General features: G+C 35.2%; 7 protein-coding genes across 10 annotated transcripts; 4 read left to right on the top strand and 3 right to left on the bottom strand.

Moving 5' to 3' along the window:
- Nucleotides 1-17,096: 17,096 nt before the first annotated feature.
- On the bottom strand, nt 17,097-19,601 carry LOC130591356 (uncharacterized). Its single transcript, XM_057394642.1, has 2 exons — nt 19,284-19,601; nt 17,097-18,260 (listed from the first exon to the last, which is right to left on the bottom strand). The coding sequence occupies exons 1-2, from the start codon at nt 19,599-19,601 to the stop codon at nt 17,097-17,099; spliced, it is 1,482 nt and encodes a 493-aa protein (XP_057250625.1).
- A 7,228-nt stretch (nt 19,602-26,829) lies between these two features.
- LOC104908171 (cinnamoyl-CoA reductase-like SNL6) lies at nt 26,830-33,370 on the top strand. The gene is made up of 5 exons (XM_010697254.4): nt 26,830-27,246; nt 27,377-27,540; nt 31,302-31,493; nt 31,672-32,006; nt 32,876-33,370. Exons 1-5 carry the CDS (start codon nt 27,114-27,116, stop codon nt 32,991-32,993), a joined length of 942 nt encoding a protein of 313 aa, XP_010695556.2. The 5' UTR covers nt 26,830-27,113; the 3' UTR covers nt 32,994-33,370.
- A 2,551-nt stretch (nt 33,371-35,921) lies between these two features.
- LOC104908172 (RING-H2 finger protein ATL29) lies at nt 35,922-36,951 on the top strand. Its single transcript, XM_019252767.3, is given in 2 exon segments — nt 35,922-35,975; nt 35,978-36,951. Coding segments are annotated over 2 exon segments (996 nt in total). The 3' UTR covers nt 36,920-36,951.
- Nucleotides 36,952-56,115: 19,164 nt separating this feature from the next.
- On the top strand, nt 56,116-77,350 carry LOC104908173 (uncharacterized protein At4g17910). Of its 4 annotated transcripts, none has more exons than XM_010697257.3 (17): nt 56,116-56,234; nt 56,458-56,582; nt 56,689-56,752; nt 56,861-56,906; nt 58,593-58,726; nt 60,985-61,058; nt 61,156-61,237; nt 61,346-61,435; nt 62,451-62,524; nt 63,296-63,383; nt 63,693-63,819; nt 70,003-70,107; nt 73,343-73,472; nt 73,547-73,598; nt 73,692-73,736; nt 76,789-76,887; nt 76,999-77,350. In XM_010697257.3, exons 2-17 carry the CDS (start codon nt 56,527-56,529, stop codon nt 77,149-77,151), a joined length of 1,419 nt encoding a protein of 472 aa, XP_010695559.2. In that variant the 5' UTR covers nt 56,116-56,234; nt 56,458-56,526; the 3' UTR covers nt 77,152-77,350. The 4 variants fall into 4 exon arrangements, with proteins under 4 accessions (XP_010695559.2, XP_048500760.1, XP_010695558.2 ...); XM_010697256.4 differs by having other exon boundaries at nt 56,127-56,234; nt 56,504-56,582; XM_010697258.3 differs by having other exon boundaries at nt 56,128-56,234; nt 56,421-56,582.
- Nucleotides 77,351-77,504: 154 nt separating this feature from the next.
- LOC104908174 (transcription factor bHLH71) lies at nt 77,505-82,914 on the top strand. Its single transcript, XM_010697260.3, has 3 exons — nt 77,505-79,932; nt 81,165-81,590; nt 82,336-82,914. Exons 1-3 carry the CDS (start codon nt 79,555-79,557, stop codon nt 82,444-82,446), a joined length of 915 nt encoding a protein of 304 aa, XP_010695562.2. The 5' UTR covers nt 77,505-79,554; the 3' UTR covers nt 82,447-82,914.
- A 121-nt stretch (nt 82,915-83,035) lies between these two features.
- On the bottom strand, nt 83,036-85,246 carry LOC104908176 (putative RING-H2 finger protein ATL53). Its single transcript, XM_010697261.4, has one exon. It carries the CDS (start codon nt 84,473-84,475, stop codon nt 83,360-83,362), a length of 1,116 nt encoding a protein of 371 aa, XP_010695563.2. The 5' UTR covers nt 84,476-85,246; the 3' UTR covers nt 83,036-83,359.
- A 23,434-nt stretch (nt 85,247-108,680) lies between these two features.
- On the bottom strand, nt 108,681-114,388 carry LOC104908177 (31 kDa ribonucleoprotein, chloroplastic). The gene is made up of 4 exons (XM_010697262.4): nt 113,922-114,388; nt 113,692-113,790; nt 110,666-110,959; nt 108,681-109,316 (listed from the first exon to the last, which is right to left on the bottom strand). The coding sequence occupies exons 1-4, from the start codon at nt 114,291-114,293 to the stop codon at nt 109,125-109,127; spliced, it is 957 nt and encodes a 318-aa protein (XP_010695564.2). The 5' UTR covers nt 114,294-114,388; the 3' UTR covers nt 108,681-109,124.
- Nucleotides 114,389-127,233: the final 12,845 nt, after the last annotated feature.

Here is a 127,233-nt window from a genome sequence, read left to right as displayed (position 1 = left end):
CTTTAACCCTTATACTAAGTAATACCATTTGTTTATGCGGATCACATTAAAATTGTTATTTTTATTGCCCAATTCATTGAAGTTTTTTTGAACAACTTATCATACTATAACATCCATTTTCAATTTCATACGAGATAGAATATTACGAAAAGTTGATAGAATCAATATGAAATTTTTGTAATATATTTAATAATTATAACTGATCCGGGATATCGTCCGGGATAAAATACTAGTTAAATAATAAATATCACACGCCAAGTCGCCAAAAAAGACAAGTGTCATGTTATTTAATCAAAAGTTAAATTTGGACCAATACTTGTTCAAACATCTCTAAATTTCCACCTTCTTAAGTAATCCAGTACACATCAAAGGCATTTGGTTCAAAATAAAACAGCTACTTTGTAGACTGGTGTTCAAGTTCATAATTAAGTAAAACTAAACCCACAAATTGAAACACGTATTAACTGTAAAGTTCAAAACGGTCATACAATAGTGTCACTGTGTTTTAGTTGTGTAAGATATATATTACTCATTACGTCTAAAAAAAAAATGTTTACATTTCTTTTTTTTTTTCAGTTTGCTCATGTTTGTTTTGTATTATCAATATCATTACTTACACATTAATAAAAAATTATAAAAGTTTAACTTTTTTTATGTACTCATTTGATCTCATTGAGATGAATCAAATAATATCCCTATAACTATATTTATTCTGATATATTGGAAAAACATCGATAGACTATGTGGACGTTTGGTTTACATGGAGAGCCAAAATTCCCATAAAATTGCCATTTTTATTCTTATACCTTTATTTTGCTATTTTATTGTCAATCAAACAACTCATTAAAATTTCAATTTATAAAAATTGTTATTTTCCATGTTATCATATATCAACCAAACCACTCTCTTTTATTTATGAATAGCAAAAGAGAACATTTTTTCGAAATAGAGGGAAAAGGAGAAAATGTGATATACAACAGAAAATCGATATGACAAGATAATCAATAGAACCAACTAACCAAGTCAAGCAACAAGGCAACAATTATAATTTATAAGATTCTATGGTCCATAAGTTGGAGATCTGATATTTAAGTTCGACGCCAGCCAGCTATTCTTCTGTTGTCTATAGCGTTGCAGTAGTATCTTTTAATCTCATAAATTGGCCAGCTCAATAAACGAGTCCGCAATTAATATTAATACCATTTTGTGTTGCAAAATTTTAGAAACCCTTCCTTCCACGGAATAAACCAACCCCTTAGGCCCTTACCAACACAATTCCTTTTACCCAAATTCTTATATGTAGCCGGCCACACTTATAATATAAGTGCGATCGGTCCATATATAAGATTCAGGCCTGTTTTCTTCGGCATAAAACAGTTGAACTGAATTGAATTGAACTGAACTGAATTAAATTGAAATGAATAGTGATATGTGAGAGTAATGGCATGTTCTCTCCAACTTATTTTCAGTTCAGCTCAGTTCAATTCAGTTCAGTTCAATTCAGTTCAGTTCAGTTCAGTTCAGTTCAGCTCTTGACAATACTCTTACTCTCATATATCACTATTCATTTCAGTTCAATTCAGATTAGATCAGTTCAGATCAGATCAGTTCAGTTCAGCTATTTTATGCCGAAGAGAACAGGCCCTAAAAGTACTGTCCAGAGCTGAACTGAACTGAATTGAACTGAATTAAATTGAATTGAATTGAACTGAATTGAATTGAACTGAACTGAACTGAAAATAAGCTGGAGAGAACAGGCCCTCAAAGGGGTTTTATAGAGAAACAGAGCCCACATGACTCAGATTTTCTCTCTCCTCTTCTCCTCTTTATTCATCCTTCCTCTTTTCCTCTTTGAATTTCTAAGTTTGAGGATGACGAATTTCTTTACCCAATTATCTATCTCCTCTTCTCCTCTCTCTTCCTCCTTTCTAAATTTTCCATTCCAAAACAATAATCCCTAGGAAAAAGAAAAATCACTTAATAACAACCACCACAAAACTAACCCGAACAAAAACAACAACAAATCGCAACAAAAGTCACAACAATCATGCTCAAAGCGACGAAATTCAGCACGAAAATGCATTCACGAAGTAGTATTACCATAATATGTAATCTGAAACAAAAACTCATCCATTCATGGAACTCTCACGGCGAAAATGGCGAGAAAGTCTTGAAATTCGTGCTCCTGACCTACTGGAATTGATGTTTTCTCATCCGATTTCGTGGTTTTGAAGTGCTTTTCGGTCTTTGAATTGGTTTCAGAGTTACAACTTTAATTTTGTGCTCATGAATTGTTTGTGAATGAAGATGTATCCTTGGTTCATGGTGTACTGGTCTTGATTTGGAGTACATTGATGACCGTAGCATGTGTTGTAGAATTCTGTTGCATACTCTTTTGAGCATCAATGGACCTCTGTTGCAGTAAATTGATAAAGTAAACTTGTCAGTATGATGATTTGATAATATAATGGAACTTCCTGTATGAGATTTCGTTTCAGCAATAATATGGTCCCAAGTTCCTATCGTTGAGTAATGTTGATTGATAATTAATGGAGAAGAATTGAGAATGCAAAAAGTAACCTTTTTGTTTACATAGTAACCCATTTTGTTTATAAGAGTAACCCCTTATATTATAATGCGTAACCCTAAATATTATATGAGTATTACCATTTATTTTTTTACAGCAACCTCGTTTAGTTTTTGAAGTAACATTGTTTAATCATATAAGTAACCTATTTAAATCATATGAGTAACCTATTTTATCTTATCAATAACTTTATTTATTCATATCAGTAACCTTATTTATTCATACCAGTAACCTCATTTATTCTTGTTCACACAAATAACCCCCATTTATTAATACGAGTAACTCTAATTGATTTTAAATGTAACCTCATTTATTCATATGAGTAACCTCACTCGTTCATAAGAGTAATCTCAATTAATCATACGACTACCCTATATAATCATACGAGTAACCCAATTATTGACAAAAGTAACTCGATTACGTCATACTAGGAACATCATTCTTTAATAAGAGACCTCATTTAATAATATGATGACTCTAATTGATCATATAATTAACCACAATTTTTTACAAAAGTAATTAACCCATATTTTTTTAATACGAGTAACCTCATTTGTTCATAAGAGTAATATCCTTTATTCATATTAGTAACTCCAATTGTTCACACAAGTAACTCATATATATTAATACGAGTAACTTCATTCGTTCATAAGGAGTAATCCCATGTAATCAGAGTAAATAACTCTGTTTTGTTCACATAAGTAAACCATTTTGTTTATAAGAGTTACCCCTTCTATTGTTACGCGTAACCTTGAAATATTATATGAGTAACCCCATTTATATTTTATTGTAACCTCATTTAGTTTTTGGAATAACCTTGTTTATTTCTATGAGTAACCTATTTTAATCATATGATTAACTTAGTTTAATCTTATGAGTAATCTCATTTATTCATATCAATAACCTTATTTATTCATGACGATAACCCCAAATGTTTACCAAAATAACCCCGATTTATAATACGAGTAACCTTATATATTTATACGAGTAACTTCAATTATTAAAAAAAAAAACTCTCATTTATCAATACAAGTAACCTCATTTATTTATACGAGTAACATCATTTGTTCTTAAGAGTAACCTCATTTAATCGTACTATGATGCTATTTACTCATACGAGTAACCCCATCTATTCACAAAAGTAACCCCATTTATTCATACTAGTAACCTTAATTATTCATACGAGTAATCTCACTTGATCATACAAGTAACTCTAATTATTCACAAAAGTAACCCTATTTCTTCAAACAATTAACCTTTCTTAAGTATATGACAATCCTATTGAATCACATGAGTAGCCCCAACTATTCACAAAAGTAACCTAATTTATTTATACGAGTAACATCATTCATTTATGAGAGTAAACCGATTAGAATTCCCTTTTATTACAAAAATAACCACATTTATATATAGTAATGACACCCTTTTATTGCTAAGAGTAACCACATATTCATACAAGTAACTTTATTTTCTCATAAGAGTAACTCCATTTGTTCATAAAAGTTTGTGCACAAGGGTCAACTTCAATAGGCCATATCTCATGATACACTCAATATCTTTGGAAAATTAAAGCTGGAGATGAAAATTTGGCTCGATATTTTTCCAACGCCAGATCAAACGCTCGATTCCGATAAGAAACGAGTGAGATATGACATTTTGAAAATGAGCTGACTAGCTGACTGGTGCTCTCGCGCGGCCACACCTATATTTATAGGTGTGGCCAGCCACATGCAAGACGATTTGTTCCTTTTATATAGTGCGTTCTATTCACCTTATAAAAATAAGTTTCAAGTCCAATTAGATTTAATCAGGACTAGTCAGGTGCACAATAATTAAAAATTAGGGGTGATCAGGTGCACAACAATTCAAAATTAGAGCTATTCAGGTTTAATAAGTTCAGTTCAGATAAGTTCAGGTGAAGAGAACGCGCACTTAACCTTCAAAAGTTCAATAAAACTTGGTATTGTGTGTACTAAACATACATTATGTTGTACGTACTTGTGGTTGGCTGAGCTTCTAGGATACTTAAGTAGTTGAGTTGGTAACCCCTTCTATATCACCTCAATGGCGGGGTTCTAAACTTTTTTTTTTTTGGAGGGTATCCAAATGGGAACTAATTTCTTAAATCATCTAAATCAAAACGTACAATAGAATCAGGAAATTTATCCTCCAAACACATGTACCCAAGCTCCAAAGATTGGAAGTGGACTAAAGTATGGGCAACTTTGTTCCCCAATCTCTTAACAAAAGACCAAACAATCGAATAAAAAGAAGAAGACAAAGCTACAATATCATCTATAACTAAGTAGAAATCACTAGAACCACTTGCAAACAATCACTCTCCAGTCTCCACCACCACCTTCGAGAGGCCCCGGCCCTCTCCTTCGCCACTTTAATCCCCTCAAGTACGAACTTAGATTCAGCAACAAGAGCCTCCTACTTTGCCTCACTTGGACCACAATACATCACTCCAGCTCGCCTCTCTCCTCACGCACCACCATTCCTAATCCAGCGCCCCCACTCCCCCAACTCACCGTCATCAATATTAATCTTCTTCCATTCATCCTCGGGTGCTGCCCACTCTACATGATGTGCATCCCCAACCAACACACTCTTCTTCACCTCGACCATAGCCTCCTGGGCTTCTTTACACGTCTTCGCCGCACACGCAACAATCGAGTCCGAGAGCTTTCTCTATAGTTGCGGTACACCTTACCTCCGCCCCTAAATAGCCCAACATAAGGTGAAAAAAGCACAAACCTGATCCTCATCAATCACCCCCAGCGCGTACTCTCACCAATCCTCCACCCTCGAGCAGGCTCTACGCGCCTCGACCGCAAGGCTAGACGCATCCCAAATCGCGCGTGCAAGCACACAACAAGCTAGCGCATGAATCCTCGACTCATCCGTCTTCCCACACACCCCACAAACAACCGCAAATTATGGAAGACGATGGATTAGTCCTACTCGTGGGGGAGCCTCCAAGTATGCCCACTATTTGACTCTGGGAGTAACTGCAGCACCCCAAATTTTCTTCCATAAGCTGAAAGTGCTCAATGCGGATTCCTCCTTTGTGCTCCCAACATCCCCCACCAAAGCTCTATAAGTCGACCTATCGAATATGTGTCATCCTTCTCCAATTCCCAACACAACATATCCTCCAAAAATATGTGACTAACAAGAATACTCAAAATGCGGTCAACCTAAAAAAGTAGAAACAAATCAAATGAGAAACAAAATATTTGTTCCAATCTTTTCTCATTCGGTCATCAAAGTACCCACTTCTATCTCAATATAGGACTTTGCGAGTTTGAGTTGAAGAAATTTGTGGATTAGACCATACTTTAATATTTTATCCTTTCCTAACTCTGCATCTCAAACCCCTTCTAAGCACCAATCTAGTCTCCCAAATTCTCCTTCAAGTATAGCTAGGAGTGGACCCCACCTCAGCTTTCATAAATGTAGGGTGTGGGTAATAACGAGATTTTAAAATTTGTTCCGCAAGACTTCCCTGCTACACAACTATCTCCAAGCTTATTTACCAAGTAACACTCGATTAAACATCTTCATATTCCGAAACCAAGACCACCCTCCTCCTCTGTTTTGCAAAGCTTCTTCCAAGCCACCCAATGAATCTTCCTCTCATTATTTTTCCTCCACCAAAACTGATGAGCAATTTCCATTCTCTTTTTGGAGTTCTAAACTTCTAACCCATGGAAAACAAACTAGGGGTAAATATAGTTGCTTATTGGAGTGAGTTTATACTTAAGTGGCACGATATAGAGTTCACATGCAACGTTAAAATAATCTAAAGAAAAGGAATACGTTGTGGATGATTATTACTTTGTTGGTAATACTCGATCCATATTGTTTTTTTAAGGGCTCGTGCCATATCTAAGATTAAGGTTTTTTTTTGTTAGAGACTACCTTATAAATTTCACTTTTGTAAAAAACTATCCTATTATAAAAACGTTATCGATAACTACCTTTTATAACATTTTTTCTTGTGAAATCATACTTTGTGTCGAATTGGATGATTGACTAAAAATTTTGGCGTTGAACCATAAATCACGTGACTTGCACGTGACTCTTTAATTGGCCCCAAATCCTTGATTCCCCCCCAAATCGCCCTGTAAATATCTCATTTACCTACAACTCTCTCTATTCTCCCTCTGCAACTTGCACGTGACTTTTTAATTGGCACAAAATTCCTAATTTCCCCCAAGCCTCCCCCCTTCCCAAATATCACATTCACCTACAATTCTCTCTCTTCTCCCTCTGAAACTCCTAGAATGGTCCGAAAATGGGTCCATAAATGGGTCGTGAAGATTTTCTTATAGTCCATATCCTTGAATATATACGTTTTTTCGCCAAACTTCTTTACAAATAATGATGTTAACGCTAAACTCGACTACTAACTAATATGTGAATACTAAAGTAATATATATTATAAATCAAAATAATGAGTGGGATTGCTATAATGTGAATACTAAAGTAATATATATAAACTAACTTTATTATCGTTGGGCGTTTTTTTAGATATAATGAACTCTCCACTATTCTCACTCTCTTAAAGCTACACCACAAGAACACCCAACAATAGTGAAGCTATTCAAAGAGCTCTCCATTTTATTTTTCACTATGTAATGGTCCCCATATCAATTAAGATAAATCACTTTTCTTGATTATAGAAATTAAGATAAATAACTTTTCTTGATTATAAAAATTTTAAAACCCAAAACTAATTGTTAAATGAGCCATATTTATTTATGTTTTACACAAGCTATCTAATTTGAAATACACCAAAACCCATGCCGTAATTTCCTCTCCTCCCTTCATCCTCCTCCTCGAGCCTCCTATACATTTTCAGGCTAGGGATGGCTATTATGGTCAAACATGTTGTTTTCTTTCATTTTGTGCTGTTTTCTTTTCCCCTTTTGTGCTTGTGTCTAATAAGTTAGTCTCTCTTTTTGTGAGAGTTTCTCTCGCCTTGTTATGGGAGTTTTTGTGTCCCCTCTTATGGGGGTTATTTTCTCCTTAGTGTGAGTTGTGAATAACGTTTGTTGTTGGTTGAAGCTCCAGAATATCAAGTCCAATGTGAATTTTTGATGGTCGGCTTTTGTGTTGGGTTGCAACAAATGTAAATTCTTCGTGTACAATTAATATAGTTCTACTTCAAAACCACATCAGATCGATAGGTCTCCTCGTAGAAGTTGTATCAGACATCGATGTGAAAGACAAGGATTTTAGAAGTGTTGAATCTAATCAACATCGCGGCTTTGCAATATTAGAATTATGTTTATTTCAATTTGATAGTTTTTTGACTTTCGCCGTTGATGTCGTATGACTTCATATCTGAATGACTTTCCACTTCAAAAGACAAAAAGGTCCCGTGTTAATTAATCAAACTATGTTCCTTTGTGCCATGCGTTACTAATTTTTTGGTTGGGGATTGGAGAGTCATTTTCCATTTACCCTAAATGGTAGCTGTTCCAAAAGACATTTTTCAAAGTATCTCAATAAAGATAGTATTAGGGCCTGTTCTTTTCGGCATAAAACAAACTGAATAGAACTTATTGGAGCTGAACTGAACTGAATTGATTGGAGCTGAACTGAACTGAACTGAACTGAACAGAATTGAATTGAATTGAATTAAATTGAATGTAATAAAAATATAAATAATATTTAAACAATAGTAATATGAATATTAAATAATAATTATAATGATAAGTAATAATAATGAATAATAATAATAGTATTTTGGATATTTTTAAATGATAGTTATAAATAAATAATATTAATAATCATAAATTAATAATAATTATAAATTAATTAATAATAATTTATTTTATACTATTTGTATTAATATATATTAATACTTGATGATGATTATATAATAACAATAATATCTAAGAAGTAAATTAATATTACTATCTTAATAATTAAATTTAATAATATATATAATATTAGTAATTAAAAATAATGACTGGATTGGACCGCGAAAATTGCATCATAAACCGTTTTGACGCGATTTGATTGGTTTATGGGCTAAAAAACGTGGGTATTTGCGCTTTGACCTAAATCATGTTTCTCCTAATAATAATACTAATAATAATGAGTAAAGCTATAATAAACAAAATAATATATAGAAACAATAATAATAATAAATAATAATAATAATAATAATAATAATAATAATAATAATAATAATAATAATAATAATAATAATAATAATAATACTTAATAGTAAAGATATGAAAATAAATAATAATAATAATAAGATTAATTAGTAAAATAAATTATACCAACATAATAATATTTAACAAAATGATTATAAAAGAATGGAGCTGAACTGAACTGAACTGAGCTGAACTGAACTGAACTCAACTAAACTGAACTGATTGGAGCTGAACTGAACTGAACTGAAAATAAGCTGGGGAGAACATGCCCTTAGACAACTATGGTGCAGAAATGCTTAGGACGTGTTTACACTGTCCTGAAGGTATAATTAGCCCCCCACCACTAGGGAAAAAAAAAGGAAGGGCTGCGCTGGATTCTTTTATGAAGGTCTGCAAGGGCTGCGGTTTTTTTCAAAAACGCAGCCCTTTATGGCTTATAATAGGGCTGCGTTTTTTAAAAAAACATAGCCCTTTATGGGCTTTTTTTAAAAACAATTTTGAAAAGAATTAAGCGCGGGCTTACCATATTAAGCGGGCTCATTCTCCTCTCCCTCATTCTCTCTCCTCTCTCATGTCCTTCCTTCTCCTTTCTCTCTCACCCTCCTTTACTCCTCTGCTGGCCCATTTTTTTTCTCTCTCTCTCCTCTTCTCTTCAAATTCTAACCTAAAAATACCTCACGGATCTTCATGACCCAATCTTCACGGATCTTCACGGCTCAATCTTCAATTCGTCTTTTCAATCTTCACGGCTCTTCGGTGGAGATTTTAGTTCTTTTTAATTTGTCTTTTATCTCTCTCTTAAACAAACAAAAACCTCCGTTCGTCGTTCGTTCCTTCTCCGTTCGTCGTTCGTCGTTCTCAAAGTTTCACCCTCCAACATCGGAATATTTGTTCCTTCTCCGTTCGTCGTTCGTTGACCTGCGTAGCCTTGCCGCGCCGTTCCTCGTCCGTCGTTCCTTCTCTGTTGGTCGAACTCCGCTTAAGCAACGACAGCAACAACAAGCATGATTGTCTTTTGTTCGTTGGTCGAACTCCGTCGTTCGTTCGTTGACAACAACTTTAGATCTATAATTTTTCTCTTTTGTATTTTCGTTTGTTTGCTTTTTCATTTTTGTTTATTTTTTTCATTTTTTGTTCATTTTCGTTCATTTTTTTTCATTTTTGTTCATTTTTTTTTTATTTTCGTTCCTTTTTTTTTTCTATTTCCGTTCCTTTTTTTTCATTTCAGCACTTTTTCCATTTGTCAATCGTCCCATGTATATATGAGCTTGGATTCAAATTGGTTTATTCTTCCAGCTGTAATCTTTGTTTGTGCAAGATTAGCAGATATTATTGTATCATGAAACTCTAAAACGCATAATTTTTAGCAGGCAAAAAAAAAAATTTTTTTAAATTTTTTTTGGGTAAAAAGGGTTGCGGTTATGGTCAAAATCGCAGCCAAAGAAGGGTCGCGTTTGAGGCCCAAAAACGCAGCCCTTCTATATTAGAAGGGCTGCATTTTTGGGCCTCAACCGCAGCCCTTCGTTGTGAAGGGTTGCGGTTTAAAAACGCAGCCCTTCACTTTTAGTGAAGGGATGCTACGGAAAGGGTTGCTAGCCAAAAACGCAGCCCTTAGGGCTGTTTTAACCGCAACCCTTCCATCTTTTTCCACTAGTGCACTATCACAAATTGCTTTTGGTTCCGGCTATGTTACCACCAAAACTAAATCTCCTATGAACATGATTATGAAACAAAGAAGATTTTTAACAACCCAAAGAAATGTGAAGAAATGGGAAAACTAATGTATATACTAGTAGATATTAACCGCCTTTGGCAGTCAAGATATATGGCAATGTGAATCGACACCATTATCCAAATTGTGCTAAGTGCTTTTTAATATAACATATACTACCTTCGTTCACAATACATACACCATTTGCTTTTTCACGTATTTCAAGACACTTCTTTGAAGATTAATATCTGTAATTGCATATGAGTAAAAATTATAAAAACTTGATATTTGGTATCCTCACATTGAGAGTAATTTAATAAGATCCCACTTGACTATGTTTTTTCTTACACAATGGTGAGAGAAAGATTGTCAAAATAGGTTAATGAATAGTGCACAAATGAAAAATGGTGCATGTATTGTTGTCAAAAGACCAACTCAACTAAAAGCTTAAGCTGATGATTGGAGTCCCGAAAATAGTTTTATACTCTATCACGACCCCTCACGCGAGAACCCATTGTGTTTGAAGTGTGGATACATCACATGCCTCCCTCATACCAGACGCTAAATATTCCACTTAGAAATAAGGGGTAGATGAGATTTTAACCTGTGATCTTTATGTCACTAACTCAACCAAAAGTTTAAGCTGATGGTTGGAGTCCCAAGATTAGTTTTATACTATATCAATTGTGAAACAGGGGTAGTATTAAGTACACTTTTCATAGTTTCCCTCCAAGTCACATTACAAAGAAGTAACATGTACTACAATATATAAAGTACTTCCTTCCACATCAAATGTTAAATGTTGGACTTTTTCCAAAACACCAAAATAAAAGACTAACTCTCTCAAGAGCTAAGACACAATGACACACCCAAGAACCCTATGCTTAGGTAGCTCTCCATATTCTCTCTCCTTGAAAAGCTAATTGGATAGACATCCCAAGTAGGAGTGTTTATTGAACGAGCTGAGCCCGAATAGCACTGGGCTCGGCTTGTGCGCTCGACAAGCTTGGGGGGAGCCGAGCTCGAGTAGGCCCGAGCTCATTTTCAAGCTCGGATCAAACTCGGATTTGATTATGGGTTCGAGCTCGATTATCGGCACTTAATATAATTTTTAATATATATAAATAATTTTTTAATATAATAATCGAGCTGTTCACGAGCTTTTCGAGCCGAGTTTTGCTTAGCTCAGCTCGGCTCGTTTAAATCTCAAGTCGATCCTGAACTCGAGCCAAGTCACAATGAGTTGAGCTTTGACCGAGCCGATCCCATAGTCCCAAGAACTATATTATACATGCTCGACATAGTAACCTAAGATTCTAAGGCTGACATAAATGGGAAAACCCCACCTTCCAGTTCCAAATAGCATATGTTCCAGTTCATCAGGGAGTTGGATTGTCAAATTGTGTTCAAAACTATGTACCATTTCCATTAGGCATTAACTATAATATTACAAAGCGTGTCCTCCAAAATCCGTTTCTATTATTATATAATCCCATATGAAGTTTTCTTTTGATAATATTTAGTCTAAAATACGAAATACTTGGTTTACTTTCTTTTGTTAGTAGTATGCATGATCTGCTACATTTGATATAGATATACATAGTCATAAATAGATGTTTGCGTACATCTTTTTGTTTGACCGCAAATAGAGGTTTGCAGTATTATTGCATACATCGACAAAACTAAGTTACTGACATGCTGTGGGTTGTGGCAGTACATTTCATATATTTGGTTTACTTGGGAGAAAAGGGCTTAAGTAAGATATAAACCCTTTTCAGAAAAAAAAAAAGATATAAATATTGAACGTCAAAGACACTTTGGAGAACTTGTTAAAATCTAGTGGTCATTTAATATATATTAAATTATGTAGGCAATAGAAATTTACATGATTTTCTAAATTAAATAGTTGTTTGATTGATAGAAAGTTGAAAAAATTAAGACGATGAAAAATACTGGAAAATTAATTCCACAATAAAAAGTAAGATATAAATATTGAACGTCAAAGACGCATAGGAGAACTTATTAACATCTAGAATATATTGGTAATCAGGTTCAAGAGGAGAGTTTATGAGGAATTTAGTCCAACTGATGGTATTGACTATCTATATTAATCTTAGTTTTTTTTAAAATGACTTTTGGTTCAAAAACCAATAGTCAGTGTTAAAAAGATATTCAAACGGTCAAACCATCTTAATCCATTTTTGTTAAACTATAGATTTTCTATTGGTTATAAAATCATCTTGAAAGTGAAAATTCATTCATTAATATGAAATCATACGATATCTATAATAGAAGTCAAGAACTAACAAGTACATATCAAATTGAAATAAACATAATTCTAAAATGGCAAAACCATGAACTTTGAGTAGACCTAACACTGATGAAAACCCTCGACTTACACATCAATGTCTATTGCAGCCTTTCGCGACCAGGTCTAACGATCTAATGTAGCTTTGACGTAGAACTGGACTTGATTCAACTAGTTGTAACCGAAATACTGATATCTGTTGCAGTTTCGCTTAAATTTCAATCAATAAAACAACCATGAACTTGAGAATCTATTTAGATACAGACGCACAAGTACACCTAACAAACAAATCCCCATAAAAAGCATGGAGGAATAAACTTCCACCAAGGGGAAGAAAACTAAACCCATACAATTACAACCATCACAACAGATAAATGATTACTGAAAGCCAGAAAACAAAAAAAAAAACCTAAACCTAAACCTAAACCAGATCAGACCACCCATAGAGAGCTCGACCATCACGCTTGACAAAAATGGGGCCGAGAGAGCTTACCGGATGTTGGGGTGTCGGGCCACCCCCCCCCCCCCCCCGAAAGTTTCCTGTCGAAGAGGGAGAGAAGAGAGAAGGCGGAGAAAACGAGAGAGATAGAGATAGAAAAAGCGGGTACAAAACCATTTACTAAACACAATTGATTGTTTTGTATGTCTTTTACTTGTTCTGTATTTTCCTTTTACTTTAAAACATTGTTATGTATGTCTTTTACTTGTTCTGTACAAAACCATCACAATAGATGAGTGTTTGGTACCCTGCATGTATTTAAATTTTAAAACATTATTATTTTGTATTTTCCTTTTAATTTGACCACAAAACAATTGCTTTATAATTTTATTTGTTTTACTATTGTAGTATTATAACATGGTCCAACGATTTTTATTTTCTAACCCACATATAAACGTGAAGAGTTACTTCAACAACTCACTCTCTAAAAAGTGAGATATGGCAAACAAGAAAGAATGAACGATTTTTGTTCCGAAAACCCCCCTTTTCCTCGATATCCCTTTGCCCAAAACCCTAATAAACCAATGCCTCCTACCTTAGCACGAGTCGTCAACTGCCTAAGCATATGCTATTCCAAGGTCGTCGGCGAGCCACCGTAGACAACCATCGCAAGTAGTTTCGACTAGTGAATCTGGTAGGGTAGTCAGCTTAGTCCTATCTCTACCAAAGGTATTCTCCCTCCTTCTCTTACCTACTTACGTTGTCGCCACCACTGTCTTCTTTTCTAGCCTTCTTCTCGATTTCCAGGCATTTTTCCGGTGAGGAACTAGTGAATTCTCTATTCGCTGGCATTATATTTCAATGGATGATTTTGCTTATTGTTGACCGGTTTGACTTTCCGGATATGTGATGTACTAGGTTTGTACTTCACATCCTTTCTAAAGTTTCTTTGCAAATGTAGTTTAATACGAGTTTCTTTAGTTTTAGTTATGAATAAGTTGTTTTCTTTCTTAATATGCTTGGTAATTCTGGAATAGTTGGAGGTGGTTGTTTATTTTCAGTTATTGAATTTGTTCTTCGTGGTTGGTTATGGCAATCGAAAGGTGCTTGTCAATTGGGTAGGGATGGTGGTTGATTTTTGCAATAATAGAATATGTAGTTTCTTTTGGAGTCTTTGATGAAGTAAAAATTGAAACAAGAAGACATTGAATTTTCTATATTATATAGTCGGATTTCCATCTCCTTCTACGAAGATACTAGAGTGGGTTGCCTTGATTTTGAGCGAGAAGAATTCTCAAGTTTGAGGGTGAATAGGGAAAAGGGTTCTAATGTGAGAAATCAAAATGGTACTAGGTTAGAACTCGAAAAAAATGAAAGATGAACGCGGGGAACCAATGTTTAGGAATCTCATAGTGGTGTATTTCAAAGTGTGTGGGCGTAGGAGAGGAATGAAAGTTTTCCATGATTGGGACGCCTGTTATCCAATTTCAAAAATCGAAGGTGTGTTTGAGAGCTAAAAGTACTTAACTCTCTTTTTAGCTTGGCACTGATCTTAACGATCTTTGCCTTGAAAATTTCATCTCTGAATGCTGCAACCCAGAATCTGCTGGTTTCCAACTCGTCAACTCAATGGAGTTTCTCCTATGAAAGGAGAAGCCCAAAATACTCTCTTATGAGAGACTTGAGTCATCAAGGAAATAACATGACTCTTAAGAGAATCACGAGCCAAGAATTCCAGGTGACATAAGGTCATTGGGGTTGCTCATGCTGTGAGAAATAAATCTTCCCCTTGGATGATAGTTGCATGAATCGTGAATGAAATCCACTCCTCCCACCACTTTCATCAGGTAGGAAATACCCTTTTAATACAGGTTGCCTTCATTTAATAACCCTTAATTCATTACTGCTCCTGGACAGACCCAGAGCTTACAATTCTTCAAGCCAACATTTATCAGCTTCACTAACATTGGTCCCAATAATCTGCATAATGCGATTCTTGATATTGAATTTTAATTCTTTCATGGTATGAGCAACAGTACCAATGACATTGTCCCAGTAGGCTCGGTTTCTGTTTTGCCAAATAGAGTACACCACAGCAGCCAGAATAGCAAGACAGACTTTCCTCTTGAACTTAGATCCTGTATATCTCCTCCTGATCCACCTACACATTTGTAGAATAGGTTTACCTCCCCATTGAATCCCAATCCAATTCATAGCCTCATTCATACATCTAGAGCTGAATTCACAAGCAAAGAACAAATGATCTCTGCTCTCAGAATGAGCCTGACATATCAAACAGCTATCAGAGTCAGTAATGCTAATTTGCTGTAGTCTGACTCTTGTTTTCAGTCTATTCTGTACTGCTAACCACAAAGTGAATCTGTGTTTGGGCATACTATATCTATTCCAGACACAGTTAGCCCATGGTTGAGTGAAAAGAACTTGAGTAATGGCTTGATAGTGCTTCTTGATACTGAACTTATCATTAGTCATCCACTGATCACCAATTAACTTCTCACTAAGAAAATTCTTAGCTTTGCATATGTTTTTCCATGTCCAACTAGCCTGAGCAGGAGGATTGTAGGACCCCCAATGAGCTTCCTTTATGTAAATGCAGTGTACCCACCTCACCCAGAGGTTGTCTGACTTTTGAGCTATATTCCAGGCTAGCTTGCAGATAGCTACCAAATTCCAACTCATGATATCCCTGAAACCAAGGCCCCCATTCTTTTTGCTTCTACAAACATCTTCCCAAGCAATAGCACCAGCCTTACTGTCATTGTAGGTCCCAGTCCAGAGAAAACAACTACAGATACTATTAATCTCCTTCAAAACACACCTTGGAAGAATAAACAGTTGACCCCAGTACACATGAATACTCATAAGGACACTGTTAATCAATTGGCACCTAGCAGCAAATGAAAGATTCCTGGTACTCCAGGCTTTAATTCTACTCACCATCTTACTGATGAGAGCTTGACAATCCTTGCTTTTCAGCTTTGTAGTGGAAATAGAGACTCCTAGGTATTTAAGAGGTAGATAACCCCTCTTGAACCCACTAACATCCACCACTCTCTGAATATCACCATCACTCATGCCAGCAAAGAACACCTCTGACTTGTGCTTGTTCACTTCAAGCCCTGAAGCATTAGAGAACATTTGGAAACCTTGCAACAATGTATAAATAGATCTGAAATCACCTGATAGAAAGAGTAGTAAATCATCTGCAAAACAAAGGTGCGTGAGTTCCATTTGTTTACAGTGGACATGATATTTAAATCCTTCCTGCTCTTGCACAAACCTAAGAATTCTTGCAAGGTAGTCCATCCCAAGAGCAAATAACAAGGGAGACATAGGGTCCCCTTGTCTAAGGCCCCTTTGAGCTCCAAAAAAACCATTCAAAGACCCATTCAGCATAATAGAAAAAGTGGGTGTAGTAACACACACCATTATCAATTCCACAAAAAAACTAGGGCACCCAATTCCTTCCAGCATTTGCTTTATAAAATCCCAACTCACTGTGTCATAGGCCTTTTTTAAATCGATTTTCATCATGCAGCTTGGCCTAGTAGCTTTCCTATTATACCATTTGAGAAGATCCTGGAAAATGAGCACATTGTGCAAGATGCTTCTTCCAGCTACAAATGCACCCTGACTATCAGAGATGATATCAGGAAGTATTTTATTAAGTTTTTCACTTATCAGCTTCGTAATACATTTGTATATTGTATTACAGCAAGCTATAGGACGAAAATCAGCAACATTCTCAGGGCATTTAGTTTTAGGAATCATTGTAAGAGTAGTGATATTAATCACTCTCAATAATTTCCCTGTCCTAAAGAAGTCTAATATAGCATCAGTGACTTCATTACCTACAATCTCCCAGCAATGTTTGAAGAACTTGCTGTTGAAGCCATCGCCCCTGGTGACTTCTCATCTGGAATACTGTACATTACCCTCTTCACATCTTCCCTTGTAATAGCTGCATTGATGATCTGATAGTGCTGCTCATTTAACAGCTTTCCTTTATTCATGAGCATAGGAAATACTTTCTGCTTCTGCTCTTTGCAAGAGAAGAGATCTTTGTAGTATTCTAGGAATGCCTTCTCAACTTGTTCATGGTTTGACCCAATCCCCACGCATCCCTTGAATGGTGTGCACTTTATTATGGTACTTGCCTGGTCTTCAGAGCCTGTAAAAAACCCTAGTATTCTCATCCCCTTGCTGAGCCATGTAATTTTAGACTTTTGTCTAAGATAAGACTGGTGATTACTCTTAGCCCTGTGCAATTCCTCTTGGGCTAGTTTCTCTCTAGTGGCCATTCTACTGTCATTCACATTTAGATGCAACTCCTCTTGCACCTTAAACAGCTGCTGTCTGGCATTGATCAGGTTAGCTTCTACATCCCCAAAACCTTCCTTATTCATCTTCTTTAAATCCAGCTTGACTCTACTAAGTCTCTGCATGACCCTATACATAGCACAGCCCCTGATAGACTGTTGCCAGATCTGCCTTACAATCTCACTTGTAGCTTTGTGATTACACCACATGTTCATAAATCGAAATGGTTTCTTGCATTGCATCTCAGGATACACTTTTAAAACCATAGGAGTGTGGTCATAGTCCCCTTCTGGTAAGAAAGTAACTTCAGCTTGCTGAAATTCATCAATCCACTCCTGACTTGCTAATACTCTGTCAATTCTAGAAAGCACCCTCATGTGTCCTTCTTGTTTGTTGTTCCAAGTAAAATGCCTCCCTGTAGCTTTCACATCCAGCAATTGGCAATAGGTTAAACACTCCAACATGGGCCTAATTTCATTTTCTCTCACCATAGAACCAACTCTGTCCTCAGTGTTACTTAGAGCATTGAAATCACCAAGTAACACCCAAGGCCTATCAGCAGAGCTATAAATAGCTCTTAAACCATCCCACAACTCCATTCTACTGCTCACTTCATTAAAACCATAAACAAACGTACATCCAAACTCCACTCCATTCCTAGGTTTAACCAGACAGTGAATGAATTGACTGTTAACCTGCACCACATTGACAGAAAATGCTGTAGGACACCACCCAACTATAATCCTTCCATTGTGTTATAACGGACGTGAGAGAGAAACAAATTATGAATGCAAAAAGCGATAAAAACAGACAACAGATTTACGTGGTTCACCAATTTGGCTACATCCACGGCAGAGAGAGAGAGAATATTTTATTATGTGAGGAAAAAGATTACAGAGAGAAAATAGGCTAATTCATCGTCTAAAACCCTAAGATATAAATACATATTTATACCCCCGTTCAGAAAACGCGTTTCCGCGTTACCCGGTCAGCCGCCCGATCGGGCGAGACCCGCCCGATCGGGCGCTTAACGCTCGAAGAATTATGCTCCCGGGCCCGATCGGGCAACGAAGCCCGTGTCGTAATTCGGCCTGCCGCCCGATCGGGCGAGATGGCCCGATGCCATCGGGCGAGCCAACACAAGCTGCCAAACTGCCCAGTTTCACGTTTTTGTTGCGCGCCCGATCGGGCTCCCTCGCCCAACCCGATCGGGCGAGACTTAAAACAGCTATAACTTCTTCGTTTCTTATCGGAATCGGGCATATGACCTATCGTTGGAAAGCTCTCGGAACAAGCTATCACCTCCACTTTGAATCACCTCAAAATCATTTCTAGATTGAGAGATATGTCCATTCAAAGTTAGCCTTATGTCATTCCTTCTTCACGCATTCTACCAAACACCTTCAAGGCACCATTCAAGTCACTTTTCTTACAAATCTCCACCTTGACTTGAATCCTCTCACAATAAGCCAGAAAACAGATGCATTGATCACAACGCCAGAATCCCCCTACACCAGATTTGTCCCAACAGACAACCAGACCAGATTAGTCCCTAAGGACCCCAGAATTGCCCCAAGAGGGCAACTAACAATCACGAACAACTTGTAAGTCCAAGCAACCTTTGAACTTACCCTGTGGAATCAGATTCGAACAGATGTGTTTCTTATACTCTTTCCTAGCACAAGTAACACCTTCCTTGGATGCCCCAAAATATTCACCTCTCCGACATACAGTGCAAAACCCCCCATGTCTTCACAACCGTCCCTTTGGGGAGAGTCCCCAAAGATTTCATGCTGACCAGGAGTCAAGTTTGACTGACCCAACTTTGATGACGAAGAACACGGAATTTCAGATTCAGATTGTGAGTGTTGACAGATTTCTCCCTGACGTGAACCACCACTCCAACCTAGAGTGCCTCTGTGCTCCACCTGTTTCTCAACACTATCACAAACAACCAATGTAGCAACCCCAGACTCAGATAACGTAGACCCTTGTAACACATACAATGTCTCCCGTTTAACCCCTTTCAGAATCATCTTTGAACCCCTGTAGACATACAACCCTCCACCCTCACCTTTGTAACTGAACCCTTTCTTGTCTAACAGACTAAGTGAAATTAGATTCTTTGTGACTTGTGGAACATGCCTAACATCATTCAAAGTACAGACTTTGCCATCACATGTCCTAATTCTGATGGACCCTATACCAACTGTCTTACAGACCTCACTGTTGGCCATAGTAACACTTCCATCAACCTGTTTATAGTTCATAAACCACTCCCTGCGCGAACACATATGACAAGATGCTCCAGAATCTAAAACCCACACATCCCTACAATGTGACTGGCTATTAGCTACTAGGGCCAGATCTTCCTCAGAATCACCTCCAGTTTCTACCAGAGCAGCAGAACCTTCATTCTTGTCCTCCTGCTTCTTTTTCTTAGGACACTCCCTTTTCCAATGCCCCGTTTCCTTACAGTAATTACAGACATCACTAGATTTAGGACCTCTAGAAAACGGTTTCCTGGATTTTTTCCCCGAATTCTCCTGTCCATTACTACTGGCTACTACTCCAGCAGCCTGATCGCCTGTACCTGTACCAGACGCCTTATGACGAATCTCTCTAGTATGCAGAGCAGATCTTACTTCTTCTAACGACAGACTATCTTTACCAACAATAAAGGAATCCACAAAATTCTCATATGATATAGGCAAAGATACCAACAATATTAAAGCAGCATCCTCATCATCTACTTTAACATCAATATTTCTTAGATCTAGCAAGATAGTATTCAGTTTATCTAGATGATCCCTTAGAGACGTACCTTCCTGCATACGCAGGCTGAACAGACGTTGTTTCATCATCAACTTGTTGGTTAGAGATTTTGTCATGTACAAACTCTCTAATTTCAACCACAGACCAGATGCGGTTTCCTCCTCCGCGATTTCAGTGATTATGTCATCTTCCAGACACAACATAATCGTTGAATGAGCCTTCTCCTCCAGAACGGCCATCTCAGCGGTGACTGAATCCGTTGCTTTCTGTGCCAACGGTGCCCACAACCCCTGTTGCTTCAGTAAAGCCCGCATCTTGATCTGCCACAGACTAAAACTATTCCTCCCAGAAAATTTATCGATTTTGACATTCACCCCAGACATCTTTCTCACACAGATCGAACACCAAAGCTCTTGATACCAATTTGTTATAACGGACGTGAGAGAGAAATAAATTATGAATGCAAAAAGCGATAAAAACAGACAACAGATTTACGTGGTTCACCAATTTGGCTACATCCACGGCAGAGAGAGAGAGAATATTTTATTATGTGAGGAAAACCAGATTACAGAGAGAAAATAGGCTAATTCATCGTCTAAAACCCTAAGATATAAATACATATTTATACCCCCGTTCAGAAAACGCGTTTCCGCGTTACCCGGTCAGCCGCCCGATCGGGCGAGACCCGCCCGATCGGGCGCTTAACGCTCGAAGAATTATGCTCCCGGGCCCGATCGGGCAACGAAGCCCGTGTCGTAATTCGGCCTGCCGCCCGATCGGGCGAGATGGCCCGATGCCATCGGGCGAGCCAACACAAGCTGCCAAACTGCCCAGTTTCACGTTTTTGTTGCGCGCCCGATCGGGCTCCCTCGCCCAACCCGATCGGGTGAGACTTAAAACAGCTATAACTTCTTCGTTTCTTATCGGAATCGGGCATATGACCTATCGTTGGAAAGCTCTCGGAACAAGCTATCACCTCCACTTTGAATCACCTCAAAATCATTTCTAGATTGAGAGATATGTCCATTCAAAGTTAGCCTTATGTCATTCCTTCTTCACGCATTCTACCAAACACCTTCAAGGCACCATTCAAGTCACTTTTCTTACACATTGGCATGACAGTGAAAATTGTGAGTAAAGCACCATCCAGGGCAAAGATTAAGATAAACTTTACCAAGGTTGTGAGGCTTCACTCTGGTTTCTAAGAGACTAAACAGTTTAACATTGTGATTAGCAATGAAATTTCTAATCTCAATTTGTTTTGTTTTCCTGTTTAGACCTCTTATATTCCAAGTCATAATATTATCCATTATGATTAGAGGGCTCCCCTCTCTGCACTTTACTCTTATTGCTATCACCATTCTCACCTTGGGAACCCTTCTGGCTACTCTTTCCACCACTCCCAGGCACAACTTCTATAGCCTCATGAACTACACTGGCATGCTCTTCCACACCATTCTCCCCTTTCTCAATCTCTACCTCCTCCTCCAAAGGCAGAAATGTATTGTGAACTGGAATTTCAACTCTGTTAGCTTCATTAGCTCCTCTATTAGCAATGACTTTAATGAACCCCTCCTGATCTGGAACTTGTGAGGTCTTTTTCACCCACCTTTTATTACCTTCTCCCTTCTTACACTTCTCAGTTTCATGCCCAAATCCCTTACACTTGCCACACTGAACTGGCCTCCACTCATACTCCACAAGTTGAGTCACTAAGACCCCATGTTCATTATAGAACTGGATGGATTCTGGTAAGAGACCCTGAAGTCCAACCTCTATCATAACCCTTGCATAGCTTAGTCTATCCTTAGCTTTAGTTGCATCATCCATTTTCACTGCTTTCCCTATCTGTCTTACAATCTTGAACAAGCTCTTCTCTCCCCAGTACTTAAAAGGTAGTCCTGGGAACTTGACCCAAATAGGAACCAATTCAACAGCTGCCTTGTTTATTTCCATATTAGGGTCCCATAACTTCACAATCACCGGTTTTTGATCAAAAAACTGAAATCCTTCATTCATCACCTTTAAACTTGCTTCAGTTGTAGAGAATCTCACAAGGAAGATTCCTTTCCCCATAACTGCTATTTTATCAATCCCATGTTTCCCCCATATCCTTTTGAAATACCCTTCCATAACAGAAATAGGTGGATTAGCACCTAAGACATAACACACAACAGCAGACATCCAATATTCTATCTCCTCCTGTATATCATCAAGTTCTATTGAGATTATAGAAGGATCTTTTACCTTGTTCAAGCTATTTGTCAGTCCTGCCTCCATTGCTTCATTCTCCACCCTCTGAGCCCAGGATAGTCTAGGCGCAGTCGCTGGTTTTTCTGCACTTTTCATAACATTTAGCCATTCTGTAAGCGTTCTTTTCTCTATGGATTTATGTATTGTATCATCTATACTCGACATTAATACCTCCTCCACATTTTCTCGCACCATATTTCCAGCTAATTTCTCACTACTTTCAGCTGGGTTAGGGATTTTAATCGCTTCTACTCCAGTTACCTCATCTACAGATTTCGTTTTATTCACCGGCGACGATGAAGGTCCAGTCTTCTTCCCCTTTCCTTTTTGAGCACTCTTCTTAGCTCTTCCTCTTGCCATGGCTACAACGAAAACGTCGAAAGGAAAAGCAATGGAACAGTGTTCCTAGAGAGAAGGGAGAGTTTCTCTCTCTAAGGCATTTTTTACTACTTGTTGGTTTTACCTTATATGGTTTGTGAGAGCTAATAACTCTCAGTTTAGTGTTTGATTAGTTTCCATTTATCCTTTGTGTGGTCTTTTTCGAGCTTGTAATCTCGATTTTTAATTAACGCAAATTTTGTTTACGTAAAAAAAGAAAAAGAAAGGATGAGTATATAGAAAAACTTAAAAAAGCAAAAATTAAGCAATGAAAATATACTTCTAGCATATTAATTTACCAAATAAGGAGAAAGCAAAGTGGCTAGACTCTACAACCGCCCAACAAATGTTGGACTTCCACTAGCTGGGTTGGTTGTCCCTGCCTCTCTATAAAAGCGGTCCCTACACCAAGTATCACTGGAAGTCTGGATTATCTGGAATGCTTGGTTTCTTGTGTGTGTGGCGCCTCTCAAAAGCACACATTTCTACCAAACTCCCTCTTTCCCTTGGATTCAGCTTAACTCGTAGTCGTAGTAGTAACTGATAACCCCACTTTGTTTAGTAATTACTTTCTCCTCCCAACTCCCCTCGGCCCATCTCCATCTCACTAGTAACTACTCTACTTTCACTATAAAATTCATGAAATTAGTGATACGGGATTACATGCATCATTGCATCTACACGGGTTAAAGTTATTGATGGCCAATAGTGCGGGACAATTCAACCCAGTCCGCCTCTTGGGCAGTGTGGGATGAGCCCGTGAAAAGTCCGCTCCACTCCAGCTCGAACCTTAAATTAGTGGGTGGATCGTGGACTAGATTTTTTGAGACTAACCCACGAAAACCCGCTATTAAAAATCGCTTAGGCCAGTCCACGAAAACGGTCCAACTCAGCCCATGAAATTAACCAACCCAGTCCAAGTAATTATTCAACCAAATTGTATATTTTAATCAAATTGTATATATTTTAATCAAATTGCATATATTATAATTCAATCAAATTCAAAAATTATGAAATTATTCATTAATATTAATAATTGTATATATTTTAATTAATATTAAAGGTTTTATGTAACAATAATAAATGATTATATAACTTTGAAAAAAAAAATTCATGTTGGCTCGTTAGTCTGCCAGCCCGCTAGGTCCAGAAATCGTGAAAATCGGTAACAAACCCGTGTGGGCTAAGATTTTTCAGCCCGTAGACCAGCCCACCCAAACCGTGAATTTCACGGTCCGGTCCTAGACTTTGAAATCTCAGCCTGGCCCACTAGGGCCCACAAATTGGCCCATCCAGCACGCACACCAGTGGCCATCTCTAGTTAAACTTTATCCATCTCACCCATCGGTAACTAAAACAAATCATACCAGTCGTTACACATACACTATCTTATGAATTTCATACTTTATATTAGAAATTAAAATTATTCACTACCACCCATATAATTTTAATCACGTGTCAAAGAAGGTCTATTTGAATCGCAATCTTCCTTCAAAAATTCCTATATTTTAGCTTAGAAAATACATACTCCCCCGTGGCCCCGTTTCTAAAAAAATATATACATTTTGGCTTCTTACATTTATATAGATAAAACGTATATTTCACCAAATACCTCTGACAAAAAAATTTATTCACCAAATACCCCAACTTTTTTTCAAAATTCACCAGATGCCCATAACTTTTAAAAATATTCACCAGATACCCCCAAAAGTTGACGGACGTTAGTCTCCGTTAGTGTTTATTTACATGTTTGCCCTAAGTCAACCTAATTAGCCTTAAGTCAATCTAATTAACCCTAAGTCAACCTAATTAACCCTAACTAATCCTAACCCTAACTAACCCTAACCCTCTCTCTCCCCTAACTCACAACCCTCTAACAACCCCAGCCCCACCAGCCCCAGCCCCTAGCCCACCACCCCACCACCAGCCCCATCAGCCCCCTTCCTTTTTCAGCATCCCCCCTCCCCTCGCTTACTCTCTCACTCCGCCGCCGCAACTTCCTCCCTCCTCCACCTCCACTAAACCCTAACAACCTTCATTCTCGCGGCGAGGAGAGAGAAAATCCCTCTTCTTGAACCCCCAAATAATCATGTCTTTAACTCCATTTTTCTCTCTCCTCAACTTCCTTCGATCATCACTCACTCACTACTAACATCAGGTATTCTCTTCAAATCGCTAAAATTTTTTTTCCGATCTCCACGTTTTTATTTTTCAGCATAATTTTCACGCACATCTTCTTCGTTTTGTTTGATCGTTGTTTATCTGCATTCAAGGGTTTACAAAAATGGCAGCACCTGCAGTTCAAGATCCCGCAGTCGTCATCCAAAATGAAAGGAGAGCGCGAGGGTGGGGGAGGGGTGGGGGTTAGGGTTGCGAGGGTTAGGCGCACGGGGGTGGGGTCTAGGGTTGCGAGGGTTAGGCGCATAGGGGTGGGGGAGGGTGGGGGTTAGAGTTGCAAGGGTTAGGTGCACAGGGATGGGGGAGGGGTGGTGGTGCTGGCTGCCAGGGGAGGGGAAGGGATTGGCGGGGGTGATGAGGGATGGAGGAGGGGATGTGGTCTGCTGGGGGTGGTGGGGAGGGGGAGCTGCAGGGGAGGGGGCTTGTAGCTGGTGGGGGTGGGATTGTTGGGGGTGGTGGGTTAGGGGAGAGAGAGGGGGGTTAGGGTTAGTTAGGTTTTTAGGATTTTTAGATTAATTAGAGTTTTTTAGGGTTAATTAACACTAATGACTAACGAAGTTAACCGTTGTTAGTCATTAAGGACATTATTTGTCTTTTTTTAAAAAATTTGGGGTATCTAGTGAATATTTTTAAAAGTTAGGGGTATCTGGTGAATTGTGAAAAAAATTGGGGTATTTGATGAATAATAAATTTTTTTGTCAGGGATATTTGGTGAAAAAAACCGCAGATAAAACTACAAGTGTTAATGTCATTTACTTATAATCTGTGAACATTATAATAAAAGGCTGATTTTATGAAACTATATAGTCAAATTAATCAAATAATGAAGATCCTACATGATCGATATATATGACTAAATCTTTCTGCATGCATAATGCATAAGCAATGGTCAAAGTGGTGAATGTGTATAGTGTCAAGATACAAAGTGAAACAACTGTAACGAACGGGGTATTATGAGGATTAAAGGATATACTAATTTTGAAAATGAAAATTCAAAGAGACACTATAAAAATTATGAGATATTTTTGAATTTTTTTTAAGTAAATTGAAATTCCTTGTAAGAAAGAGGAGGGATTAGAAATCCCTCTTACAAGAGGTTAGACTTAATCTTAGGACCTCTCAATACAACTAGGCCATCATTTGAATTATACCCCATCCGTCCCAAAATATGGTTCCTGTTTCTTTTTGCACAGTTTTCAAGGCTTACCTTTGACCTACAATATCTTCTATTTCATATTAGTAGAAAATATAAAAAGTTGATATTATGAATATACACATTGTGGCGAATCTAACAAAACCCCACATGAGTATATTTTTTTTGTATACATTATTGTGAGTATTTGGTCCATGTTTTTAAAATTTGACTTCCAAAATAGAAACATGTACTACATTTGAAACAGATGGTGTATAAGAATATAATCTATGTAAAATTCACACATCACAATTTCAAACTTGGTATTTCAAACTTCTCTTTTCCCTGGGTATTCAAAATGAGCTGAATTTTCAACCTAAGATAGATGTGTTAGTTTTCCCCTAATAAAAACTCACTTTCAATTCATTAATTTCCCTCACGGCTCACATCATCTCTCTCTCTCACTTCTAACAACCACCTCCGTCGTCACTACTTAATCATAACTTACTAGATTACATATATGACCACCCACACTCTTTGAATGCCAGCTCTTCCTTTCTTCCTCTCCACAATTTTCTACTATCTACTTCTATATATATTTATATATATATATATATATCTGCATACTAGTCTCTGTTTCATGTTAAACCAACTTCTCTCTTTCTACATTCTTTCATTATAATATTTTTATTCCTAGTTTTGGAGCTATATATACACACACACATACACATACGTTCCTATATATTTATCCAACATACAACAAAAGTGATTAACAGCCCTTTAATCCTTCCTTCTCTATATCTAATTATTTGATTAATTGGTTAGTCCAAAAATGGCACCTGCATCTTATATTCCTATTTCAAATACAGTATGTGTAATGGATGCTTCTGGTTCCCTTGGTTTGAACCTCGTTAGACGGCTTCTTCAGAGAGGTTACATTGTTCATGCTGCTGTTCAACCCCATGGTGCGTCTTTTATTTACTTAAAAGTACTAATAGCAATCGACAATAACTTATAAGATTGATTGTATGATGAAGTTGAAAGTAGATATATAGTTATAATTTGTTGTTTGATTATTGTTGTGTATATATGTAGGTGAAGTAAAAGGACTAAAGGGGTTATGTGATGATCATGGAAAAGATAGGTTGAAGATATTTGATTGTGATCTTTTTGATTATCAAACTATACTTGAAGCTTTGAAGGGTTGCTCTGCTTTGTTTTACAAATTTCAACTTCCCCATGATCAACCTGAATATGATGTAAGTTTCATCTATACTAATATATTAAAGACGTTCTTAAGCAAGGAGCTACGCCACGTGACGTTGTTCTTAAACGAGGAGTTATGTCACATGACGCTATCACTTAGAGTTTTTACTTGCAAACGCACATATAATAAAATAAATAAAATAGAATGTACTCCCTCCGTCTTTTATTAGTTTACCCCTTTTGACTTTTAACACTATTCACATACATGACTTTGACTATCTCTTGTGATTTGTATTTAAGGAAAAATATAGTCATGTGAGATCTTGTTGGATTCGTCTCAATGTGTATTATCCAAATATCAACTTTTTGTAATTTTTGATTATCAAAAATTAGAGATATTAAGGTTCAAATTAGTATCTCGGCAAATGTGCTCCAAAGAAAGGGGTAAACTAATAGAGGACGGGAGTATTTTATAAGATTTGATCCCATGATCTCAAGCTTATATGTTAAAATCTTAACCACCAAATCAAATAATGTTTAGTGTTATACTTACAAATAAATACTATAATTACCTGGAGCATAACCTGGATCTAAAAACTAGTTTATTAATAATAGCTCAGCTTAATTTAGTAATACGCATTAAAACTAATGGCATAACCCATGATCTCTAGTTAGTTTTATATGGTAGGAGTATTACTTCGGTAGATAAGCGTAAATTTTTTTGGGTAAATAGTGTAAGAGAAACACTTGTCCTCAAAGGTCCTCATAGATATGAAGAGAGGGGCTAGAGATAGATAGTGATATTTGATATGACCACATCACATAAGTTGCATCGAAGGTAAGATCTAATTTTTGGTATCATGACAATTAAATATGTATGGAGTAAACTGTTACAAGTTACACATGATAATTGTTTGAGGGGGGAATATACAAAATAAAGGAAAATTAAAGTGGGAAAGGATTTTTTTGCCTTTTTGTTTGCCAATTATGATGCTCTTTAATGTCTACAAAGAACAAGTCATTGTTTTCCTCAGGAAACTGCGAAACATATCTCAAGGGCTTTGACCTTTGAGGCTAAAAGTATATACTTCATCCGTTTCATATAGGGGTGAAAGTTCGGTGTGCGGTTTGGATTAGGGCCTAATCCAATCCGATCCGAATAAAATTTGGATTTCAATTTTTCAATCCGAATCCAAACCAATTAGGGTTTGAATCCGATCCAATCCAATCCGAAATTTCATACTCTAGATTGGATCCGATCCGAAAATCCGATTTTTTAAAAACATTAATTTTTCGATGAAATAAATTAAGCACAACAGCAACCTAGTAGATTTAGGAATGAGGAATTAAGTGCAGTTAGTGCTTTAGGGGAATGATTGAAGTTCTATGTGTATTGGACTATGGAGTAGGTTTTTTTATAATAAAAAATCAGTTAAGCACTTAAGCCCAATCCAGATACATAATACAAGGCATATTACTATTCGGTTATATTGGATTTTTGGATCCAATTACCCTCAATCCAATCCGATCCGAAAATCCAATTTTTCAAAAATTCTCAATCCGAACACAGTTCGAATCCGATCCGAATTACTAATTTGGATTGGATTGGATTGTATTTTGGATTTTATCCGAATAACTTTCACCCCTAGTTTCATAATACTTGCTACACTTTTCATTGTGAGAAGTTTCACATGACTTGCTACACTTTTATTTTGGGCAATAAACTCTCTCTATCTCTCTCCTCTCATATGGATTCCTTTTCTTTTTACTCTCTACCTCTCTCTCTTCTCCAAAAATTGTTTGAAAGTCCGTGAATTGCAAAGTGTGGCGAGTATTATGAAACGGAGAAAGTGTACTTTTTCTATATTTAATGGTAAAATTATTTTGAAGTGTTACATACAAGATTCCATAAAGTGTAAATTTTCATAATTTTATTACTTAACGGTTATTAAAAGCAAATCTCTTATAGTTTAGAGAACAATTTTCATCATGCAATTTATCATCGAAATTGATTGAAGTATATATTAGCCTTATGCCTCCTTAAATATGGGTGGAAAAGTGGAGGAGAGTTGCAAGCAACACAATTTAAATGGTTAGCCAAATAAATGGGTGAAAGGGAAAACAAAGTTTACTAAAATCACATATATGTATAATAAATAGATAGTACCCCTATACTTTTGCTACTGCTGGATTTGAAAAAGCTTTAAACAACCATTTCCAGCTATTGCCGACTCATTAGGTAGAGTGAGCAATAAATTGAAATCAACCATATTTCATGCTTTAATTTTTCCCTCTTCAATGCATTTTTATTGTGTAAATGATCTACCAATCATCTTCTATGTGGCTTAACTTAGCTTACTGCGTTACGACATGTGAATTAACCAAACTTGTGTAGGTTGAGTTGCATATATAGTGGAGACTTGGAGTATGAAACCATATTTTTGCAATTGAATTCCATTGTTCATTGGTGAAAGAAAGCCAATTGATTCTTAGTTTTAATGAGACCCACTTCTAAAAGTAATTGCCTCTATTATACTATTAAAGTCTTGAATACGAGGTCTATCGCCTGAAACTAAGTTGATTTATTTATGTTATTTTTCCTATGACTTCCTAGTTCCTATATACCAAAAAGCAAAAGAAATAAAATCTATCAAATTGTAAAATAGCTCTTGGTTGTTCTCTTCGGCATAAAACAGTTGAATTGAATTGAACTGAACTGAACTGAACTGAAATGAATAGTGATATGTGAGAGTAAAAGTATTGTCTCAAAGTTGAACTGAATTGAACTAAATTAAATTGAGCTAGACTGAAAATAAAATGGGGAGAACAGGCCCTTAGAAGTCTCTCACCTTCTGAATTATATGAATAAACCGTCTCAAAACCAAAATGATTATTATTAACATTATGATTTAGTGATTATGTATAAGGCCATATAAATTCTTGTTAATATATACTTTCTCCGTTCCATAATAAGTGAAACATAGGGATTCAGCACAAGATTTAATAAACATCACTTTCAACAGTTAAAAAATCATAAAATACCCTTTTCATTATCAAAAGGAGAAGAGAGAAAAGCAAACCACACAAGTTTATGATGGATACTATTGTTATTTTGTCACTTTCTTTTCTCCATTCAAGATATGTTTCACTTATTTTGAAATGTTCTAAAATAATAAGTGTTTTACTTATTATAGAACGGAAAAAGTACGTAATAAGTTAGTTGAATATTTCTCTCATACATCCATATGTCATTTGAGTACATAGTGAGTTATACAGTTATAGTATTATAAAGTCAAAATTGTTATGCACTTAAATAACATTTAGTCTACATACATTTCTAGTGAACTTTTAAGAGTGGAACTTTTTAGTTGTCCAAGTCCAGATCATTTGCGGAAAAAAAGAAGTTGTCCATGTCCAGATAATATCGCAATTTATATGGCATTTACTGTGGAAATACATGCCTAAGCACCAAATTGTGGAATTCTAGGAGAAGAAAGGATAACAAGATGACGTCAGTCAAGATTTTGGGTCAAGATTATCGAATTTGCCCCCATTTAAAATAATCTAAGGATGGAGGTCTACTATGGGCGTTTGGAAACCTCACTCTTAAGGTCATTGGTGTTGGTCAATGGTCTTCACTATATTGCTAGTTCAGTCTTGAATTTTCTCTATACTGTTTGCTTTATGGTCAATGCTAAAGAAAAATCCTAGTACTACTAAATGCAAATATATCATTATGTTTATATTAAAGTCTAAGTTGAATTTTATGTTTGTCCTCTTGCAACAAATTAATTTTTTTTTATACAAATTTTAGGAATATACAGCGGATATAGAAGTAAGAGCAGCACAAAATGTGTTAGAAGCATGTGCACAAATGGACATGATCGACAAAGTCATTTTTACATCATCAGCAACCACCATCCTATGGAGAGAAGATCGTAAAGCAATGTCATCAGAACTTGATGAGAGACATTGGAGTGATGTAGGCTTTTGTCGAAAATTTAAGGTAAGATGATACTAAGAATAAGTAATCTATTATATATTACTTTTCCTTAATTTCATCACAACTTGTGATGTCCAATATACATAATTTTGACAAAAAAAAAAACAGTAGAAGTACTAATAATTATGTGACCAAGAGAATATATAAGACTAATTTGAAATTTATGTATGTGTGATATTAGTTGTGGCATGCATTATCAAAGACACTAGCAGAGAAGAGTGCATGGGCGTTGGCAATGGACCGTGAGATTAGTATGGTGACAATTAACGCTGGATTATTAGTGGGCAGTGATCTCTCCATAAGACACCCTTACTTGAAAGGAGCAGCTGAGATGTACCAAGATGGAGTATTAGTGACTGTTGATTTGAACTTCTTGTTGGATGCTCACATTCATGTCTTTGAAGATATTTCCACTTATGGACGCTACTTATGCTTTAATAATGTCATTAATCGCCCAGAAAATGCGATTAAGCTTGCTAAGATCTTAATGCCCTCAGCATCAGTACAAGCCCAAAGGTATATACATACTACCTCCTCCCTCCTAGGGTTTTACTAGAGAAAGTATAAACATTACTTCATCTGTTTCAAAATATAAGGCATTCACGCTTTACGAAAATTTATTTGACCACAAATATCTCTCAAATACGATAAAACAAAATTATAAAAACTATACCGTTGGATTCGTCTTGAAAAATACTATAGTAATATTAATTTTAAAAATTTTCTATTAACACCCATTTAGAGTAATTAACGGTTAAAGTTCAATCTCGAACATCGCGCATACCTTATATTTTGAAATGAAGGGAGTAACTAGTTTATTTAATTAAAGTCCTTGAAGGTGGTACCTTGGGATTAGATCCCGTCTATGTCATTTGCCCTTGTGGCTCTTTACACTAAAAAATTAAGAGCTACCCAATTAATCTCTTCAATAAACCAAGTAAAATATATCTCAAGTTTGCAATTATATATTCAATATTTATGACTTAATATATACGTTTTTTTTTGAAAATACCACTTTATTAACTATATATTCAGTCATTTTAAATACATAGAATTTTTTTTTATTACAAAAATGCTACTGAATATATAAGTTTTGGAGAATAACTCACAATTACCCATAAATCACTTGTATTCAAGAATGCTTTTATCATATATATATATATATCTGGGTGTACCATGCGGCTACTTTTTTGTTCATTTGCTCATTTGGAGCTCTGATGAGCAAAAAAATAGGCCTAGGTGTATTATGAACATGGTACACTCGAATGTATGATAAAAATTCTCTCTATCATTCAACGCAAGAAATTAAACTAGCAAAAGGGGGGAACGAATTGGGTGCATAGTAAATATAATTATCTAACTTGGCTAGTTTTTTGCATGGACAGCTTCCAAGAGGACGGAAAAATGATTCAACAGAGAATTAGCAACAAGAAGTTGAAGGAAGTCCTAGTGGAATTCGAATCTCATCCTGTTGATCAAGATCAACTTATAATCTCAAACTGATCAAATAAAATGTCTTATTATTTATAGAAGGTCTTCTGGCCAATTAGATAGGAGTATTAATTATATATCAGAGGGCAAAATTGCTTAATTTTTTTCTTCAAGTTTAAAAATAAGTGTCATATGTTGTACAAATATCTATACATAATTATATATAGATAGATACAAGCAACATTGTGCTGATACATACATAAATTTAGTGAGGTTGTGTCTTGTAATAGTAGTTGTATATTTTAATTGTCAACACATATAGGCTACAGCTAACATATGACATGAGATAAATTGGACAATTGAATCAAAATAGAGCCATATGGTAGCATTAGTTTTTATGTAAGGAATTTTGCTATTAATAATACCTCTAATATTATGTGTTCTGGATTCATATACATTTTAATTGTAGCAAGCAAGGTTTGGTGTAAGTAGTAAGAGATTTACCTAATGATATTGAGGTCACAAAGTCGAACCTTCTTAATTAAGGTGCTTAATTCTCATATTTCCCTTACTTTCAAGTACTAGATCAAGCTTATTTAGAGGTGATCATGTTTAATTTAGCTAGTGGACCGAATCCGACTCAACTCGAAAAGAGCACGAGGGTAGATTCTTGTGACTCAAAACATGGGAAAAAAAGCGAAATTTGAGCATGGTTCCTAGGCCTGATAAGTATTCTGCTATATAACTCTAAAACATTGATGATCACTTTCAGCAAATTGCATTAATTTTCTCTTTCCTAACATAAGTTATAATCAAACAGTGCATGATGAGCCTTTTAATATATAGACAATTAGTATGAACATAAATCTATTTTAAAGTTGGGTAATTTTTGTGTGTGTCCAACTATTACCATTAACACAATACCACCATTTTAATTTAGAACTTACAGAAAATGTAAAAGGACAATATACTACCTCTGTTTTTTTTTTTAGTTGCAACGATTTGACATAAAGTAGAGAGGGAAAATGTCTAATCGTTGCAACTAAAAAAACAGAGGTAGTAGGGACAAGATCACATGAGAATGTTCCTTACATGAGAAATGAGAACGAATCTCAACCATACGATTGGATTAGAGTTACAACACTTGTTCATTACAGTTATACCCCTAAAAATTTTGAGCCCAAAAAAAAAATTGATTTTTTTATCTAATATTCTTTTTTTTGGAGTTACATCACTTTTTCATTAGAGTTACATCACTTATTCATAAAAGTTATATCGTGTAAAATTCATTCTCATTTCTTATCTAAGTATGCATTCTCACATGAACTCATATTATATATATATATATATATATATATATATATATATATATATATATATATATATATATATATATATATATATGTTTAAGTTCATATGAGAATCACCCTTATGGTGAGAATCGTGAGAACCGCTCATTTTTGCTAATTTTTTGTTTCACTTATTTTATGATTTTTCTCATTTAACAATTTTGTGCTCATTTATCAACGTTTTTGCTCATTTTACGTTTTGCTCATTTTACTTTTTTTTCTCTTTGAACTTTTTTATGCTCATTTTACGTTTTTCTTCTTTTATATTTTTGTACATTTTACTTTTTTGATAACTTAATATTTTCTACTCATTTTATGTTTCTGCTCATTTGTTTTTTTTTTGTTCATTTTAGCAAGTTTTTACTCATTTTAAGTGGTTCTCACGGTTCTCATCATAAGAGAGTTCTCACTAGAACCCAATCCTATATATGTATATATATTTATGTATATATTCTCGATACATATAGTGATATAAATGACGTTTAACAAACCTAGGTAAACATATATATAAACACTAAAATCTTATATGGCCAATCCATATATAAGATTCAGTATTGTATTTAGAGGTAATTAGTTATTAAAATAGAGGTGACTAATAATTATTGGGGTTACTCACTCACATGGTACGGTTTACTTATAATTATGTCCCCTGTTGGGGTTATTTGTCTTAGATATTACTTATTACTCCCTTTATTCCCAATAGATTTCGCATTTCTCCAATGCATGTTACCATGCATGTTTTTATCGTTATATCTTCAATTACAAATTAGTAAAAACTATAAAAGTTTGATTTTCCTAACGCACAATGAGACGAATCAAATGAGATCTCACATGACTATGTTTGAATTTAGATCTTCTTATATATTAGAAATTTCTTTTAAGGATTTTCTTTACTAATGAATAGTGCTCAAATTAGAAATGAAAAATCTATTAAGGGAAGAAGAAAGTAATATATATATTAAGTGTTACTTATAATTTTTTTAGGATTATTTACAACTTTCTGGAGTTACTTACAGTAATTCAAAATTACTTATATAATTAAATTGAAGGAAATACTTATGTCTTAATATAATAAATTTATCTTTCACGAGCGTGACCATATGGTTGTTAACCATGTGATCAATTGTACAAAAGACTTGTTGAAACATAAAATTAATTATAGGTTGGAAACTAGGTACATGCCATAGAGTAGGTGAGTTATTTATATTTAATTATCAAATATAGAAAGTACTATGTTCTATTAGTAGTAATAACTTTGTTTTGTTTGTGAGAACTCGTGGAAATTGGGTCATGTGACAAACTTGACTCTCAAGGAAAAATACTTAACCACAAATTAGCTAACAAATTTTTTTTATCATCATTTAATGTGCATATATACGTTCTCAACAAATTTCCTTTTTCTTCTCACAATGACCCGTTCAACACTTATAATAATAGCTCTCACACATATAAGTTTACACTTCCACCTTTAGTTTAGGAAATCTCCAATCTCTTGTTTACTTTACAAGTTCTCCATCTTTTCCTCTCTTAAGTTTCTCAAGTAACATGCACAAAAGAAAATCACTCAGAAAAACAAGTTAAGACAAAGCAAAAGTCATGCATGATTTAAGTTACAAGTAATGGTTGCTTGTTAACAACTCACAATTTCCAAATGCAAAAACTTGAGGCCGGAGTAATAATTTTCCGGCCAACAATCAAAACTTTTGATTCTATATCATTTTGCCAATGTCTTCAGAATCACCTATTCCAGAACCACCATATCCTCAAGATCCTACTCCACCTATTACACTTGTTTTAACCATACTTCTCTTAGTCATGTTCTTTGTAGGTTTCTTTTCCATATATTTTTGTAGATGCTTTTTAGAAAACATTGTCAATTCTTTAAATAATAGACAAACTCCTAATGGAACACCTATTAATCCAACAAGTCTATCTCATCCTGGCCTTGATTCCAACATTGTAGACTCATTCCCTACTTTTACATACTCAAGTGTAAAAGATTATGACAAGTATGGTCTCGAATGTGCAATATGTTTATGTGAGTTTGATGATAATCATGTTCTTAGATTCTTAACTACTTGTTGCCATGTCTTCCATAAACAGTGTATTGATCTTTGGTTTGCGTCAAATAAATCATGTCCAGTTTGTCGGAGAAATCTCGATGCACTAGATATCAAGCGATCATCAGAGAAAATTCCTAACATCGTCGTCGATAGTAGCACAACTACTAGTACTATGAACAACAATGGAGGTGATCATGAAATTGCGAATGGAAACAATAATTCAACAGATGATGCTATTACTATTGTGATTGAGGAGGATAATGTAAGGCATGAAAACGAGGCAATTATCACTAGTGAAGGGTTATCTTATAATAAAGAAAATGGGAAATATTGTCCATACATGAATGAGAAGTTTCCAAGATCACATTCTACAGGACATTCTATATTAAGGAATAGAGCAAAACAAGATGATGATAAGTATACATTGAAGTTACCAGAGCATATCAAAGAAACTATCACGAGAAGACATTTTGTTACATTAAGTTGTACAACATTTGGAGAATATTCAAATAATTCAACGAGAATGCATGAAGGTTTTGGAGAGATTTCTAGTTGTGCTACAAAAGAAGATGCCAACAAAGTATAATAAGTTATCTTCTCTCTTTTTCCCACTTAACTTAATATATTCCTTCCCATGATCACCATCATCTGGTTCATTCTTTAATTTGTTTGGTCTATTGAGTTTTGGTCACTTAGTTTAGGATACGTAGAGCTTTAGATCATTCATATCAAACCGTGCAGAGATTATTGAATATGCATGTTTCTTACAGAAACAATCACATTGTAATAATAGAGAGAAATACAATATCTATATTAAACACGGGAACTTTTTTTGTTAAGTAACTCATCTATTCATATGTAGCTATTTGTCAAGTTATTTTAACTATAGATTTACCTCCAATTGTTTGTTGGAACCTTGTAGTTAAATATTTTTGTAATACTTCGAATTTCGAAAGTCTATTTTATTACTTATTAAAATTTAATATTATTTCCACCTAAATTTACTGATAATGCGATTTTATTTGATAACTATGATTTCATTTAGTTTTGATATATTTAACAAATTTTATTTAAATGATTTAATTGAAACTTATTTTATTATTCATTTTATTATTTCTAAATCATTAAACTCTTGATTTAGTTATGGGTATCCTTATACAAGAGTTGTCCATCCATATTAGCAAAGCCCAATACAAGTCCATACCGCACCATTCAAAACCACCACTCAAATATATTACCTTAAACACCGGACCCAAATTAGACCGCCAACCACCAGCCCTTCTTCCCCTTTCGCGGCGCCTCTGCAACACCTCTGTTGCGTCCTTTGCGACCCGCACCAGCCACACTCGAACCCAGCCACCCTTTTCGCGGCGTCTTGTCCACCGCCGCACACTGAGCCACCGAGAACCGGCACCACCTTCCCCGGGAAGGTGGTGCGGCTTCCCCTGCTTCGCACCTCTATCGCCCTCCCTCCTCTCGTTTTGCCTATGTTTCGTTTCTAAAGTTTGAGAAACTGATTTCTTTAAAAACTCCTTTCGCCTCTTCCTTTTAGCTTATTTGAGTTTTAAAAATTAGTTTTTATTTGGTTACTTTTATTTTTAAAACTAAAACCCATAACCATCCTAAACTAACCTATTTTAATTAAGTTAGTATATTTAGATTAATTTAATCTTTTATAACTTGAAAATGTTTCTTAATTTTCTAAAACAAAATAAGGAGTACAACAAAGTTAATTTTCTATGTTTAAAATAATTGTTTAAGTTAATAAAAATAAAGTTGAAGTAATCTTTGAGTACTTAAAATGATTTGAAAACCATAAACTTTGATTTATAAACTCTCTTAAAATCATTAAGAATTTCTTTAAGTTATTTGAATTATTTGAATCATTTTATATATAAAAAAGGGGTTATTTAGGTAACTAACTTAGATCTCGTTAATACCTATTGTAGACTCCGATTGCGCAGACGAGAAATATCAAGAGTGCTAATCCGTTCACGAACTTAACTTTTGGGCACGCGTCATGAGGTAATCTCCGATGTCCATCTAAACATAGATCTCGTTAGTGTAAAACAATTTGATTACGTGATTATGTGCTTGTAAAATTTATAAGTATGGACTATAATTATGGATTATCGACTTAATGCGGATTTGAATACGGAGGACAAAATGGACAACGACTATGGATTTCGATTATGAATCATGACTACGGACAATGTACGATATGACAAGATGTTTACTATAACGTTATTATCGCTGATCATTAATATCAACTTAATTACTGACCTTTTTCTCATGTTATTAAAATCGTTTAATGTCATTTAGTAATGTTATGGTTATTATTATTATGATTATTATTATTGTTGTTGTTGTTAATATTGAGACTTTATGAAAGTTGGACTAAGTAAGAACTTGTAATTATGAATCTGAAGTACTAAATGAACTCAAGTGATAGTTGTATTTATGAAATAAGTTATTGAAATTGCTATGAATATATTGAGATTATGATGGATGAAATATGTTCACACTCGATTGAACAAGATGATGTAAATGCGTACATGTTTTATGTGATGACTTGAATTAAAAGATGTTAATCACTTAAAGTGAAATATCGAAGGGAAATGATGAACAGGTTGCCCTGTATGGGAGGTTTAGCGCCCCCCTACATGTTTATCTTGTTACTAAGCTGATTTTATGTTGCTTGTCTTCCTTATATCTTGTTGTGATCCAAGTAGAAGGGGTGTGCACACTAGGGACTCTGTTATTATGGCCATTATGTTATCTGTATGTAGTTACAGGGGATTGACCCCGACCTACAATATTGAAGTAAGTGGTTACAGGGGATTGACCCCCGCTTACTGGCGTTCTCTTTCCTCTCCTTGAATAACTGGATTAATTGAATTAATTATGTGATTATTCAGTGTATACATATGTGTATATGTGCTATGACTTCCAAACCTATTAACCTACTATTTTACAAAGTATTTTCAACTTAAGTATTTTACGGGATGGAGTTGGAATTACTCAGTTTTTCTTATTTTTGGGAGCTTGTCTCTCTTGTTTCGTTCCAATGTATTTGTGCAGGTGCGTGATCGACGGGGGAACAAAAGGGAGATCATTTAGAGTTGTCATCCACTTAGCTTATGATTTAGCTTCCGCTGCTGAAACACTTAATTAATTAGTAATATTTCATGAACGATTTACTTGGTTGTAAGGATTAATTAAATTGACTTTAGTATGTTTTGACCTAGCCTTGCATTTATTTCCAAGGAGATAAGTGCGGCGGTAGCGTCTCCCGTCGAGTCGAACCCTCGTGGATTTTCCCCCATCTCGAGCTTTTACTAAATGAAGGAGGGTTCGGGTCGGCGGGGGTGTTACAGTTTTAGTAGGTTAATGTTTATTATACTTGGTGTTGTGGAGCATAAGTATAATATGAATTTAGAAGATTTATTCGAATGAAATTCGGAGGCAGAACCAGATGTGTGCCCGCATATTGGTCCCGGTGCACCCGCATCATATGGTCTGGACACAATTTTGACGTGTTTTCAATGTCTTTTGGTGTGAAGCGACACCTTGTTTCGGATATTTTCTCTACCTATACTATAAATAGGGATGTGTCATATGTATTGTGAATGTGAGAAATTATTCTTATGGTACTTGCTTAGAGATCATAAAATTCTCTTGTGTAATTTGTAAACAAAATCAAACTGCAAACTCTTGTTGGAATTGTTTCTTATTAACAACCCAGATTTCAATGGTTCTTTTTGTATCTTATGAGTATTACCGTGATATACTCATTGGGTCCGTAAATAACTTATAGGAAAACGTATATAATATGTGCTTGAAAGATTATTTATTCGGTTACTCACTATAATATCCATGCAGATCTCTAACATTGCTAAAGAGTGTTAATTAGATGACCAAGAAATACTTACAATGGATGATGCTTTTTTTGCATGAGCTGGAGATATGGATATTGGATATTGCATGAGCTTAGTATATGTCCATTCCATCATATATCTCTAAATTCATTTTCGAAACACCTTGGTGTATATAGGTTTTAGTAAATCGCCTCTATAAGTTGGGCAAGCTACAATATTTGATAAGCAAATGAAAGACTTTATTAAACTCATCTACCATAACTTTATCAAGACATGATAATTGTGTTTGTTCTTGATCTTTAGAAGATCTCATGGGTTATAAATAGACTAGTTGTGAATGACGTAGATCATTAAATAAGTATTTAAAGTCATCTTCAGTAATTCTTGTCAGAGTCTTTCAAGATTGATCTTTAATCTAAGTAGGATCCCGCTAACGGATTCCCCGGGACTCTGGATAAGAATGGTATTGTTAGGTATGACTACTCATGTTTTTATTAGTGGCATTAAATGTAACTAATTTATATAAAAATAATAATAAAAAAACAATGCCTAATTCCAAAGCAGGACAATTAATGCCTTTGATTTTAGCTAAAAGTAGAATATAAAGATAAAAGTAGGGCTGGCAATCAGATCGGGTTGGGTCAGTTTCAGGTTGACCTGATTTATATTTCAGGTCACTTACCCCTGACCCAAACCCGACCTGATTTATATTTCAGGTCGAAAACCTCAACCCAAACCCGACCTTATATTTTTCGGGTTGACTCGAAACCAACCCAAAATGACCTGGAATAAAAATCTAAATAACCAATGATCAAAAAACTGCCAACTTAATTCGGAAAGGTATTGTACATATAACATGTTTAAGTTTCAACATTCAAAGCTGGAATTTTCAGGTTGAAGTGAGTTGGGCTCGGCCCAATATTATAACCTAATCGGCTAAAGGTTAACCCAATATAATATAAGTTATTTTTAAATCAGGTCATTTCGGGTTATTTTCAGGTTCAAAAAAGGTCAACCTGAACCTAACCCATTATATTTTCAGGTTGGGTTGGGTCGACCCAATTTTTTTTTCAGGTCGAAAATCTCAACCCAAACCCAGAATTTTCAGGTCGGGTTATCAGGTTGGGTCAGTATTTGCCAGCCCTAGATAAAAGCTTTATTTAAGACCAAAGCGTCATTATCATCTTCTTTTTTTTTGATATTTTTTTGGGGATTATTCATTAAAGACTGAAATTACATCCTATTGCATTTGCCCAGCGAACAATGAACTAGCATTACAATATCTCATTCTTCAGCCTCAACTAATACAACATTGATGTCAAAAAAACTAATAATACACCATTACACCAAAATTTTACAGCCATGCCACAAAATGGTGTATTACATGAATATGCATATTTGCCTACTATTTTACTAGAAAGATTGGATTCAAATCTTCACCAAGTGCAGCAGGTTTGCTCTTTTTCTTCGGTGCACCATTTGAATCAGATGCATTCTCTTTATCCACCCAGCAATTGTTTGCATAATGTCCAGCTTTCTTACACTTAGAACAATGCCTTGTCGTTTGCTTTGTCAATTCTTTCCCGTCTTGTTGTTGCTTATTCTTTGGTCATCCGTTGGGTTTTGACTTTGGAGGACACAATATATCATCGCTATTAACCAATTCACTACAATGAGTAATTTGTTCACTTGAAATTTTGAATTGGAATGGAACCACTATCAACACGCCATCGAATTGGCAGGTACATAGAAGGAACTTCATGACAATTCATTTGAATAAATATTCTCAATATGTGTCGACATATAATCGTCAAGAACTCATATTGCTTGCAAGAGCGCATTGCAAAGTTCCCATCCTAAAAGACTTTGTGAGATCTACTATTTTCATTTGCATAATATCTTACCATGAAACCATATCCATCATGATAAATGATCGAATATTGACTTGTTCTACAATATTCTTATTTGAATTTCTTAAAAGCAAAAGGAGTGAGTACTTGAGAAACGTTTTTTTTTTCAAAGCCGTGTTTACTTTCAAAACATTCATATGCATCTTAGTGATTGCTAACATGTTATCATGTTCTTGTCTTTGAATAATCTCTCGAATCACAACATCAATTTAATGAAACAAAAAAAATACAATGGTTAATTTAAAACAGAGAACATCAAGTTAAAAAATTGAGTGAAATATATTATATAAGAATTTTAAATTTACTAACATGTTTAGCAAGATCTTTTAAAGTTGAATTAGACGTCACAAATCTCTTGATAAAACCATTAATGTACTATATCTTCCCGTAGTCCTCATTCCTCTGAAATAGTAACTTCGTAGGTATGTCGGTGTCCATAATTCTTTAATCTGATACAAACCTTTCACATGTTTGTTATCCCATAAGTTGTATTTACCAACAACAAGAGGCCATTGATTATCAAATTCTTCAATTGTCTCCAACTTGTAGAGCATTTAAAAATCTTTGCACCACTCTTGGTATTTCTCAAGTAGAATGAAAGTAAACCAGCCACTAAATTTTGAGGTGATATGCCATATACAAAAGTAATGTTTAGTATATGGCAATTCTTGAGTAATGGCTTGTGTCATCCATGGATCTTGGCCGATGATGATTGTTTTCGGTGGCTTCTTCATTGTTGTCACAAAATCTGTATGAAATAAAAATGTATTATACATAAGAATGAAGATAATAGATATATGAAACTATCTTAAGTACAAAAATAAAAATTTGGGAACACAATAACCGAGTGACTGACTCTCCATCGTAAGTGAAAAAACACAACATCTGACTCTCTCTCTTATGTAAAAAAAACAAAAAAAAAAGAATTTTTATCTTCATTAGTCTTGCGTAGGAACTATGAATAAGATAAGAACAAGTTGCTAACAATAAGATAAGAATAAGTTACAACAAGCACTATATCCCGAATAATTGTGCAAGATAATATATAAGTAATCCAAGATAATATTTACCTTCATTAACCACTTCAAATTACTTATGGTCTCATTTCTCAACAGTGCACAACTGTATAATACTTTCTTCCCATGATTGTTGACACCCACAAGTATCCACATGGTATGTCATATACGTTTACCTTATAAGTAGTATCGAAGACCACGACGTTTCCATATTTATCATAATACTCAATGGATTGAGCTGGACACCAAAGTAAGTGCTCCAACTTCCTTTCATGATCAACCTTAACAACATAGTGGAAATTAGAATTCTCTTCTTTGCAAGATTTGAAATATTCTAGTAAGTTGGTAACATCATCTACGGAAACCGATTTTTTAACTCTAGTAAAAAGATTGCGTATATATTTTTCAAGAAACGGAAGCTCTTCATGCTCAACGTCTTTCTCAAGCTCAAGGACGTGAATACTTTTTCTCACTACAAGACCTGCTTCCTTAAGTAGAAGAATACACTTTTCATCTTCTTGAGAAATCATTCTATTAGTTGGAAGGAACCACACTTGTGATCGAGATAACAGAGGATGATTATGCTCTTGTGAAAATGTAGTTACATGCCACTCTTCAGAAAATATTTCATTTATTCTCCTTAATTTAACACGCAAGTGAGCATTACAATTACATTTAGTTGAAATTCTATTTCTTTGTTCCTTATTCGAGTCAAGATTCTTTAACGGTTGAGTTTGACTATGGTGGCAGTAGAAATCATGCCTTACAATCATGCCATCCTTTTTTTGGTTCGATCCCTTTTAATGCTAAAACCACGAAGACGTGCATAATTATCATAGAACACATGTGCTTCTTCTTCACTTTGGAATGTTTGACCCACAAATGGTTCAAGGTTTAATTGTTCAGGTATAGTTTCCTCTTCATTGTCTAGTAGTTGCATATGAGTGAAAGTGTGTCTTGTATTATTCTCCGCATTCATTTCTCCATTTTGTACAACAATATCAGATATATCTTCCCCCATGAAAGCAACCATTTCTTCATTGGATGGGAGTTCATTTACATCAAGCATTTTGCTACTCAAACAATCAAAAAACAAATCAAATATAAGACTCTATTTTTTGCATTGAAAAGTGTTGGAACCCAAGGTGACACTCAAGAAGGGGGGGTTGAATTGAGTGGTGAAATCTAATCGATTTTCGCAAAAATCCTTTTATGGCTCAGTGCCTGGCACTGTGCCAAACACTCGTAAATCGCTTATTTGAGTTTTTGCAAATAATAAATTAAAAGATGTGAGATTTGATACGCAAACACAGGATATAACGTGGTTCAATCTCACCTCTGAGATCTACGTCCACAAGAAACAAAACTCTTTATTTCTTTGAATCCTAAAATATCAAACTCTTGATACAATAAGATTCCCCTTACTACTAACCCTAGTAATGACTCCCAACACTTAACTCTAAGTGTTGACACTCTCTATAATGTTAAAGTTACAAAGAAAGAACGATCCTCAATGATGTGTTTCTTAGTCAAGCAAATAGAGGTCAATTACAATTGTAAAATAGTAACTTAAATCTGACTCGCTCAGTGCTATGCTCAGTGCCGGAGGAAATAGTTTTCAGCTTTTAATAGACTCGATTTTTCTCTCTGAAAACGTAAGATCTAAAAGTGAATTATAAATCCCTTTTATAGAACATGGATAGGACGACCATCCTTCCAAAAGATATCTTTTAATTCCTTAATTCAAGGGATTTAATTCTCTTTTAGAAAATCAAACTTTATCTTTTTCCATCTTTATCTTTAGTCTCAAAAAGATATGTTTTCCATAACAGATTTTCTTTTCAACTCAAAAAGGATTTTCCAAAATAAAATCTGATTTAGAAAATCTCGGTTTTATAAAAAATCTTTTTCTAAAAATCTTTAGTAAAAAATCTTTTCAAAACACGTTTTAAAAACACGTTTTTGAAAAATCTTTTTCTAAAATATTTTAAAACACGTTTTTTCAAAATTACTTTATAACACGTTTTAATAAATCTTTTTCTAAAACTCGTTTTTATAAAATTCTTTTATAACACGTTTTAAAATTCTTTTTCTAAAAACACGTTTTCCTAATCTTTTATTTCTATTTCGAAAACTATTTCCTTTTTATATAGATATATATATTTAATACAATTATTTATTTTCTTAACTCAAGAAAATAATAATTATAACTAATTTATATTTCTATATTTAGCACATAGCATATCACCAATTAGAGCGTATTACATTTTAATCCAAAGTAACTATTCTAAGGAACATATAAACTTGACTTCAATCTTGATTCTTCTTTTCTTCAAAGTCTTCATTTATTAATTCCTTTCTTCATGCATCTGTTGCAACTGTTACATACTTTCATACTAAAATATATTATATTAATTTTCATCATCAAAACATAATATGTGCATAAAACATAACATGTACATGCACAACAAATTCCCCCTTTTTGATGATGACAAACCATAAATATAATATTGTAAAATAATCACTTGTTCCCCCTCAAAGTATGCATCATTAATCACATAAGGGAAAGTAACATAATATCTTTCATATACATTTTCACAAGTAACTTGGTAACCAAGATAATTTCATTCAATAGTCTAAGTATTATACCCATCTTCCCCCTTTTGACATTATCAAAAAGGAGAGCATCAACATGTTTAGCAAGACAAAGTAAGATATAGTCAGTAAAATACTTCAATTAGCTCAAGCAATAAATACTAAGGATGCTGGTGCTATGTCATAATCCAACTCACAATCCGAAGTCATTAAGCAAAAATAATCCAACTCACAATCCGAATTAAGAAGCAAGAAATAATCATGAAGGATCATGGTTAGTAGCTAAGAATGTAAGATGGAGATAGGTAATGCAAGCTTAAAGATTTGAAATGGCAATTGGATCAACAAGTGCTTAAACCCTTTTTCATATTTTCAACTTTCGCAAATAAACATCTAAGACTTTCTTCACTGTGGCACTGTGTGTGCCACTGTGCCACTGAACAATCTATTTCCTTTCAAATATAACTAATCTTCGGATATACGGAATCCAAAATAATGATTTTAAACCTTTGATAATATTTTTTTTTCCATCTAGAAATTGAACTCTAAGATTTATCTAACACAAGTGTCTTACTCTTCTTTTCTTTTCTTCTCTCTCTCTTTTTTTTTTTTTTTTTTTTAAAGAGAGTCAGACCATACAATATTACTAGAGTCAATCAATAAGATATCAAAGGTGAAATAAGTTAATTCGAACCTCATTTTCTTCTAGATACATCTCATGGCACTGTGCCCCGCACAGTATGAAACAGTACTTTCATTCTTTCAAGCATTAGTGTTTCTTCCAACCTTTTCATGTTCCCCCTTAACTAATGCGTCTTCTTCTTTCACCATCTTATCAATATGTCTATGCTCCATATACCATGAATCAAGATTAAAAGCACTTGTAGAACTTTGGATGAATGTGTGAAGAAAAGAAGGATAATAATAGGGAAATGAAGATAAGGTGAGATATATGAAAGAAAAAATGATGAGGCACAAATGTCAAATTCATGAATAGAAATCAGAATATTGGGCTAAAAATCAAGCTCGCTATAGGAGAAAGAATTTGCATTTCATAGCTCAAAAATTCGGCAACTTAGGATCATATAGCTTATTAGTTCGGCAACTTAGGATCATGACATTAGGACAGCATCATTAGACCATTACGAGTCCTTTTATATCAAGTGGACCTTTACTCACAAAGCTTCACCAAGACATGCATCAATAACACTCTAATTAACATATTCAAAGGAGGACAATAGGCATAATATTCAACTAATTTCCAGAAATTAATCCCAAAGCCACGAGTTATCTTGTAAAAGATTCATGCATGACATTCAACATAATTACCTTGATCACATAATTACTTTTCAAACCACTTACCACCATCACATTCTCTATGGAGTTGTTAAAGATTTGCCGACATTTCAAATACCAATTTATCCCTTTTTTTTATTGCCAAATATAACACACCCCATGGTAGGCTACTAGTGAGAGGAATTGAGATTTATCACTAGTCATATGTCTTGAGCAACCTTTGTCAAGATACTATAGGCTGCTTCCTCTCACTTTGCCTGCAAAAGAATCACTTGTTAGTTTTAGGAACCCAGATTTGTTTGGGTCCCTTTTTCTTACGCTGAGCATCAAGTATGTCTTTCCTAACCCAGATTTGAGTAACACGTTTGATATTCTTTGCAATTCGATTTTTCTTTTTGTTGCAGTCGTCAATTAGATGACCATTATTTCCACAAAAATTGCAAATTAGATATTCAGGAAGGCCCACGTATTTTCTCTTTCGAAAGTCTCTTTCGAAGGTTCTGGCACTGAGCCTGGCACTGGGTTGCTGGTCAGTATATCCTAATCCAGTTTTGTTCATGTTGTTTGTGGTGCAAGTTAAGTAATTTAGAGCATTCATCCCATTAGTCCATTTTTCGTGCATCTTTCGAGCAATAGAAAGTTGTGATTCCAAATGTTTAACTGAGGTATTCAAATCACTACTTCTTTTTCGGGAGATCTCTAAGTCTCTTTTAACTTTATCCAGTTCTTCTCTTATCTTTCCATCCAATATTATCAGGATCGGGATCCTACTTTGGATCGTAGGGGTTGGTAGAATCGAATCGGTGGGATCGGATCGTAGGATCGTAAGATCCTACAATTCGGTGAAATAAAGATAATTATACTAAAATAGGGTGAGAATCTCATGTGAAATATTTACACATATTAATAATGAATTTTTTAATTAGCAAATGATGATAGTTTTTCAATACTATAAGATTGGAGTAACATGCAACCAAAATCTAATAAGAAATATAATATGTGAAATTACTTTATTATTTTTATACGGTAGGATCGGATCGTAGAGTCGTAGAATCGTAAAATCGTGTTAAGATCCTACCATGTGATTTTATGTGGTTGGACAGGATCGAAAGATCCTACAAAATTAAGATCCTACGTAGGACCGGGATCGGTGAGGTCTTTCAGGATCGTAAAATCGTAGAATCGTAAGATCCGGATCGGGATTTTAACAACAATGTTTCCATCACTAGGCAACATGAGTGGAACAATTCTAGATTGTTGTCTTGAGTCCTTAAGTTCATTCAATTCGTGATTTAATTTTTCAATTTGTTCCTCAAGACTAGATTTTTCAGCTTCGAACTCAGTGACTGGCACTGAGCTATTTACGAGATTATCAACTAGAGTCTTTTCGTGTTTTAGTGTGTTTATCTCTATGTCTTTCTCATCAATCCTTTTCATCCGAGTTTTATTTTCTTTCAATAAGTCCTTATATTCCGTTTCTAATCCAATTTTTAGCCTGGTCAACTTTTTTATTTCCTTTTTCATGATATCAAAATTATCATTCATGTTTTGACAATCATCAATTACGTTTCCAAGCAAAGTGGCAAGTTGACTTTTTGAAAAAAGATGAATTGAAGGTTTTAAGGAAGTTAGACTTACCTCACTGTCTTCTACCTCTTCAAGAGGGTTCGAAGGTTTAGCCATCAAGCATAGATGTGAGTCATCAGGGCACGGTGCCGTCTTCAGAGTTGTCTGTACAACATTCAAACAAAATTTCGCCTCGTGGCACTGTGCCTGGCACTGATCCTCGTCAGAATCCGTGTAATACCCCATATTTTCAAGTATTTATTTATTAATTAAAATATTTATTTTCTAAAATAAATATTTTAAGCAAAGGGTATTTTAGCAATTTCACTCGTTTTAAATTATTTGGCGAAAGATGGCGCCAAAATTCGATTTGTTAAGCTTTTGGTTTTAAATCCTAGTCAAAATTATTCAAAAAACCAAAAAAAAAAAAAAAAAAAAAAAAAAAAAAAAAATTTTTTTTAGGCCATTATTTTTGACGGGATTGTGAAGTAAATGGGGGAGTTTTGTTTTCCAAATTTATGATGAAGGTTATAAATCTTGGTTTTATCTTCTAATTTATGGTGAAGGTTACAAACTCTTTAATTTTCAAAATTAAGTACTCTACTTATTCTACTCCTATAAATACCCACATCTTTAGTCATCTTTTCCACACAAAAACTTTGGAGAATCCATACTTCAAGGTTCTTCTTTCTCTTCTTATCTATTCTAGTTTTATATTTCTTATTCAAGTTCTAATTCTCTTTGGGTTAAGAAAAGAAAAAGATTTTCCATGTTTCTTACTCAAAAATATTATGCTCATGATAGGTTATTCATGTTTACATTCATGATTAAGTTCATGTGATAAGTTACTTATTAGATTTTTTATTGGTTTGTTAGGAGATCGTTCAAGATTAAGACTAAGTGGAGATACTAGTATACTTTTTGTGCAAGATCAAGGTACGTTATGTAGCTAGATCTTTTAAAATGTGGTTTATATGATAAAGTTGTTTATTGATTTTATTGGTTGGATTGGTTTAGAAATTTGGTTTAAAATGGTTACAATGTTTTATTATTCACTCTTGAAAGTGAAAAGAAGGAATGATATTATCAATCATTTTATATAGAAGTTTTGTTATCCTTTTTGGAAAATTAAATTATTTTTACAAGGAAAGGTTGATTGGTTTTTATGAAACTTTGAATGTTCAAAAAGTTGTTTATGAGGAAAGGAGGTTTATTCATGACTTACAAGTCATATTATTATTATTTCCGCTTGATTAATATCAAGAGATTCAAAGTCCACTTGTTGGCAATTATAGTTACCCCTTGATATAGCTCCGTGATGGGATGACTAGCTTGGGGGGTGTGCACACTTAGCAAAATAGAAGGGGAGATAAGAAGAGGAATTGTTTTCAGGTTATTTTTAATCCAAGTTGTTTGGAAAGAGTTTATTCTTAAAAAGGTTATTCTTGAATTACTATTCAAGTGTTTGGAAAGAGTTTGTTCTTGTTGTTCTTGAATTATTATTCAAGTGTTTGGTAAGAGTTTGTTCTTAAAATGTTATTCTTGAATTATTATTAAGTGTTTGAAAAATAGTTTATTCTTAAAGAGTTATTCTTGAATTTTTGGTTATGGAGTTTTCGAAATGAAAAATTATGACGAACTAACAAATGTGTTACTTATCTAGTACATTTCGTACTCAGTTTTATACTGACGCGTATTTTCTTTTTCCTATTTGGCTTTGCCCTGTTTACCTTTTTGGTAAGCAGATTTGCAGGTGAATTTTGGATGTGCATGGGAGCATACTAGGAAGGGGATCTTCACCTAGATTAGAATGTTTCATTTATTTTGAGTTTTGAGACAATATTTACTTTTATTAATAAAGAAGTATTATTATTTTTGGTTAAAGTCTTCCGCTGCAAGTTATTTTGGTTAGTTAGTAGTTGGTTGCCGAAAGCGTGGTAGTCACGTGGCGGTAATACTCCTAAATTACTCAAATATTTATTTATTAAATTATTTATTTAAAAGTGAGTAATTTGGGGGTGTTACAATCCGAGTCTCCCCAGACTGCCGCAATCATAGCTTTCTTGTACTCTTTCTTCGACTGCTCTCGTTTCTCCTTAGGCTTTTCTTCATTCCACAGAGGGCATTCTTTAATCCTATGATCAAACTCACCACACTTGAAACAACCACAGTTAGTAGCACTTTTCTTAGGGTTAGAAGTAGTGCCTTTTACCTTTGAAGTTTCCACTTCTCCTGAAGTTGTTGCTCCTGTTCTTTTTTAAGAAATTTTGAAACTTTCTAGTTAGAGACGCTACTTCTTGATCACTTTCACTATCATCCGTTTCTACTTCGGTTTTTAAGGCCAACCCTTTATTCTTTGGTTCATTTGATTTAGGATCTAAAACAAGTTCATGAGTCAATAAAGAACCAATTAGTTGTTCTAGTGAGAGTTTTGTTAGATCTTTAGCCTCTTGAATAACAGTGATTTTGGGAAGCCATTTATTAGTCAAACTTCTTAACACTTTTCTAACTAAATCTTTAGAAGAATAGATTTTTCCTAAAGATCGTAGTTCATTAGTTATTAGGGTGAATCTGGTAAACATATCTTTAATAGATTCGTCCTTATTCATTGTGAACAATTCATATTTATGGACTAGTAAATCTATCCTTGACTGTTTTACCTCATTTGTACCTTCATGGGCCAATTCCAGTGTGTCCCAAATTTCCTTAGCAGTAGTACACGCCGAGATTCTTGAATATTCATCAGGTCCAATTCCAGATTGGAGAATACTCATAGCTTTGTAATTCTTTTCGGCTTTTCCGCAGTCAACGGAATTGTACTCATCTTCCTCCTTGTCGATCAGGTTTCCTTCATCATCTTTGTTTTGAATAGGGAGAGGTCCAGTCTTTATGATTCTCCAGCATTCAAAATCAGAACCCTGAATGTAGATCCTCATCCTAGTCTTCCACCATCCATAATCCTTCCCGTTGAAAACTAGACACTTGGAATACCTGTCACGATAGTCATCTTGCTTGTTCATGATTTCTATTCTCAAGATGTGAGTCTTATGAGAATAGCCTGCTCTGATACCACTTGTTGGAACCCAAGGTGACACTCAAGAAGGGGGGGTTGAATTGAGTGGTGAAATCTAATCGATTTTCGCAAAAATCCTTTTATGGCTCAGTGCCTGGCACTGTGCCAAACACTCGTAAATCGCTTATTTGAGTTTTTGCAAATAATAAACTAAAAGATGTGAGATTTGATACGCAAACACATGATATAACGTGGTTCAATCTCACCTCTGAGATCTACGTCCACAAGAAACAAAACTCTTTATTTCTTTGAATCCTAAAATATCAAACTCTTGATACAATAAGATTCCCCTCACTACTACCCTAGTAATGACTCCCAACACTTAACTCTAAGTGTTGACACTCTCTATAATGTTAAAGTTACAAAGAAAGAACAATCCTCAATGATGTGCTTCTTAGTCAAGCAAATAGAGGACAATTACAATTGTAAAATAGTAACTTAAATCTGACTCGATCAGTGCTATGCTCAGTGCCGGAGGAAATAGTTTTCAACTTTTAATAGACTCGATTTTATCTCTCTGAAAACGTAAGATCTAAAAGTGAATTATAAATCCCTTTTATAGAACATGGATAGGACGACCATCCTTCCAAAAGATATCTTTTAATTCCTTAATTCAAGGGATTTAATTCTCTTTTAGAAAATCAAACTTTATCTTTTTCCATTTTTATTTTTAGTCTAAAAAAGATATGTTTTCCATAACAGATTTTCTTTTCAACTCAAAAAGAATTTTCCAAAATAAAATATGATTTAGAAAATCTCGGAAAAAGGATTTTCCAAAATAAAATCTGATTTAGAAAATCTCGGTTTTATAAAAAATCTTTTTCTAAAAATCTTTAATAAATTTTTTTTTCAAAACACGTTTTTAAGAAAACACGCTTTTTGAAAAATCTTTTTCTAAAAATATTTTAAAAAACGTTTTTTCAAAATTACTTTATAAAACACGGTTTTATTAAATTCTTTTTCTAAAACTCGTTTTTTATAAAATTCTTTTATAAACACGGTTTTAAAATTCTTTTTCTAAAAACACGTTTTCCTAAATTCCTTTTATTTCTTATTTCGAAAACTTATTTCCTTTTTATATAGATATATAATTTTAATACAATTATTTATTTTCTTAACTCAAAGAAAATAATAATTATACTAACTTTATATTTCTATATTTAGCACATAGCATATCACCAAGTTAGAGCATATTACATTTTAATCCAAAGTAAATATTCTAAGGAACATATAAACTTGACTTCACTCTTGAATCTTCTTTTCTTCAAAGTCTTCATTTATTAATTCCTTTCTTCATGCATCTGTTGCAACTGTTACATACTTTCATACTACTAAAATATATTATATTAATTTTCATCATCAAAACATAATATGTGCATAAAACATAACATGTACATGCACAACAAAAAGTATACTAAAATCAAACATATAAATAATCCCATTAAGATTACAAAGCGAAAAAAAAGACTCACCTGCAAAGAGTTGAAGTATTTTGGTTGTTTGTTGTTACTTGCCAGCATCCACGTTCATATGTGGAAGTGGAAGTGCAACTGATAAGTCCCTACTAATACACCTTTTCGAATTAGAGTTATATGAGCAGTTCAATTAATATTGCCTTGAGACAATAAAAAACAGCGCTGGATATTAATTCTATTTTATCCATCACAATGTAAAACATTTGGGGAAAAGGAGAATTATTCATTGTTATAGCAGTAAATGTTGGATAGGTGTAACATTATTTTGTTCTTATACAGCCCCGGGGGCGTCCATTAGCTTTTGCCTTAGAGTAGTGAGCATCTTAATTCGGATATTCTAGTTGGTTCTTGACAACTCCCAAGAAGGTTGCTTAACAACATTAAGCTAAATTTCAACAAAATGAAGTTATCGTGATGGTTGATTGGCCTTGGGTTTCATCTTGAGGGGTAGTGTTAGAAAGATTTAATTGGCAAACTATATAGTATATATCATTTCTTTCAAATGAAGGCAAACTTTAGCTATACAGGAAGTTATATTAATCAATAGCTACACCAATTTTTATGGACATCAATTATTTTATTATTTCTCCTCTCTTCCACCTCACTCATATTTTATTATTTTATTATATCCTCAACAATCCCATGATTTTCTTACTCCCAGTGGTTCCCTATCAATGGTGGTCATCAAATTTTTCTTTCTTGGATGAAGTTTACAATTTGGCCAATCTGATCTTTGGATGATTGGCGCAAAGAAAAAAATGTGACCAACTTTTTTTCTCCATTCCACGTGTCAAAATACAGCCTTGTCCTTGAATTTATCTAGTTCGCCAACAATAACTGGACAAACATAATTTAGGTAAGATTTTCTCTTTCATGAACTGATGTAGGAGGTAGCAGAGAGGGTCTTACAAGAAATGGGAGTTAGGGACGATTGGTTAAAAAGAGGAATGCTTGTAAAGACGACGAAGGAGGAGAAAATCAAGAACGGAGGAGAAGAGTACGATAGTTAACAAGAGGTATGCTTGCAAAGACGATGGGGAGGAGAAAATCAAGAACGGAGGAGAAGAGTACGACAGTTAACAAGAGGAGGGGTGTACCATTATCGTCGATGGGGCCTGGAAAAAACAACGTAATGGCAGGCACCTTGCTGGAATTGGCTGGGTGGGTTTAATGGAAGATTCAATTGTTTTTGAAGGAAATGAAAGAGTGATGGCTACTTCAACATTACAAAACGGAAACTTGCGCTATGTTACGAGGGGTTTTGGAAGCCAGTCAGAGAAATCTGCTGAATTGATTCTTCGGGATTAATAGAAGTTGTCAAGAATAGGAAAGTACGCATGGATATTAGGAATATTGTGTCGGATATAAATAAAGTCTTACAAAAATTTCTTCGCTACAAAGTGGAGAAAGTGGATAGATCTATTGTGCATAGAACACACATTCTTACTGGTAAGGCAAGAACATGTCATATTTTGTAATTTGTCTTTTGGTGTTGAGGGCTTATTTTTTTAAAAAAGATTTTCTCTTTCTTAATAGAATAATATTATTTTATCACCTCTAACATCATGCTCCACCTTGTGGAGCACCCAAATGTGTCTATTCTAAGGCGTCGCGTTTCGCTGGCACTTCTAAGTTCTAAGTTGGTCATCATTGACAATAACTCGTCTCTATAAAAAAAAGTTAATTTGGAAGGTACCGTTACCTATCCATAATAATGTCGTAATGACGTGAAAATGAATCTACTGTCTATAGTGTTTCAAAATTTTCGAAGTTAATCAGTCATTCAAGAAATGAACAAATCTTTTAATTTATTCAATAACTAATCATTTCAGTTTCACTTTTCATTTGATTCTTGATTGAATTTAGTATTAATTACTTCTTTTTTTCTCAAAGCACTGGATTATAAAATCTTAATAATTCGTAACTCGTAAAGATGTATTGGGTTAGACGACTTACATAAGGGATTATCCTAGATTCATTGATGAGCAACAAGTGATGACATAGTGGTATTGACATCTTCCCCGAGTCTAGATGTCCTAAAATCGAGTCTAACCTCTTGTTGTCAACTTATTTACCTAAAATAGATACGGTCTGGATTCATTCGATAATAAAAAGAAAGAAGCCCTTCCTTTAACGTGGCTAGATCAGAGTCAGTTGTTGTTCACCAGAACAAAGTGACTTGAAGGACATTAGGATGCATGCTCGACCAAAGCTACACCAATTTGTGTTTTGGCAATAATGAAAATAGAGTATGGTTGGAAGGAGACTCCACTAATGTGTATTTGTGTTATTGAAGAAATATTTAAGTCCCTTCTCCGATTTTCTTGATTTATGATGATATTTGCAGGATTTCTATATTATTTGATGTTTTTGTCTGGACTTATGTTAGGAGAGTAGGGAATACGATCTTGTAGTAAGATAGGATTCTAGTAGTCACTCAGGAATTATTTGTATAAATCCCTTCCCACAAAGTATTTTAACTTTTTTGTATCTTGATTTGCAATAATAGCTTTCTAGGGGTGTAGATGAGACAAGGCATCTCGCGAGCTACTCGAAATTGGATCTCCCTCAAAGCTCGACTCGAGATGTTGGCGAATCGAGTTGAGGAACTCGATACTCGACTTGAAAACTCGTAAGAAGCTTGAATACTCATTTATCTATATAAAATACCCAAATTTGGCATATTTTCTACCTTAGGGTTGCTTTAACACGAGACACTTGTAAGTTACTTGAAATCTACTCGATCAAAACTCGACTCGGTCAAAGCTCGATCAAAACTCCACTCCAGTGAGCTCGACTCAACTCGAACTCGACTCAAAATGCTAACTAGTTGAGTCGAGCTAGCTCAAACTCGAAGCGACTTACATTATTCACACCCATGTAGCTCTCTATAATATTAAACTCGAAGTGACTCACATTATTTTACACCCCTATAGTTCTCTATAATATTTTTCAAATTTTTTTTTTGTAACAAAAAAATGTAACAAAAAGAGAAAAGCTTTAATTGAAAAAAATGACGAGAAAAAACTATAGTTTCTCGACTTTCTCCAACAACAACTGCAAAAGAATCAGAGCAGCCTTTCAGCAACTTGGTAAGTTATTGAACTGAGAGTTAGATTTTTTTTCAGTGCTTGAACATCAATTAAATTTAAATTTCGATCTTCTCCGTTTGCTGTTGTTGAATTTCATCGTAGTTTTAGATTGTGGTTGAAACCTGTATTTTATACGAATTTGTTGAATTCAGTTCAAGCTATTCAAATTCCGAAATTGTATTCCAGTTCCTTAAAAGATGATATCGATTTGGGTGAAACCTAGATTCCATAGGTTCTGAAACAGCAAATTTGATTGACTGGACTTTCAGCAATCTGCAATTTAGCATCATCAATGGAGGATTCCTCTGCAACAACGTCCTTCAACTATAACAAGCATCTTAAAGAACAGTTATTATCTCTTCTGCAATCTCTTTTTTTTGTGTGTCTAATTTCAAGTAGTCTAATCTGATTTCACTAAATTGTTAATTTTTTTTTGTGTCTGTATTGTTTTTAGGTTCGTTAGCAACTTAAATGGATCATCCATGCTCGAGATATTCTCACTCGCTCTTGTGATTCCCGTGAGTTTTTGTCTACATTTATGCTTCGTTTGTTTGCATCATCTCTTATGGAGTTTTTTTTGTTATTTTATTTTTGAATTTTGTTGTGATTTCTCCACCCCATTTCAGGTTATTGTGCTTCTTCGGCGTGCAATTGGATTAAATTTTGTTTCTGGTATGTATTTTTGGTAGTTTTATTCGTTCGTTGTTGTTTTGAACACTTCGGAACCACATTTGCCTGAATTTAGTTTATTGTTTGGGTGGGGGTGGGAGTTACGAGGGTGGGGGATGGGAGGGGTGGATGCCCACCAGGGCAGAGAGAAAATGAAAGTTGGGGGAAAAAATGAAAGAAAATTCGTTTTACCTGTTGTAGCTTATTAGGACCAAATTTGGCAAAAATGATGCATGATTGGGACTGCTCAGAGATAATATTAGTAAGGACGGAAAATGACGGAACGCCCATGGTAAGGAATGTTCTTGTCAATTTTTCCTTTAATTTTCCCGTTTTTATAAAAAAAAGTGATTCTTTCTTTAATTTAAATAGTAACTTTTTTATGTTCAATGTTTGTGATAAGGGCAATTGGGTGACATTTTAGAGAGAAGAGAACGTGTTTGAATGTCCTAAGTCTCCTAACCAAACTTAGTGAGACCATTGTAACTTACTTCAACTGACTTTGTAGTTAGCACTTTAGTTACATGGACTCTTCAATTCACCTCAAGTACCCGTGTCAGATCTTTGACACTCGGACGTGGATACGGATTCTTGGACACTTCATTTTGGGCAAAAATCATTGAAAATTTTCGTATAATAGCCGAGTCAAACACTTGGACACGTACCTGTATCAGACATGGGTATATGTGTCCAGGTAACATAACTTAGCACTTACCTGGTCATTACTTCCTCTTTATCTTGTTCACATACTCCAATACAATTTTTGGCCATTAGTTTCGTGAATTACGTGTAAACAACAATTATGCAAAGTTGATATCTGGAAAATACACCTTGAGATGAATCTAATAATGTGTCATATGATAATTAATATTGATTACATTTGAATATATGTACGGTCAAAGTTTGTCGAGTTTGACCATAAAAAGATACGTGGCAATTAAAAAAGAATGGAGGAAGTAATTCATCAATGTTGCTCTGTAAAGTTTATAAAAAAATACCTTGTTCACAATGCCATTTGTTCATCTGCTTTGTACGGATCATGCAGTCCATACGCCTAGAAGGCTGCAAGTGTGAGCCTTTGATTGGACTGTGGTTTTCATTTTTCAACATAATCAATACCTATGATATGCTTCAGGTTGAAGGGTCAGAAAATGCCTGTGACCTTTGTCTTGGTGCTTGGACTATCATTTTCTAAACACCTACGACATGCACAAGAGTCGCACAGTTCGGCATTCGAAGTAGAGGGAGAGATTTGAGTTTGCATACCCATTACAGCTGAGAACATGCAAAACTGATGTGTTGGAGTTTGCTAACCATAATATTAGTGACCTCTTAATCTGCACTTTTTTGCTCCTGTTTCTGTTCTGCCTATATTTCATGATGACCAAGTTCAAAACTCTCATGCAACATTGACTTGGTGTCTCCAGAAGCTCTGCTATCTTGTTTTCTCATCTTCCATCAAGCTTCAAAACTGCTGTTACATAATCCTTCTAAAGTCTGTTTATGTCACTATGACATTGTGTGAAGCATTTTATTTGTATGGTAATCCTTATCAGAAGGGGAGAAAGTAACAAACTAGTTTACGTAGAAATATTGAGCCTTATGTCTATTCTCATGTCTTCCAATATGTGTGCAAGCATCCTTGTTCTTTCGGGGGAGATGATTAGAAGACTGATCTTCTTTTTTCAGTTTCCCATATTTCACAGAGGTTGTCAAAGAAAGATGATATTGATTCAGCCAAATCAAAGTATTCCAGTGCCTACATGGTGACAATGACTGTGGATTTTCTCTTCATTGTTATTCCTGTTCTCTTACTTCACACTGTAAGTGTGCCATAGTCCCGTATATAAAGCTTTAAAAATTAAGTATGATGGCCTCATGTATACATCTCCTTGTCTGCTTTAATATTGTCCATCATGAACTTTACCAGTGTTGGTGCCTCTTTTTTTCCTCTTTGCCTCCTAATTTTGTTCAAGTCATGTATAACATTATTGTTGAATAATTGACTGGTCATTTTTTCTGCTAGAGAAGTATTCTAATTCTAGCCCATTAGTGGTCATGAGAAGGTGGGTTTGCTTGGAAAAATATGTCTGCTATCTTAGTATTAAGTCACATGCTTTTTTTTTTAATCTGCATATCATGAGTGTCTTGATTGGGTTTTTCAGAAGTCTAATTGTTTGTGCACTGCATTGGCTTACACTTTACGTTATTAAAGCCATCTGTGGAAGTCTTCAAAGTGCGGGTTTCATATGAGCTTCTTCCTGTTTTTATATCTCAGGAGAGATGCAAGTCATGGAATGAGCACAGATATCCCTTGCGGCGCCTGAATTTCCTAGGTTCAGCCTACCGCAATTTTGCTACAGGCTTAAAACACATTATAGCAAGTTAACAACACGTAGTGACACTTACCTGCACCAAACAAATATGTATTAGTACAAGCACACAGGCATAGTAGCTGTCTCATATGGGACTAGCTACCCAGTGGCATGGGAAACTGTCAACCCGTGACAATCTCCTCCACCTAAGCTGCAAAAGTCATTGTGTGGATCTCTTAGGTTTGCTTATCATCGTCTCCATGTTGCTTATGTCACTAGAAAACTCATTGCGATTAACAGTTGGACAAGTGGTGTCTCCTCACACAAATGACACAACCAACTTGCCCTTCCACACCCGCCCAACAACCGGCAAAGTGCTTGCACAGCCGATCACCCCTCCTCGGTTCCACATCATGCTTCCTCTTTGGCAACTTCATCTGTTTTAACCTTAACATTTCTTCTTACTTCATCCCAAAATTTCAACGTGTCTCTAAACTTTGAATCCGCCCTGGGTTTTAAGCAGCCACAAAATTACCCCTCACCGAACGAACCTGAATTGCAATTGTGCCCCACCAAGGACCCAATCAATGCTCAAATTGTGGATATTCGGTGGTGAATAGATACTCGTTTCCTCAGACAATGTTGAGACAGCTCTAAAACAACATGTGACGGGCGCCTGTGAGGCGTCTAAATCCTTGAGGCTATGATCCTGGCCTGCCTATTTCCATTTGTGCAACAAATACAGAACATAATATATTAAGAAAACAACACGAAGTGACACTAATCTGCCCCAAAATATATGTACACAACTAGTCTGTCAACTGTGACATGTGGCTTTGTATAAAAAAAACTTTGCTTCATATGTTAGATTGACAAACTTCTTATGACATGTGTTTAAGAACTAAGAATACAAATTGGTTGGCTAATCCAATTATTTAATTAGAGATGCATAATGGCACCAAGTCAATAATTTGCTGCGGGCTGAGTATTTAATTATTCATGGAAAAGGCTGTCACTTGTGAAGTATGTATTGCAGCCACAAATATATGCTGTTGAAACAGCGCTTAGTTGTAAGACCCTTTTTATGCCTGTAATCTAATATCTTATTCATGATCTTGTCAGAACTTCACTGTGAATGCACATCAGGGAACAGTTACTTTTTTGATATACTTTCATAGAAGCCTATGTCCTGCTTCGTCTTTAAGAGGTGAAGAACTAGCAGAAGATGGGCCTCTAGATATTGCTGAAGTCAGACATATATGTCCCTTGTAAATTAAAGTAAAAATTGAAGTAGACAGTGATAGACACATATAATATCGTACTAGAAACACAGCAAGAGGGTAACATATATATATATATATATATATATATATATAATATATATATATATATATTATATATATATATATATATATATCGCTATTGTTCAGGTTGTATTGTTGAAGACTTGGCTGTATTGTGTATCTTTGTTAATTCCCTCTTGGAGTATGGATTTGAGTATTTGACTCATTTGAGTGCATTGTGCTTTTAGCACCGTAAAGCCTTATAAGCTGTACTAGTAAAAAACAAGGAGATAGAAGCCATAAATTTTCATCTTTGTAACTCTGGGCAGCAATCAGACTCTGAATTCTTGGGATATATGTTGTGAATTTTGAACTAGTTGGCAGCATTCATATATGTGCTTTGAGATTTGTTTTCTTGATTGTACATGTATTCTGCTCAAGTTTCAATAATTTTCAGTAACAGAAGGCTGATTAATATCCCAGGTTTTGTCAGAATGGATATTTAAACTAGCACTACTATCGACGTTCTTTATTCTTTTCTGCTTGTTATCCAAAAGGTACTACTATGCCATGCAAAGCAACATAATTTGATGATTACTGGTATATTATGAATATATTTATTTATAACCTTCGAATGTTCTTGTGCATGGACAGATACATCACCTTTTCTTCTTCTGGAAGCTTCCAACCACGTGATACTGTAGAAAAAAGTATATCATCATTTAGAGTCGTCATGGTACAAATCTCAATTTGTTTATGTTTCGTTATTTGATGAAAATCTTCTTTGATTCATTTCCGTTGTTCTCATAATGTCCCTTTTGTCTCACAAGGATTTTTACTGCAGATGATAATTACATGTCTATGTATACTTGCTGTTGACTTCAATATATTCCCTCGAAAGTATGCAAAGACAGAGTCCTATGGAACTAGTTGGGTAAGGGTGTTGCAGATTCAAGTATCTTTTTCACTTTTAGGCTCCGTTCATGTCACCTGAAATCCACTTCTTTGAACATATTGGAACTCATCAGAACTTATTGGAACTTACTAAAACTTTCTTTAGGACTTACTCTAGTTGTAGATTAAACTCATGTAGCTTTTATTTGAACTTACTGGTACTTTTTTGAACTAATCAAAACTATTTTTTGAAGGTAAAAAGTAAGAGGGCCCTAGCTTATTGAATTATAAATTACAGTATTGAATAGGCATGACCAAATAAACTCCCTATTTCAGGATACCTATTTCGGCCTCTTAAGTGGAGTGACTCTTGGGAAGTCAGTCTTGGTTTTCTTGTCAATTGCATATACTGTGGAAGAAGTTGGATGATGAGTGAGATGGTTAGGTATCACAATTTGAGATCGAATAGGAAAAGAAGAAAATGCAAAAATTCTTGGCCTTTTTGCATTGTCCCTCTCACTGAGTAACTAGGTTCCCTCTTTGACATCTTAAGAGCCTCTCTTTCTCTTCAAAAACTTGACACCATTAGAGGCTGGTGTCTGATGTAGTGCATAAAACAAATAATAACAAGACACAAATTTTGTGCAATCATAATGAGATTTACAATATCCCCATTATTGTAAAATATAAGGCATGCATGTTTTTTGAGGTTGAACTCTGATTGATTAATTTTTTTCCATATATATATACATATGCTATAAAGAAAACAATACTAGCATTAAATTTTTATTGAAAAGTACTTATATAAATTTTTATATATTTTAATTTTATTAATATAAGCCAAGAGAATGTAACGGTCCAATGTAATGTTGAAAGCATGGACGCCTTATATTACGAAACAGAGGGATTTTATTAACTCTTAAATTTTTGCGACGTACTACATATATTGATTTACTTTTCTGGCTGTCTAGTCGAAATCCTGTGACTTGGTCTTCAAAAATCAGCTTTAGGCTAATATCCATTGAAATGGATGCCTTTTAATTTGTTTGTATCAGATGGATCTAGGAGTGGGATCATTTGTGGTGGCAAATGCATTGGTTTCACGACAGGCGCGTAATGTGCATTCAGGGTGAGTCCGTTTTGTTGTTGCTAAGCGTGAACTATGTGGCATCCCCGAAATGTTGAGGATCATTTGGGCAGAAAAAAATTTATTTCATTGGAAGAAACGGCTTAGGTTCCAGAAATGAATTTATTGGTAAGGGTATAATTGCTAGAACCAGAAGTGGATTAAATTGAACAAATATAGAAGCCTAAAAGGTGGACAGAATTGGATTTTTAGCTGTCTTTGATGTCTGTCCAGTCTCCCTCCTCTTTATTGAAGCATCTGCAATATATTTCCAGTGTATCTGAACTAGTAATGTCCTTTGGGATATTAACTTTCGTTACTTATAGTTTTGAAAGTTGCTTTCCTAGACTTCACAATGTTCTTTTCCTTATAGTTCTCAGAGGCGTAAGTTGAAATTAAATTCTTCTGTGCTTTATTTTGCATTTTCTTTGGCGGGGCTTGCGAAAAGTATATCTGTACTTGCAATGCCTTCATATGACTGCTTCACGTGTCTGTATAAAGGAGGTGGTGCAGTTTCTAAAAGGGTAAGGTAGGATCTAGAACAAAATGCTTTTGCATCTTCATGATACTCAAAGACCTTGAAATACTTGATAGACATTAAATTTATTCTTCTGTGGCTTAGTTGATTTATGGCTTGAGGAATGAATTTGATCTTGAATTTATGTTTATCTTATTCATTGCTTTTATTGCTATATATTGAATTGTAATCCTATTAAAAAAGTATCAGATTTTAATTATCTGGATTGGTTACTAGTGTTGCTTATCTGATCACAGAGGATGGAAGACAGCCCTTCAGTCTACTTGTCCGTTGATCTTATTGGGAGTGGCTCGTCTAGCTTCAACTACTGGAGTGGATTATCAGGTGAAGATTGCATATACTTTAGTATTGTTTTTGAAGGGGTTTAGTTTCTCCGTTTTGCAATCATACATATTTATTGAAGACCTTATAGAGTTATTGTAGATTTGTTAGTGATCTTCTTTGGGTTGAGATGAGATTATAAACTTGGCAAATGAGTAGACGTTGGATATTTTTTGATCTATCTGTTGGTTTGACTTATATTGAGGGTGTCTCAATGGAAAACATTTCTTTTTTTAATTTTTGAATTTGTATTGCATTGTTTGTTAGTAGAAGAGACACTTACAACATGTGCCAGTTGTTTTGTCTTTTTAGGTCCATGTGGGAGAATATGGTGTGCACTGGAATTTCTTTTTCACTCTTGCTGCAGTCTCTCTTCTGACGTCAGCAATTAATATACATCCAAAATATTGTGGGATTCTTGGTCTGTTTATTCTCATAGGTATGATTCCTGTTGGGAATTTTACATGATTAATCTTTTTTCCTTTCTTTTTTATGGTTATTCGCATGATAATCTTTGTCCTATAGTTGGTGGTCATGGTTGAGGCTTGTGGAACCTCACAACATATCCAATTTCCTCTTACAGTATCCTTAGGTTTAACAAAATTCAGGTGCTAACATTGATACTCCCTCCTTTTCTTTTTAATCTGCACACTTTTCTTTTTGGTCTGTTTATTTTTAATCTACACACTCTTGCCTTTTCTATTCTTGGTAACATGTTCCATCTACTTTCTCCTCTATTTCCACCCATGTCATCCACTTTTCAATATTTTAATTCACTTATTAGTTTCTCTGTCACTTTTCAGTTTTTTCCCCATCTTTTCAGTTTCTCTATCATACTTTTGTACTTCCTCCTTGGTTCTTCCCCAAAGTGAAGTGAGTAAACTAAAAAGAATCGGAGGGAGTACTTGAGAAGCCTCTGGCTAGACATAAACCCTTTTCCTTATGATAAATAATTGTGGTAAATATTCATCTTATGCTTTCTCAGTTTTGAGTAGAATAAAGATATAATAGAATAGAAATATTAGACTTTGTCAATTCTGAAATCTTGTAAGTGTTGCACTCGAATATATAAATCTGAGAAATTTTATAACAAAAAATAGTAGAACAATGAGGAGAATCTATTAACAAATATACATAAGAAATGATACCGTCTCTCCAACATAAGATATAAGATTAATATCTTTTCTTTAGCTCGAAGCTGTGTTAAATGAAAAGCGGAACCTCAACAGTCAACATGAAATACGTAAGATCAGGAATCAAATTATGGTAAGATCTACTTCCTCCGTTTTTTAATAAGTGACATGTTTTTCCTTTTAGGGAAATGTCACAATAAGTGACACATAGCTCAAAGTAGTAAAAAATACTTCTCATTTATTACATCTTTGCCATCATTTAATTGTTTCACCTACCTACTTTATCCAATACTCAAATTTGATTGGTTGAACAAGTGGTCCCAACTTTCTCTCTCTAGGCTCCTTGGTATTCCTTTTTTTTTTGGCAATTCAAAATTGTTATTGACAACCAAAAAAAAAAGTGGTACAATCTACAGCATTAGAGTAACAGACTACTCCTAATGCCAACCAAAAAACCAAAGCAGTTGCTTACATCACTAGCATTTGCTTTTGCTTCTCACTACATCTAACTGCAATTCTAAAAATTATACTTCTAACAATTTGATTGGGATTTACATCTGACCCTCTAAACACTTTAGCATTTCTCTGTAACCAGATGGCATACAAAGCCTCTGTCTACATCATAACAAACAACTTACTTCTATCCTTGGTGCTGCGAGCTCTTTTTATAACCAACTCTAGTTCATTTTGAAAAACAGATGTTGCACATTTTCAATCTCATTACCACACATTTTGCAAAGGGGACTGACATCCCTACTCCACTTACTCACTCTTTCTGCTTAGCTAGCCTATTGAGCATGGCTAGCCATAGAATAAACTTGCTTTTTGGAGTAGCTTGGTTATTGCAAAGTAACCTTTTCCAGACCACATTGTCATAATCTTCTTATAATCTTCTTGGAGGAGCTTATAGGTTTTCTTTATGCTGAATTTCCATTGAGTGCTCACTGTCTCCCATCCTCCAGTTCTTACCAACAATTCTCTAGCTTCAAGAATTTTCCGAAGTATCCATGAAGTGTTACTGCTAACAATAACATTTTCTAGATTTTGTCTCTTGATGTAATAGGCATTCACCCATCTAACCCACAGTTTATCCTGCCTGAAAGCCAGAGCCCAAAGAAGCTTAAGAACTGCTGCTTTGTTCCATAACACCATGTTAGTTATTTAGTCCACTAGTACTTTTTGGTTGTTGCAAGAAATCCCAGGCCACAGGAGCCTTAGAGCTAGTATCCACTGTTCCAGTCCATAGAAATTTTCTACAGATTGTTTCAACTGCCTTTATCAGCTTCTTAGGCAATGGAAATATTTGGGCCCAATAATTTTGCATGCTGCTAAGAATAGTTTTCACCAATTGTTCCAGCATAAGTTAGCAAATGAGCTACCCAACCTTGAGCCCTTGCTGTAATCTTATCAATGAGGGGTTTACATTGTGAGAAGTTAAGTTTCTTTGATGCTAGAGGGACTCCAAGGTACCTAAATGGCTCAGCCAATTGACTTGCTTCTTCCTGACAAACACCACCAAAATAGATGCACCTTTTCTCTATACTTGCCTGAAGACCCTGAAGCCTTTGAGAATAAATTGAAAGCATTCATGATCTTGGTGATGGAGCTTGCATCAGCTCTAGCAAACATTAGCAAATCATCCGCAAACATGAGATGAGTCAGCTTGATTCTCTCACATTTGGGATGGAAGTTAAACTCAGGATCCTTGCACATATCACCCATGCACCTACTCAAATATTCCATGCTCAAAGCAAATAAGAAAGGAGACAAAGGGTCTCCTTGTCTTAGCCCTTAGCATCAAAAGGAACAGAAGGAACTCCATTCAGTAAGATGGAATAAGACACTGTCTTTACACAGGCCATAATCCACCCAATAAAAATACTAGGAAAGCCTAACTCTTTGAGCATACTTTCAAGAAAAACCCATTCTACAGAGTCATAGGCTTTTCGGATATCAACTTTGATCACACACCTAGGAGAGATATGTCTTCTATTGTAACCTCTTATGAGCTCAGTAGCTAAGAGAATGTTATCACCAATATTTCTCTCTGGTATGAATCCTGTCTCAGCACTATCTACCACCTCTATGATCACAGCTTGCAGTCTCTTTGTTAATATTTTAGAGATTATTTTGTAGAGAGTAGAGCAGCAGGCAATGGGCCTATAATCTCTAGCATGTTTTGCATCATCAATTTTTGGTATCATTGTTACAGCAGTACAATTGATAGGCTTATGCATAAAACCATTAGCAAAGAAATCCATTATACCAGCATATATCTCATGTTTAATCACCAGCCAACTCTTCTTGAAGAAAACTGAGTGAAAACCATCCAAGCGTGGAGCTTTTGCATCATCAATAGCAGCCAGAGCTTGATCTATCTCCTGTATAGTGATAGGCTGCACTAGATGCTCACAAGCAGTAACACTTAATTTAGCCCCAGCTCTCACTATATTCAAATCAATTGCCTCCAGCTGATTAGAACTTGTCCCCAGCAAACTCTTGTAAAAATTGCATATTTCATTCTGAATTTCAGAATTTTCTGTCAGCTGTTCTCCTCTATCATTCTGAAGTATCACAATTTTATTCCTAGCTTTTCTCACTTTTATTGCAGTGAAAAAGAACTTGGAATTAGAGTCTCCTAGTGACAACCACTGAATTCTTGCTTTTTGTTGCAGTATACTTTCATCTATACTAGACCACTTTCTCAGCTCAGCAATCAGTTTCTTTTCTTCCTCTTGCAACTCACTAGACTGTGTCACCTCTGGCAAAGCTTGAACAACAACTAATTTTCTTCTTAACTCCACCTGACAATGAGCTTTAGAGAAATTTTTTGAGTGAAAACCTTTCAAAGCTTTTTTAACTGCTTGAAGTCTCACCCAAATATTTTTCATTTTAAATCTATGTTGAGCTGAACCCCAAGCCTCCTTCACTACTTCAATATATCCATTTTGATCAGCAAGAAAGTTCAAAAACTTGAATGGTCTACCACCTTCATCTTGATGCTTAGCAACATTAAAAATCAAGGGTGAGTGATGTGATACGCCAGCTGCACTGTACTCTATAACCACATCAGGATACTGATTAATCCAGGCAATATTAACAAAACTTTTGTCAATCCTACTTGATATTCTGTCAGGGCCTATACTCTTATTATTCCAAGAGTAAAAAAGACCAGTAGTAGGAGCTTCCATCAACTGAGCATTCAGGACAAAGTTTCTAAGATCAACTGTCTCAGCTTCACTAACATCATTACCATTCAATCTATCATGGGCATTATAGACAGCATTATAATCCCCTATCAGTATACAAGGCTCCTGACACACTGATACAAAATTGTAAAGATCCTCCCACAACACCTTCCTATCTGTAATTGTATGAAGCCCATACACAGCAGCCATCTTAAATAGGATCACCCCATAACTGTTCTGAACCTCCATAGCAATAACTTGTTCTGTAACAAGCAGGACATTAATCTTCACATCATTATTCAACCAGCCAACCCAAATTCTACCTCTTGGTGAATAAGTATAGTTGTTAGTCCAACTCCACCTATTACCAAACTTTTTTTGTATTTTCACACTATTTTGCTGTCTTACTCTTGTTTAAAAAAGACTACATAATGAGATTTTCTGAGAGTGAAGAAATTTTTTGACTTCCTTCACTTTGACAGGGTCATTCATACCCCTCACATTCCATGTTGTAACCTTCATTATGACAAATAGGGATTAGGTCCCCTAGCACCCCCAGGACAGCTCCCAGGTAAACCTGATCCAAAAAGCAGCTACATTCCACTCTGATTATACACCTGTTTTCCTTTGTCTTTTGTCTTTCTTGTAACCAATCTCCATTCTCCTTCATCTGCAGCTGGAATGTTAACAGGAGTATTGATAGGAGTAACAGTAGTCTCTTCTGAAACCACATTAACCTCCCCTGATTTATCTTGCACCATGTTTTCCACTACTTGTTCTGCATCAATTTCAATTATGGAAGGGAGCTGAACTACTGATTTTTCAACAGGCAAGACCTTCTTAGGAATCCACCTTTGAACAACTCTACTATTAGCTACAGGCTTTCCTCCACAATTATGACCCACTGCTTGACATTTTTTACAGAAGGTAGGAACCTAGTCATACTCTAGTTTTTGTTTAAAAACAACACCATTAAGGTCTTCAACTGCCACCACTTTAGGTATTTCTTGTGTTATATCCATTTCAATCAACAGTCTTGCATAAGAAATTCTCAAGCCTTGGCTAGTACATTCATCTGCATAGAGTGGGACACCTAACACACTTCCTATCCTGCTCAAATAGTTCTCTCCCCAGCAATTCAGAGGAAGGTTAGGCATCTTTACCCAAATAGGAATTACCTTCAATACTTCCTCATGAAAGTTAAAGTTAGCACTCCATTGCTTAACTATCATGGCTTTACCATAGAACAAATGGCCCTGAAAACAAAATAATCCCTTTCCTCCCTAGTCTTCATTCTAACAATAAAGAAGCCTTCATCATGTTTAAACACTTGTGGTCTTCCTGGGATTGCCACTGAGTTTTAACATATTGAGAAATAGCATTCAGAGTTGGATTTTGCCCAACTACATAAACTACAACAGCATTTAACCAACTCTCACTCATTCTTTCAACCTCGATTTTATCAAGCTTAGCAGTCGGAATTCCATCAATGAAAACAGGGGGGATGAACTTAAGACCCATACCTTTGTCAGATATTCGACTCTGAGCTGTAAAGGACTTTCATTTTTGCTCCGCTGCATCATTAAAGTTGTTCTTATCACCCTCCATACTCTTACTTTGCTCCATGTTGCTCTCTATCTCCACCGGAGTTCTCGCTAAGATTGTAATGTCTTCAGTTACTGTTTCATTAGATTTCTCTCTCTCCCTCTCTAAAGTTTGTTGATTTTGTGTCTGTGGTGTCTCACAAGGTTTTCCCCGAGCCGACGAGCTAGCCACTGGCGTGGTCACCTTTTTTTCCGGCCCATAATCTAAGAGGCGCAAGTTAGCGAAGCACCTTAACCTACGCCAGCAGAGGTTTAGGGTTTAGGAAAGTTTTTAATAGCCTTTTTTGGCTTTTGGCTCCTTGGTATTCCCCCACTTTCTCTCAGTGTAACTTATTAAAAAACGGAGGAAGTATATTTTAATATTAGGAACTTTGGGTAAAGCACAAAAGTTAAAAGTAAATGCAACATATGCCATGAAATGCAAAAATCACATAACTTAGCAAGAGCGTTTATGAGAATTCTGATTAGCACATGTATCTATTAATTACGAGGTTATTGTGATATTATTTGAAGGATACAAAATCTTAAGGTTACTGCAAGCACAAATTATGGAGGAAAAGGTTGCCATATGAATCTTTTTGACCTCAGGGTTATTGAGTATTAAATTCTTTCTCCTGTTTGTTTTTTCTGCTGTTTAATCTTGACAGCAATTTTGAAAGTCTACTCTGTTAAATTAAACGACTAATCGTTCCTTCAGGGTATCAAATCGTTTTGGTGCAGGGGTTAAACACGTATCTGCTATCTGATGTGAGAGGAATGGACATTGTAAGCCAAAACAAGGAGGGCATTTTCAGTATATTTGGTAAGGGAGCTGTCTCCTTTCTTTTCGCGATTTGATTCTTGTTGCCTTTTTCTAGTTTAGTGCCAGGAACACGTATAAGGGCGCTGAGCCACTGATCCCCCCTCTCTCCCTCCCTCCCTCCCTCCCTCCCCCCCTCCCTATCCCTCTCGCTCTCTCTCCCTCTCTCCCCCTCTGTCTCCCCCCCCCCCCCTCTCTCTGCTTGACCTAAGCAATATAAATCTAACAAGCAGTAGTCACGACATGTTCAGTTTTGTTTATTTGAGAATATGTAAGCGTCTCTTGTCATTAAGTATTCTTAGCTATATTATTTGCGTATGATTTCACTATACTTAGGCTGGTTTCGGCGAAGTATAGAGTGGAAAATAGTTTGGATAAAAGCTACTCTATTTCTTGTAGAAACCTAATGATCTAAACATCATAATTCCAAGTACCATTATCATATATCTCTCCAACTCCCCAAATGTTTACTCCGACCTATCATAGTTTAGCTCTATGTTACTCGGACTCTGCATTTCACCGCAAGTACTTATGTCAGAGCCTCAAGTGCCTTAACATCTGATATGGGTGTGAACTGTGGACACTTTGACACTTCAATATAGGCCAAAATCATGGAAACTTTTAAGAAAATAGCCAAGTCGGACTTGGATACTTAGACATTTACCTGTGTTCGACATAGTTGCCAACTATGTTACTCCGACACCCTCTTCCACCTCCAGTGTCGCATGTCTACCCGACAAGACGCGCGACACGCTTGGGAATGGGTGTCGATACGTGTATCCATAAAGTGTCGGCAATCAAGGGTCGAGTTTGGCAAAGGAGGAGAGAAAATTTCAAATCTAGGGTTCAAATGGTAAACCCTAGATCTGGAAATTGGAAATTGGGCTTTTATTGAGGAGGATGAGGCGAGTCGGTTGGTGTGATTTCTGAGTATTGAGCTGCCGGAAGTTTTTTCCGAGAGCAGACGGTGGCAACGGTGCCACTGGTCACGCATCTTCAGTCTTCACTCCTCCGTGTTTTCTGTTTCTCGAGTGATTGAGTAATGAGTTGGTGGGTGAATTTTTTTTTAATAAAAGTTAGTGGGTGAAATAAAGTTACACTTTTCAACTTCCTCTTTCTTGCTTTTTTTGACTTCTTGACTCAGTCCTTTAACTTTTGCCAGTAATTTATAGGTTGATTTTCAAGAAAGTAAAAGTGTAGGTCCCAAGGTTAAAAAAAAAAAGAAAGTGACAAAGAAAGGAAATTAGGAAAATAATAAATGTTTCAACATTATTTACATTTTATAGGAAGAAACTGATTCTTAGTCTTTTTTTCTTCTAAACTTGATACTTACAAGAAAATAATAATTTCTTTTCCTTTTTTTATGAAAAAAATAAAGTGTCCGTAATTTTTTTTTCGACACTTTAATTGATAAATGTGTTGAAAAAATTGGTCAAGACACTCTTGACCGTGTCGGAGTATCGGCCAAAATTTTGAAGTAGAGTGTCAAAGCCTCCGATCCCTACTCGGATACTACACCCATATTCGTGTTGGAGTAGAATAGGTTACCCGAGTCCAAACATAGTTCGAAAAGGCGGTTCCGGTCACAATCGCATTAACGGTTGTAGTGATGCGGGAACAGGAATGATGCGGTTGTCGTTTTGGCAAATATCGGCTCAGACCATGAGATATCCCTTGTACCCGCTAAAACGCGAGTTTATTACACCTTTACGATGCCGGTAGTATCGGTCTGGTAGATTTGAAAACCTTTACGACACGGGCGATACTATACGATATGGCCTTGTTTTGACACCATGAGCCAAGTAACATAGGTTCTGCGCAAGGAAATTGTATCCGAAGCTGGAATTTATTTATTGTTACACATGGAAAAAAAGATGGTGAATGCCACAATGTTCGGGAGTTTGCGACTGATTCTTAGGATATTTCAGATCTGGTTTTCTGTATAGGTTTAAACAATCAATGATTCCATAGTAAGCCATCTGGGGTTTTCAGGTGTTACCTAATCACTACGTGCCTTGGCTTGGAGAAAAAATTTAGTATAAATATGAACACTGATCATCGAAGGACCGGACTAGTAATATGTGGAAGTGACAGCCAAATTATTTTTATATGGATGATATGAGGTACTCCCTCCATTCCACAATAACCTTAACCATTTTTTTGGTACTCAAAACAAGAAAAATGATAGATCAATAGAGAAGGTAAACCTATGTGATAGGAGGGAGAAAGAGAGAAGTAAAAGAAGAGTACGTGTATGCATTTTATCGGCTCACAAGAATAGTCTTAAGAATCTCGAGGTCAAGGGAGGCAGAGTTGTTTTGATGATATTCGGGCCAGCAGACTTGGGGATTGTATAAATGAACAAATTGTTCACTACAAACTTGTATGATGCACCCATTGTGGGTTTTCTACAGGTGTATGTATGAAAAGTATTCACATTCCATTTGATATTAACTCTAATATGCACCAGTAGGACAATATATGTGCACGCCTCTTTCATGTTAAATTACACCATGTGACTTTTTTGGTCAGCAAGTCCCAAATAATATCTGGAGAAGAATTTCTTTATGTATCTTTGATAAGAAAATAACTTCTCAATGAGAACAAGAAATTCAGCAGAAGAGGACAAGACATCCTCTGACGATTGGAAGTATGAGAAAGGTAGCGTAGCCAATCACGCCGTACCTCATTAATAAACAACCAGGAAAGCTACTGAAATAATAGCACCTAACAAAAGTAAGGTGCACTACTCTATCCCACATACTCTCATTCTCAGTACTTATTTCTTTAACACCGCAAAATCAAAAGAATTGCTTGACAATTATTAAAGAGCCAACCTTCCCTTGAGTGGGTCCCTTTTGCCTCCTCACAGTTCACAAAGAGGAGCAAGTGGTGTTGTACTTATTGAAAAAATGCATGATCGGAGACTTTTATGATTAATCAATTTTGATCAGTTGGTGACAAAGAACCTTCGCAACTTAAATGAGTAGCCTGAAAACTATTGGCAGCGTCATTAAGGCAAAACAATAAAAAAATTAGCTACTGCGACTTGTTATGGAAAGAAGAAACTCCCTAATAAATTATTGTGTCATTAGATGATGCTACTTAAATCTATGGCAAATTTCAGATTCAATTTTCTTGGCACTCATCAATTGTTTTGAAGCCAATACTTTTTAGCCCTTCTATAAAGTTAAGGATGTGTTTATCCGTCTTCATGTTAACGGTCTCTCATTTGTAGGATATCTGGGTATGTATCTGGTTGGTGTGCAGATGGGCTACGAACTCTTTTTTAAGAACAAGTATTCTGCTTCTTCACATAGAAATCAGCAGACAAGAAGGGGAGTCTGCGCCTTTGCTGTTATACTCTGGTATAATTTCTTCCCAATGCGTGTTTACTGTGAAGTTATATTTAGTTGCGTCTAAAAATTTCTGACAAACGTAGGTTGTTGACGCTGATTTTAAACCAACATGTAGAACAAGCATCACGGAGAATGGTATAGTTACTATAATGTTCAGCTATAATTTTGGTACCTTAGCTTGTATAATTATTTAGAACTAATTGAATTTCCTTATATGCTTTCTCTTAGTGCAACATGGCTTATGTGATGCTTGTGCTGGCTGTAAATTTTGAGGTATTCTTTTTATCTCTCTTCCATGTAGTATCTTTATGCAGTTGATCATATTAATTTCTAAAGAAAGATTTGCCATGGGTGTTATGCTATCTATATCTTTGTTGCATTTGACTTGAAGTGTTATTCGTTGGGAGTTCTTTTTAGAGTTTTGACTTAGTAAGGCATTTGATGACCTATCAAAACTTTTTTCTAATTTCAAATTGTAAATTACTACTTCTAATCACGATAAATTGCCCAATATGAACAATAAAGGAACCAAATCCTTTTTTTTTGTATAATATGTTGTAGGAAACAAATTGAAATAGGCGCATTGCTCTGAGCAGCTGCTCATCTGCTTAGACCAAAAGATATATTTTTTCTGTTGTTGGCCAGCTGCAAGATATGGTAGATCTATTAGGTTGAAAATCTTTCTGCTATTGGTGTCTATTGCAGTTTGTACTTTGTAGCCCACCTATTTTCACTATGTTAGACATCCAGTGGCTATAACTGATGGGTTGATGCCTATGTTACTCACGATTGAGTGTCTACTTGGATAAGGGGTGTCCAAGTGTCCGACCCGGCTATTTTGTAGAAAAAGTCAAGTTTTTAGTTTGAAATGAAGTATCCAAGTGAAGTGTCGTGTTGGACTCAACATGAAACCCGGTTTTTGAGGTAAATGAAGGTGTCGGAGTAACATAGGTTGACGCGAGCTTGATCTATAATGGTGGCATTTCTTCTATTTTCTTATAGCATTGTTGGTTGACATGTGCTTGATTTGATTTCTAGCACTATTGCTGGGGAGTCAAGTGGTACCGTTGAAAATATATGGGATTCCTCCTAAGTGTCCTAGTTCATTTAGCGAACCACTTATTGCTGGTCCATCATCTTAGTATTATCTTGATTTATGCACAATGCACTGTTAGAGTTCTTCAATCTTTTCGCTCTGATCTGCTTAAATATAAGCAGAGGACCCTTTGTGCTGTCTTCAATCTTCTCATGTCACGGAAACAGTTGGCCCCTGTCTTAGTATCCCAAAATTCTCTTCTATGGTGTACTTAGTACCTTTTTATTTCTGCAAATCAGATGTTAGTACACTTCAATGTTGAAATAGAGATGGACATGGGCCTTGAACCCCACTGACATTTTTCTGCTGAAAACCTTGTGTTTTTTGAGCATGAGCATCAGGATTTTGTGCCTCTTGAGATCCGTAGTCAAATTAAAGAACTTTGTTGCTTGCTTTAATCTCTTTATGATGATGTAATGCTGTGTACAATTTATACCTTGATTTTTAGCTCCCACCTGGCCTATGCTCCTGGGTTATTCTTAATCTAATGCAGCACTGCTTTTCTTCGTTAGAGGCATTGGGGGAGTTAATGTTGGTATGTTTATTAGAGGCATTAGGAGCATATATTAAACACTAGACATCTTTGGTCTAATCCATTTTCCACTAGTTTCTAAATGGGCAAATATTCTACTTTGATTAATCTTGACTTGATCATATATCTCAGCAGATATTCCTTTATCTTTTATGTAGTATGCTGGTGAGTTGCCTTTTGGATCTATGGTTTATTAGCATAGGCATTTTGCATATCCATTATCCACTACACAATTTGCGAATATTTTAATGTGGAAGGAAAAAATATTGCTATAGATATTGTGTGCTGATTTGCCCATCTTCTAAAAATAGTATCTGTAATTTGTAATGCTCAAGTCCATTGCAAAACAGGGAGACTTATCAAGAACAGTTATAGAATTCACGTGATTCTTTTATTTAATTTTTTTCAGTTTATCATATCTTTTTCTGGATATATCTTTGCGATTGTTAGGGGATAAAGTAGCCTATCATAACCTTAGCTCATTGTTGGTGCCTTGGTGGGGCCCTTATTAGAGGCATTGGGCCAATAGTATGTTACTAACTAATCCTCGATGAATCAATGACAGATAACATTCCTGAGTCTGATGACATTTTTGTCTCGCTTCCAATGTATATGATGTTTTGTGTCTGCAAAGTGAGCAGTAAGAAATTGTAATGTTATACATTATGGGCTATTGTTCTTCTTGAGAATAGGTAATTTTGTATATATGGCTAAAGAGACATATTCCAGATATGACAATGATCTACCCATCTTTTCACGCTACCAATACATATAGACATTTTAGATTGTTTGCCTTTTTTGGTTAAAGTTCATATCTCAAACTCATTTCAAGAGTTTATCGCATGATGTTGTATTAGTTTCCATCAATGTTTAGACTGTCTCTCAACCCATATTTAGATCAAGATAATTGAGGTGTAGTGGTGAACATCGAAGTGTCAGGTAAGGATTTCATAGCCTTGTCTGAGTGTCAACTGCCAACAAGGGTACTTATGATCAAGAAAAGGGTCGAAGTAACATTATTATGTAGTTGGCATGCATTATTTTTGCACTAATTTTTCTTTAGTCTATTGGGTTTCTTCATGTTGCATTGTTCCTTTCAATTTCATCAATAAAAAAAATATTTCTTTATTAGGAGTGGCCTTGTTTCTGCTCATTTCTGTTTTTGGATAAGCCTGAAAATCATGTGCTAGCCTTGCCGTGGAAACTGATCTATAGAAGAATTGGTTTTCTTGAGCATTTGAGAGAAAATGAGACGTGAAGTATTCATTTTCTGTCATGCAAATACCTGAAAGGAGAGGTGGCAAATGGAAGGATTATAGCACCCTTACACTCATTTGGATATTATTGGAAAAAAAGCACATTATGGAAGTTGAGATGCATTACTTTCGACCATGCACTTATGACAATTAATGCCAAATTACACTGAAGACCCATTGTCTTTTCCTTCATGTAATAATTGCCTCATATTAAACTGGCATCGAACTTTCATTTGAAGTCAATTATGGAGATGACTGATTTGCCTTAGCCCTTCGCCCCTTCCCTTTCTATTATCTCTTTTATCTCAAAGCAAGTTGCGCTTATGTAATGCAAAACTGGTAATAATTAGAGCATTTTTATTATTCTGTCTAGACTGTAATTTATGGATTTTGCCTTTTTATCTTTTAACGTTTCAATATAAATTGTGCTTAAATTTGCAGGTTCTGGCAATATTTATGCTTTCTGAGTTCACACCTGGAAGTAACTTCACTGCACTTGAAGGAGCATTCAACCAAAATTTATTGGCATCCTTTCTTCTGGTAAATAAGCATTATTCTATATTTTGGTTTTTGTTACTTTCTTATTATTGATCTCTTGATCTGAGAATTCACTCATTGAGGGTTCAACACTTCTTTGTTTTTCCTATGCAGGCGAATTTGCTAACAGGGCTGGTAAATTTATCTGTTGATACCCTGTTTGCCACTTCAAATGAAGCCTTGGCTATTTTAGTACTCTATGCATTTGTTTTGTGTTTCTTCACTGGACTTGCAAATTTTTATGGTTTTCGGTTAAAATTTTGGTAATGATGACTCATTTCAACGTCGTCATATCAATGCAATTTTGTTTGTGATTTGCTCACTGCCATTTCCTTTTCTTTGCTTATGATATTTTATGAAACTTGGATAGAACTTTTTTGTACTATTCGTTCATTTGACCAAAAAGTTAAACAAGATTGAAATGTCACCAGTTCCCAAAGATTTATGTTTTTCTCCTGATCCTAAATCCCGAAGCTCTCTCTCTGAATTGTATCTGTGTGCTATACGGTACAGATGAGTACAAATTCATAGGCTTTACCCAAATTAAATTGCATTGTTGATTTGTTGGTACCGAGGTGCTTTCAGTACAGCCACATGTATATTGTTTTTTCTTGGGGAAATCTATAATATACAGATCTTAATGTGAATATGATTTCATTGTATGTTTGTTTCTTCTCATGTAAAGATGAGCTTTCTGGTATGCCTTTCTTTCAGCTGGCAAAAGGGACTGTAGAACAGAGGGAAAATTTATTTAGGGATTGTATTATACCGTAGATACCAAGATTGTCGGTATTCAATGTGTTAATATTATTATGCTTCGAAATACTGGAGAAGCTAAACATTTTTGATTTTATATTTATACATACACACATATTATAATGATTATTACATACTTTTAGAGGGGAGAGATTTCACATGAATCCTTCTGATGTAAAATCTGGCAGCTTGGACCATGACCATTTTCCAAGGTCCACCATCCGTCCTATTCACCTGATGAGGAAAACAGTTTCCCTCCTTTTCAAATTATTAAAACCTCCTCTGTAGACGGCTTTTGAGTAGTATGGACTGTGGATGACTAATGTTGATCTCCACTTGTGTCAATTGGGGACCATGTTACGTTATGTTCCCTATCATATAATGCTCAGAGTATCTGTTTATTGTGTGTTACACCGGATCATTTTTTTTAGAACCTCCGTTTGATATTATTTGTAATGATTCGGCATATTCTACTCATGCTTTATGTCAAATCGTTGCAAATAATATGAAACAAAGGTAGTATTAAATTTTGATGACGTATACTCCCTCGCTTATAAATATTAGAGTCACATATACTATTTTAGTATGTTTAGAAAAGTTGTCACATTTTCTAAAATATTATTGGTTTATTACTACCTTTCCTAACCCATGTGGAGTTGGGGAGCGACCGAATTAAAATAGTTGGTCTTTATATTGGTAATGGTGATGGGTTAGAACAATTTGACAATTTATTTTGAGCCGAGTGAGTACAATATTAATGTTGTGTGCTTGTGTATATTTTATCATTTGTGTAGTTCACATATTTGTGGCATACATTACTTATAGTCGTATATTTGTCTCCGGAACAAATACATGTCCAAGTGCCTGACTCGACTAATTTAAGAAAATTTTCTATGATTTTGGTCTAAAATAAAGTGTCGAAGTGTGCATACCTCTTTAGGAATAATGAGGATCCGACATGGTTGTTTGAGGTTATATGAAGACTTGAAGTCATAATATCGTAGCTTTGGGAAAAGTTAAATTTCACTTTTGGTTGTAAGGTGTGCCATGATTGATGGACTAATTCTCAATTCCCACAATTATGATGGGGAAGTATTTCTTCCCTACTGAGACCTTTGCTATTGACAATTGTCTTTGTTTAGTATTATGTAAAATTCCTTGGAGTGACCTATCCTATCATTGCTGTAGCCCTATTCCTTCAGAATCAAACATCTTTTGAAGTTGAGACATTGGACATTAAATCAAGACAGTTCATTTTTTTTTTTTTGAGGGGAATTCAAGACAGTTTATTGTGTATCATTACTAGTTCATCTTAATTGTAGTACGTTAATACGAGGTAATTAAATGAGTAACGAAGTGTTTCATCTAGGAATCCACTAATCTGTGGGTTATGGGTTATGGGTTATGGGTTATGGGTTATGGGTTATGGGTTACGAGTGAAGTTAAGAACCTCTCTCAAGGTCCCTGACCCTATAACTTGATAATTTTGAATATTTGAGGTGTAACTTTTCCTCAGCTTGTTATATTGTAAGTATTCTCATTTTCATGCAAATTTGTTAGGTCCCCCTTCTCACCTTCCCCTAGCATAAACCATCAACCATGGCAGTTTCTTGGGTAGCATCCTTTTGAATTTGGGAAGGTGGAACAAAACAAAAGTAACTCTGCTCTCAGAACTCAGCATCTTCAGCTTATCACCGTTAATATTTCAGATACAAAGAGAGAGAAAGTAGAGAGAGAAACAGAGTTTCCTGAAGCAGTTTGTCCCCTCACGTGCACCTTTTGTATTTTTGGTTTAGTCTATTTATTTTGATTGTTCTACCTTCCACCTTTACCTCCACCTCCTTATAACTTATAGGCCTATTCTTCCCTGTTTCATTGCTATTATCTTTGTTAGGATAGTGATTTGCATAGAAAATGGCCCTTGAAGCAATACCTAACTACAATGATATCTTTAACTTCATGGTCTATGAAACGCTAAATTCCTCTCAATATGGATGTAATCTTGGCTTTATGGAAGATGTTCCAGTACATGAAAAGCCTCAGAATCTTGGTGGTATGTCGAGTTTGGGCTCGATGGGTCAGTGTTCGACTCGTGGAATCCAAAACCGGAGGGTGGATTTAGGGGTACAAGGAAGGAAGAAAAGGAGAAGAAGGCCAAAGGTTTGTAAGAACAAAGAAGAAGCTGAGACTCAGAGGATGACTCACATTACTGTTGAGAGAAATCGACGTAAGCAGATGAATGAGCACCTTGCTGTTCTACGTTCTCTCATGCCTGAATCTTATGCTCAGAGGGTCAGTATTTTTTAGCTTTTTTCATCTCTGATTCATAGTTTTTGAGCTCATTTTTCTTGCGTACATTGTTTAGTATGCATAAACTGTCTTAATTGATGAAACATGCACAAGAACATGCATAGTGGGAAAGGGAAACTTGTTTGATTTTGAGTAGGTTCTTTGTATTATAATTGCTACATTATATGTCCTTGATTCTTGGCCACGCTAAATCTCTCACAAACTTATAGTTCACTTTCTAGATTTAGTAAATTACGCATACACTTTTTCTACTATCATTACAATATCGTTTAACTCTTGAACTATAATTTGAAGTAATTATCTGGTGATAGGTTAATCAAGCATGGGGGTCTCATTATGCTGTTTAGTATTTCGAGTGTGTTTTAGTTTCGGGTTAAGGCCCATCTGTTTAGGTTAATTAGTAGGATACTATATAAGCCCTATAAGTAACTTCTGCTTCTATAATCTGTATTCTTACTCCTAAATCTAATAAAATATCTTGTCCCTGCTGTATGGACATAATTGTGAATCACGTTAAATTCTTGTGTCGATTGTTCCTCAATTCTTCGTTGCTTTATTGCATTCGTTACAACATTAACAATGAAGTTCGAATACAAACTACATTGGTGTGATGGAGGGGTAAAGTCAGAATAAAATGGCTGTGGAAAATTAACTTAGTTCCTTAAAAGTAACCTCAATCAAATGTGACCACGTTCATTAGGGGGAGGGATTATGTGATTTCGAGTAGGTTTTTCTCTAAAAAATAAAACTTTGATATCATGAACCAAATTCCAGTGTTGATTTGTCAGACCCCTGCAAAACATGATCCGGAAAAGGCAAACTGTTACACGCCATTGGGTATACTTTGAGGCTTTGAGCTAGTTCTACAAAAGAGGAAGTAAATTGCGCTCTTATATACTACCTCTGTTTTTTTTAGTTGATCCGTTTTCCTTGGGCGTACATGTCAATGCACTATTTTAAACCTTTATATATTTAATTATCAATAAACACAAATTACAAAAAATTGATATTATGAAAATATACATTGAGACGAATCTGACAAGATCCCACATGATTATATTTTTTCTTAAGGATATATCACAAAAGATAGTCAAAGTTACACATGTGAATAGCGTCAAAAGTCAAAACGGGTCATCTAAAAAAACGGAGGAAGTATACCCATTCTTGTAGCACAAATTAGATAACAGAGATATTTTCATCCATTGTTTCTGCAGGGTGACCAGGCCTCCATAGTTGGTGGTGCCATAGAATTTGTGAAGGAGCTTGAGCATCTTGTGCATTCATTTGAAGTTCAGAAGCTGAATTTTCTAAAGCAATCAGCAACTATGAATTCAGAACCTGGTGGTATTCCCACCACCAGAGAAAACAACTCAATGTTAACACCATTTGCAGAATTTTTCTCAGATTCTGAGCACACTTTCTCTCAAGTTGGTAAGAAGTACACTTTAATGAGCAAAGCTTCAATTGCTGACATTGAGGTCACCTTGATTGAAACCCATGCAAATCTTCGAATCCTTTCGAAGAAAAACCCGAGGCAAATATCAAAATTGGTTTCCGGTTTTCAAACCCTTCGTCTGACCATCCTTCACCTCAATGTAACCACTTTGGACCCATTAGTCCTGTATTCCATCAATGTGAAGGTATGTATGACTATGCTACATTATGTTACATTCTCTATATGCATTAGCACTCCATTCTTGGGACACCTCAGTGTAGGAAAAGTATAATCTATGTCCATTCTTCCGTTTTTGGTTATGCAAATAAACCATATTGCTCCTACATATGTCATAAACACTTGAAATTCTCATGTGCATGAACTGCATACTCCACTCTCTGTGTACTATGTGTCGTCCCTTCCCTAATGTATTGAACTATTCAAAATAGATGTTTTCCCTATTACTCCGTTCGTCATTTATTAGTTGTAACACTTTGAATGTCACGTTCGCCATTAATGCATAACTCTGACGATTAATCTTTATCTAACTTTTACGAGTAAAAATCATAATTGGTATGTTAAAAATATATAGTAAGATAGATCCGATAACATTTTATAAAATAAAATTTGGTCATACTAGGGTATGTAAATAGAGTAAAGCCAAAGTGTTGCAACAAATAAAAGATAGAAGGAGGATTTATTTCGAGATGATGGTTTGAGGAACTATGGTACTCGTGGAAGACTCGTCAAGATTCTCATTTTCCATAATAATTGACGATTCTGCAAACGAAGCTTCATTTATTTGGAACAATCAAAAGTACTACCTAGCTAGGCAAAACTACATTATAAAAGACGTACTTTTCAATTTTTGTTGGGTTTGCTATAAAAAGAAATGCCTTTATTTGGCCAAAATTTGGGAAGTTTTATGAAAATGAACATTCTTATTGCAGGTGGAAGAAGGGTGCCAATTCACTTCTGTAGATAGTATTGCAGAGGCCGTTCATCACATGCTTAGAATAATAATTGAGCGAGATGATGTACCTTTCTTGCTAACATACTAGCTGATTGCCTAAGTTGTCCCATGAATCACTTTACAATTGTTATACGAAAAAGGCTAAATGAAGAACTTATTTGCGACCAAATAGAGAAGAGGAGTGAGTATTGGGCTTTATACCAAGGAAATTTACCAAGACACCCCCTCCTCATATATTCGTTGGATAATAATTCTCCAGATAACCCGACTTTTCATATATGAGTCCCTTGGGACATTGTGACTTACTCCTCTCTCGCCTGAATATTAACAGTCTTCACTTATTCTAGATTGGCTGATGTAATATGCAAGATTATTGATTAGGCTATGGTGAGCGAAGGAAATCAATTCAATGTTACTGCATTTTATGGTCAATAATGTAAAGGTTTGTGCTGGCTTAGATTGTGCTCTTAGAATTTCAAGCTTGTCTTGAAGAGTTGTTTGCTTACAAACATGAAGGCAGGAATGTAATGCTTAATATAATTTGTGAATTTCTTTACTTAGTTACTTTAATTTATACAAAATCTTGGCCAGAATTTTTATGACTTTGGACAGAACTTTTCGACGTAAATCACAGGGTTCAAACGATCCAACTCCAAATCCAGAAATGGGACATCATGTAGTGAACTAAAACAGTCTGTGTAAAACTGTGATTCATAGCAAATTATGCTTCGCATTTTCGTACACTTAATTCCCACAAAAAACCAAATTAGAAGAAAAAAGATGCAGGAAGCAAAACTCTCTATGACAGCTTTCCAATCTAACAAGCCAGAAAATACATCAAAGAAGACTAGGTAGTATCATTGTTCAAAAGAAGAAAAAAACTTAATATCAGACAGTTTACAAAATCATTATCCTCACAATTGACAACATATGTGATATATATATAGTGTATGTTTCCAGACAAGTGGTTTTCCCTTTTTCTTTTTTTTGGTAGGGATATGTCATAGAGGAATGACTGCATTTTTTCCTCTGCCATTCTTACTGAACAAAAATCTACCACTTGAAAACGATCGTTTCATTGCAACATTACTCATAACACAATGCAACACCCCACTTTTGCTACTACTACTACCGTTATTACATATACCAGACTTGCTGCTTTCACCGCCTGCTCTTTTCAAACATTGATCATGAAATTGGCATATATCTTCTTCTCCATGATTATACTTAGTAACATCAACTCGGGTTTCATATCGATGATCCATGGAAATCGACCTCTTCATCGTATCCTCTCCTCCATGAACTCTAACTCCGAGATCACTAAGAGCTCGAAATGGAGTCTTTCGTAGATTCCTCCCACTTGCTTGTACTCCATCACTCAGTTGTGTTCCTTCCAGATTATGATCACTTAGTTCAATATCAACGCGGTTTTCTAACAAAGTATGATTATGATTTTGAGCATTAGTATCATTGTTGTGAAGAACGACGAATGAAGGATTATTATTTGGAGTTGGTTGAGCAAGAGTGGAGATTATATTAGCGCGACAAAGAGGGCAATTAGAGTGAGACCTTAGCCAAGTATCAATGCAAACAACATGAAAAGCATGACTACATTTAGGCAAAAGCCTTAAAGTATCATCTTCAAGAAACTCCCCTAGACAAACAGAACAATCATTAACTCCAACCAAATTATTCAAACCATTTTGGCCTTTTTTGTACTTAAAAACTGTGATAGTTTTGATCAAAGCTTCATCTAAACCTTGAGTACTAATAAGCCAAGGTTCATGATAAGAAGGGTTATTTCGAATGCTAGGATCGAAATCTTCATCAAATAATTCTTGATCATTTGAAGGATGAATTTCTCTGCTCCTGTTATTTGAAGACTCTGATTTCCCACAATACTTGGAGATTATGGCGTAGTAACTTACTAACAGAAAAGCACTGGCCAGGATTCCAATAATGGCGATGACGAGAGGCGAAAAGGTTGGGCTAGTTTGGGAGTTGTCTTCAGGGAAGGCAAAGGGAGGTGGTGGAAGTAGTGGTGGGAATAAAGCATCGCACCATTCAGGGCATGATATGGTGCACAACCTTAGAGAACATGGCGCTTTTGGGTTCATATGTAACTACTAACTAGTTAGCTATATTGGATTTTGGTTTTGGTTTTCCAATAATTTGCATAAGTTGACTTCAAAAGTATGAAAGATAACTCAATCAAACCTCTTTTTATTGCTATAAGAAAAGGATTTTTGACGCAGTTGTGAGTCAAATAACAATGATTTAAAATACTTGTTTTGTAACTATTTCATAGACTCAATATATGGATATAGAAGAAAAAAGGAAGAACTCAATCGTACGGATATGGAAAAATAGAAGACCATGAATTCTAGGAAGAAAAAAAAGGAGGGAATAATTAGAACAATATGAGAGAGTAGGAAAAGGAGAGGAGCAACTTAAGACAGGCTTATAGATATAGAGAAAGGAAAAGAGAGAAGAGATGGGTAGTTTTGTAACTATTACTTTGTTTTATTTTGGTTTCTTTTGTCTAGTGTTGGGTCTTTCTTTTAGCTTTACTTTAGCATTTCTTTTAAGAAAGAAAAGAGTGATATCAATTTTGTTGACTAAGTTTAGTGATAGTTGAGAATTTATTAAAGGTATCAATGCCTTTGTTTTTTGGTTTCCCAAATTTTGTACACTTCTCCAAAACTATATGTGGGTGAAGTGGAGAATGTGGCATGGCCCATGGAAGCAATCTTCTTTAAGATGATTGAAGTGGAGGGCCAAATTAAAGGGGGTAATGTTGTGGAATTGGAATTATTTCTATGCCTTTTTGCAGCTAGAAATAAAGTATATAAACCCACACTTACATCAATTTTTGATACTTCTTCTGTTCTTTTATTATTGCAACATTTTCCTTATTTAAAAGTTTAACTAGTTATTTGGCTCGGGCTATGTCCCGGGTAAGAAAAAATTTCATTTATTAATATGATACTTTATGAATAACACTAGATACAACTTAGCCTAGTGGTTAAGACTTTAATATATATACTTGAGGTCTCGAGATCAAACCCTATACTACGCAATTTCTAAATTTTGTTTATTGACACGAATTACATGAACTAAAACTCTCTAGGAAGAGCGCCACATGGCACAGTATCTTGTTTATGCACGCCTTTCAATACATTTGTATAGATATTGATTATAACATTACTAAATTTGACTATGTTTTCTCTCTATTTCTTTCCTTATCACACAAGTCCCTTTTTCATCTTTCTCTGTCTCTCTCATCTCCTCAAAAAATGTGCAACTCATATATGTTGCAATTATTAAAGAACTGAGGAAGTATATATTATTATCATAAAAGGGAAGTTTTCGAAAAAAATTAGTAATTACTCCCTCCGTTTCCTAAAGATCTTCCCTCTTTCCGTTTAAGGGTGTTTCCAAAAGATCTTCCCTCTTTTGCTTTATTTCTTATTTGGCAAAACAAATTTCCCTATTTACCCTCTCATGTCACTATCATATGGTCCACCATTACATTATGAATTCAATTTTACTCCCTTTCTCTTTCCTACTTTAACCCCTTTTTATTTGTTTATTTATCTTAACCCCTTTCTCTCTCTTACTTTACTCACACCATGCCCCCACACAACTTGATTTTCCGTGGTATCTGTAGGAACAGTAAGTGGGAAGATCTTTAGGAAACGGAGGGAGTAGAAGGTATATATATACTACCTCTTTTTTTTTTTTAGTTGCACCATTTGCTTTTTTACATTTGCCGAGACGATTTTTCGAACGTTTATATCTCTTATTGGGTGTAAATAAAAATTATAAAATTTTTATACTTGAAATCCTAGCATTGAGACGAATCTAGTAAGACCTCACTTGACTATGTTTTTTCTTATATTATAATGTGAGATAGCTTAATAAATTTGGTTGATAAATAGTGCTACAAAACCAAATGGTACAACTAAAAAAATACGGAGGTAATATTAGAAAAGAAAAAGCCTTTTAAAATGCATGTCATGACTCTCATTCCGTCCCTATCCCTTTTCATGTGAAGCTCATCAAAGGCATATGTAGCTTGAGACATGACATATATATCAATCACATATATACACAAATTCTTTATTTTTTTTCTTTGTGAGTCTAGAGGTAGATTCAAAATTTAATGTTCTCATCAAAGACGAAGGTTCCTTTTCCATATTTGTGTGAGCAAAGTCTTTGCTGCAATCAGAAGAATCTATGTACACTAGAATATCATTTACATAATTTTACATTGGATCACAAATAGTAAAACTAAAAAAACATACACTTTAGTATATATATTTCATTGTATAAATTTGGTCGGAAACAAATTATGCAAGCAATATATTGTTCGCCTTACCCAAGTAAATGACTGGACAAAATATTAATATAATATACTCCCTTCGTTATCTTTTGTTTTTCTTACTTAGAATCTTGACACTATTCACAATTGAAGAGAATCTTCTAAATTATTTCAACATATATGATAAAAAAAATTATAGGCATGTGAGGTTTTCTTTGATTCATCTCAATGAGTACTTTATTAATAATTAATCATTATAATTTTTACTAATACACAATGAAGGATATTTAAGGTTAAAAGCGTGCATTGACAAACGTGAAAATCAAAATAGGAAGAACAAAAAGAAACAAACAGATGAAGTATTAGTTAAAAGAAAAGAACATAGGAATGGAAGAAACGAAAGAAAGGATGGAACAAAGAAGAAGAAAAACAGATAAAATGACATGACCAAATGGAAAAATTTGCTTAACCAATAGTGTAATACTAACTTCAGTAATGCAATAGTTGATAATTCAATAAATTAACATGCCGAAAGCATAGTGATCGATCCCACTTGGAAGAAGCATATATTCTTTGATGTTCAAACCTCCTGTTTCCTACCATATATGTATAACAATGGAGCATTAAGAACATAAAACGTTTATTATGTCTTAAAAGAATAATATTTTGCCTTAAACTTTATCTACTTAATAAAAGTCAGCTCTTTGATTTGATTTTTGCTTTTCTACTGCTACAATCTTGATCAATTATTCTCTGGCAACCGTGGTACATGAGAACATGACCTAGAAATTTCTTATCATTCAGATGTTTGACAAACTTATGTCTCTCAGGAGAAAAAATAAAATAAAATACAGCTAGATGAGTAAAAACTCTGAAAGATATCAATTTTATTGATTTTAATCACTATGGTCAACAAGAACAATAAGAAATACAATGATAATAATAATTATAATTATTAGGAATATTTAACTAGAATAATATAAACTTTCAGTTATTATTTATATATCAAATTTTATATTAAAATTCCTAAAATATGTTAATCTGGCTTGTAACTTGTAATACAACCACATGTAAAAGAATTTTTTAAAAAGGAAAAATACAAAATGAGTTTTAGTCTTTATCCTTCCTCCACCACCAACTTAAACCACCCTAGCCCCACCCCATAACCACCGCCACCCCTCCCCCACCTACCTAAACCACCCTAGCCCCACCTACCTAAACCACCCTAGCCCCACCACAACCATTTTCAACCTCTACCACCTCTCTCATCTTCACCATAACCATCTTCAACCTCCAACACCACTACCATTCATTGTAGTACAACTGCTCCACCAATAACCATAACATAACCACAAGCAATCTCACCTACTCAATCAGCGACAAACTTTCGCTTCTTGCTCATCTGAGTCGCCATGATTGTAGAGATCTAAGGAGAGAAAGAGAGAGAGGGAGAGAAATGTAGCGAAAAGATGAAACCCTAAAAAAATAAAACCCTAATTTTTGTGGAAGAGCTATGATGGGGGTGAAGGAGTGTCGGGGGTGATTTTCGGGATGGGAGAAGGAAGGGTTGGCCATTTCGGGGGAGGGGGAGGGAAGGGGTGGTTTCGGGGGGGGAGGGAGGAGAGAGGGGTGGTATCTAGTGGGCCGGGGAGGTGGCAGCTTTTTCAATTGGTAGGGGAAATTTTTCCAATTAGTTCACCTCCTATAAGTCAACAATCGGTAACGACACACTAGGGAAAATTTTTTTAAAGTTCGAAATATTAAATAATAATCGAAAGTTTGTATTATTACGGGAGAAGCCGTCAAAGTTTGTATTATTCTAGTTAAAAACTTACAACCATGTCAAAAAACTCTGAACTCCTAAATGCTCTTTGTTTGGCCAAACGATCAATTACAAAGTTTGCGTCCTTTCCAGGCCACGACATCGTACTAGTGTTTAGGGTTCCTTGTATAATTTTCAACCACATAAGAAAGTATTATAATAAACTCGTGTTGGTGAAAACAAATAATAATTCCTCATAATCTCTATGCTCCACCATCTCTCTTTATGGTTTTAGTTCGTCATATTAATTCTAGTGTTATGGAATGGAAATAAATGAAATCAAAAAGATAAGGGGGATGGTACCAAAGATTGTTATATACTTATATTTATCGGGTGTTTGGTTCAAGCCATGAAATGGAAAAAGAATGGTAATTATTACCACCTTAAAATAGATTTTGTTACTTAAGATGGAAGGAAAGGTAAAAATAATAGGAAAGTGCATTACCACCAAATAATTAAGGAGGGGTTAAACCCAAGAAGAAGAAAGGGAGTAAATGATTAATTACATTTTTTGAAGAATAAAAATATTAAACCAAACATGCTCTTATTGTGTACAACTATAACATATTAACACCCCATTCCTATCAAAAGAGTTGAGAAGACGTAGCTTTCCCCACGTCCGGGGTGTGGTCTTTCCTGAAAACTCCCACAATCAACTATTGAAACACAATTATATCTACCTAGAAATATTCTATTTAATCTAATTATCATTTTAGAGAATAAGGGGGCAGAAGTGAGAAATGAAAAACACATCAGCTTATTTAGGGGCATAGCCTCATAGCATCACAAAGAATAGAAATACAAAAAAAAACATTATGCTTCTATGCATATGTATAATTTAAAATTCTCTCTCTAACTTTTGTTTATTCGGATGAAATGTATTGACGGTAGAGCTAAAATTTTGACAGTTTATTTTCAAGTATATAAGAAAAAATATAATCATTTAATATCTTGTTAGATTATCACAATATGTAAATTTATTATATCGATATTTTTATTTTGAAATTATCATATCGATTTGCAATTTATGAAACTGTGTAATTAAATATTACCGTTACCCAAAATATGCCATAGAGGTAGAGACTGTAAAAGTTGTAGAAAACAAAGATAATTAGAGGAGTTTTTTTTTTTTTTTTTTTTTGACAACGACATTAGAGGAGTTAGTATAAACTATAAAGCATGTACACAGCTTTTGTGCAAAATTGTTGAATATGCATAAGAGTATATTGAAGGTGCACCAGGCAACCAATCACCAAACTTCTTCCTGCATCCTTTTGCTTCAACTTATATATATGGTTGATCCAAACTCAGATTCCTTTCCGCCGCCCTCATATATATATTCTCCTAAGAAAACTATAGAAAAATAAATGTTTGATATCTTATACTCCCATAGTTCTCTTTGATCTATACAATTTTTTTGGGTCTATTTCCTTTTAATAAATACATTGTTACTTTTTCAATTCTTAAAGAATTGGAGGGAGTAAAATCTAGATGTCAAATTTAGTCGTCCTAGTCTACTGGTACAACTCATGATTTTATACTCTTTCTGTTTTTTTTAATTGCTACATTTTATAGTTATTTCTTTTTAATTAATATATTGTTTAAACTTTTCTTAATTAAAGTACTTGGCCCACCAAAAAGAAAAACTATTATACTCTCCCGTCCCATAATATAGTGCTGATTTATCTCTCTAGAGGTCAAATTTTAAAATCTTTGACCAAATATTCTCATTTATATATACATACATATATATATATATACATATACATATATATATATATATATATACATATATATATATACATATATATATATATAATATTCATGTGGGGTCTTTTAGATTTGCCTCAATGTGTAGTTTCATAATATCAACTTTTTTTTGTTTTTTTACGGTTTTTTCATCAGATACCCCCGAGTTTTCCAAAAATTCACCAGCTACCCCCATGTTTTCAGAATTCACCAGTTTTCCCTAAGTTTAATAATAATACACCCAATGCCCTTAATAACTAACGACATTAACCAGCTTCAGTCATTAACCCTAATTTTTTTAAAACCCCTAATTAACCACTAATCCTAACCCTAAACCATAAACCTAACCCTAACCCCCCACCCTCCCACCACCCATGCATCGCTCCCACATCCTCCCACCACCCATGCATCGCTCCTCCACCCTCCCACCATCAATGTTGCCCCCCACCCCACCTTGCAACCTCCCAACCCCTCGCTGCCCCCATCCCCCACCCCTGCAGCCCCCAACCCCTCGCAACCCCTCTCCCCACCCTCGCGCCACCCGCAGCCCAAACCCAGTTCCCCCACCCCTCTCCCACCCCCGCGCTGCCCGCAACCCATACCCAGTTCCCCCAATCCTCCCCTGCGCCGTTGGCAACCCATACCCAGTTCCGCCACTTCTCCCCCGTGCCACCACCCTCGATTTCGGAACAGCCCCCCTTTCCCCACTAGTGCCCCCGTCATAGCACCACCCGCATTCCCTTTTCGCACCCCTCCCCCACCCCCAATCTTAAATTTGTATTGCTCCAACCCCCTTTCATTTTCGAACATTTCAACCTGAAATGTGTGATTCGTCTGGTGGGAGTTGTTGCAAAAATCAAAAATGGAAGGGGGGTGGTTCTTGGGATTCGAACAAGGTCTGGTAGGATTTGTTGCGAAAATCGAAGGGGTGGGGGTGGGGGTAGGGGAAAGGTGGAGGGGCTGGCAAGGCTCTAGGGTGGGCTGCGGTGGGGATGGGGGTGGTGGTTGGGTGGTAGTGGGGTTAGGGCAGGGTAGGGTTAGAAGTTAGATGTTAGGGTTTAGTTAGGTTAATTAGTCCTAATTAGGATTTAATGAGGTTTGAAACTAACGACATTAATCGGCGTTTGTCATTAAGAGCATATGGGTATAATATTTTAAACTAAGGAGTAACTGGTGAATTTTGAAAACATGGCGGTACCTGGTGAATATTTTGAAATTAAAACTCGGGAGTATCTGGTGAAAAAACGTTTATTTATTAATAAGGGATTGAAGATATCTAAGGTCAAATGTTTATCTTGGAGATCATGTAAAAAAGAAACAAGCAATATATTATGGAACAGAGGGAGTACTTGTTTTCTCTTTTTTCACCAAAAAGTAATATTTTTTCACTTTTTCTCATTATTTCACATTAAATGAATCAAAAAGTAACATTGTCTAAACTTTTGTAGTAATTAAAAAAATAGAGGGAGTGCATCATAGGTTCAACTTTCCACGTGGGACTCTTGGTGAGGAATTTCCTTTCCGACTTTACAAATCAGACCATCTTCCTAGTTCCTTTATTTTTGGACGAAAGGAACAATAATAAAAGTTCAGGTTCAGTTACAATACTAGCATGGGAAATGGAGTTCCCATGGACACTATCATTAGGAGCAATTAAACAATTTTCTCTGTTAGAGATGTAAATATTCATATAAACCAGGGGAGGATTAGACAAAATACAAATGGTGTTAAAGCCATCTCTTCTATCCCTTTCGCTTCTTTAATTAGCTATTGTGTCAACTTTTGCATTCTTAGTCATTCCTTCATGGACAATAGTGACGTCGTGCAGCTCTCGGTTCAACACCCTGCAATCATTTGATATACTAGACATATTAGTAAATAAGTTACTTGGATGGTGTATTTCCTTCCAAGCCACCATATTATCCGTGGCTATTATCACCTTTTCCCAACCTTTTCCCTTTAACCAATGAAGTGCCATATTAATGGTTTTCATATCAGCTTCAGTGGCATCTAAAGCATAGGTTATGAATTGGAAGCCTTCAACACATAAACCCATATTATCCCTACAAATCGCTTCTAAGTTAGCCTCTTTGGAGGAGCAAAGGAAAGTTGCGTGACTTGCATCAGTGTTGATATTTAGATAAAAAGGTGGAGGGGGGGGGGGTCAATGGTTGGGGAGGGGGGCCAATGGTTAGGGCGAGCGACAAGAGGGGTGGTGTTAGGAACTTTACCTACCTTAGTGTGATTCTGGAAATAGAACCATTCAGTAGCGGCCCAACAAAGGTTTTTAACAAGAACAACCATCATATAAAATTCCTTCTAAGCCAAATGAACCAAAGAGCAAAAACAAAAATGACCTTGCAAGGAACTTGCGCATGGGTAGAAATTGCCATAGAAGTAAGATTTTCTTTTGACCAATCTTTAAAATTGCTTGACAAGTTAGTGCTTATATTTAAAACATTCCCAATTTTATTTGCATGAGGGCACATACGAAGGATATGGTTCATATCCTCAGTTGAAGTCGGAAAGAATGTGCAGAGTTTGGGGAAAATGGGGAGCGTGTAATTAATGTTATCGTTCGTAGGCATCCTACCCCACCACATTTGCCAAACAAAGAAAATGATTTTTGGATGCCAAGGACACTCCTAGATCCAATCCCAAGACTCGGCACTAGGATGGTCATTCATGAAATTGAGAGCAATTTTGGAGCTGAAAGAATTATGTTTTGTCCATAGGGAGTAAGTTGAGTCCAAGTTGTTATTGAATGTCATAGCTCTAACTTTATTAATGATTGTGTGCAAGGGAGGTTAAAGGAGATCATGTGGATGTCATTGTCCCTAATGTGGCTGAGTGTTAACTCTGATTCATGAGGGAGAAGGGGGCCATGGATCAAATATCTAAGGTTTGAACCGAACAGCCAATTATTGTACCACATATTGATGGCTTCCCATTTTACACTTTCCAAGCAAGACTATTTTTGTAGAAATCCCAACCCACTCTTATACTATTCCAAATATGGGAACCCCTTTTGAAATTAGTAGGGTAGTCCTTGTTATGCACATATTTCTCATGGATAATTTTTAAGGCCCACATGTATCATTGACTAACTTCCAACAAAGTCTGATAAGACTGAGTGTGTTAATTAGACAACCTAACCCACCCATGTTTTTAGGCTTACAAATATTTTTCCAAGCTATCTAGTTTATTTTCCTTTTATTGTCTTTACCATTCCAAAAGAAGTTGCTACATATTGAATCCATCTTAGTAATAATAGAATTCGGGAAGGCAATGGAGTGCATAAGATAACAAGGGATGGATTGGAGAGCCGAGTTACTAAGAATCATACGCCCCGCTTTTGAGAGGGACCGAGCCTTCCAAGAGGCCAACTTAGAAGTAATCTTATCAATCAGGGAGGTGAGCTTATTTTTTGAAGGCTTTCTATGACAAAGGGGAAAACCCAAATAGATCCCTAGGTCATTGGTGCTAAGAATGTTTAGCTCTTGCTCAAATTCATCTTTAATATCAGTGGAAGTGTTGTGGGAAAAGTAGAGCATGATCTTGGATGCATTAGCTTTTTCCCCTGAGATCTGAAAAAAAAGGTGAAGGATGGAGTTCATGGTAGTAAGAGTATCAAGCTAGCTTCTCCGAAGAGAAGAATGTCATCTGCGAATAGGAGATGGTTGATTTCAGTAGCGCCCCTTCTAACTCTGAAAGGAACCTAAGATTTATGGTCACAAGCTTCATGAATTTTCTAGACAAATACTCTAGGCACAAGATAAAGAGATAGGAGGAGAGAGGGTCACCTTGTCTAATCCTCCTAGAAGGAAAAACTTCGTTGTTCTAGCTCCATTAATTTAAATTGAAGTTGACACAGGGGAAACACAACTCATGATAAGTTTGATTGAAGCATTTGAGAAATGGAAGTAATGAAGGCAGTGTTCAATAAAAGACCACTCAAGTCTATCGTAGGCTTTCTTTAAGTCAAGTTTAAGAGCAAATAGACCTTTCTTTCCCTTCTTTATAAAATGGAATGGATAATTTCTGAAGCAATTATAAAATTTACGTACTTTCGATTCCCTCCCTGGAATGAAGTTGTTTTGATTCGGAGAAATGATATCATGAAGGTGAGGCCTAATCCTATAGACCAAAATTTTTGTAATCATTTTGTAGCTAGAATTGACTAGATTGATTGGCCTAAAATGGTTGACTCTGGTTGGGTTCTCCATGATTGGGATTAGAGTGATCAGAGTTGAGTTAATAGCACTCGGAACCTCAAGGGAATCAAATATTTTCCTAACATGGGCCAGGTAATCAGATTTCACACTATCCCAAAAGTGGTGAAAGAATAAAGCATGATAACCATCCTCCCACGGTGCTTTATTTCTACCTATGGCAAAAATCGCATCTTTCAACTCTTCCAAAGAGGGACAATAACTACAGTCAATATTTTGGCGAGATAATATGGGAGAAGGGGGTTATCTAACTCAGAGGAGAAACAAATCTTATAATAATTTAGGAAAAGCAAATTAATACCATCAATGGTTGAGTAAGAAATCCCCACCTCGTCTTTTATCAAGGTAATTCTATTGTGTTTCCTCCTAATAATAGTAGAGAGATGAAAAAAGTGAGTGTTTCTATCACCAAGTATTAACCAACCAGTCCTAAATGTACAATGCCAATAAAGCTCCTCTTGGTCAAGGACGTTTTCCCGTTTTGAGTGAAGCTCGTTTTCTAAATCAAAAAAGAATGGATTGAAAGGGTCATTTTCAAAGGCAATTTGTGCACCTTTAAGTCGGACCTGGACACTTTTTTTTTCCTTGAAAATATTACCATTCGATTAAGCCCAATTAGACAAAGTGTTCGCTAGGCTAAAAAGTTTGAAATCTAAACTATTCGAGCTGCCAGCCGAATGGGTGATTACAGTTGGGTCAAAGGTGGGTTCGGCAAGCCAACAAGCCTCAAGTTTAAAGTACTTAGAAGAAGGGACTGAAGGGGTTAGGCCAAAATTTAGAAAAACGGGGTTATGATCTGAGGACATTCGAGGGAGGGTTCGGGCCACCGCTATAGGGTATAACATCAACCATTTAGGGCAGGTCTAGCAGCGTTCCAAACATTCAAATATGGGTCTATTCTTCCTCTTACTAAACCAAGTGAACTTATTTCCCACAAAGCCCAAATCTTTGAGGTTGCATTTTTCCATGATATCACGATAAGCCATCATTTTATACATTTTTGGTTGATTACCACCTATTTTTTCATGACTATGGGTAATCTCATTAAAGACTCCAAAAACTAGCCAAGGTAAGGTTATAGTCGAAGATTTCGTAATTAAACTATCCCACAACTCCAATCTGCCTTTATGTTTAGTATTAGCGTAGATAATTGAAATGAAAAAAGAAGTTGAGGAATTGACCTGAATAAGTCCATGCAGTGCACGTGGCTCTATCTCAATGGCGGCAAAGGTGTGTAGCTTGATTCCAAAGAATCAAGATCCTACCTAAGTACCCACTTGGTTCAACGGTAACGTAAGAATTGAAAGGCAACGATTAAACCACATCTTCGATGTTATTATTCACGACCTTTTATTCAATAAACACGATGAACATTGGGTCATGATCTCGAATCATTTGACGGATGTTGCGTCTAAACTCTTGACGCGCTTTGCCCCTACCGTTCCATATATAGTAGCACTGACATACCGGGTTGAGAGGGGGCCTGTGAAGCTCAAAATCTTTACCATTATTTCCAGCGGAGCTGAGTGGCTTGGAGCCACCATTCTCCCCGCTACTGAGTTGTACATAATCTCGTTGTTTATCTTCATTTTTAGTCCCGACATTCTTTCCCCGTTCTTCTTGTAATGGTCCCATGCACACTTTAAGGATATTTGGTTTCAAGGTTTTGTTAATCGGATCCATTTGACGTTGTTTGTTCCTCTTTCCGCTTGCACCATAAGCCAATTCTTTGTAATTGACAGGGCTTTTTGTTCTTGTGAAAGAACGTGTGCGTGATCCACCAAAAATTATAGCTCCCATGGCATCTCTGCATAGTTGAACTCTCGGCCCATCTGTTTGGTCCACCATGTGACAATGATCTCTAGAAGTTTCGATATCTTGCCTACATCGGAGCAGCACGGGATGTGTGCTGGAACCTTTCGACGGGGTTCCTCGGAAAACACCATATGCATTGTTAGGTACATTAGTGGTGTCTTTTCTGGTTGGAGGATAATCTCCCTCAATTCCTAAGGATGGACTCGACACCAATTGCTCATCACGTCCATCTGATAATATAGGGTCTTGTTGATCCAACTTTCCGGGCAGGTCATGTGTGGCCATGTAAGAGTGATTACCGACTTGGCTGGAGATAAGATAACATGGATTGGGGAAGGAAAATTTATTGGAGGCATTAGGAAACCTTGAGTATACGTAATGTCTGAGAGGAGGGGGGAGAGACCAAGATCTCTCTCGTCCATCAGGAAGGGAGAGGCCATGATTTTTATCTGAGAGAGAGAGTAAGGAGCTGAGGTGTTGATTGGGGATAGTGACAGAGCGGAGTTTGAAATAACTGGAGGGTTTTAAGGGAGATTTGAGGAGTATGGGAAAATCCACGGGAATTATGGAGGAGGTATGGAGAAGTATGAAGATGAGTCCCATCATATGGGAAAAGAGCTTCAGCACTTGCAGGAGTGGCAGAGGAGAAGAAACATCTGCTTTTTTTTCTTTTTCCAAAAATTCAAGGACTCTAGATCAGATAAAACAAAGAAAAAAACTAGAAACTTCCTTTGGGATTTCTTCTTTGGTTGCCACTTTTGTTTCTGGACTTCGAGCCTTGTGTGTAACCGTTGGGCTTTTTGTTGCACTACATTCTAATCTTTTTCTTTTTCTTGACTTTTGTTGGGATCTCCTGGACTCCTAAAAGATTTCTGGTTAACTAGATTTCTTTTGGGCCCCATCTCTTTGGCTCACAAAAGATACGAGGGGATGGAGGTAGTAGGAGCGCAAATGGCGGTCTATCAGGGAACATTCCTTGCAGAATTTTGTCCATTCCTTAAACACCAGAGTTTGCTTAAGTTTCCCAATCCAAATAAATTCCTTCCTCGGCATGAAGACATCGATCATCATTAACAATCTAGCAAACCCGCATTTTATTTTCTTTAATTGCATTTAGGTCTGTCTTAACAAATGAGTCAAGGCAGTTTCCAATAGATTTTCAGCATATGCTCTACATAGAATTCGATAGGGAGTTCCCATAGTTTTACCCATATTGGGAGGGTGGAGATTTTTGCCTCTGATGCTTTGAACCCAGCAACCCATTTTCGGATGGAGATGAAAGTACCATTCAAGAACCAAGGTCCCTTTTGGAGGACTCTATTCACCTCCGAGGTGGACGGAAGTTTTGAGATGTAAAAACCTTTACCTATCGGGATGGTGACACAAGGAGAGGATGAATTCCAAACCCTTGATATCATTTTAATATAATACTCAGAAGAGAATGAACTACCATAAGGCTTGAAGATGATTGTGTTGGCCCAAGGGGCTCATAACTCACTGTATGCTTGAAATATAATCGAGATGAAGGCTTCATAATCTTTTTGGTAGGAGGCGGGGGCTCCAGACTAGCCAAAGTAGGTACACTGAATTTGGAGCTGTGAACTAATGTATCTCTAAAGGAGAGCGGAATATGCGGTTGAAGTAATAGACTTTCGAACCTTACAAACCGTCCTTACCAAGATGGATACCTGTACAACACACATATTTGGAAAGGGGAGGAGGTGGCTATTTTGTGGATGAGGAGGAAGGGGGAGGGTCTGAATTTTGGAGGTAGTTTTTGGAGGGTTGGAGGGGTGGGGGAGGTTGGAGAGAACATTTTCTCTCTCTAAAATCCTCCTTTTTACATTTTTTCAAGTTTTATCAATTAAATTTTTTACTAATTTTCAAAAAGTAAAGGTTGATATAATCAAATATTTTAGATATCAAAAAGTAATTTCGATCTCAAATACGAAGGCTCTGCTGATTCAACGTATTTTAACTTATCTGAATTTATCTAGAGATATCTTATCTGAACTTATATTAGATTAATTATATTATCTAATCTAAACTTATCTTATCTCATATGAACTTATACTCTAGTTTATTTTGTTGTCTAACATAATTAGTCTGTTTTATCCAACATATTTTATCTTATTTAAACTTATCTTATCTCTTATATGAACTTATCTTATCTTATTTTATATGAAATTAACTTATTTTATCTGAACTTATTTTTACTAAAATAAGTTGGATAAAACAGAGTCTAAAATCAATTGAGTAGACTCAATAGGAATATGAGATAATGACAATTGTGGCGTTAGCAGGCGATGTTACCTCATAATATAAATTAGAACATTGTTTCTCATGAACACAAAAGGATATAAATCAGTAGAGTGGTGGAAGATTTTTAAACATATCGTCCCACATTGAGCATATTAGAGAAGGAATAATACCAAAGGGTGAACTTAAGGAGAATCAAACATGGGTCTCCCACCTAAAATTCGCCAATTTGGTCAACTGGTTCAAGTTGCTTCTCCTTAACTATGTATATCCAACAATAAAATTATGGAACACGGGTACGAGGAGCGCATACGTGCTCAGTAAGCTGCTCGCACAGATGGTGCGGGTCGCACTGAAGGGGTTGTTGGTGCCTCATCTGGTGCCTCGACTGGGTCCTCGGGTGGTGTAGGGGGGCCTAGTGTTGCTGGTGGGGTATGTAACACAGGTGGGTCGCACCCTCATGATGTGTAGGATGGAGTGTTTGGTATTCCAAATGATAGCAGGACCGCGCTCACTAGTCTCACTGTCGAGCAAGTCCAAGTTCTCATGAATCTTATTAACAACGAGTAGTATAACAGTGAACGTATGACAGGTGAGGATAATGGTATGCAATGGATTATCGATATAGGGCCTTTGCACCATATCACTGGCACATTATCCTCATTGAGTAATGTGCGTGAAGTTTGAGGTCGTCTAGTTGGCCTTCCCGATGGGAGTTCAGTTGTTGCAACACAACAGGGAGATGTGTATCTCACAAACTGTCTTATTTTGCAACATGTGTTGTTTGTGCCAACTTTTTGTTGCAACTTGATTTCGGTGTTGAATTTGGTGTCTTATAACTGTTGTACTATCCAATTCACTCATTCTTTATGTTCTATACAGGACCAACCTTCAAGGACTTTGATTGGAGCAGGTGAACGGCGAGGGGGACTCTATTACTTCCGCAAGGTGGTTGTGGTGAAAGTTGTTGGTGTTCTTGATGTGAGTGAGTTTGTTTTATGGTATCAAAGGTTAGGTCATCCTTCGAAGAAAGTAGTGAAGATTCTTCCTGCTATACGTTCTAGTATCTCTAGGAAGAAATTAAATAAGGTGTGTGATGTATGTCATATGGCCAAACAAACACGTGATAGTTTCCCTGTTAGTTCTCATAAAGCTAGTCGTTTGTTTGAAATGATACATTGTGATTTGTGATGTCCCCACAGTGTTCCTTCTTTTTGTGGAGCTATTTATTTCTTGACGATTGTTGATGATTACTCCCATGTTGTGTGGGAGTACTTATTACAAAATAAAACTGAAGCTTCCCATTGCTTTGCTTCTTTCTTTCCCATGATTGCTCGTCAATTTGAAACCATTGTTAAAATTGTGAGGAGTGATAATGGAACTGAGTTTAATAGTATGCATGATTTCCTTACTATAAGTGGCATCATTTTCCAAACTTCTTGTACTGGTACTCCTCAACAGAATGGGAGAGTGGAGAGAAAACATCAACACATCTTGAATATGAGTCGGGTTTTGATGTTTCAGGCTAACCTGCTTGTGAATAATTTTTGGGGTGAGTGTGTGCTTACTGTTGTGCATCTTATTGATCGTACACCTTATGAGATGATATTTGGTTATGTTCCCGAATTTAATCTTTTGCGTGTGTTTGGGTGTTTGTGCTTTGTTCATAATCAAAAGGCCAAAAAGGATAAATTTGCTCGTAAGAGTCGTAAGTGTGTCTTTCTTGGGTATCCTACGGGTAAGAAAGGGTGGAAAGTATATGACTTGGAAACTGGAGATATTTTTGTGTCTCGGGATGTACAATTTTTTGAACATACTTTTCCTTATATTTCTACCTCTTCTTCTCCTCTTACTTTCACCAAAGACAAGGACCCGTTCATTGAGCCACCATCCTCTTCTCTTCCTGATGAGCTTGCTGTCCCACACACATTTCCCAACTCAAACACACTCTTCAGCTCACACACACAACCAACACCACCCAGCTCAGCCTCTCAAATTCCTACTTTGTCAGCGCCAGGCCCAGCTCCTGATCCAACCCACACTCTTGCGTCCTCTCTCCCCTCTGACGCGCCAGCTGGGCCTTGTCCTACGGTTCATGATGGCTCAACTTCAGCCTCTCTCGACACGGACCCCCCCCCGAGCCTCCTCCTCCTCTTTTTGGTCGTGGGCTTCGTGACAAACAACCCAACAGATTGTTGAAGGATTATGTTGTGCACTCTGTGGATCTTGCGATCCCCCCTCCAGGTCCATTACATACTCCTAGTCTCTTAGGTACTACTCCTTATCCTATAGCTCACTTTGTGAATTATGATAATTTCTCTACGTGCCATCGTGCTTTTCTTGCAGCAGTTGATGAGGGTGTTGAGCCCAAAAGCTTTAAGCAGGCTATGGAGTATTCTGATTGGCGTGAGGCTATGCAAAAAATGATTAGTGCCTTAGAGGAAAATAAGACTTGGGTAATGACTTCTCTTCCTCCTAGTAAGAAAGCTTTGGCTTGTAAACGGGTGTATAAAATTAAATATCATTCTGATGGGAGTGTTGAGCGTATCAAAGCTCGCTTGGTTATTTTGGGTAATCATCAGGTGGAGGAGATTAATCATACTAAGACCTTTGCGCCTATGTCCAAGATCGTTTTCGCTCGCACTTTTCTCGCTGTTGTTGCTGCTCAAAACTGGAAAATTCATCAAATGGATGTTCATAACACCTTCTTTCATGGTGATCTTGATGAAGAGGTATATATGAAACTCCCTCCTATTTTCAGTTCTAGTCTTCCGGGTCAGGTATGTAAGTTGCAGAAATCTCTCTATGGGATACGACAAGCTCCTCGTTGTTGGTTTCCGAAGCTTGCTGCGTCCCTGTGCCAATATGGTTTTTCTCACTCTTACTCTGATTATTCTCTGTTCACTTATTGTCGCGGATCTGTTTCTCGCTCTTATCTGATTATGCTGATGATCTCATTATTTCTCGCAATGATTATGCTGCTTTGTCATCTTTCAAAGCATATCTTAGCGAGTGTTTTAGAATGAAAGATCTTGGCCTCTTGAAATATTTTTTAGGCATTGAAGTTGCTCGCTGTCTAGAGGGTTTCTTTTTGTCACATCGCAAATATGGTCTTGATATTATTTCTGAGACATGCCTCATGGGTGCTAAACCTGCTGATTCTTCTTTGGAGCAGAACCATAATTTGACTCGTGCTGAGGGGTCATCTTTATTCTGATACTTCTCAGTATCGTCGCCTTATGGGGCGCCTACTTTACTTGGATTTTACATGTCTAGATTTAGCATATGTGGTTCATGTTCTTGCTCAATTTATGCATCAGCCTCATCAACAACCTGTTGATTCTTCTTTGGAGCAGAACCATAACTTGACTCGTGCCGAGGGTCCTCTTTATTATGATAATTCTCAGTATCGTTGCCTTGTGGGGCGCCTACTTTACTTGGATTTTACACGTCTAGATTTAGCATATGTAGTTCATGTTCTTGCTCAATTTATGTATCAGCCTCATCAACAACATTGGGAGGCGACCCTCAGAGTTGTTTGTTATCTAAAGGGTTGTCCCGGCCTCATCTTCCTCATGTGATCTTCATTTGACTACTTGGTGTGACTCTGATTGGGCTAGTTGTCCTTTGACCTGTCGTTCTGTCACTAGGTGGATGGTCTTCCTTGGATCCTCCCCCATTTCTTGGAAAAATCGCAAGCAACACACCGTTTCTCGTTCGTCTGCCGAAGCTGAGTATCATTCCATGATGGCTGAACTCAAGTGGCGACATGCTCTTCTTGGTAGTCTTGGCATATCTCATTATGGTGCTTACTCTCTCTATTGTGATAATAAGTCTGCTCTCTATATTGCTCATAATCCGGTCTTTCATGATCGTACTAAACATATTAAGGTCGATTGTCATTGTATTCGTGATGCCATCCAAGAAGGTCTTCTTACTACATCTCATGTTTCCACTATTGAACAACTAGCGGATCTTTTCACTAAGGCTCTTGGGACTCGACAATTTATGTATTTACTTGGCAAGTTGGGCATTTGTGATCCCCGTGCTCCATCTTGTATTTGGGTTATAATTAACCTTTGTTTTAGTATTGGGCCTTAGTTATTGTATGTAGTAGGTGATAAGTCATTTTTATATATAGTTTTTAGATGCATTTAGTTGCATTTTAGAGCATTTAGTTTGATATTTAGTTTCATTATTGCATTATATTCTTAAGTTTTGCATTTCTATTCCTATTTGGTATGTTTTCTTGTTTTTGATGAATTTCAGGCATTGAGAACATATTTGGATTATGATTAGCTAAAGTTGAGGATTAGTAGAACTTGGAAAGAAGCTACAATGAATAAGGATCGTATGGATATGTCATAGTACGAGTTTGAGCAAAAACGAAGCGGAAAATCATTAGAAGAAATATGAAAAAGAGTCACGTCTACTCTTCTGATCATAACATTTGATGTGATTTTAGAATCGAGTAATTCCACCAGATTCGGAAACTAGACTTGAAGATCTTTCCAACGATAGGTGGCACACCCCGAGGAGACTTCTAGTCAAGAAGTTATGTCTTTCGGAAGATTGCACTGTTTCTGCTGGAATCTGCCACGCGTACGCGCGGATCACTAATCCGCTTATTAGTGATTTATTTAAGACTTTCCTTATCTTGTAAATTACTTTCCAAGTCATATTAGGTTATTGAATATTATTTAGATAGGTTTTCATTCTTTCTCTCTCCTCCTTCCCCTCTCACGTTATATTCTAGGTTTTAGGTTTAGTTTTCTCTCTCTCCTTTTTCTCTCTAGTTTCTAGTTGTAAACCCTAGTTTTTATTCTTCTTCATTAATTCATGAATTTTATTAGTTTCTTTTGTTGATTTCTTTGATTATGTTTTCTTGTGTAGATTTAGTTTTATTATTTATTTCATGATAGAGTAGTTTCTTTTATCTATGGTTAAGTTGAACCCTAGTATGATTTAATTCATGATTGTTTCTTTAAATTCTCATATTAATTGTTAATTGTTCTTGCTTAATTGATTGTGCATATTCCAATACTAGATTAGGGATAACTAGTATTATTCTAATTCCATTGTCTTGATCACAACGGGAGTTGGATTTTGACGGATTTGAGTATTTCAATTAAGGACATAAAGTTCTCCACGGGAGTAGGTAGAATGGATTGTTAGGAAGTTAAAGTACCGTGTTTAATGTCTTTAATTTGCATGATTCTACGGGAGTAGGCTTGAATGCATATTAGAGAAGCCATAGATACTCGGGAGAGGTCTATGGTACTTTATAGGGTGGACTTTTCCTTGTGAACATTTAATTATTGATTAGTTTGGGGTAGGAATTATTTTGTACTACTTCGTGCTAGTGGGGATACTTAACTGTAGAGTCTTTTATTTATATATTGATTAGTATAGTTGATTCGACCATTATTGATATTAATCTCCTTTAGTCTTACCATTATTTAAGGGCTAATCTTAGAACAACTTTCTCTCTGTGGGATCGACTCTGACTTACCCTACTACATAGTTAGGAGGATTAGTTAGGTTATTTATTTTTGTTAGGTGCGCGACACGCCTATCAGTAGGCATCCCTTGTATCAGGTACATGTGTTAATATTAGAGTTAGGGTTGTATATTATCTTTCTTCCCAAGAGCATTGCAATACACGTTTTACACAAAACAAACCAAACCTATAGCCATCGTGACAAAAACTCTATAACCCTATGCATATTTTTTTGCTTAATTCCTAATGCATTGCAATCAAGGATTAGGGAGAGCGAAAAGTTATCACAATCATAATAAATAATTGCAAATAAATAAGGTATCATCCCACATTGGCGATCAAACAACCAACTTCATTATGCTCTCTTTAGATATGCTCGTTCATGAAGTTTATGTTGAGCATTCAAAACTTTTGTATTTTCATATACTTTCTCTGTTTTGAAATTAATAATCATATTAGCTAATTTTGGCCTTTAGCTTTCACTCAACAAATAAAAAATAATGATCAAGATCCAAGAATTAACTAGTTAACTATTTAAACCAATACAAAAGAACCTAATTTTAAGAAAATACCATAATCTAAACCAAATAAAATAAATAGAAAAAACCACAAATATAGTGTTAAAAAGAAGAGGTCTTCCATCATTAGAGATCAAGTCAAGGTACAATCGTTGACTCATGTGATGCTCTTCAATATAGAATAAAATACAAAAATGTAAGATTCCACAAGATGAGATAAATACTCCCAACAAACATTTTGAATGACGTACGTAAATATGGACTACTACAACTTTATGTATACTTTGTCAAAAAAAAAAAAAAAAAACTTTATGAATAGGATTTTCATCTGCATGATCATAATAATCCCTACGAAAGGTACTTACAACAACACCATATTATTGAAGGTACATGAACTACAATTAGTGAAATTTTGGGAAGTACTGAGGACTTAAGAAAGTTGGGGAGTCAGTCAACATTGGTCCTACCCTCCTTTGTTGATTCTTTTGAGACAACCAGGCAAGAAAAAGCTATAACTATAGATGAACCTTGGATATACAAGCTCAGAGACCAACTATAGGGACCAAATTATCAAATCTATAATAAAGCAAAGGTGGAACAAATTATGAAATCCATAATAAAAGCATGGAGTCCAATATTAGAGGTGGTTCAATCACTTTGGCTCCTATTAGAGGTGTTTTGGGAACAAATTTAATAAAATGAGATATTTCTAATATATTTGGAGTGATATTGAATTAAAAATCCGAATGTCTTAAATATGCATGAAACTTTCACAAATCAAACAAATCCCTAAACAAACTAAAGTATCTGGTACGAGAAGATATTTGTTATCAACTACTCCCTCCGTCCCATAATATAGTGCTTGATTCCATTTTTTCACAGGAATTAAGGTAAATAGAATCTAAGAGGAAAGTAAAAACTTTTTATTATTAAAATAAATATTGTGTGGAAAAAGGTGATCTTAGGAGAGAGAATGAAGAATAATTGGTGAAAGAGCATTAAATGCAACCCTTGGGTTGAATAAACAAAGCAAAAAAAACTATTTTCAAGAAGCAAACATATAATGATGACACGATTTTTCTAGGCAAATCACAAAAAATTATGGAATTAAATATAGAACCAAGCACTATATTTTGGGACACCCAAAATGGAAATGAAGCACTATATTATGGGACGGAGGGAGTAGACAATAGAAATGGAAATTTCTTCTAGAGCAAAATGAGACTTTCACTTGAAGTTTATCAATTGAGATAGATATAAGCCGAAAACTCTAAAAAAAAATTCAATCAAATAACATCATACGGATAAAAAGAAAGATGGTATATATAGTGGAACGAATTGCCATCCTTGTTTGTACATGGCCCATCACAAGGTTCCTTGGCTAACTCTAGCAAAGATTGGTGCGACATAAACATTACCAACGTTCTACAAAGTAGTAAAAATAAAAGAAAAAAAAAATTTAAAGTGCCTCGTGCCTACTACCTAGTATAATAGATTTGGCCCTAGAATGGATGACACATATGGTTGGGACCATAGTGACAGGTGCCTGAGGTCGCGGCATGCCACATGTAGGCCAGCCAGGGCCAAAGTTTCTTGGGTAGAATTGGGAACTTATGGCCAATTAAGCCCTCATGAAAGTATGACTACCTTAATCATTCCCAAACATTACCAACTAAGCGAGTCAACATCCAACAAGCTTTATTTTTGTGATTTCATGAATAATCTTTGTGTAAGTAAGATGATAACTAAGCTAAGCTGAGAGACAGAGAAGACGGTTCACAAGACTACAACTGCCTTATACATTTATCATTTATGTAGGATGGTTGGAAAGTAGACAGTTGATAAGCATGATATATAACCATTTCTTTTAATGCCAAATGATAAGTATACCAAGAAAAGCCCAAGAATGTGGTTGAGTGTAGTAATTGTTGCCCACATCCAAACTTCAACCACGCAAGAGCCGTCGACGTCACCAACTAACTATCTTTCCAGGGACGGTTGGAAAATTTTCATTGATGCGGAGCTAGCCTACTTGAATGAGTTTGCAGCTACTCCCGAATAATTGATCTAGGCGGTCCAAAAACTCAGTGCTTAAACTGCTCAAGTCATGCTATTATTTTCCATGATCGTATCAGTTTTGCTGTATGTGATTTGTGTAGCATAGCCTGCTAAGGGTTAAAGGAACTTAAATTTGCCTTGGACAATCACTTGTACGTGCACCACATGCGTCTTTGTGTTAATCTATGTTCAAGTTTAGTTTCTTGGTGAAACTTGGGGAGTTTGACAGTTTTTAGTGAGCGAAATGAAATTTTTATTTAGCCTATATCATTCATAAACAAATACTCCCTCCGTCCCATAATATAGTGTTTACTTCTCATTTTTCACAAGAATTAAGGAAAATATAAAGAGTTTTAGGATTTCACAAAAATATATATTTAAGTAAATGTTTATTGGGTATTTTTGTCTTGGAACTAGTTTTTTTTCTTCTTTTTCCTTTAAAATAAAATGAAAGAGCAATAAATATACCTTGGAATGGTGTAAAACAATAAATAGGGGCACATATTTTAAAAGAAAGTAGGGGTATTTTGGAAAATTTTATGTAGAAATGAAGGATAATTTAGTCCAAATAAATTGATAAAAAGGAAATAGGCACAACATTTTGGGATACCCAAAGAGGAATGCAAGCACTATATTATGGGACGGAGGGAGTACAACATCTCAACATAATTAGTTGGAACTTAAATTTGGAAAAGAAACAAAAGAGACTAAAACTCTAATTTGCAGCCATTTAACCAAAGTAAAATCAGACAAAATAGAACAGCAAATATAGGAGAAGTGTACAGTAACATGTTAGGCACTGTTACAGATAATATACATACAAACTGCGTAAAATATGATTTTCATAAACTCCCTCCATTTCTATACTTCTAGTTTGAGCCTCCACTAAAATTATAGAACACTTTCTAAATTTAGTAACTTCAACTCTTAGCTTATGAAATTACCCTAATTTTTATCTTCAGCTAAAAGTTTCAAGGAAAATACCATGCAGCATGAGGCAGATTTAAAAACTCGTATACATATATTGATAACTGTGGTCTTTCCAGTTTCCACTGAATCGAAGGTCGCTTATAAATTTTTTAATTCCGTGATGGAGAGAAAATGATACATCAGCAGGAACCATACTATGCATGAAACCGCAATATGAGGGGTGAAAATAGAGAATTTTGGGAATCCCAGCTACAAAGATATGCTCAAATTTTCTGGTATAGTTTGCAGTGTGATTTATAATTCCGTAAAAATGAACCTCTATCTATTACATGTAAGTTCTAGTGACTATCAATCTAGCAAGTAATAGAAAACAATAATACGAATAACAACACAATAAAAGAGTAAAAGACACACAAGAACTTTTACGTGGAAACCCAAGAACTAGGAAAAAAACCACGAATCTGCACTAGGAATCGATTAACGTTAAAAAAAGATTACAAAAGCACTCCAAGAACTCTCTCTCTAGCTTTTTCTCTCCTGAATATGAGAATGATAGTGTAGAATACAATTATAAGCGTATTAGGGTAAGCCTAGAAAAAACGTGTTTCCGTGTCGATTTAGGCCAAAATAGCCCACCGCTCGATCCGGCGAGTGATTCGCCAACCAAATATGCACGCGGGCCCGATTGGGCAAAAGGACGCCCAATCGTAATGCGGTCTTTCGCCCGATCAGGCGAACAAGCCCGATGCGGTCGGGCGCATAACGAAATCACCTGCTATACTGCTGGCCTCGGGCCCGATCGGGCGGCACTGCCCTACCCAATCGGGCTAAGTACCCGTAGCACTTTTAACGTCTTTCCCTTCTACGCAATCTCATCTCCACACTCATACACCTCCTTGAGCCCCATATTGACAATATACCCAACCTTACAATTCAAATACTACAACAACAACAACAACAACAACTAAGCCTTATTCCCAAGGTGATTTGGGGTCGGCTAACATGAATCGTCAAGTGGAATCGTGACCAGAGGAGATGGCATCGTCAAGAGTGATAAAAGTTATAACCTTACAATTCAAATAATAGACGTAAAAGATTTTATAAACACAAAAGGCTGGCATCCCTATGGTTGAGAACTAAAGTCCTTTGCGATACAATAAACATATACTGAAGTGGAATCGTTTATTGAGAATAATACATTGTACAATCTCTACAAGAGGACTAACACGTACTGCCTCATATGAAGGAATAAGGATACAACAGAGAATAACTATGTTTTTTGCGACAAGTCTGCATTCATGGAGTTATACGCTTCTTGTATACCTATGACGAGTTTAGACGATACAATTAAAAGTTCTAAGCTAGGTTTACTTAACACGTATAAATCAAATATTAGGCAGAACAGTGATTGCACAGATATGTGAGAAAAATAAAGGAATGGAGCAAAAATGTACACACCGGTTTTCAGAGACCAAGACTGCATCCTCAATATTGAACAAAAAAAGGTCCTTTCCCACAGTTGTCAATAAGTATCCCCGAAAGATAAAACTTTTCTTCTTCTATGACTCGTTAGGCTGATCTTCAGAAGCTTCTTTCTCATCAGGCACACCTGTAGAGTTTCCTAAGTTATCTTTCTCACCGAGCACGCCTGTAGATTCATCTATGTTATCATTTTCTTCCCCTCCATTTGTTGTTTCACCTTCACTATTCTGCTCACTGAATTTTAAGCGTACTGGACGACCCAAAAGTTCCTATATGAAACAAAAAGAAATTTATAAGCATCATGATACTAATTCATCACTGAAGTTTAAACAGCATCTTACATGTTTATGGATTAAATATTGAACCATAGGGCTAAGTTTATCATTATGAAGATTTAAGAGAAAAATTGTAGTAGTGTGGAAGAAGCTGCTGACATAGAGCATTGCACATGCAGCTTTATACTCACTACAGATAATGAATTCCAAAAAGAAATCAATCATGAAAACAAATAAAATTAGTTTGGAAAAATTCACAAGAGAGAGCTCAACTATTACCCGTCTTCTTTTATAAGTCCTAACTATGGATTATTCCCTACAGGTCCCAAGTTTACTATCTTGTGATTTTCATAGGTCCTGAGTTACTTATAATCGCTTTAAAAGGTAAGATTTTTAAATGTTTACCATCTTCGAACACTTTCAGCAAGTGACAAAGTTCTATAAAATGCGGCAAACATTTAAAAATATTACCTTTTAAACCGTTTATAATTAATTCAGGACTTATAAAAATCACAATATGGTAAACTTGGGACCTGCAAAGAATAATTCATAGTTGAGACCTATAAAAGAAAATGGGTAATAGTTGGACCCTATCTTGTGAATTTCTCCAATTAGTTTTAAATAGGCATAAATAATAGGCACTCTTACTATTTAATGATGTAAGAAAAAAAATTTATCATTCTATAATAGCAACAAGTTGCACCTATATTTCCAAAACCATGTTAAGAGTACTCCCACATTTTCCTTCTGAATTGCATGGCATTGGACTATGGTGAAAGCACTGGATGTCACCAAATAACTTTACCAGCATTGTGCTCCTAAGAGTGAAAGATTCTGTCTCAGCTTTTATTGCAGTTAAATCCCTTGCTGGACTTGCTTGCCTCCCTCAAGCGGGAAGCTGAAGGCCAAGAGATGCATCATGCAGGCTGTAAGAGATCACTGGCTAATGTAGTGAAGGAAAAAAAACCAGTCTGACTGATTTTTTAGTCAATAAGAAAAACCCTTATTTTTAATGGAGGAGTACAGTTTTATCACTATAACTTGACTATTATAACAAAAACATAGCTTATGCAAAAGTGACCCTGGGCCCACAATAAAGGTGGATTCTCATAGAAAGAAATACTAAGCCTCAGGTCTAATAAGCTTAGATAAGTTCCAACAAGACTTAATAAATTAGAAAACAAGTTTCAATAACTTCAGATTAGTTCTAGTAGGTTTAGACAAGTTAAATAAATCTAAGGTGAAGAAGAGATTGCACCTAGTTGTAAGCTAGGTCAAGATAAGATTTTGTGTTGGGGCTAAAGGCAAAACAAATGAAGCGGAACAAAAATATTCTTCTATACCTTCCCATCAAAATTAGAGATAGCAGCCTCTGCTTCTTCCCTTGTGCTAAATGAGACAAAGCCGTATCCAGCAGATCTTCCTGATGGACTACTCTCAAATATGACCCTAGCTGAAACAGGAGTGAAACTGGATGAAAAGAATTCTCTGAGGTGGGTGGATCTTGCTTTCCACTGTAGATTGGATACATAAAGTTTATGACGCGTCTCTTTAACAGCAGGAACACTAGGAGGCTGAGGTCGAGGCTTCTTTAATCTCCTTGCAAACTCCACCCTGATAGCCCTTCCTGACAATTCCTGAAGCATAAAAACACAATTTCACATGGTATATAGTGAAGCACTCAACTAAAGTTTGATAATAATGTAATTGTTCATCTCATTGCAATAAAATATGAATCGAGCTATTATCTACATTAGGATCTTGTCAATATTCTAGCTTAACAGTGAATCATCTCTTGGAAAAATGTTACAATGTTGACAGCACGTATAAAACTTCACTTGGACATGCTTCTAGGATTATAGACACCATTTAAAGACCAACAGCCAAATAGCCACATAGACAAAACGACCTAGTGAGTTAGAGACTCAATGGTTTGAAATTATTCATTTAAGATATTGAATATCAGCTAGCACCCAAAGAAATTGATAACATGTTGTTGTACCCTAATAAGGCAAACTTAAATAGTTATAATCATAGTAACCATACTCGAGAAGTCAATATTAATATAAAGTTCAATAAATTAAGTGGCAGTATGAAAAGGTGATGGAAATACACTTTTTCATGAATGGATTGGAAGAAATGATATAATATTCTCCATATTGCAACACAAATTGTCCAAGTATATGGACACATTGGCAGTTTGGCACAAGTCCACGACATTAGTCATTAGCCAATCAATTAAACATATTACTTTGATACAGAGGATTAAGAACCAACTAAACATTTCATATAACCAACCTGGTAGGTTAACTGCTCTTGCGAGTTAAAAAAAATGAGGAAACTGAGGCCTAAGGGTGTACTCTAAAGTAGTGCTCAGCTAGAAAAAGCATTGCATTTCCATCATACCTTTGATGGATAGAAAAGTTTTGATGGATGCATAATAAAATTTCTATGAATTGTATCACGTTTCTCACAGTCTGCATAGCTTCTGGGCATCAGCATTACCACTTCAAACTTAGCTTTGACTTCAGAGTTCACAGTTCAGACTTTGAAACACAAGCAGTCATGGCTGAATGCCGAACACTCACCTTTTTGTTAGGTTCATATTCAATAGACAGTGTCGTTATAGATAGATTCCCCATCCCAGTAACTCTGCTATTACCACGGCCTCTAAGCATCCTCTATCTTATTCAGCAGCGTAAAGATGCTCACATGACCACAAAGCAAGTAAATCGATTTCCAATTATAACCTTATCGTCATTTAGCATCCTAAACAACTAGATACTATAAACAGGCAAGTGAAATGGCTTGAGGTGCCAGATCCAACTTCTGGTGACATGTTAGTTCTACATGACTTAATATCTATACAAATGCCTTTAGACCATAAAGAAAATCTGCTAAATACCAAGGAAGACAGTCAGATATCCTGCTATGCTTGCTTCAACCTGAAAGAGCACTCAAAGCATCTATCTCTCATAACAAGGCTCGCATTTACCTTTTTTTTAATAAAAGGTAACCTACTAATATCTAAATCTAATAGTAGGTAAGAAAAGTCCAACTCTCCAAGTGCATCAAAAAATTTCAAAAATAAACAAGCCATACTATCATATTATGAGATATATAACTTATCACTACTTGAAGAAACATCCTCACTGAGACTTCAAAGACAAGCATCCCCATATCAAAAAATAAATTGCCTCCTCCATATTCTAGATGCTTTTAGAAGCTTTTAAGAGCTCAATGGAGAAGAAGGCTAGGTCTCTTTTTCTTATGCACTTCAAGATTAATTTTGAAATTTTAGACATGAGCAGTTAGCAAGATTTGTCTGAGAGACATGAGCAAGATATTTTGCAATTACAAGAGGTACCAACTGAAAAAATTAAGTGAAATGATGAATGCTTTTGTAACTTAGGCCAAAACAACAAAAAAAAAAATTGCTATTTTCCAAGTCCTACCTTAAAGGAAATTTTATAAGGCCCTCTCAGATCAAAATAGACATATACAAGACTACCAAAGGAGAGAATTCTACTTGTAGACAAAACTCCTCCTACTTTCGTGTACAAAGATGTACAGTTTTTCATATAGGTAAGGTAGAGTAGTGACTAGTGAGCTTCCGTGTTGAGTAGAGTTACAAATGCCTCTTAAGACTATAAGCATCTGCCTCCATGATCACCATACAAACACACTCCTGATCAATATCACACATGTAATTTTGGGCCAATGTACTATTACTCCAAGAACTATAGGTTCCTATCCTCCATGTCATAATGTCGCTAATTCTAACATTTTTGTTTCTAAAGCACTACAACAGTATACCATGGCGAAATTAAGGGAGAAAATGTATGCAACTTTAACCTTACTAGTTTACATTAAGTAAAAAGTTTATTTTCCTTAGCTAAGAAGATATGTACTTAAGGCATGTTCTCTTCGACATAAAACAACTGAACTGAACTGATTGCAAGTGAACTGAAGTGAAGTGAATTGAACCGATTGCCACTAAAGTGAACTGAATTGAACACAACTGAAATGAATTAAATTATAACTAATAGAAATGATAATTGAAGCTGAACTGGATTGAACTGAACTGAACTAATTGCAACTGAACTGAAGTGAATTGAATTGAACTGAAAATAAGTTGGGGAGAACCGGCCCTTATAGAGTATCATGTTTGACATATACCTCTTATACACCACATTTTTCATTCCCCTCCTCCCACCTTATCTCTGGTGGCAAGCTTACATAATTCCACTTCCCAAACATCCTATGGTTCAATTGCTTTCTTTCTTTTCTCAGAACAGAATTTCTGAACTAGAGTAAATAAGTAAACAACATTTTAGAGCAAAAGAAAAAGAAGACAAACTTTTTTTACCTTGGAGTGAAATTTATCAATAACAGCCTGAGCATCATCTCCAGAAGCCATTGTAACAAAACCAAATCCTCGGTTCTTCCCATCTTTATCCCTAATTAGCTAAAACAATTTCAAAAAACAAAGGTTACCCATTAAACAGAATAAAAAACCCATATCAAATACAAAAAATAACAAATAATTAAAAATGAAAAATGAAAAAAATTATAATTACTTTAAAATCAAGAAAATACCTCAACATCCTTAACAATCCCACACTCACTGAAAATCTTCTTCAAATCATCAGGAGAGAGAGAAAATGGCAAATTAACTACATATAATTTCCTCTTTGCAGCTTTATCATCGTTTTCATTGTGAATTTCCTCTAATGCCACTCCCTCAACAGACTCAACCGAAGCTCGTAGTTCATAATTTGGCCTGATAAAAGGGATGTTGGAAGGGTAGAGGGATAATTTGAATGGGAACGAAAGGGTAGCATTGGAAATGCGAAGATGAAATAGAGAAGGTGAAGATTTAACAGAGAATGGAAATTTAGAGAGAGAAAGAGAAGGTGGTGAAGTGTGGAGGTGAGAGAAGAGGATAGAGGCTGCTGTTGTTGCTTCCATGGATGATGTTACCACGACTCCACTGAGTTTTTGAGTCCAGGAGTTTTTATTTGTTTAGCCTTTGCTCTTTTGCTATAAAACGCAACGCATTCGATTGATATTGGATTTATTATTGTTTTGAGTGCTGCGTTTTGTTTATATACATAGGTAAAAAAAAAAAAAAAAAAAAAAATTGTTCATCTCACCCCTTCAAACACTGTAAAATTACGCCAATCACATTATGCAACTAGACTAGAACTTAACAAATAATCGTAGTTGTTAGTACAAAGCCTGGATGGTGGACCAGAGACCACCTTCCTCTACGTGGTCTTACTCCAAAACACATCACTTTAAATATAAAACGCAAATTTGAACGATAGGAAATTAATTAATTAAAAAAAAATTGTAAATTCCAAAAAATCCTGCTGAAAACTTGCTTTGAATCCCGCGAATACTGCTCCATGAGTTGAAAAAAAAAAGTAAATAGTAAAATCCTAAAAACAACCAAACCGCAAATTCTTCCTGCAATTTTGGTAGTTGAATTTCGTTTTTTCATAATCAATAATGGGTGTGAAGAGAATAGAATAGAATAATAGCATCAAACTCTCATTTGCATATTCTCTCTCATTTGTTATCACAGACTTTTTTTCAAAAACAAAAATATAAACTACTATTATTTATTATTTTTTGTTTTTGAAAACATTGATATCTTTTATTTTAGTTTGAATTATTATTGACACAAATCTAAGAGGTACTAGATTAACTTACTTTGCTAAAAAAACATCAATAATGGTTGATTGTGAATTTCGAGATAATTCGGATTGTCGTTTCGCTTCGGATGACATTAACAATGACGAAGATATATTGGATGGAATCGACATACAAGGAGAAGGTATTTTAATATTATTTCGTTGATCTCATTTTTCCTATTTTTTGTTCTTATTTGTTATAGAAAAATAAATGTGCTGACGTAGAAGATGTAGTTTTATTTGGTGTTTGTGTATGTTCTTTTAAGATTTTGATATATTCAATGTTATTTTCTATGTAAATTTCAATTTTTTCTGAACTGAACTTGTGTAAATTAAATAATAATATATGATGTAAAAAGGAACATCTGACTCATGGAATTATAACACAGTAGTAATTTGTAAATCCTCCAATAATGATATGAAGATTATATTGTCAATTCAATTATAATATGGTATCGACTTGTAAAAAAAACATTATATAGTTGTTTGATAAAAGGTACATATGAAACCATTAAGAGAAAAAAAACGTATGACTCACGGAATTATAACATCATAGTAACTTAAAAAGAACATCTAATAATAATATAAAGAACATATTGTCAGTTCAATTATAATATGGCGTTGACTTGGGATAAAATTGTATAATTGATTGATAAAAGGTACATATGAAACCATTATGAAAAAAAAGAACGTATGACTATGGAAATAGAGCATGATAGTAATTTATAAAGAACATATAATAATAATATGAAGATCATATTGACAGTTCAATTATAATATGGGATCGACTTGTAAAAAAAATATTATATAGTTGCTTGGTAAAAGGTACATATGAAACCATTATGAGAAAAAGAACGTATGACTCACGGAATTATAACATCATAGTAACTTAAAAAGAACATATAATTATAATATAAAGAACATATTGCCAATTCAATTATAATATGATGGAATTGGGGTTGGCAAAATGAAATTGGAAGCTCAAATATCAGTAAAGGTAATGTCATATATAACCTTCATTTTTTTTTTTACCATTTGTCTATCTTTATAATCATTGTGTAATAATTTACATGCATTCATAAATTATTTCAGGAATATTTGGATGTACCTGAGAATAGCTCTGTTGCGCACCCTACCAATCCTGAAGCGCAATTGCAATTTCATGGACATGATGACTACTTTGGAATCAATGTTACTCCTTTTGGGAATTAGAATATTCAGGTTATTTAGAAATAAGTGAATGAAAAACTATTAGAATTTATAGTCAACCTTTTGTATTTCATGTTGATTTGTGATTATTTGACATTACTCTTCTAAGTCGTTTGAGCAATGGATGAATATCTAGCATTTTTTTTTTCGGTGTCTAAGTTCAAATTGTGATTTTTTATTTTTTGGATTTTATAATTTTAGCGTGGATAGGTGTATTTTGAGGTGTTGGGTTGTAATTGTCCTCACAATAATTATTTTAAATATTTTTAGAAAGAGATTATTAATACACATGGATGTATCTGTAGTGTCTAATTATAAAATAATTAGAGCATATAATGATTGAGAGCAAACAAGCTACACACACAAAAAAAAAACGAACAAAACAAAAAGGAAATAACATGAAGGTAAACACCAAAGAACACCATACTAATTTAAAAGGAACATTTGCAGATGAGATTTGAGAAACCAAAAATTATAGACAATCACAAAAATTAATGATCATGGAAAAAACATGAAAGTAAAAAAAGGAACACCATAATTATTTAAAAAGAACATATTCATATAAGACTTGATATTACATATTAGTGATACTAAAAAAATCATAAAAATGAAATGAACATGATAAGATATAAAAAGAACACAACACATACATTAAAAGAACATTCACATTAAAAACAACAAAAATGAATTATGAATATAGGATTTGTCAAATATAATATATAAGTACTAAAAGAACATACAATTATAAAACAAAGAACACCCGCACTGTTTATGAAAGAACATAAGGACATGAAAGTATATTATATAAAACATAAAAATATATTGTGTATTTTATGACGTAGTATAATAAGAACTTGCAAAGAACATGAAAGTATATTATATAAAACATAAAGTTTATTACAAAGAACATTAAGGTATTTATAAAAGAACACAGGATCAAATGTCAATATTATTAAAAAATGAACATAATTATACGAGAATACCATTTAAAAACAATTAACTAAAGCTATTATGTGCACCACATGCACACGAGTCTTTAAATTTATTCAGTGTTTTCAAGCTTCTTAAACTTCCTTGCCAAGACCTGGAGTTCGACCCTTTTGACATTAGCATTGTCGGTGAGTAAATCAATGCAATATTGTATATATATCCTTAGCTTCTTCAAACCTTCAAATTGTTTTAATAAATATAATTATTAGAATAAAATAACAATCTCAATTAAAAAGGAAAGAACATGAAAGTAAACACCAAAGAACACCATACTATATTAAAAGGAACATTTGCAGATGAGATTTGAGAAACCAAAAATTATAGACAATCACAAAAATTAATGATCATGAAAAAGAACATGAAAGTGTAAAAAAAGGAACACCATAATTATTTAAAAAGAACATATTCATATAAGACCTGATACTACATATTAGTGATACTAAAAAATCACAAAAATGAAACGAACATGAAAGTATATAAAAAGAACACAACACATACAATCAAAGAACATTCACATTCCATACATGTCAGAGTATGCACATACAATAATTGACATAACTAAACTACAAAAAATAAAACAATTCATGCAATTAAAATTATATTATCACATAACAGGTTAAAAACAATTCCTACAATTAAAATTTATTAATAGTTCAGGCAATTTAATTTTACTAACAATTCATGCAATTAACACAATTATAATTCAGTAACAATTCTTACTACCAATTCAAATTCACTATTCAATTTATACAATTAACAACATACTAACAATTTACCAATAAGTATGACTTTATGAGAGAAAAATAAACCAAATTCTAAATAAGAAACCATAGCATAGTTTATATTCTAAAAAAACGCATCACTGTATGTCTTCTTTTCATTCAGCTTGTCATAGTACAAGTTGTTTCCCAAAAACCTCCAATTGTCACTATTTCCCTCAATAAGCAAAGCTTCAATTGGAAGCTTGAAATAAAAACTCAAAATCATCCAATTCATTCATTCTCTCTTGCGAAAGTCATGAAGATTAACCCACCAAAAATTAATTTGACCCACTGGTTTGATTTAGTGCTTTGTTCTCATCCATGGCGTCAATGGTGAAAAATCAATGTGAAGAGGGCATGCAAAACCTTGAATGAGATAAATATGAATTTTGAAATTTCACAGGTATTTTATCAAAACCGGATATCAAGGGATTTCTATATATATATATATATATATATATATATATATATATATATATATATATATATATATATATATATATTTAAATCTGTTTATATTATCTGATTTATAGATATTAATTTTTATAATTTTTTTTCCACAAAACATGGTTATTATTTTTTAAAATCAGTTACTTTCACAAAAAAATTAATAGATAATATTGTAGCATTTAATTTTTTTTTTTTAAAAATTTACAGCGATGAATCTGGAGTTCTACCGCAATTTCTGGGAGAATTTTACTGATTTCTGTCATTTTGTTTTTTTAAAAAAAGTTATTTATATAAATAGCGTTTTGTCAATTTTTTTATAGTTAATTTACATTCCTTGCGTTTTGTTTGTTGCAAATCGCGTTTCAAACCGAGACCACAATGTACAAGGTGGTCTCGGGTCTACCTACAAATTTTGCTTGTTAGTAGGGTATTAAGGAGTCGAGTCTGCTCATGAATCATTCGAGTTCGGCTTGGTAAAAGCTTGACTCGAGGGAGTTCGAGTTCGACTCACTATGCTAACGAGCCAAGCTTGAGCTAGCCTTGGCTGGACTCGAAAGTTCGTGAAAGGCTCAAAATTTCTTTAAATAAAAATTTTTATGTAAAAATATTGAGTTTTCCACATCGATTTATAGTGTAAGCAATAGCATTTTTTATTCATAAAATGTTACTGTCCTAGTATACTTAAGGTTTGATTTTACCCCCACATTGGTTAAAAAATAGAAGATGAAGCTTATGTTCTTTACAAAAGGAAAATAATATGTTTTTTGAGTTCTCTCATTGGACGGAAAATAAATTGCTAACCTTTGTTTCAAATAATGTTAAAGCTAATTCATAAAGTCCCGCATGCGTGGGAGAACGAAGCATATGTTTTTGTTCACTCTAAACTACTACTCCAAATATCTAACTCAAGGTATATAAAGTGGCTCGAGGTCGAGTCGAGCCTTTAGTCAATCCGGGCTTGTATTGAACGAGCTCAAGTCGAGCCTCGAGCCGAGCCAAGTTCGTATTCAGATTTTTTAAGCTTGAGCTGAACCGAGATTTTTGAGCTCAAGTCGAGTCAATCTTTTCCCATTTTCGAGCCGAGCCAACTTGGTTCGGCTCATTAACATAATCGTAGTTGTTAGGGTTCTTATTATAGGTCTAGGCCCATTGTGAATTAATCTCGTGTTCAATGCAAAGCAACTGAGTCAAAAAGGATATGAGTGGAAGCCCTACTCCAATTGGGACCGTTCCAAGGTCTCTCATACCTAATTCCCACAATATATTCTCCAACTGATAACAAAAAAGAGGTAACTTAATCATACTAAACAAATTACATACATTAGGCAATTCTCTCCATTTTTTTTGCTTTCTATTATTGAGCCATCTGACTTAAGAATTAGAGAGGGTTCACCCGAAAATCCCCGTGTTAGTCTTCTTGTTTTGTAGGTGACGGCCTATTTGAATATCAACCCAACATTCATCATACTTAACTCCAATTAGTCAATGCCTACTTGCTAATTCCACCCATATTATTGATTTAGTATAAACAATATAATTTATAAATAGTGTTTATCAAAAATATAGTTTATTAAATTTTAGAAAAATAAATGAGAAAGTTAGTATTCAAACTATTCCTAGTTTTTGGGGAAATTTCTTAAGATACCCATAAGTTTTTCAAAAATTACACAAAATACCATTGAGATCTATTATTATTCATATATTATTGTGATTATTATGACAAGCTCAACGTACACGTGATATTATATAGTGAATTTTATATAATGCTTTGTTTAAATAAAAGGGAATGAAGGAAAATGGCATGGAGGGATATGGAGGGATGTATTTCTCCTAACAATGGAGAGATTTGGAAGGTAAACTCCTCACTCTTTTCTCCCCTCTCTTTACCTTCCTTTCCCTTCCCTTCCCTTCCTAGATATGTAGTCAAACATATTTTAAATCAAAAAATAGTTTACAACTTGCACCAAAAACAAAATCATTCACGCCTTTTATTGTTGGTTTTATTTTTTAAAATGATGTTACCTTAATTTTTTTTTTGAAGTGACCTTATTTTTTTTTAAAGGGTGCTCAATTTAACCTCTTATTAATAAAAGTAACCCCTTATTTTTTTTTCTTTTATAAATGATTACTTTACCCGCTTTTTTCTACTCTCATATTTACCAAAAATCATTATCGGAATTCAGAGAAATGTCATCTTTCTAATGCCTAGAATACACTGATTGAACAGGAAAAAAGATACATTGAACTTTATGATTTTGATTCAAATTACTTCTAATTTGATATAGATTTCTAAGATATATTCGCAAATTCATATAATATTTAGGAAATAAAAGTATTCTAATTCATCATCAAGTGTAACTTGAATGAATTCCCAGCTCTATTTCCTATAAATTCAATGAAAAACCCTTTTTCCAGCTCTATTTCCTATAGTTGGTGCTTACCGTCGAAGCTTCGAGACCCCCTCAGCCTTCTCTGTTCCTAGCTCTATTCTTCGATGCTCCTAAGAATGGGAATGGAGGAGACAATCAGGCTAAGGCAAATAATTAAGCTCGAGTGTTTGTCATGAGCAATCGTGAGGCTGAAACGACTGCAGGCGTAGTGATTGTTACTTTCTTCATCTCTTCTATTTCAGTTGAGATTTTATTTGATTCAGGAACTTCTCACTCTTTTATTTCCAAAACCTTAGTGGAAAAACTTAAGTTGGTAAACCCGTACTCATAAGCATGGATATAGTCATACCTTTTGCAGATGTCATTAATGTTTTTAAATTATATAGACATGTTTTAATGACTATAGCAGGGGTAGAATTTTCTTCAGACTTAATTGAATTCGAATTAGATGACCTAGATGTTGTTTTGGAAATGGATTGGTTGGGAAAATTCAAAGCCCAAATAGACTGCAAAGCTCAAAAAGTAACCTTGAATTTTCTTTAGACTTAATTGAATTCGAATTAGATGACCTAGATGTTGTTTTGGAAATGGATTGGTTGGGAAAATTCAAATCCCAAATAGACTGCAAAGCTCAAAAAGTAACCTTGAAAGACCCAAAAGGAGACAAAGTAACCTACAGCAAAATAAGTCAGAAGCCCAGCCCAAGAATGATTTCTGCCATGCAACTCAAGAAATGTATAAGAAAGGGGTATCCATTATATTTGTGTAGTATAAAAAAGTTGGAAGTAGAAGGACAAATGATGGAGAATATTCCTGTAGTTAATGACTTTCAGGATGTCTTTCTAGAAGAAATCCAATGCCTCCAATAAGAGAAGTGGAGCTCACACTAGTGGAAAAAGGTTCATGAGGATGAACCACTAATTTTTCTCTTAATGATGAACTGATGCATTGTTCACACGTGAATCGAGGACCATAACTATAGAATTGGTTCGTGAAACAACAAAGCCTTCCACGCTGGATCTGGAAAGGAGAAGAAAACCCATAAAAAAATATTAAGCGCCACATGTCGTTTCCCTAGTGGTGGGAACAGCTCACAAAAGACAAAATCTAGAGGCAATCTGACGCGTGTCAGTTTTGCTCTCCTTTTCATGCGGTCCTCTCAAATTTCGCCATGTGTTTAGTTTCCATTGGTCCTCTTATTATTAACGTTACAATTTTCGTAACGTTAATAATTCAAAAAATACAATTTGAAAAAAAAAAAACCAAAATTCATATTTTTTTATTCTCTATAAATAGACACCAATTTTGATATACTTTATTCACAATTTCAATTTTCTCTTCTTTTCCTGTTATCATTTCTTTCATCACATTATTTTGCTTTAACTAATATTAATTAATTTTCAAAAAAATAATTAATTAGATTACGATAATTAATTACTCCTCGATAATTATTATATAGTAAAAATTAGTTTTTATTAATTAATAATTATTAGATTTAATTACAATTAATTAGCGTAAAGTCGTTTTACATTAATTAATACAACTTCGTAGAATTATTTAAAGAGAGAGAAAATGTGGTGGGGTAGGAAAAAGAATGAAAAATAGTGATGAACCATTATTTTTGGGTGCATGGTTAAGATTAAAATTGTAAATGGTTTGTGAGAATGATTGTTTTTGTGAGCACTCTTAACAATGAAAAAAAAAAAATTTCATGAGGATGAACCTTTTTTTTTTTCTTAATCATGAACTGGTAAAGGTTTCGTGCATGAACCGAGGCGAACCTATTCGATTTTCCAAATAGTTCATCTATTAAAATTCATCACACCATGTTGTATGAGGGTAGAGGAAAAAAAAGCAAAAAAACTCAAACAGGCCACATGTCACTAGTTGATTGGAAGAAAGGGTGCTGGAAAGGAAAAAAACATTAAACGCCTGCAGGAAATTCTGAAGCGCGTCAGAATTCCTGCAACCCACTTACCTCAAGCCATGTGGCAGGTTCTTATTGGGTTTTTTTTTAAAATTACAATTTTTATAACGTTAATATTTCAAAAATACAATTCGAAAAAAAATAAAAAAATATCAAAATTCATATTTTTTTATCCTCTATAAATAGAAACCAATTTTGCTATACTTTTTTATTCGTTTCACATTAATTAATACATTTTTATAGAACTATTTAAAGAGAGAAAATGTGGTGGGATAGGAAAAAAAGAATGAGAAATAGTGATGAACTATTATCTTTGGATTCATGGTTAAGAGTGAAATTGAAAATGATTTGTGAGAATGATGTGTAGGAGAGAGAAAAGAGGAGAGAGAAGGATGAACCATTTATTTGGATTCATTCATAAGAGCATCCTTAACAATGAAAAAAAAAATGCTCTTATGAGTGGAGCCTCCATCTTCAGACCTTGTTCTCTTTCCACTACTTCCAGAACCAACAGAATTAGACATTTGAGGCGTATTCGATGGACGTCCACGTGTTATCTTGTAATAAGGGTCACTCAATATGGAACGGTACTTATCGAACTTCCTCATCAAAATCCATTCATCATAGAAGTGAAATTTACCTCCCGTGCTTTCAAATATCTTATGAGTTTCAGAGATCACATCATCATCATTTTGGCCACTCCTCTTTCTTGCCTCTGCCTTGTCGTAACCTCCACACCACTTTTGCACCGCTTCAGACATTCTGAACCATTGGCCTTTCATACTGCCCATATTGCGGAATTGAATTTCATGAGGGTTGGCTACTCTAGCTGCCTCAAATTTTTCCATCACTCTCCCCCAAAATGCACCCTTTTTCTGCTGCGTTCCAACAATGCTGTCTACACTTGTATTCATGAATGCTGAAACTAGTGCTTCTTTTTCAGCTTTCCACCAAATTTTTTTCTCAATGGGTTCTTGAGTTGGTTGAGGCGTTGGTTGAGTATTTGGTTGCGGAGTTGGTTGAGGAGTTGGTTGAAATTGTGTTGGTTCAGACAAAAGTTGAGTGAAGGTTTGTTGCGTGCATGGAACTTCAAATTCACCATCATCTTCTTCATCATCACTATCATCATCGTAATCTTGACTTTGTAAGTAATTTTGTGGGTTATGGGAACTCTCAGGGGTAAAATATATTGGAAATTTTGTTGATGCTGGCGATAATTTTGGGGATCATTTTGAGAATAGTTTTGAGTTAAATTTTGTGGGTAATTTGGGGGATTTTGCTGATAATTATGCGGATTTTGTGGGTAATTAGGGGGATTTTGCTGATAATTATGCGGATTTTGTTGATAATTATGCGAATTTTGTGGGTAATTAGTGGGATTTTGGGGGTAATTATTATGATTTTGTAGGTAATTGATGGGGTTTTGGTTTGTATTTTGTTGTGGATTTGTTAGACGATTTTTGCGTCTTCTACCAGGATTAGGTACATAATTAGGATAATTAGAATCCATAATTATAAATTTTTTTTTCTGAAAGATTGTAAGTCAAAGCAAAATAATGTTATGAAAGAAATGATAATAGGAAAAGAAGAGAAAACTGAAATTGTGAATAAAGTATAGCAAAATTGGTGTCTATTTATAGAGAAAAAAATTTTATGAATTTTGGTATTTTTTTTTCAAATTGTATTTTTTGAATTATTAATGTTACAAAAATTGTAACGTTAATAATAAGAGGACCAATAGAAACACACCACTTGGCAAGATGTGGGAGGACCGAATACTTAAATGCAACAACACACGTGCATCAGTATTTTTTTTCAGACTTTTGTCTTTTTGTGAGCTGTCTCACCATTGAAAAGATGACATGTGGCAGGTTATTTTTTTTTTAACATTTTCTTCCCTTTCCCCTTCCAGCGTGGATTTCATCTCCCATTCATGAACCAATTCGGAATTCCGAATTGATGAGCTTTGATTCATGTGCAACCCATTTCCCAATTCATCATTAAGAAAAAAAATAATGGTTCATCATCATGAACCATTTTTTTTTTCATCATTAAGAATGCTCTAAGAATGCTCTAAATTGTAGAGCACTCTTAACAATGAAAAAAAAAGGTTCATGAGGATGAACCATTAATTTTTCTCTTAATGATGAACTGATGAATTGTTCACACGTGAATCGAGGCCCAACAATTCGGAAATTCGAATTGGTTCGTGAAATAACAAAGCCTTCCACGTTGGATCTGGAAAGGAGAAGAAAACACGTAAAAAAATATTAAGCGCCATATGTCGTTTCCCTAGTGGTGGGAACAGCTCACAAAAGACAAAATCTGAAGAGGCAATCTAACGCGCGTCAGTTTTGCTCTCCATTTCATGCGATCCTCTCAAATTTCGCCATGTGTTTAGTTTCTATTGGTCCTCTTATTATTAACGCTACAATTTTTGTAACGTTAATAATTCAAAAAAATACAATTTGAAAAAAAAATACCAAAATTCATATTTGTTTATTCTCTATAAATAGACACTAATTTTGCTATACTTTATTCACAATTTCAGTTTTCTCTTCTTTTTCTATTATCATTTCTTTCATCACATTAATTTTCTTTAACTAATATTAATTAATTTTTTAAAAAATAATTAATTAGATTACGATAATTAATTACTCCTCGATATTTATCATATAATAAACATTAGTTTTTATAAATTAATAATTATAAGAGTTAATTACAATTTTTTTTTTTTTTTTTTTTATAATTTAACTCATTTCATTAATACTCATAAAAGAGTTCAAGGCATACATTGAAATACCAAACTACACCACCTTGAGCGATAAAACGAACGCCATAAGCACCAAAACAACTACTCCAAAACAACAAGAAACCACTAGACCAAGCTAGAGTATCAACAACTTCCAAATTGAGAAACCTAAAAACAACACCTAGACTTACCGACTGAAAAAACCAAACTAAGGCAACAAGATCAAAACAAAGTAACAAAGAAACTCATGAACTCCTTATATATTGAAGTAGCGAAACCCATTTACCCATTGGGATACTCCTCACTACACCATTTTCTTGCAACTTGAACTCCCTTTTTCTTCACCTTAATCTGGCGAAGAACTTGAGATTGATGATTCTTCTCCATATTGCGATAAAATCCAAGGTGATTAAGCAATTGACATTGATTTTTCTTAAATGGCCTTTGTAAAGAAGGAATTGGCACAACATTGCTCATATTAGAATCAGGCGACAATAATGAATCAACACTAAGATCACCAATTGAAACTGCATTTCTACCATTTCCATTACCACAAGTAGAGACCTCATCTCCATCAACATAGACTAAACTTCCTTTGATACACACCTCATTTGCAAAAGAAAGGGAACTTTCATTGCCACATAAACTAGCATTTTCTGATAATCTCTCTAGATTTGTGGACATTTTTTCCTTGTTGACACTGTTGTTTTTGAAAGGTTCATTGTTCAACAAGCACATTGCATCACAAGTGATATTTAATTCCTTAACATGATGAATCATGCGCTCTAGCTTAGGATGACTAGAGTCAAACTGCAGATTTTCCCAGTTTAGCAGAGCATCGACTTCTAACTTGAGCTCACTATCGTGAGAGAGGGGCGAACTTTCTTGTTGAAGAAACGCACAAGAATCTGAACCGATATCCCTGCATTCACTAACAATAGCAGCAACCAGACTCGAACCCTCTTGAGAAACATGAAGAAAAGCATGGACAAAATTCCTCCAAGGATTAACACTACCTAATGCAGGGACAAGAACTGAATACCATATACCCTTAATCTTCACACTTAACTTCAAAAACCACCCCCAGCGATTACAATCACATTGAATTTTCCACCAAAGGCAACCAAATCGTCTAGAATTTTCAAATTCAATCAACTTTGAGCAACCGTTAAGGACATTGGAAACCCATTCAATCAACTTAATCGGAAAATTTATCCACCGTTTTCGATTATTATAGAACTCAGCAATTTTTAAGAAACCATTACTCAACTCCAATTGAAAAGATTTACCTTTGATTTGGATTCTCATCTTCGAACTTCACTTGACCGCCTTTGTTAGACGCCCACCAAAAAAAAACAAAACCTGCAATCTATCAACCGCAGAACCACAACACAGCAAAACAGCCTGAAGAAGGGAAACAAACTGAGACCAAACCTAAAGAAAATTAATTGGGAAAAACTGATTTAAAGAGGATTTCTGAAAATTAAAAGAAAGAGAAAATAGAAAAGGGAGTGAAAGAGGTGAAAGAGAAGCATTGGGGAGGGTGGTGGCCACTGCGGCGACGCACGCCGGAGAGATACACGCGGTCGGCGCCGCCGCAGGGGAGCTGGGAAAGCGAAATAGAGGAGATGAAGCGTTAGGGTTCCATGAACTGAAACAGAGGAGATGAAGCGTTAGAGAGAGATATTTGTTCACATTATTCGAAAAAAAAACATGACATGTTATGTTATGTG

The sequence above is a fragment of the Beta vulgaris genome, chromosome 5 (assembly GCF_026745355.1).
Source record: "Beta vulgaris subsp. vulgaris cultivar EL10 chromosome 5, EL10.2, whole genome shotgun sequence".
Classification (NCBI taxonomy): Eukaryota; Viridiplantae; Streptophyta; class Magnoliopsida; order Caryophyllales; family Amaranthaceae; genus Beta; species Beta vulgaris.
This window is presented reverse-complemented; position numbering and strand designations above follow the sequence as displayed.

What these genes read in the sequence shown, in the direction of transcription:
- LOC104908176 (XM_010697261.4), bottom strand. Translation starts at nt 84,475, where the DNA reads ATGAACCCAAAAGCGCCATGTTCTCTAAGGTTGTGCACCATATCATGC.
- LOC104908171 (XM_010697254.4), top strand. Translation starts at nt 27,114, where the DNA reads ATGGCACCTGCATCTTATATTCCTATTTCAAATACAGTATGTGTAATG. An exon ending in GCTTTTGTCGAAAATTTAAG is followed by an intron (nt 31,494 to 31,671) that starts GTAAGATGATAC and finishes GTGTGATATTAG; the next exon opens with TTGTGGCATGCATTATCAAA. An exon ending in GCATCAGTACAAGCCCAAAG is followed by an intron (nt 32,007 to 32,875) that starts GTATATACATAC and finishes TTGCATGGACAG; the next exon opens with CTTCCAAGAGGACGGAAAAA.
- LOC104908177 (XM_010697262.4), bottom strand. Translation starts at nt 114,293, where the DNA reads ATGGAAGCAACAACAGCAGCCTCTATCCTCTTCTCTCACCTCCACACT. An exon ending in GGATTGTTAAGGATGTTGAG is followed by an intron (nt 113,791 to 113,921) that starts GTATTTTCTTGA and finishes AAATTGTTTTAG; the next exon opens with CTAATTAGGGATAAAGATGG. An exon ending in TCTCTAATTTTGATGGGAAG is followed by an intron (nt 109,317 to 110,665) that starts GTATAGAAGAAT and finishes TGTTTCATATAG; the next exon opens with GAACTTTTGGGTCGTCCAGT.
- LOC130591356 (XM_057394642.1), bottom strand. Translation starts at nt 19,601, where the DNA reads ATGATTCTGAAAGGGGTTAAACGGGAGACATTGTATGTGTTACAAGGG. An exon ending in TTGCACTGTATGTCGGAGAG is followed by an intron (nt 18,261 to 19,283) that starts GTGAATATTTTG and finishes AATGTGGTGCAG; the next exon opens with GTTAACAGTCAATTCATTCA.
- LOC104908173 (XM_010697256.4), top strand. Translation starts at nt 56,156, where the DNA reads ATGACGAGAAAAAACTATAGTTTCTCGACTTTCTCCAACAACAACTGC. An exon ending in CACTCGCTCTTGTGATTCCC is followed by an intron (nt 56,753 to 56,860) that starts GTGAGTTTTTGT and finishes ACCCCATTTCAG; the next exon opens with GTTATTGTGCTTCTTCGGCG. An exon ending in GCCTTTGCTGTTATACTCTG is followed by an intron (nt 73,473 to 73,546) that starts GTATAATTTCTT and finishes TGACAAACGTAG; the next exon opens with GTTGTTGACGCTGATTTTAA.
- LOC104908174 (XM_010697260.3), top strand. Translation starts at nt 79,555, where the DNA reads ATGGCCCTTGAAGCAATACCTAACTACAATGATATCTTTAACTTCATG. An exon ending in CTGAATCTTATGCTCAGAGG is followed by an intron (nt 79,933 to 81,164) that starts GTCAGTATTTTT and finishes TTGTTTCTGCAG; the next exon opens with GGTGACCAGGCCTCCATAGT. An exon ending in TGTATTCCATCAATGTGAAG is followed by an intron (nt 81,591 to 82,335) that starts GTATGTATGACT and finishes TTCTTATTGCAG; the next exon opens with GTGGAAGAAGGGTGCCAATT.